Raw genomic sequence first — 144,179 nt, forward strand, 5'->3', positions numbered from 1 at the left:
TTTCATGTTAGTCATTGACTGTGGTTCTTCCCTGGGAAGGAGGCTTGTCTTAAGTGAGGCAGTTCCCTGTGGCCAAGAGAATTTCTCTGTGAGGAACAGTACTATGAATTGTGAACAAATTCCCCAAATTGTATGACTTTGAAGAGGGAATCTGAGTGTCATCATAGGGGAGGGCATTATTGAGATGTGACAGGTTTATTTTTTGTAATGGTCCACTGGTCTTTGAATGTAACATGAAGTGGCCATTAGGATAGCAATGGCTATTCTAATCTGTGGGCACCCATATTCAACAAGTAGACAAAGACAAAATAAGGTGAAGGAATGGAAAATAGGAGAGAGACAGAGGAGAAAGAGGAAACAGAACATGATTAAAATTAACAAGAAAAATGGCCATGTATTATTAGACATAAATGATTAAAATTATCAAGAACAAAAGCCCATATATTATTAGACATGAACTCATCAATTGGATGTACCTTTCCATTACTTAGATCCATGAATTATCTCCTTTTTTAAATCTTGGAGAGAAGGACTATTCCTGTAGACCTCATGTTTTAAGAACCTGCAGATGTAGTCCTGACTTTCACTTCTTCTCCTTTTTCTAAGTTTAAAGCTTTTCTTTAGTCAATTGATTGTTTATCTTTTATACTTATTATCATTAAATAGTTGTACAAAAAGGTTTCAGTTTTCTTAATCTTGTCCCTTGTACAAATGTCTTAGTTTGGCGAGAGAATCTTGTACAGAGCAATTCACTCCTAATTCCACTGTTTTAGCGATATTTGAGAGTATTGCCTGCTTCAGGGGATATTCTGTGATAAGGTGAATCTCTGATTTCTTTTTATATGCTTCAGAAAATGTATGGGAGAATTAAAATGCATTTTAAAAAGCAATAGAAATAATGCTGTAGCCGAAATATCATCTGATGGAATTTATCATCAGAAGTGGTTTATTTCCTAGATTAAAGAAAGCACAGTATTTTTGCCTTTGTGACATTTATGGTATCCATTATTTTACCTTCCAATTTATTTTTTGTTGATTTGTATTTTTTCCAAGGTTGAAACTGGTGAGTTTCTTTTTCATTGGCATTATGTATAGACCACATGATAAATTGTTTGCATAGAGGTTTTCAATATATACATTGCTTTTTAAAATATATGACTGCTATAGAATCACTTTTTACTTTCTTCAGTTCTGTTGCCTCAGTTCATCCTGATAACTGCTCCTCATATGAGATACAAGTAGCAGTGCATAGGAATTGTAAATCTTCACACAGTGCTCAAAATGTTTAACATTAGTCCAGTTCCTCAGCTGAAAAATTAGAAATTCTTCTGGAACACTGGGAAAATAACATAAATAAATACATTATGTGGGAAAAGGTAGGATTCACTTTAACTCTTGGCCTACTGATTTTTTTTTTGAGGTGGCTGAAGTTAAAACTCTAGTAGAAAGCTTTATCACTTGAGGCACACTTCTAGCCCACTTATTCTCTGTTCATTTTTGAAAAAAGCTGTTGCTTTTTGCTTAGGCTAGCCTGGATAAGATTCTACATTTTTTTTCTATTGAGTGACTCTCACAATTTTCCTTCTTTCTTCCTCTTCCTTTCTCTCTCTCTCTCTCTCTCTCTCTCTCTCTCTCTCTCTCTCTCTCTCTCTCTCTCTCTGTCTCTGTCTCTGTCTCTCTTTCTTCATTCCTTTCTTCCTTTCTTTCTTCTTCCTTTTGGCCTGGATTGGCCTAGAACTGTAATCTTTTCAACTTGAACATTTTGCATAACAGGCACATGCTACATGCCACCATATTCAGCACAGACCTTGTTTTTTTTTTTTTTTTTCTGGGCTACTATAGTATCACTGATTTTTCCTGATTACCTCATGCATGTTTTTGATTTCAGAACTCCAGTTTATCTAATGGTAGAAGGTGAATGTGTGAAAACTCTGTGATTTTTTTTATGTGAAGTAACTCTGTTATCTTAAATGTTCAGTTGCTATGTGCTCAGAGATCTCAATACTTTGGATGTAGAGATTGGATTGGGTATGGCTATGGATGAGAGGGGTTTTTTGTTGTTTTTCTTTGGTTTCAGCTCTAGATTAAGTCACTATGTAATGAGAACAACATTATTTATTTATTTATTTATTTATTTATTTATTTATTTATTTATTTATTGCCAGTCATGGACTTGAGCTCAGGGCATGAACCCTGTCCTTGGACTTTCTCAAGGCTAGAACTCTACCACTTTGAGCCTCAGCACCACTTCCGGCTTTTTTCTATGTATGTGGTACCGAGGAATTGAACCTGGGTCTTCGTGCAGGCTAGGCAAGCACTCTACCACTAGGACAAACTCCCGGCCCCACAACATAATTTATTTTATAGAGTAAGAAATAAGTTATTTTTATTCACATGCACCCATTTTCTTTTTTTGCTAAAACTATTGTAATCATCCTAAATAGTGCTAATATTTATAATTTTCCCAATTTATTTTCAAGCCATTCTTAATTCAAGTTTCATGAACATAAATGGAGAACTGTCACAATAATTTTTGTACTACCTCACAACTAATAGGCATTTTGTTAAATATTTTAATCATGACATTATTAAACATTTTCACACTAAACTTGTTTACTTTTCTTAAGAAAAATACTTTTAAGGCCTCCAATAAAGAATATTGAGATTGTTTAAAAAAAGAAAAAACAACAAAAGGAGAAGAACTAGCTTTATAGCTTGTTGATGATGGTGTGTGTTTAATGAGCCAACACTCCAGTCAATCTGGACTCAATTTCAGTAACTGATTTTTCCCTGTTTCCTATTTGGTAGAGACAGAAATAGAAATTTGAATTTAGAGGTGGATCGCATTTCTAGGACTACACCTGAAATTTAGAAATTATTTGCCTTCAGTGTGGGTAGTAAACAAGCTAAACAAAGATTTTCCTTTTAAAGTTGAGACTTTATAAATGATATTGTCCTTTTGGCACTGGGCATTGCATTTAGAAAAGCAAAAATATCTACATAAATACATTTATCAGCAAAAAGGCAATTTTGCTCACAAAAATCAATATTTGTGACTGAAGCAGTGAAGCTTCTAAACATAAGTTATTTGAAGTAATTTAAAATCTTTTAGAAAAGCAGTAGGAACTGCCTAATGTACAGACCCCTGGACTGTGAATCTTAGGATAACATCCTACAATTATAAGAAATGTTAGAGTTTAGCATAGAACTAACAAACTTACACACTTTTCCAGGCATAGTGAGTACCAGCTCTGTAGTCCATGGAGGGACTAGATGGATGTGAAAGTGCATCCAAAAAATTGCCATTTGTAGTTTTATTCGATTTCACTGTCTTGGCATCCACCTTCATCTTTCTGTGACCTGAATTTTCCTCTTTTGTCACGTACTTTAATAGAGGAACTACCAGCCAATACAATTTTTGATGCCTTCAGGGTCTTCCCATTTATCCCTTGTACCTCCTTTGCATAACACATCAGAACTATTTATTTTGTCATATTCCTGGAGACATATTCAGACCAAATAATTGAGGATAAATTGGAAAACGCTTGTTTATGTCTTCACATTTAATGTGGACAAACTCCTTCCTAAATTCTCTCATCTTCCTCAGTTAGAGATAAACTGCTGATTTCTTCAGCTCTAGGTGCTTGTGTTCTTATGGCTTTCTGAATCACAAAATGTGTAGTTGCTTTTGCCCTCATTCTCCATCCTCATCCAGATTCTGAATTGTTTCTAGAACAGGAGCTGCTTATTTTTCCTTGTTAATGTGTCTTTCCCTGGCACCATGCCTAGTCATTTCTAAAATGATGAATATATATATATATATATATATATATATATACCTACCTTTTCTTTTTTCTGAACAAATAATTTGAGAAAGGAAGGTCTAATGAAAGAGAGGTAGGCATCTCCAATTTGTCACCAAGATTTGCCTGGTTTTTCATTTTGAGTTTTCATCTAGATATGTCTCATCACTAAATTCTCTATCATATTCTCTTCATGGAGTTTACACCATCCTTCTACTGCATGGTTACAACTGAATAGAGTCCCTGCTCTTAATCTTAACCTTCTCATTCATCTTTCAAATAGGTGGCATAGTTATTAGTCAGTGTGTAAAGCAGAGATGTTCCTCCATAATTTATAACACCAATTTCAAGATTTTAGCAGGGCACAGAATTTGTACAAAAATGGCCAATTTGATCTCTGTATTTCCAGCTCTAGCCATACTAGACATCTCATATAGTCTCATGTAGTACAGTTTTCCATTTGTAGTGGTCTGAATGGTCACATCACAAAATGCTCTTCTTTGAAATCTAATAACAACGTAGGCTGACAGCGATGTAGCCAGGAGGGATTGCTACTACACCATTGGTGGAAATGTAAATTCATTCAATCACTATGGAAAGCAGTTTGGTGGTTCCTCCAAAGACTAAACATAGAGCTCTCCTATGACCCAGAAATTTCACTACGTGGCATTTACCCAAATGTCCAGAAATAAGACCATACTAAAGCCACTAGGACAATAATGTTCATGGCTGCATTATTTACCATAGCAAAGATATGGAACCAACCCAAATGCCCCTCAGTAGATGATTGGATCAAGAAGATGTGTTACTTATTCCCAATGGAATTCTATGCTGCCATCAGAAAGAACGACATCGCACCATTTGTAAAGAAATGGAAAGGCTTGGAAAAAATCATATTAAATGAAGATAGCCAGACCCAAAGGAACACAGGCTCAACAGTTTCCCTCATTTGTAATAATTAGTACTCTGGGACTAGTTAGGACTCTCTTATCAGAGAATTACAATAGCTCAAAAACTGTGCGCATGCGGTCATGTAGAATGAGACTAAATGAAACAAACTCTAGGATTTGGAAACAAGAGCTTTATCTTGTGTGACTGTTGTTCTTAATATACTGTGTTATTTCTCTTGTCTTTTGTTTGCCCTTATGGTTAACCTCTTACTTGGTTATCTAGTATATTGTATATATGTTTATTTGTTTATTTGAGATAGGGAAGGGAAGAGAGGAAAACAAGATGACTGGAATGGGGTGGGGGAGGGAAACTGGCATAGAAACATGAGAAGGGGTAATCAATGTGTGAGAAGTAATGCACCTGTACCTGATGAATGTAACAGTAACCCCTCTAATACATTATCCCGACCAAAAAAAAAAAAAGAATTGAGGGAAAAAAGCTCTTTTTTGATCCCTTCTGTTGTAATAAATTTCTGCTCATATTTAGCATACAGAAGAAATTAGGAAAAAGCATCATCCTATTCTGGCTTAACTACTTACTATTGTTTAAATTTAGACAGAATGCTCACTTCTCTGTAGTTCAGTGGTGATAACCCTACCTGCCTATCAAGTATATACTTGTAAGCTATTATTTTTATTATTTTATTCCTTAAGATTTTTTTTAAAGGAATGTACCTCTCAAATTAACTTTTAGAATTTCTCAGGATTAATTAGGTCTCTTACTTACATATTCCATGATTTTGTTGTAAATTTTGAATCTTACATTCACAAGATTTTGATGGGTTACCTTTTTATGGAACTCCCCTTTACCAGACAATTGAATTTTATTTAGTTTCAAATCTTTAGCACAGTCCTTGCTGGTTGAGCCAGCAATTTGTATGAAAGGAAGACTGAATGATTTAGAATCAGTCAGATGTGTTCAGATTGAATCTTTGTTAGCTCTGTATCAGTAGGTGAACAATTTCTCTGAAACTGTTCTTGTAGTTCCTTAAAATCTATAATGTAGACTCTATTGTGATATCTCAAATATATCTTGAAAATTATAGTAATTATATTATGATGCCTGTCTTCAAACTATATGATAGAGTCCTAGTGACAAAAATAAGATGATGTTCATTAAAAAACCCTCCACAGACCAATGGAATAAAACAGAAGATTCAAAAAGTAACAGAACTAGGTACACCTAGAAAATATTGTAGGTGCTTTAAAAGATGATAATGCAAAAACTGAATATCCACATGAAGACTGGAAGCAGGTCTCTATTTTCCCTCTTGGAAAAATATCAAAATTAAAATCAAATGGATCAACTACTTTAATATAAGAGTTGAGACTTAAAGAATATGAGATGAGACTTCTTGAATAATACTCTTAAAGTTTAGGAAGTAAGAGTTAAAAATTGTGTTATATAAATCACATTTTCTTTGACATGACTCAATGTTTTCTCATAATAAAATTTCTTTCTTTCTTTCTTTTTTTGGCCAGTGCTGGGCTTTCTTTTTTTTTTTTTTTTTTAGCTCAGGGCCTGAGCACTTTCCTTGGGCTTTCTCAACGCTAGTACTCTACCACTTGAGACACAGCACCACTTCCAACTTTTGTATGTATGTGGTATCGAGGAATCAAACTCAGGTCTTCATGCATGCTGGGCAAGCACTCTACCTCTAGGCCAAACTCCCGGCCCCTCATAATATTCTTAAGAAGTTACAAATAGAAGAAATGTACTTTTTTCTGTACTGAGCTTTGAACTCAGGACTCTTTATTTTCCATACTCCAACCCTGGAATGGACCAAAAAATAATGAAAGCTATATACAACAAACTTATTACCAACACTGGACTATATAAGGGAAAAATGAAAGCATTTCTTCCAAAGTCAGAAATGAGACAAAAATATCAATTCTTTCCATTCTTATTCAATATAGTACTTGAATTCCTACCCCAAGAAATAAGGGAAAAGGGGGAAAAAGAATTGAAATCTAATAATCCAAATTTCATAGGAGGTGATCCTGTACTTAAGAAGATTATAAAGACTCCTCCAAAAGTCTCTTAGATGTGATAAACACTTTCAGCAGACTTAGCAGAATATAAAATTACAAAAAAGGAGTGTGACCAAGGAAAGAAAGAAGTTAAGAAATATAATTCCATTTTTGATAGCCTTAAAGAAAATCTCAAACATAAAAGTAAGATTAGCTAAAAAGGTAAAAGACTTCTGAAGCAAAAAACTATTAAACCGTGATAAAAGAGATTGTAGAGGACAGCAGATGAATGATCTTCCATGTTCATAAACTGGCCACATGGTTATATTGCTGAGAACAAGCTACAGATTAATACAACCCCCACTGGAATCCTAATTTGTTCTAGTAGAAACTGAAAAATAATCAATTCATATAGAAAGACAAAAGACCCCAAATAGCCAAACCTGCTTAGGATGCTCCAGGCATTGGGAGTTAATGAACATTTCTCCTGTGTTTTGACATGTGCATATGTGCTGGTAAGTTTGCCTTGTCTGTCTCTCTGTCTGTCTATCTTAAAGTATTACTGAAAACAGAGTACATAAAAATTTCAATCTTAGACATTTTTTAAATGTACAATTCTGTAATGAGGATATTCACATTACTGTGTAACAGAGGCCCACTATTGTTTTGGTGAGAGATCAAGTTTGAAGTTTTGATAAAACCCTTCATGGGGAATAAAAGAAGGATATGGATCCTCTTTCATGGATCAAGAGAACTGGCCTATTGAATTGATAGTCACAGAGGTGAAGAGAACTTTGGGTAAGTTCCCTTTCTGGCTATAATTTCAGGATGACATTGAGGAATGTTGGCAAAAATATAAATTCCAAATATACCCCCCTTAAAAGACTCATTATTGGTGGAGACCTTTTTAAATAATATTATTACTATTTATAGTCTGGGAGATTAAGGCACATATGAAATTCTATCATGTAGAGGTTCAAGGAAGGCATTGGGGATGAAAATGCACCTGAAAAGATAAATCAGGAGACAAAATGATTTATGTTGTGAACAGTGGATTTTATCAAACATATATTTTGTTTAATTCCCCAAATATTTCTTTTAGTAGACATTATGGTGCTTATTTTATAAATAATATCTCTCAGCTTGAACCTAACCTGTATGCAGTTTGGTCTTAGGTACTGAGGCTGGATATTGGTAAACCATGTCCTTGCTTTGTCTCTTGCTTTAAGTTCTTCTAGTTCAAGGCACTTGGGGATTGTGACAGGGTGAAGTAGACGGAACATGACCTTTCTTTTCTTGGCTGATTCTGTTCTTCTTTCTATTTAGTCACTATGGTCTTTCTTTGCCCTTAAGCCTCATCCCAGCCATGTTTCTTTTCCACTTCACAAGCAATGTGTTCCAATAACAGTTATGAAGGGAACACCAGTTATTGGCTTCCATCTTCGAGGTTGGAGCTCCAGCTGCTCAGGCAGTTACCTCCTCTGAATTCAGGGAATTAGTACTATCCGAGTACTGGCTCCTCTTCAGGAGCATTGTGATGTGCGATTCCTGTTTTAGACTTCCAGTTGTTAGCAGGTCCGACCTCTTCTCTTTATTCTTCCAACCCAAGCAATGACTGCTGTGATTTAGGTTTCTATCTCTGTGATACTTCAACATTCTCTATTGGCTTTTTTTGCTACCTAGTTAATAGCTTTTACTGAATTGAAAATTTGTATATTAATTTCTTTCCATATAATCTGTACATTTTTTTCTTTTTGGGTTGCTAGCTGGATTCTGAAGCAATTATGTGCAGCCATAGGGTCTCCATTTAGTATTTAGCAGTTGCCTTCCAACTGATAGAATCACCTTTCCATAGTGGATATGGGTGGCTTCTATGTTCTTTCCTTGTTGTCAATCTGAGTACCTATGGGCTTGCATGGAATTTTAAAAGACTCAGGCAACTCAGTCTTTTTGTACTAATATTGTCTACAAGTTCTGTTATGATGATTTTTTTAACACACACACGCGCACACACACACACACACACACACACACACACACACACACACACACACATATATATATATATATATATATATATATATATATATATATATATATAAATCCCAAAGAAATTTCAACAGGCTCTTCAAAAAAATCAGGGACCATGTTCATTTTTCCACCTTGAATCTACATAGTCAAGGAATTACATCTAACAGTGACAACTAAGTGATTAGCATGCATTTATTGAACAAAGGCTTGGATGAATAAATGGACAGATGAATGGATGGGTGAATACAACTCAAGAATCATTTAGTGAGCAGACTCTGGAAACTAACTTTATGAACTTTAGATTCTGTATTTGTATTTTAATTCCCACCCAAGACAAAAAGCTCTTATCTAAATTCTTCTGTATCTGATTATGGCCCATAGTCATTCAAGACTTTCTCAAAATCACACATTGTGTACTTTTTATTATCTATCTATATTCTTTCAGCTGTTTGCTGGGGATCTACTTACAACTAAGGCACTATTATGGTCTCTACTGGATGTTGAACTCTTTCTTATCTGTCTGTATGGAACCAGTCTTACCCTGAGAAAGAGGACAAGATCCCTTCTCTTTGTAATGGATGACAGCTGACCTGTTACATAATATATATTCAACTAGCCAAAATGTGTTCTGTTGTGCCCTAACCCTAATTTCCTAGATACCATCCTAGATCTTGGCTTATGTCATTAAGGCTGCACAATATGTGTGATATTTATAATCTAGTGATTTTTTTGTATTGCTGCTCATTAAATGAAATACAAGAAAAGCAAATAGACTGTCTCCTTGACCTCACTTCACTATTGTATTTAAACAGAACTTTCCTTAGCTACTTTCATGCATAAGTAAATTTCTCCTGAGCATGACAATTAGAATAATGCATTAATATAAATACCCATATTTGCAATTAAATATGAGCTAATAGTATTGCCCCTGAAATTATAGTCAAACATGGTTTTACACACAGTTTTAATTAATGCTATGTTTGGTTTAAGTTGGATATCTTTGTATTCTTTTCTTTTCTTGTTTCTTGTTCCATGTAGGGATGGATCACTGAATGACAAGACATTCATTCATGGGTCATGTAACCCAGAAAGAGTTAACATCTTTAACTTTTTTTTTGATTTGCTACCTGGAATATCAGAAAACAGAACAATTTTGATATCTCAGAATTCTGGAAAGTCTTACATCATAACAATACCAAATAACTGCATTTCCTGAGATGATACTTTTTCTTTTCATAATCAGAGTTTAGGCTGTCAGGAAGCTTTTCTAGGTAGGATGCTTTGGAAGTAGCTGCACAGTCACACAACACATGTAGCCTCCTGTTTTTGTAATAATGTTTTAGTGAAACACAGAAGTGCCCACTAATTAACACATTACTTATGCTTGCTTTTGCATGATAATGGAAAATGCATGGGATAGAAAGTCTATGTCTCATAAAATTTAAAATCCTTTTATGCTGTTTGGCAGAAACTGATTTCTAGGGAGATTAAGTGATCAGAACAAGTTTATACATACAACAAGCAGAATTGGTGTTAAAGCATCATTGAGGAAGGAGAGGATGACTATCAGACCTTTGGTGGGTGTGTTCTAACAGCCAAATGAAGCCAGAAAACCCGGCTTGAGGATTTACTTCTCCCCTCAATAGATCAGTTATCTGTATCCCATGCTGATTTCAGTCATGGGATATCACAACTTAAAGCAGTTTTGTCCTGTTTTCTAAAAGATAAGACATATATTGACCAGCCTTCTGTGTAACAGAACTACATTCCTCAAAAGTTGAATTATTGATGGTCAGAGAAGACATTTTGTTAATTGATAAAATCCTGACTGTATTAAGACTGACTAACTGTCCCTGTGTTCTATGTGACATCAGCTGACAGTGATGAAATCTATAGAAGTAGGGCACATTTCCATAGCATGAATATTCAGGGATGGTGATGCAAGGATTATTATTAAACCACTGGGAAGGAACACGTTCTCATTATTTGATTGAATACTAAATGCTGCCTTTTAAAAATAATTCAGTATGAATACTTTGATAATGAGATAAAAGAGAAACTCATGCATTTTTCTCTCATATAGAAGGAGGAAATTAAATTAAATTTCACATCTAGTGGAATTATTTTTGAATCATTAGCCATGTTTCATCTAAATCTGCCTTACATATATTGAAGTACAATGTAATAGAAATCCAAACAGAGCTTGATTCATATGAAAATAGGTTATTCGAAGAAGCTATATAAACACAACTACCCCTGAGAATGCATAAAATGCCCATTACAAGTAACAGTATCTGTTAGGTGTTGGGCATATTTGTATATTTCTAAGTAAAGATAATTCCATTTGTATAAATGAAACAGTTTCATTTATAAAGACCTGTGCAGTTCTGAGAACTCTGGTCACACAGCTGAAGGGCCAGCTTGGGCTTGCAGTTCCTCATAGCAGAGGGTTTATGCATTGGAAATAGAAGGGAAGCTGATGTCATCCACACCTGTCAAACTTGAATTGTTTTTGTATATGACATATAATGAATTAAGCCCTAGTTCCACACAAACAAAATAGAGTTTTTGTCTTCTGAAACTCACAATGATGAAAAGAAGGCCACAGACAAGAAATCAGACAATTTCGATAGAGAATGATTCCTATTCTCTATCCAGATAAGCTCAGGATGGTGTTGAGGAGAATTTATCTTCTCCTTTGTCAGTTTTTCTTCGTGTTTTTCTCGGTTTTCCCCACAATTATTTTAGATGATTTCATTGTTTTGACCAGAGTTTAATACCTACCTATTTATTTCTTTTCCTGCCATTTTCTCCTTCTGCTTTGTAGAGGTCAGTTGTCTACCAAAAGTAGTAAGCTTCTCTTTGGTTGCTCTCCATAGGCTGACAAATCCTTGTTGGTGTCTTAGGCTTTGCACCTTTGTCTTCCTCCTTCTGTCTGCCATTAAAATGAAGCTATTCAATGTCCAAACATTGAACTTTACTCTGTCTACCAGAAAACTTAGTAAGTCATCAGTTAGTCCACTTACATGAATTTAATAGAACTACAAGTCCTTCATTCTATAAGGAAAGGAAAAGACTAAAATTCTAGACATTGTCATGGAAAGGTGATAGCGACCCTTTTCATCCTACAGGTATCCTATATCCATAAAAGACCTAATGACTGAAACTCATGGTGGGGCAAGGCCAGTGAAAGCCTGGAGTAGCCACACAACAGTCTTTGAAGCAAAATACCCACTCGACTCATTGCTTTTTTTCTTCCTATTTCTTTGAAGTATATCAGCTACATGTGGTGCATACTATCATATGTATTGGGAAGATCCTTAGTTTTGGGGTCACACAGTACATTTTTCCAAAAAGTAAAACATGCGTGGGCAAACACCTACTATATATGTGCTTAAGATTTGGAGTTAATATGTTTCCCTATCTTCTTTCACTTAGAGTAAAAATACACAGTTGTCATTTACTCATGTTCAGACATGACTAAACATGTTCTGTAGAACTTATGTTTCATGCAGTGAAAATCTAGAATTAGACATACCTACATTATTAATTCAAAAATAGTATGGAGTTGTAATCACACTTTGGGCCAAACGAATGACTCCTAAACAGCTCAGTCACTGTGTGAGACGGTCACCTGATACACCCCCCCAGGGAAGAGCAGAGATCTTCTCCAAGGTTGTGCCGAGCCTGGCAGCAGGAAGCATGGCAGGGCAGGTGCCTGTTGGGAGAGGCAGCAACACAGGAAGAAGTGCCTCTCAGAGGTGGGCCGACAGGATATTCATACTTGGAAATGTCAGATTCTCTCTAAAGAGCTACTCTCAAAACTGGTTTTGCCTTTCTCCTTTAGGATTTTAAAAAAGCAATACCCTAAAGCCATTAAGTTTGTTTGTTTTTGCTTTACTTTAATGACTTTCAATATTGCAACATGAGTTTAAGCACAAGGGTTTAAAGAACCTTTAAAGAAATGCAAAGTCACCGCTGTCAAGTAAAGCTCAAGAAGAAACTCTGACAAGACTCAGAGAAGTGGCAGGAAGGCATTTTGGCAGGAAGGGTAAAGAACCTCTCGAAGCAATGTGTGATCTTGTCTGAGAGTGTGGGGTTAGGAATGAAACAGAAATGTGCTGGTTGGGAAGTGGGAAAGATGGTCAGGAACCAGTCTCATTGATCCCACAATAAGGGATGAAAACTAAAAGAGGCAAATTCTGGTAGTCAACTTTCAGGTGCTGTGAGAATGCCTGAGAAAAATCAAGTTAAATGGGTTAAGGATTTATTTTGGTCCATAGTCAGAGGGTTTTGTCTATAGCCACTTGGCCTGGTTGTTTTTGTGCCCTGTGGCGAAGGAAAACACAATGGTGAAAACTCACAGCGAAGTTGCTCATCTGGCAGTGAGCAGGAAGCAAAAGCAAGGAGGAAGAGGCAAGAATTACAATGAACCCTTCAAGGACACATCCTCAGTGACCTCTTTCTTGCAGTGACCTATTTCCTATTTCTTCCTAAAGTCTCCATACCCTCCAGTAGTGCCATGCACTAGAGACCAAGATTTCAGCACAGGAGATTTTGTAGGACATTTGAGTTAAGAATCATAATACAGCCGAAACCATAACACATCATCTTTCTCTTTCTGTCACCCAGAATGGTGACAAAAAGTGAACTGGGGTAGGTATAGGTCATGAGCATCCACAGGAGCTGACCAAGACCCTATGAGTTAGGGTCTTTGTTAAGATGGTACTGGCAGTGCCTTTGAGGCCAACATGATTCCTTGTAAGTGGATGGGTGCTATAGGAGCCACATATACAGACCATGGGAAGAACTGCACACAACCTTGGGTACTGAGACACCATTAAAAAGTTGAAGAAATGAGGTAGGGAATGAGACACTCCAGTGATGTAGTCATGTGACTCAAATGGAAAGAGAAATGGGAAGCATTTGCATTTTATTAGGGTAGCTTGGTGCTGTCACTTGTCCCGCACCTCCAGACCTCTTGTTCTATCAGAAATTAACTTCCTTACATCAGGAGTTTTCCGAGTTTGTCTCAGAAGACAATGCTATATTCTGGTTTAACTGGAGATGTCATCAATACCAGATGGGAAAGTGGATTTTATGTTTGCAAAATTAAAACTGGAAAGTTTCCCTTATTATCGACAAATGGAAATGATAATTATAGATTTCATTGTTTTGTTATTACAAATGACAGTATAATGTACCACAGGATTAAAAAAAATAATCTGTCAGAGAATATTGTTAATGTGGTTTCATGTAGGCAACTTGAGTAAAGATAGTGTATCAGTAGTGTTTTTTTCTGTTTTACAGTACAATTCAAGTCAAGTCTTTTATAAAAACATGCAAGATACAGAATTGTCATATTTTTTTGGTACAAATGCAATAACAAAATACATAGGATCTTGTGTTAACTTACTGTTTTTTTAAATTATAGAATTAAAAAAATCTTGCTTCTAAATTGGAGTTGTAATTTTCTATGTCTAGTATAGAAAAAAAAACTTAAGTCATAGTGAGAATGGGAAAAGATCAGTGAAACATGTAAAGATGCTTCCCTAGATTATGCTTCTACAGTGTGTCTAAGGGAAAAGCTTGATCAGTTAGGGAATACATGAAGATAAAAATAGACAGAAGAGGTAAGGAAGGGGCTGACATCGAAGATCAAACACTTTCTGTTTCTATTAGTGAGGCAATGCAATATTTCAAGTTCTTCTTAAGGAGTTGAATTCTGGTGTCTCTGTTAATATTTCCATTAACCTTTGCTTATGTTTTACTATAAGGTCCCTGTCCTCTGTTGTCTTGGTCAAGCAGTCATACTCAACTCTCTACCCAGGGTAAAAGTCTTCTTACTCAGAGTTATTTGGAAGGACTTGAGTCCCTTCTGGAGACAGGGGTTAACTATCATGCACTTGAACAACTTTTTACCAGTTGAAAATGAAGGTAATGTGTCGCTGATTGATTCTTGGAATGTCAGAGGAGAGTGGTGTTATCCAGATGAAGAAGATTATCAGAACCACTGACTCTTAAGTTTTTACTTCTTACATTAGTTTTCTAGGGCTGCCATAACAAAATACTATACCTCAGGATAGGCATTCATTTTCTCATATTCTAGAGACTAGAAGTCCAAAATCAAAGTGTCTGGAGGTTTAATTTTTCCTGATGCCTTTCTCCTTGTTTTGCAGGTGGCTTATATTTCCTTGAGTCAAGCAGTGTTGCTTACAGAGACAAGATACTTTTACTAGATCCTGAACATCTGTGCCCCTGCATATTTTTCCAGAAAGAATGGCGGGAGCACTTAGGTAAAAGTTATCAAATAGAATCCTAATAACTCGTAATAGTTTATTGAAACCATGATGCCAAATTCTAGAGATACTATGGTAAATGAGACACAAAGCCCAGGGAAAAGAGATATTCAGTCAATAAACATATAAATTGATCTTTATTTAATTATAATTTGAGTAAATGTTAGTAATTTTTTAAAACTTTGACCTAAAAGTTTTCTTCCACTTTGAGTCTAGAAATTAGATGTTAGTTACCACATGGACACAGTTAAGGCCTGAAAAGTGTCTTAAGTAGAATATATGAAATTATCTGATCTCTTTGTATGAAGAATTGGGAGTCATTGAGGTGACCACTGAAATTAGAGAAATAAAGTCATCATTGTTGAGTTAAGACAATTATATTGGTGGACAAGAGGAGAAAATAAAATAGACCTTAAACACCAACATTGAAAGAAAATGAAGTCTATTCAGAATGATGGAGTCATAACCTCTTGGAGATACAGTAAGAAAGTCAAGAAAATATTAGTTTAGAAGCCAAGTGAAACCAGCATTTCATAATGTTCGAAAAGAAATGTACTCACTACCTTTTGTAACTAACCCTTCTGTATAGCACCTTGACAATAAAATTAAATTAAAAAAGTAGAAAGCAGTTGAACTTGCTCTTATAGTAAAAGACTTGTGAATGGAGTTGTGTACATGGGCTTAATAACAAATAGGTCATTTATGACTTTAATGAAAGTGGAAATCTGGAAGATAGAATCAGATCAATGGGTTGAGGCATGGGTAGGAGTTGGGGAGATGGATAAGGGGAGGTTCCTGTCTCTTCTCAAAGGTCTGGCTATGAAGGACAACAGTAAGTAAAAGATATATGTAGTTGGAAATGGAAATGAGAAAGCTGAGGGTGAGTTTTTATGTTTTAAGATGCAAGAAACAAATAAATGTGGTTCTGATGAGAATGGCAGAACAGTACTAGCAGTAGAAGGTTAGAAAGAGAAGGAATAATTCACAGAGCTTTGTCCTTAGATGATAGGAACAGAGAAGTGAGGTTTAGTTCTAGTCAATTGAAAGGACATCTGTTGTCTGTTGTTGTAGAGAAGTATCACGAGATGCCTAGAAGGAAAATACAGATTTGTTGTTAGGACAGTGTTAAAAATTATATCTGATTGTAAGGTAGCCATTAGTGCTATTTACCAGTCCTTTCTGGTTTTCTTTCAGGGAATTTTGTGATTCCACATTCCTTACCCTCATGAAATTGTCATTAGATTTACTTTAGTCATTAAAGGGTGAGCAAAATCCTTTACGTTGCAACTTCAAGAGCCAATGGACCATATATATGTCCTATTCCCTCCTTTTATAAAGTCCAAAGAGTGTCTGCTTGAGTTGCGAGGATATTCAGTGAATATAATACAAAGTAGATCTCTGTGAGCCCCAATGCCAACACAGTATAAGGAAACAATAAACTTGCTTTCTTTTTCTGAGCCACTTAGATTTTTTCTAACACTGCTTGTTACTGCAGTGTAATCTAGTCTATCCTAACTACATCTGTGGCTTGCATTTTCTTTGTAAAGTCAATAGGGAAATCATTCTCATCTAAAATATAAAATGAAATTATTATTTATTTTACATCAGTCTAGCTTATCAATCACATCCAGCAATTTTACACAATGGATGAAAACAGAAAAAATGACTGACACATTCATTTAAATTTTCCTTCTCACAGGAGCAGTCATTGCTCACAATTATAAAAGTACAAAATAGCTTTCTTGAAATATGCAGAACAGATATATTTTATTATTTTTAAAAATAAAGGTTAAGTGGACCATTGACAAAGGGAGTCTTCATTGTTAAAGTTTTTTACTTCCTAAATCTCTTTCTAAATTACTACAGAATGAAAAGATAAAACTCATAATTTGGAGAGGTATGTAAGATGATGGAAGAACTTTTAGGCTCCTGAAGATATAAAGAAAATTGTTTTTCTTCCAAAACATGAAGGTAATATTAGGGAGTTAAGGGTACAGTAGAAGAAGGCATTAGGGTAGACTTTAGTTGGTAAAAATATATGAAGATAAAGTTTTGTTAAGATTTTTAAAATAAATAACTCGTGTCTACTTGAAGACAATTTCAGTATATAGTGACTCCAGCAGATTGTGTGTGTGTGTATGTGTGTGTGTGTGTGTGTGTGTGTGTGTGTGTGTGTGTGCTTATCTGTGTTTCAAATACAAGGTATTTCTGAATGGGTTCTATGAAGAAGTCTTGGTATCTGTTCAACATTATTTTCATGATATTGTGTTCGAAACACGCAATTCTTTGTTGAAGATTTTAGTACTCCGTCCCTCCCGACCTGCAAGAAGGATAGAGAGAACACGCGCCGACCAGGATGAGAAAGGAAAGGACAGACTGATGGCCCCCAGCCCTCCCTCACCAGACGACAATCAGACGTGTCAGGGAGACCTGTCAAGGCAGGAACTCGTTTATTGAGGAAGTACATTCAGCTAATATAGGATATAGGAGCCTATCAGCACAAAGGTGGGCAGGGCGAGGGAGGTAGATAAAAAAGGGGAATCAGGTGCTGTCTGAGAAGGCTGAAGTGTTTGGGGCCAATCCCAGAGGTAGCCATTACTTTACATCACAAACCACCAGCCACGCCTTCCAACGAGGTGACAGGCAGACTGGGTCCCAAAACCAGGAATTGACACGGGGCCACTAGTTAGGCCTCCTTTTCTTCAGCATAGTTTTCCATTTCCCTGATGTGATGTGTCCCACAATTCTTGAGTGAAAGAATATGTTCAATTGCTGCAATTAATTTGGACATACTTTACATAGCTACAATGACTATGTAAAGGTACAGTTTATTCAGTAGAGAATCAAGATTCCATTTACCCTGCTTGGTTTCAGGAAGACGGTTGTTATTTGGCTCATCTCGCCTGAAGGTCATGGAAAAAGAATGTAAGACATTCTCATATATGAAATGAGAAAGAGACAGAAAACCTAGTTCAAACTGTCTTAAATCATTCTGAAACTTGTTGCCCTCTCCATTTTTTATATGAAGAGGTGTTATGGGTTTCGGAGTTGCTTTCACCCCCCTGTTCCTTTCACTTCATTGACTCTCATGACTTCAGCTGAGCTCCAGGCTGCACTGAAAGGGTAGCCACAATACCATGGTTTTATAATTACCCAGGAAAACATCCAGAAGGAAGAAGAGGGAGTGCTTGAGCACTTTGATCATCACACACTTTGAGCTAAGAATAGCAGCTAGCAAAATGGAATTTTCTGTTTGGCGTTAGCCTGTAGATTGTCACCTGGGGACTTGAATGATAACATGATGTGTGCAGAAGGGTTCCCTGATGTCAAGGAAGGAATGAGGAAAGTGTTGTCATACTCAGAAAGCAGTAATGCCTGTGACATTGGATTGTATGATTAACAGCCATTCTTTGTGGTGTTCTAGCAGCTAACTCCTGGTAGAACCAAGTCAATGATATAATTGAGGTCTTTTAGAGGCATGTATATAAATGTACTTAATTTCATTTCTAAGAAACACGTTTCTCAGTTTTCCCTCCTTCATTAAAAATGGTCACGAAGTTCTCAAAGTTATTTGCAGCATAGGGAGCTTTCATAAGTAGTTAATGAAGCTTCCAATCCTACATTTTAGGGTATTTAACTTCACACGAACCCCGATCTCACTGTCAGTAACCCAATGCTATTCTTCATGCCATCTCCTCATTGGTCAATTTATCTCTGCTGATAATTATCTTGCATCATTTATGTATAGGCCCACTAGTATCTCACTGTGAACACAAAATTCAGTGTAACACCTGCCAGCCTGCCACTATGCTTCTTTATTCAATACTTTTTGTACCATAAGACATATTTTAAGACATAATTTTGCTGTCATTACCTTTTTCCATGTTTTTCAATAAAGTTACCCTTTTCCCATTTGCCAGCACTGGAGGTGCATATCTCTTGTTGAATAATGTTCTTGGAAGCCCATGTGGACCAGGCACATTGTGATCATTGCTTCACATCTTCCATCCTGCCTCTGATTCCAACCATTGTCACGGAAAACAACTCTGAGCAAATGTCCATCTTCATGCTGCCAGAGCTTCTCTTTAGCTGGAGCTGCACATCTTTTGCTCTTGCTTTCTGCCCCAGCACTTTTCTGAATCACAGTGTGAAGACTCCCACATCAAAAGAAATTGCTGACCTCAACAAAACACTCTTTTTTTCTTCTAATTTTTATTTATTTTTGTATTGTTATTATATAGTTAAATAAGTCAGGGAATGTGTACATTTCTCTTTGGACAATATCACCCCTTCTTTTGTTCTCTCCCAGATTTCCTCTTCTGTCCCCATCTACAAGTTGTCAAGTTCATTTCCCATATAGGATTCAGTGAGTTCACTGCTATGTTTATTCATCCTGTGTCCTTCCATTTCTGTGCCTCCTTTACCCTCCCAAAGACAGACAAATGAATACACCAGACAGAAAGCAAAGAAAACAATGATGACAGCAAAGGAAAAACAAACCAAAACAAACCTTGTTTCCATTTCCTGGAGTTCATTTTGATAACACAAGTTCTTTGTAGAATTGAATTTTGAGCATTTGTAACCATCATAGAAAGATGCAGGACAAAAACATGAGAAGAGGTGGCAATGATTGTTAAGTTATGTACCTTCTATCTGGCGAATATAATATAACCCTTCTATTAATTACAATAAAATATGTTTAAAAAAGAAAGATTCAGGATGTCAATGCTGGAATGGCTATTACTTTCTCAAGAGTTGCTGCAGGAGAAGCAGGCAAAGACAATGAGTGGCTATAGAGATTTCCCACACCACCCAGAAAGTAGTGTGATAAAACCTAGATTCTACAGAATTCATTCCTTGATAACAATTGTGTTTGGTACCACATAGCTTGAAGCAAAAATAGCAGATGTAATAGCTTCAAAAAATACTCTTTAAGGAAAACAAAATTGAAGCATAACTTAAAGAATATTCTTCCAATCTTAAATGTACATCTTTACTAAAGTTTTCATTTTGTGTACCTCACATGACTGCATGGTACCCCTTCTGTTTTTCTTAGTTTCATATAAATAAATTCATTGTATATATCATGACTTGAGCCTGATTTCATACATTCAATATTATGTTCAGGGATTTACCTTTGTTATAGGTACTAGTGGTGTGTTCTTTCTTACTGTTATGTATATTTCTCAGGGAACAATTTGTGAAACATTCTTTTGTGGCTTTCCCTGATTCCCTTTCTAATTCTTCATGAAATTACATCACAAATAAATTGCCTATACCTGTTTCTCCTCCTCGCTTCATATGCCTCTAACAGAATACCAGAACCCTAGGGTTATTATTTTGAGTTAGGAGATAGAAATTCTTTCATTTAGCTGTGTGCTTTACTTGATAGATGACTCTACAAATCCTCTTCACTGAAGAGTTCTTAATTATCTTTAAAATAGGAAGATTCAGAGAAGTGTTCTGGTCTTAGTCTACTCTTCAGGGCTAGAACATCAAAGGGGTCTTCTAGGAAAAGGAGAAGTACAAAGAGAAGTAAATGGTAAGACTTCTTACAGAACAGATGATAGATGAGAGGAAGTAAATTTTTTATATCATTTCTTGGTGTCCTAAAATCTTACTTCCTGAGTGGCTGTCTGCCTGATGGTGACTACTCTTGAGCCGAGATAGACTTATCAGGTACAAATGATTCACTGAATGGATAAGGAAGCAAGCAATAAGGATTGTGGAGTGGGGCAGCAGTACATAACAAAATCACTGTAACTCATTTTCTCTTTCATCAAGATAATTAAAAGTGTGGATAAATTTTAAGATGATCATTGTAGAAAGTGTATCCAACATAAGACAGAAAAGTTTATGGGGGTGACTAATGAAAGAGCTCACTAAGATTATGGAAGAAATCAGTCTTGACCACACCTTCCCACTTGTTCTATGATATTTATTTCACATTAGATCAGTGAGACCCTTTGGAAGTAACTACTATAAATTGCACAGCCATTATCGTAATTGATTTTGTATTTCACTTTTGGATGTCACCAAGATTTAACCCTCACCCAGTGACATGTTTCCATGGTAGCTAATGCATTCTAAATGTTAGAAACATGAAGAGTAGAAAAGATCAATTAGTAATATATAACTCCAATTAATATATAAATGTTCAAGGTTATACATGTGGAACAGAAGTTTTCAAAAGCGAATTTAACAGTCTAGTGATTATGTTCAGGTATTAGCAACTGGCACATGCATATACTGGTTTTCAATAGATATGCACTCTGTTGCAGATATATCTTTCAGGGTTTCATGCAAATACGTCATGTGTTCAGTGTTCCTTTCCTTTGTAAAGCCATTCTTTGGCTTTGACTATGAATTGCTGAGTGCATTGGTTTCAAAGTCTGCACTCTGTTGCAGATGAAACTTTTAGGCTTTCATGCAAATGAGGGAACATGAAAAAGCTAATCATGCAGCCAGGTCTTACCTAATCATGTGTTGTCTACATGCCTCTTGTCTCCTCTTATTTTCTGTGATTTTATTCTCTAATGGTATTTCTGTCATAAAGAAGAGAGAGTAAAATTAAAATGATTAATAAAATCATTGCTTCTTAGGAGCTCTGTATATGACTACATATTAATCACTGTATTTATCAATGGTTCATGGGAACACATTCCAAACTGAATGTTCTTTTGCCTTTCCTCAAGTAGGCAAAGCACTCTTTGGCTAAGATGCCATGTGTTCAATGTGCCTTTCCTCAATAAAGCCCTTTTTATGGACTTACCTCTGAGTTTCTCACTATTTATATCTTTCCTCACTTTCTATCTTTACTTGAATGTCATCTTCATAGAGCTCCACACACATCCTCTCTTCTTCTCTCTCTCTTTTCTGCCTTGATTAGACCTGGAGAGGCACAGTGACAAATATTCCTGTTCTCCCCTGATCTTTTCTGTCTCTATCTAGTGTTCAGTGTTGTAGAATGTATTTCTTTTAAGGGATACATGGCTCAGCAGTGGTGAGGAAGAATTTTTCCATGCTTGGCTGAGAAAAGGTGTGTGTATGATGGGGCTCACTGACTGTTGTCTCAATCACTGTGTTCTTTATTGAGGTCTGAGATCAAAGCTTCATTCCACAGAATACTTGGTTTTCTCTTCCTTAGGGAGCTTGGTAGCAGGAAACTCTGGCCTGTGACAGCATTCAATTATTTCTGTGTCCTCAGTCCTATGTAATTATAATTATACCTTTCCTCCTTGAAAACATGCTTACTATGCTCCAACAGAACCCAAGATGAGAAACTAAGCCTTGGAAATCAGCATAAATGTTATGAAGTGGATGAAAAAGGCTACAGCCAGGACATAGCTTTACAATTAATTATTATCATGAATCACCACAATCCTTGAAAGGCACGCTTTCATCCCCATTTTACAGATGACAAACATATTCCCAACCTAGGGAACCTACAACAAGTCTGTAGGTTTACTTTTACTGAGTCACCAAAACCCAAAACCCATACTGCTACTCCACTGGAACCACTCATTTGGACATCAATAATCACGTTGATAAATCCTACCTGAAGTGGTTTTTTACTTTTTTTTCCCCCATGGTGGGGCTTGAACACTGAGGCCTAGGCACTGTCCCTGAGCTCTTCAGCTCAAGGTTAGTGCTTTACCATTTTGAGCCACAGAACCACTTTCAGTTTTCTGGTGGTTAATTGAAGATAGAAGTCTCATGGACTTTCATGCCCTGGCTGCCGTTGAACCGAGATCCTCAGATCTCAGCCTCCTGAGTAGTTATTATTACAATTGTGAGCCTCTGGCACCTGGCATTGTGTTTTACTTTTCAGAAGCATTGGACAGTTTACCACATCCATAAAATATTCTGTGATAATTTTATTTCTTTGATATTATGCTCTTCATGTTCTCTGGTTTGCTAACAATTTCTTCCAAGTTTAGTTTGAAACTTTCTCTTCCTTTATCTCAATCATAAACACTTCAGGTCTTGAGCTTCTTTTTCAAAGCTTTAACCATATGTGATCTCCTCTAGTCAGGTAGCTTTAAATAGTATCAATACTTCTGTGATGACTCACTGTCTTTTTGGATTTTCTCTAATATTTCCCTAGCTTATTTGATTCCAGCCAACCTGACTTTCTTGCTGATATTTAAATATGCTAAGCATACTTATGCTCTAGGGCCTTTGAACTCACTGATCTCTCTGTCTGTGACACTTGTATCTCTGAGGTATATGCACAGATAGCACTTACATTTTCTTTATCTCTCAGTTCCAATGTCACCTTCTCAGAGACCAACTCTGGCTATTTTATATCTAAAAGAATACCTCATGACAACTTCAGCTCTCCTACTGTCCTTGTCTCTTTATGTTTGTTGTTGACAGAATTTATTATCATCTAGGACATTGTCAGCTTGGTGCATGGAAATTATTCAATCAATGTATATTGCACCAAAAGTTTATGAATAAACTTATGAAACATTTATGAATAAAAGTAATGAATATCTCATACATGAGTATTTATTATTGAGACTATTTTTCTGGGTTCTAGTATCCTGGTAAGTATGGCATGTACAGTATTTACGACTCTGGGGTCTGAGTATATGGCTTCATTAGTTCTCAGCTCCACTGTTGATCAGCTATCACAAACCCAAACATTTATTCTTTCTATGCCTGTTTCCTATTTGATAAGAAAAATACTGATATTATTTTATGTGTTGTTTTGAGTTGTTCCACAAGTGTAGATGACATAATACATACAAATCACTTATTATAGTACCCCCTATGTAGCACTGGTGTGGAATAATTCCTTGTTTTTTTATTATTGTTGTTGTCATTATTATTGTTATATTTTGCTACCTGCTTGATATACTTAGTTGTCATATAGGTACCTCAAGTTTATTGTATTCAGAAAAAAATCCTTGACTTGTTTTGTCCTCAGACTTAGACTTTCCTCCCTTTCAGTATCTATTATCTCAGTAATATGAGTTGCTCACAGTATTAGAGGAATCATTATCATCATTTTCATCTTTCCCTTACATACCATATTCAGCTCACCATCAAGTTTGTGAAAATTCTACCTTTAAAATATATCCATATCCCTACACCTCGTCTTTCTTCACTTTGAGCCACTATACCATGATATATCTTTTTTTATTCTACTACATACCTAACATTAAATTTGCTTCATCTTCTCCTCTTGTTCTCTTCCACTCAATTATCTCACAGATACTATCATCATCTTTCAAGACGAAATCTCTGGTTACATCCTTCAGAAACTTTCCATGAGATGAAGAACAAAATCAAAACTCTGTAATGTGTCCCACAGTACCGGACATGGTCTCAGAATTGACTGGAGATCTAGCTCTTTCTCCTGAATCACCTTGTCACATTCCTTTTCCTCTCCACTACTTCAGCCATGCTTACTTCCTGTTTTTTTTCTATGCTTTACAGACTTAGAGCCTCTGCTTGGCATGCTGTTTCCTTAGGTCTTTGAATAGTTGGTTTCTTGTCATCCTCCAGATCTTAGCTCAGATGCTATCAGAGGGACCTTCCCTCAAAATCCTTGTTGAAATTTGAAAATTATGTGCACATAATTATATGCTTCGATAGTTTTAAGAATTTAGTGAAATTTCTTAGTGGAACAATCATTTTCACTAGTGACTTTCAGATTACTTTTCCCCCTGAACTTTTTTTGTTTGCATCAATATATTATTAAGTTGAATTTCACTGTATAAATGTGTTTATGAATACAGGACACTAAATTTGCCTTTGCATTAGCATGGGGTGAGGAATGAGACTATAGATTCCCATCTGCTTGTCGTTCTACCATTCCCTGGAGTAAAATTAACTTTTAGAAGCCTAATTGGAAAGCCAACAGTCTACATAACCTACAAATAAATTCAGTAATTTTCAAGGTAGAAAGGTGACATTGGCTAAAAGGAAGGAACTATCTAGGAAGTCTGATGAAATCTCTGAGATGAGTTTTTAATTGTATTTTCTTACCATTTTGTCTTTTCACAGTTCTTCCTAAAACCATGTTTTCCCTTTCTGAAGTCAGTAAACAGGTATCTTTGTACCCCTATTTCTAGATCTTGCATACATAAAGGACTTGATCCTCCTCCTCCTCCTCCTCCTCCTCCTCCTCCTCCTCCTCCTCCTCCTCCTTCTTCTTCTTTTTCTTCTTCTTCTTCTTCTTCTTCTTCTTCTTCTTCTTCTTCTTCTTCTTCTTCTTCTTCTTCTTCTTCTTCTTCTTCTTCTTCTTCTTCTTCTTCTTCTTCATTTGTCTGTCGTTGGACTTGAACTCTGGGCCTGGGCCTTGGCCCTAATCTTTTTAGCTCAATGCTATAGCTTGAGCTCAAAGCTATAGCTTGAGCCAAAGTGCCCCTTCCAGTTTTCTGGAGGTTAATTGGAGATAAGAGTCTCATACACTTTTGTGCCTAGGCTGGCTCTGAACCATGATCCTCAGATCTCAGCCTCCTGAGTAGCTAGAATTACCAGCATGAGTAATTGGCACCTGTTAGTAATTGGATTTTGACTAATTAAATTATCATAAAGATAGAATAAGCTTTAGTCTCATTGTTTGGTCATTGTGGTTTTTACAGAATTGCAATATTGTGAGCACATTTTACATTTGGGACCAGTTGTTCATTCATTCAAGCATGACATCCTTGGGCTGTGTCTACTGAGTTGCAGGAAGTGCTAGGTCCTGTCCTTTCATGAAGACTTTAGCTGTATTAAAAACATTATCTTCCTCATTTCAAAGTCCCATTTTCATTCTTTTACATTATATAAAACCCAAAACATAGTTCCCAAACGACTCACAAAATAATCATGTTAATTTTGGAGGCCAATATTTTAAATACATAATTCATTAAAAATGACTCAGTTAACGTACAAATCTGATGACATTTGAGTTCTTCAGAAGATTGTCTGTGTATTACATTTTTAAATGCAGTTTAAGTATAACTAATAAAGAAACTTTTTATTTCATTTATTGTCATTTCATTTTATTTTTGCAATTAAAGCACATTTGAATTTTAGGCTATGACAGAGTTTGAAGGAAGTCATCCTTTATCACCCTCTTGTATAAATGCAGCTAAGTACTATGAAGAAGCCCTCATTCATGGACACTGAGGTTAGGTGTTCCGACTTTTGTACCATTGGTTAGTGATGTGTAGAGGGAGAACTCTAGTAAGCCATAACCAGAATAAAGTATACTGTGATAGACTGGTAAAAAACCAAATGATCCACTCCATCTCCTAGTTTTACCCATCTTATAAGGGTGAAATATGTAAGGAAAATTTATATTTCTGTTAGTAATTTAATAGATATTTAATCACTAGGAGTTTTGTTAGAATGCTGATAGTTCAGAAAGAGGAGTACAATACAGAGAATTATTCTGATAAAAGACAATACTAGCAATTTAGCCAGAGGTAGACTACCAATAAACTTTTTGTATATAAAGTTGAAAATAATATTTGGAATACTGCATAAATATTTATTAAGGTGATATTGGAAAGGGCCACAGAAAATAAAACAGAGGGAAGTAATTCAAAGAGCTGAAAAAGCTGTAAAGAAAAAAGTATTATTTTTGTAATTAATATTTTGGAGTTGTGTACTGTGTAGATCCTGTATCCATTTATAACTATCTATCAAGATATTAGCTTTTTAAGGAAATCACAATATGCTTCATATGGTCTTTGACCAAAACCAATGTAGGTTAATTACTTATTTTTGGAGTTAATTTTTAGGATAATTCTATCTGATTGTCAAAATCTTAGAAGTAGGGGCTATGTTGACTTTATGTCTTTTAAAAAGCAAAAGTGAAGGTAAATTAAAGCTATATGGAAGAAACATAAATGAAAAAATATTGATTTGAATGGGAGACCTGAGGTCTCATAGCAAAAATTATCTGACAGGGAAGGGAGAAGAGTACATGGCATGCAGTTTTGAGACTTCAGGTCTAGACCAATAGGCGCTAGATGAACAAATCTCCTAAAGGGATTTTGGAGGCTAGTACTGATTTGAGGAGGAGAGTAAAGTTAAATCAGCATAGACACTATGATTTTGATGTTATATAGAAACATCTAGGCCAGGTATGATGTCTCACTCTAAGTCTTTTCATTTCCTAAGAAATGGGGCAAAGTTGTTCTTTCTGATGGCAGCATAGAATTCCATTGTGTATAAATACCACATCTTGTTGATCCAGTCATCAACTGAGGGGCATCTGGGTTGGTTTCATGTCTTCGCTATGGTAAATAGTGCTGCAATAAATATTGTTGTGTGTCCTTGTTTCTGGACGAGTGGGTAAATGCCAAGTTCCATTCACTATTTCTAATAACAACAGATACTGGCGGGGTTGTGGCCAGGAGGGATCACTACTACACTGTTGGTGGGAGTATAAACTTATTCAACCACTATGGAAAGCAGTATGGAAGTTCCTCTAATGACTAAACATAGAGCATATGACCCAGCAATTCCACTACTTGGCAACTAACCAGTCTGAAGAGAGTTCATGAAACTCTTCAGAACCTATAGTTGAATGAATGTCCTTTCCCTAACAATCCAGTCTATATGGAAGGCTCACAGTGCCATATCAGAAGAGAAGCATAGTCCAGAGACTTTGTCTACCCTACAATGTCAGCAAAACATGTTTATTACCTTGACTTGGTTCTGAAAGACTTTTCTTGGATTGTCTAAGATTCCTGTGGGGAAGGATTCTTCTGCTACTTTCCTTGGATTTGATTTGGGGGACACCTTGCCACTACCTTAAAGATGAACCTGAGCTAGAAAGTGAGTAGATATAAAAGAATTATAAAACCACACATCAGAGTCGTTAAATGTATCTTAAATCTTGATCATCAATGAGCTTTAAGTTACATTAGCCACGTATTTTTCTTATTGTGGGTCAGTTTCTTGTTTGCTATTGCTGTTTTCAGATTTGACATTGTTTTCAGGTGCACTATTTTAATATCTATAAAACTATAGTGTGATCTATTTGGCATGGATAATTTCCTGTAGAAATGGGGAAATTTTCCAAGTTTGCACTTGGGCATGCTTAAAAGCTTGCTAAATGTTTTCCTTCATATAATACTTGGAGAGTAAGACACTTTTAGTGTATTTGCATTTAATTGATGACTCAATTTGCTGACCTAAATATGATATTTTTCCCAAAATCATTCTGAAATATCTGATCACTGCTAGATGAGAAAAAGTCATTCCCAAAATAAGCTCCTATTTTTAATATTTCATACTAGAGAAATGGAAATTCATATGGAGATTTGAAAAATAGCTTGCAGCTTTTTAGTATAGGAAAACACTAATTTTCTGGTGAAGAAGTAGTTATCAAGGAAAATATCTGAATCAAATATATCTGTTCAGTTGATATCATTGAAATAGGGAATATAATTGTGGTACTTCAGTTAGATGTTTCAGTTACACTAATAGTTTTATCAAAATAGAGATGTAGGCACCTATTTTTAGCTTTTTGATGAACTTTCATACTTATTTCCATAGTAATTATACAAGTTTACATTTCCACTGTATTGTATGAGGGTTTCTTTTCTGCTCATTCTCACCATTTGTTGTTGTTTATGGCCTATTTATTTATTTTGCAGGTTCTGGGGCTTGAACCCAGAACTCCCAGCTTTTTGGTTGTTAGCTGGAGATAGAATCTCAAGCTGGCTTTGAACTGTGATTCTCAGACTCCTGAGAAGCTAAGATTATTAGAATGAGCCTCCTGTGCCCAGCTGTTCTTTGTGATTTGATGATAATCATCTGATGGGGATAAGATCGAATCTTGTATAGTTTTGGTTTTTGTTTCCTTATGGCTAAGGATATTGAACGTTTCGATTCTTTTGAGTTGTCTGATTTTTTAAAGGACTACCTATAAATCATCATGTTAAATGCCTACTTTTTATTCTCAATGTTTTATAACTTGAATGTCTTTCTATTATATTTTTGGTGAAATATTTGAAGCTTTCCCTGTACGTTATAGCTCTGAGTTTTTATCCTGCTTATCCTCTCATTTGTATTTCCAATGCAAGTCTTGAGCCTATGTTGTATTTTTAGTTTATTTTTAATTCTCATCTCACTTAGCTGTTTTTTCAGTTCCATCTGCATTAGTGCTCTCTTAAGGCTTTCTATTCCCATATTATAATGTTCCTTCTTGTTTTATAGACATTTAAAATAGTTTTCAAACATTAACTTCTGTTTCTGTTGTATGATCTATTCATTAAACATTGTAAATTCTTGACTATGCTCTCTCTTGACTCTCTTTGCACATTGTTGATGAGTTTGTTACTTTTCTTGGTTATTCATTCAGTCTTGAGATCCTACCATATGTCAACATCATAGTAGATACTGGAGATGTTAGGAAAAGTTCTGCTTCATTAGTATTTTCAGACAAGGTTTAAAGATATCAGCCATTGCAAAGTTGCCTTAATAGTAATATTTCAAAGAAATGTTACTTTGTTTTTCTTGTCCAATCCTGGGGCTTGAACTCAGGGCCTGGGCATTATTCTTGAGCTTTTTTGCTCAAGGCTAATGGCCTAATCTCCTGAGCCACAGGTCTACTTCTGGTTTTTTGCTCTTTAATTGTAGATAATAGTCTCATGGACTTTCCTTCCTGGCTTCAAATGGTGATCCTCAGATTTCAACCATTTAGGTTATTAGGATTATATGCATGAGCTACTGGTGCCCAGTGAGGCTTTAAGAACAGATATTTCAATAAATTTTCTGGCATCTTGTCTTTGCTAAGAGGACTTGTGGGAACTTGTGTTAGAAAAGGGTGGGCAAAAAAGAGATTGATACATTCATTCTCTAGTGATCTAAGCTGTGCTTCATGATTTAGTCATGTAGGACAAAAGAACAAGGAAGAGCATGTGCTACTACATTACATCAGATAAAAATGTGAAAGGGGCTATTAGATCATAAATTTCATACACAAAAATAATCATACTATTAGAGCACAAATATAACTATCAACTTGGTATTCATAGAGACAAAAATCTGCATTAAGGCACAAGCTAAGTGTCATAAGCCTTGGAATCTAACTTTGCTAATTGTTGATATGACTTGGTGTTTCTGGGTCTCTTGGATGAATGTTAATTTTTCAGGTCTTTTATTTCTAGAACATGCACTTACTCTATTAAAATTTTAAGCCTGTCAAGCAGTTGATTGTTAAGCATTTTTTTCCCTCAAATAGCTGATCTAATTTGGAACTGACCACCAAAATAACTCCAAGGATTGATTTTTCTGTGTTATTAAGCCTGGCTCTGTTAGGCAATTTTAGGCATGAACAATAGCATTCACAATCAAGATGACTCTGTCCACTCAAAAATCATCAAGTTATTGACTATCATAATTTTACCTGGTCTTCTATTCAGTGCCAAGACTTTAAAAAGGACAGGATGTTTGAATAGAATATAATGAAAAATCCCAACAGAACACAATAAGCAAGAGATCAGATAATCTAGCTATGCAATTGAGTAAAGAAGAATACTTGTGAATGAAGTATGTGGTTAGGAAATCTATACTGCAAGGGATTTAGAGATACTCTAAAATATGAAATAGTATTGTTGTTCATTCATTCAATAAATCTTTATGTGCCTGATTATGATGAACCAAGTCCAGAGTTTACAATTCTGTGGAGACATGTAATTGGTTGATAAATTGGATTAAATGCACCAGCTAATAGAAAGGTGATATATTTCAGGCATTGGAATAAAAAAAGATGTGGTGGAGGACATACATATAAAATGAAAAGGCAATAACCATGAGAGTAGTGGGAAAGGTTGAAAAAAATAATGTTATTAAAGAGGTTGTAGTTTGTGCAAAGGCTTAGAAAAAAAGGGAGTATAGAGTTTGTTCACAATACTCCATGTTTAGAATGTAAATACTTATAACGACTACTGTTGTATATACATTATAACATTACTTGGAACCCATTATCTCAGGTCAATTGAATATAATACTTCCACAGGTCACAGTCAAACCTATCTGGGCTGTTTTGTTTTCTGTTACAACTTGAGGTGGACTGGACTATATCCTTTGCACCAGTGTGGTGCAAGGGATAACTCAGAAGACAATGTAGGTACCTTAATTTAAACAAATAGTAAAATGAACTATTTATTGAATCATCTTAAGAGCCAAATCTGATATTATACTAAGTCATTTATGTGGATTATCTCATGCAATTATAACATCACTATTACCAGTACCTGGTACTGTCTTCTTATTGCAGTTGAAGAGAATAAAACTCATTTTAACCACTGATTTAGCCAGTAATTCTGCCCACTGCCAATGTATTTTGGTCTCAGCTTGTGTTCTGGTTTTGGCTGGACTTCTTATGCATCCACGACCAGCTGAAAGTTGGTTAGTGTCTCCGTTTACTTAGTTTTTTTTTCTGTATTACATAGCTTTCATCTTTCATTCTTCATCAGGCTGGTCTTACACTGTACTTACAAGGAGAAGAGTGGGGCAGGGAGAGGAGAGGGAGGACAGTAATGCAGTTACTTCTACCTTATTCTACCAGCAAAGGTAATTAATTCCTTAGGATAGTGAGTGGGAGGGACAGTCCACCTGTCATGTGGAAGAACTGATAAGTCATGTTTGAGAAGATATGGATGCAGGAAAGGGAGGTTATTCATGAGAATAGAGTGTTCTTAAAAAACTTAATTGAAGACCAAATAGAATGAGGTAATGATCCATGCGATTGTAAAGGAAGAAGTGATTACAAGCTTTCCCTAAGTCCCTACTATAGTTAGTGTGGAGGTAGAATTTTAATTTCAATGCCTGCTCTTCCATTTGATTCACTGCCTCTTCCACTGGTTTATGACCAAGTTCATCAAAGTTTACTTTGATGAGGAAGCACATCCTGTTTAGATATGAAGTGATTTAGAAATGGAAACCTACTGGGTGTGAGCAAGTAAGTGGTAATGTGGCTTCTATTCATTTTTGTAACCAGGAATATTTTGTTAAAGGGAAAGATGAATAAGTTTTTGATGAGTAGGTTGATGACTTAAACTCACCAAATTATTATATAAGAACTCCTACTTTTAATTTTTTTGCCTTTATATATTTTTCTTAATCTAATTTGTAACAACCTGGATCTGACTGACATACAAGCAAACCCTGTTTGCTGAGATATAGAACAGAGATTCAAACCTGGGTAATTTGGTATGATAGAGTTTCTCTAGTGTGGCTATACTTTTTACCTAGAACTGATAATATCACTATGTTTTATTTGTACTTATTAAATTACTTCCCTCTTCATATATCATTATTTTTATATTATGCTAATGTAGGTGTGTTCAAATTAAATCTTAAAAAACCTGTTTTTGGTAGTATTATGACTTGACTCAGGTATTTGCTTGAATCCAATCTCTTGAGCCATGCCTCTAGCCCTTATTAAACTGTTTGGGTTCTTGACTATGTAAGTATAGGTTTTGTTTAATAGTTATTATGTATCTCTTAAATTCTGTGCCTTGTGTAAGCTAATGAAAAGATGCATGAGATTTTGCATTTCTTTCATATATTTTTATTATAATTAATAGAAGGGTTACATTATATTCACCAGATAGAAGGTGCATTACTTCGCATACATTGATACCCTTTCTCATGTCTTGGTCCCCATTTCCCTTCCCCTTACCCCCACCCCTCATTTTATTTTCCCTCTTCCCTATCCAATTTCAAATAACCAAATACGCATTTATCCAATATATCAGATAACAAAGTGAACTACTGTAACAATATGAGATAACCAAGAGACATCAAAAGAGATGAGAGATAACATAGTACATTAAGGACAACAATCACTCATTATATGGCATTTGTTTTTATTTCCTCGAGGTCCTTTCATTTAGCGTCACACTGTATGGCCTTATGTATCTAGGTTTTGCTCTATTGCAAATCTCTGCTAGGAGAGCCCAAGGTTTCTACTGATTATGACAAAGGGGGAAACCATTGAACCTATGTTCCTTTGAGTCTGACTTACTTCACTTAATATGATTTTTTTTCTAAGTCTTTCCATTTCCTAACACATGGGGCGATGTCGTTCTTTCTGACAGCAGCATAGAATTCCATTGTGTATAAATACCACATCTTGTTGATCCGTTCATCAACTGAGGGACATCTGGGTTGGTTCCATATCTTTGCTATAGTAAATAGTGCTGCAATGAACATCATTGTGCTAGTGGATTTAGTATGCCCTTGTTTCTGGACAGTTGGGTAAATGCCAAGTAGTGGAATTGCTGGGTCATAGGGGAGCTCTATGTTTAGTCTTTTGAGGCACTGCCATACTGCTTTCCATAGTGGTTGAACGAGTTTGCACTCCCACCAACAGTGTAGTAGTGATCCCTCCTGGCCACATCCCCTCCAGCCTCTGTTGTTATTCATTTTCCTGATCCTGGCCATTCTAACTGGAGTGAGGTGGAATCTTAGAGTTGTTTTCATTTGCATTTCTTTTATGACCAGAGATGTTGAGCATTTCTTCATGTGTCTATAGGCCATTTTTGTTTCTTCTTCAGAGAAGACTCTCTTTAAGTCTTTGGCCCACCTTTTAATGGGATGGTTGTTTCTTTGGAGATTAGTTTTGGAGTGATTCAATTTTTTGAGCTGTTGATATATTTTAGATATATGGTTAGTGAAGATCTTCTCCCATTCTGGAGGCTTCCTATTTAATTTACTAGCTATGTCCTTTGCCCTACAGAAGCTCTGCAGTTTAATGCAGTCCCACTTATCCAGCCTTTTTCTGATTTGTTATGTTTCTTGGTTCTTATTGAGAAGGTTTCAACCTGTGCCAAGGAGGCCTAGTGTGTCTCCTATTCCTTCTTGTAAAGTTTTCAGTGTGTCAGATTTTACCTCCAGGTCTTTGATCCATTTATAGTTAATTCTAGTGCAGGGTGACAGAGAAGGATCCAACCGGGAACAACCACAGTGCCAGAGGAATACGGGAAAAAAAAGAGAAAAAAAAGAAAAAAAAGAATCATAACATTAAAAAAAAGGTGTAAGTAAAATGGTAAAGAGAAAATAAGAACACCTAAAAATGCAAATGAAAAGGGGTAGAAAAAAAATACAAAGAACAACAACAACAACTACAAAAAACAGAACAAAAAAAAGGTTATTCTTCAGGTTTTTTTTGGGGGGGGGCAGGATAGGAAACTTGTGTGTCCACTAAATTCGGGATCCAAACACTTCACAAAGTCTTTTTCTCTTTTGATTTGGCTTTGCGGTTTTTCGGATCTGATTGCTTGATTGGGAAAACGAAGCTGAAAGAGTCACGGGAGGGTCAATTACTTGCAATTATTTTTGTTTTTTTGTTTTTTGATGGGTCATGGGGATTGAACTCAGCCTGGGCTCTATCCCTGAGCTCTTCAGCTCAAGGCTACCACCCTAACCTTGAGCCAACCCCCACTTCCCATTTTCTAAAGGTTAATTGGTGATGAGTCTCAGGTACTTTTGCGTCCTTTTGGGCTAGCTTTTGAACCATGATCCTCAGATCTCAGCCTCTTGAGTAGCTAGGATTACAGGTGTGCCTGGCTTCTTTGCAATACTTTCTGCATTAAAGAAAAATCTTCCTGTCTATTCTTTGATTGAGCCCTAAGTGATGTAGCATAATGGTCGAATTCTACCTCCAACTTCCCTTTTTACAACCATTTGTCTGGTAATGTCTTTCAGACATCACTATGAAAAACTAATGAGTTGTTTATTCATTAGGGAATTGCTAAGTCATTACATCACTTTAATGCAGAGAACTCTAAACTGTTCTTGCCTTTTACACAAATATGTGTAATCACAATTTCCAGATTGTTATGCTGCTTTTTTCTATTGAAGGCCATTGTGTAGCCTTTAATATTCCTCTCATTCAGTTCAGCTTGGCAAAACTTTAGGCAGTTTTTTTCCTAACCATAAATTACATTAGAAAACTTACAATTGTAAATTCTCCTGTTCTCTGAAATTTGACTATCCTCATCCTTTTGCCAACTTTAGGACCCAAGAAGTCATCCATTTAAATGTAATCATTCAGCAAGACAAAGATCCTATCTCCAAATCTTTGAAAGAAAGAGTCTAACTTAAGTAATCAGCAATTAGTAAACATTGGTGTCCCAGTTTCTTACCTTTGTACCTTATATTCTCCACTACTTTTCTACTAGTTCATCTCACTGCTTGAGAACTCTCCAGTGTTTTGTTTTAGAGTAAAATTTAACCTCTACCTCATGGCAACAGTCTTGACCTGGTCTTGAGAATAGTTTTCTTGCTTAACTCTCTCTAGAACAAGTTTTATTTGACACTGTAATGTATGATAAAATACTAATGTGTATTTTAAAATCATGTTCTAATTTGAGAAATATGAATATTTAAACAATATTTTGCATTATGTTCAAGTTGCATTTGGCATCGTTTGATATTTTGATGGTATGTTCTATTTATGAAAATGTATTTTAGCAGTATTTCTGCATACTTATGACTACAAATTATAAGGCACATATTAATTAATGAGGACAACAAGTAGTTTATATGGGTCAGTCACTACCATGACAATATAGGTAATTTTTGGCTTGATAAATGTCACCATTACACAGGAGGTGGCTTTTGTTTGTTATTTTATCATTTTATTTTATTGGATTTTACTTTATTTCTCACTTGTTTCTCACATTCTACCCTATGACACAAGGAAATATTTGTTACTAGCATTTTTGTGCCTTCACACATATCAGAGATCATTTGTTTGCCAGGGTCCAAAGCTTTAGCTATTACAAAAAAAGAATTTAAGCTGGAAGTTGTGATAAACCATACAGCAAGGTTCAGTTTGGATTTCTTGTGTTTGCAAAGTCCCATGTAACCCTTTATCCTTCTCCAACCTCTGCAAGATGTAATTTCCCTGAAACACAAAGGCTTTCTAGTTTGTGGTCATTATGGATTATTGAGCTAAGCAAACCTGGCTGACTGCTAGTCAATATAAGTCCATTCCAGGGCACAATGTGACAAAGCGAAGGGTGTGTTACTGAAGAAGCTTGACTCCTCTGACTAGGCATGCAACTGGAAAACATACAAAACCCATGAAAATAAAATAAAAATAGCTTCTTTTTTTCCCTCTCTCTGATGTGAAGAATGTTATAGACATTACTTGTGTTGGATCTTAACAATGCATTTATGTTGAGAATAATCTGCAGTTAATATTCATTACACACGGGATACTATTTGCAGTACCTAGTGAAAATATGGGGCCACTGAATAGTAGGGAACTGAAAAATCTCTATAAAGGTAACCTGGCTGGATTTACTCATCTCAGTTGTTATGGAAGATGCTCCCAACTTCTGATCAGCTCTCCAAGGTAGGAGCTCCTGCATCCTGGATCACTGTGATATTCTCCAAGGTTAGAGTTCCTGCAGCCTGGAACATTGTGATGCTATAAAGACAAGATCAAGTAAAGATTGATAAACGTGGCCAAGCACTGGTCACTTACGCCTGTAATCCTAATTAGGAGGTAGAGATGAGATCTGAGGATTACCATTTGAAGCCAGAGCAGGCAAGAAAGTTTATTAGACTCTTATCTCTAATTAATTGCCTGGAAGTTAATCTGGAAGTGAAGCTGTGGCTAAAGTGGTAAAGTGTTAGCCATGAGCAAAAAAGCTCAGGGACAGCTGGAGGCCCTGAGTTTAAGCCTCAGAACGAGCACAGGTGCGTACGCTTGCACACACACACACACACACACACACACACACACACACACACACACACACACACACAAAGATTGGTAAGCTTATATCAGTATTAAAGTTTACGATGAATATAAACTCATATTAAAATGAAAGAAAATTAGGAGCTACATAGAATCCTAAAAAAAGTAAGCTGAAGACCTGCTATGAAGGCAAAGGAGTAAACAAAGCAAAATAAAAGAGGATGAGAATGAGAAATCTAAGTGCTAAGTTAGCAGAGAACTGCATAACAATTAAAAAATGGAAGAAATTTGCCTTTTAGAGTATTTTAATGCCACAAGACAATAACAGCATAAACAATTACATTTTTTGATTTAGAGAATACTTTTTTAGTTTCTGTAATCACACCCACATAGATAAGACTTTATATATTTAATACAATGTGTTTACCCTTGCACACATAAAAATTAAGTTTAAAAAGTAAGTTAATTTAAATGATTATATTTTTATGTTGAAAAAACCCTCAGATAATATGAATGTTTGAAGTACTAAACTACCAACTAAAATACTAAACTGCCAACTTAAAGTTAAGAGTAAAGAGAAGAGTGGAAAAAAATAAGTTAGCTATGTAGACATACAAATAAGGATAAAAATATGTTTTTGTTTGAGAGAGAATATTGCCAAATGGAGGCCAAGACAGGAGTGGGGCATCTGAGGAGGCTGTGGTTAGTGGCTGGGCCCCAGAGCATTTGTTTGTTGTTTCTCTTGACAAAGGAGCAAGGTCCACAAACTGCCTTTATTCTCTGCCTTTCACTGCACTCCCAGAGGATGCTGCCTATGGAGGTCTGTCTGGGGAAAGGGCTGATACACTGCGATCAATTTATGCTGAGCTGCTAGGGTCCTGCAATAGCTGGGAGACATAGCCAAATTATTTCCATCTGTATGTAAATGTAACGCATCCATAATGGGAGCTAAATCCCAAATGTCTAGCATTTTACCTAATATTATAGAATGTATGCCATATAATAAATGGAGATTTATAAACAGCCAAGAAAACAAAATAGCCAATTTGTGCTATAGGAAGAATCTGTCAATTATTTAGGCAGTTATCTTCCAGTAATTCCTAAGTTGGACGAATACTAACATCAGCAAGTTTACATACAACCTCCTGAATATGCTCTTGCTTTGCATTTAGTAGTTGTTTCAAAGACAGTCTAGTCTTTAAGGTCTTCCCAAAGTTGTTTAATTTCAAAATGTGAAAAAGCAAACCCCTGACATGCCAACCCCAGTTAATAATAGTGAAATGCTTTGGTTCATTTTTGCCAGAAAACTTAGGTAAAACTCAACGTTCACTTTAAGAGTTGCCAAATTTTCAGGGATGTCGGGGTCTTACAAAGTAATCCTGCTCTTTGGTAAGGTGATGAAGAGAACTCAGCAGTTCGATGTCCTAGACTAGATTCCCAAGAGTAGACTGAGGTAGATAACTGTGTGCAAATTTACTTGGAAGGGCCCTAAGAAACATGGCTGGCATGAAGGGAGGAAGCCTAGCACTAAGAGAGGATGGCTATGTGGATTCAGTGGTCCCAGCTCTGACCTGCAGAAGCTCTGACCTGGAGGCCCTTTCAAGCTACCCGCAGAGAAAGTTTCCATCTATCTGCAATAGGTACCCCTGCTCTGCTTAGAGATAATATCCAGAGGACAGGTTTCTCAATAGCTGTTTACTTTTACAAAGCCTATTTTTTTTTCCTCCTTGAAATGGGCAATATATAAGTGCTAGAAAGCTACGTGATGGCATTCTGATCGAATTTAGATCTAGTGAAGCACATTTTCACTTGAAGGCATTGATTTCTCTGTTTTGTGATGAGTTTTGAAACCAAGTTGATGTATCAATGGGAAAATTCTATTTCTTCTGTCTTCCTTGGCATCACTGCCTGTGCCCACAGAGAGAATAACAAGGCTATCTTTAGATTCTCTGTGCTTCTCTAATGAATCTTGTTTGGGATGTTTATCTTGTGAAAAATAATGAGAGCAAATGTGTGAAAAGAGGGAAATTTCTCTAAGTACTTCAAATATGTCTCTTCTCTTTTAGTATATTCTCTAGTAAATGTGTTTTTCTGTCTTTATGTTTAAGTGGTTTTAATTTAACCATAGGATAATTTAAACATAAGATAATTTTCTCTCATGTCAGTTCAAATTCCAATTATGAATTAGTCTCCAATTTCACATAATTTAATGAACTTTGCATTTTAGAATTTTCTTTTAACCTTACTGCATTTTGAATGTATTAGTTAATTCAGTTAAATATTACTAAGTTATATTACAAGTGCAATGCCAGACCTGGATTTTTTGTTAAAGATTTCAGATAGTGATGGGGACAATAGATAAGAGAGAAACATTCATAATATTTTATGATAAGTATGTGAGTACTTATTGTGAGTACTATTGGCAATACAAAACCATGAAAAGGAAAGAAATATGGCACTAGGTTTATCTGGTTTAGATTTTGATCTTGATTCCCCTGTCAATTATCAAAATAACCTTGATGCATTTCTGTTTAGGCACAGTAATAAGAATCAGATTAGAAGATACGTATGCAACTTTTTAAGCTATAAATTTTGATATGGGCAAATTGATATTCATGCCAAGAACATGACATCTTTGCAAAATATGAGTCAATGAAACTATTTACAAACATAATACACATTGAATATATGTTTACATAAATCAATTACAAATACAGTGTGATATAACAAGTTATGAGCAGTAACTTATAATTAATTGCAATTGAAAACACTCAACAAAATCTTGAAATCCATCAAGAACCCTCTGGCCTGCTGAGTGCTCCTCCTGCAGTTTTATGTAAATGAGATAGATTAAAGGTGAGTGACTGTCTATCTGCAAGTTTGGATTTTCTTTCTTTTTCTTTTTAAAATTTTTTCCATATGTTTTTTATTGTAATTAATAGAAGGGTTACATTATATTCACCAGATAGAAGGTGCATTACTTCACAAACATTGACACCGTTTCTCACGTGTTGGTCCCCATTTCCCTCCCTTCACCCCCGCCCCTCATCTCGCTTTCACCTCTTCTCTATCCAATTTCAAATAACCAAATATGCATATATCCAGTATATCAGATAACAAGATGAAATACTGTAACAATATGAGATAACCAAGAGACAGCAGCTCAGGGCCTGAGCACTGTCCTTGGAATTTCTCAAGGCTTGAGCTCTACCACTTGAGCCTCAGCATCACTTTTGGCTTTTTTCTATGCATGTGGTACTGAGGAATTGAACCCAGGTCTTTGTGCATGCTAGGCAAGCACTCTACCACTAAGCCAAACTCCTGGCCCATCTTTCTTTTTATTTTAATTGTATTTTTTAGTGTCAGGGTAATGCATTATTTCCCACACATATTGATATCCCTTCTCATGTTTTTGTCCCCGTTTCCCTCCCCTCTCCAAGTTTGGATTGTCTCAGAATGCAACCTTGGCTCAATCCATGGTAGGTCACACAAATCTTCACAACTATCTTCCGTGTGATAAAGACCACTAAGGGATTCTCTAATCTTTCAGCATTGGCAGAAGGCATGACATTTCTAGTTGGGCAGTATTTATGTCTATCCAATTGTTTTCTGGCTTAGTGTAGAACTCTTAGGTATAGGAGCAACTCATTAGCATCTTGTGATTCTATCCCCACCCCTTTTTTTGACTTCTCATTGTAGCCTGCACTTTTGAGTTTAGTTTATATGAGACTGAGCTTACAACCCTGTAAATGATGCCATGGATTTTTGACCTCATAGGAGGGGTTCTCAAACTTTATTCACTTATTAACATTTTAAATTGTGTTGATAAATCCATTCTCATGCTTCGCTGGTAAAGAGCCCAGGACTAGTGGGCCATTTATTAGAAACAAACTAATCAGGACTAATAGCATAAAATACAGACACAGCTTTAACCTATTCAACATTCACGACATCTCTTTGAGATAGGTACTATTATAAATGCTATTTAACCATAAATTCCAGTTTTACAGATACTAAAATTAACATGGATGCAGGTGAAAAAAACATCACTAATAAAATCAACTAGTGGTTCAAATTGTACCTGGAATTGTTTTCCATTTGTATTTAAAGAATTTAATAAACAGTGTGCAATTAAAAATTTCATTGGTGTGTACAAATGGAAGATTTACTGAAATACTTGTTTTAGGAAAAGAACTAAAGCCTTTACTAGTAAGAATGTAAAAAGTAGCCTGGGGAGCCTTATTATAATAAGCCATGGAAGAGAAAAAAGGCAAATTTGTTGACAGAGTTTGTAAACTTTGTTGATCGAGTTTGTAAAGGAGATAGGGATAGGATAGAGAAGAAGCCAGGCTATTTTCAGAGCAGCATGTTGCAACTTCTCAGCCATGGGACTTGGTGCTGATGAGAGATTTTTTTTCCATGTGAACATTTATGGGAAAACAGGTCAAACACTCTGTCAGTAAATCCCTGCCTTGCGGCAAAGACCATGTAAAAATGCCAACCAGAACAGATGTCATCCCATATTTCATTTTTTCAAGTGCTTCAGGACTTAGACCTGGACTATCATTTTCCCATATGTAATCATAAGTTGCCAGAACTCAGGACTCTGAGAAGACACCTACAAAAATTTTGAAAAATGAAAAAAATGATTACTTGAAATGCTGATTTTGGTAAATTCATTGCATTAAGAGAGATTTTTAAATCCATCTTCCAGGCAAAATTATGGTCAGAAGGTTTTTTTTCTTCTCAGAACCCTACATGAACCACTGGATGAACCATATCCATGGAATACGGAGTAATATAACTATGTACCTAACACTTCATTGTCTACATTTGTTATCACCTCCTTCACTGGCATGTTTGCCTCATTTCCAGCTAGGAGTTCCTTTGTTTCTAGTTATGGTCATAATATACTGTTTTGAGTTTGTCATTGAAATGAACGCCAGTCTTTGTACTTTCTGTAATGGGCTTAGGTATTGTTCAGAAGAAAATTACTTTTTATAACTGGGATGATTCTCACTCAAAATTGCATATTCATTAGTTTTTACCTCTAGTTTCACATCCAGATAATATCGAGTCTTAGAAGAAGCTAGATTTTGTTGTAGTAGTTTGCATGCTGGACAGGGGCCCAGACTATGCTAGTTATTCTCAGAACCACTTAGTTTCTTCAACCTGCTTGACTGAGTTTCCAATGTATCTTATCAGTATGCCCGTATTATTATGTGCTTCTCATGAGATGGAATTATACTAGAGTCAGAAAAACCTAAGAATACAATGAACAATGATATATTACAAAACTAACATTCTCATGTTGTTAGAAAGGCTAGTTTAGGGGCTGGGAGTTTGGCCTAGTGGTAGAGTACTTGCCTACATGCATGAAGACCCAGGTTCAATTCCTTGGTACCACATACATAGAAAAAAAAGCCAGAAGTGGTGCTGAGGCCAAGTGGTAGAGCTCTGGCCTTGAGAAAGTCCAAGGACAGTGCTGAGGCCCTGAGCTCAAGTCCAGGACTTGCAAAAAAAAAAAAAAAAAGGAAAGGCTAGTTTAAGTAATGTGATAGAAATCAAAGTATACTCAAAGAAAGTATGTGTAATAAGATCCAGATTGTGTGTTCAGTGAAGAGTACAAGATTAAAGGTAATGAATCTCCACATCTGAGAAAGGCATTGCAGCCCATATTGAGGAAAGTTTTAATTCTCTGGAATAAAAGAGAAATAATAGAACCACACAACAAATGGAATCTTAGTGGTCACTAGATAAAATTAACTGTATAATGCAAGAATTCTCTCTGTAACAACCATCACACTGACCATTTGCTTGGGCCTTCAACTTTTACAACTGTAGGGGATGCTTCATGAAAGTAGGTAGTCCATAAAAGAAAATATGAAAGGAATATATTTTAATTTTATTAAGTAGAAAAGGGCTAATAATATGGTACAGAATATGTTTTCAATTGCATCATCTTTCATAAGTGTATCTTCAATGTACAAGAAGTTTCACTGGGATATTTCTATGTTTGCCTTCATTCTCCCCACTCCTGTAACTAAAATTTTTTGAATTCAGTATTAGGGTTTGAACTCAAAGTTTTTCAGCTTGCTGAAGTTGCACTCTTCCTTTGAGATCATGCCTCTGGCCTTGATTTCACTGTTTATTTTTGAAGTAGTGTCTTGCCTCCTGTCTGTGCCGGAGCCTGAGTCACAATGCATGTATTTTATGTTTCCTGTTATTGTGGGGATTGCAGGTGAGTGCCATTCTGTCCAAATTCCTTCCTTGGAGATGGAGTCGCATAGGCATTTCTTTCTTGACTGGTTTTTGAATCATGCTCTTAATCTCCTTCACAGTTTGAGATGATAGGATTGCACCACTGTGCCTAGCAATGCGTTGAGAAGGGGGGTTCCCATAAACTTTTTTCCCCCAGATTGGCCTCAAACCAGAAAACTTGTGATCTGAGCCTCCCCAGTAAATAGGATTACAAGCACAGATCACTGGTATACAGATTCTAATACTAAAGAGGGCTTTTTAAAAAAAAATAAATTGTGTCTTATTGTTAAGGTGGTATACAGCAGGGTTACACTTATATTCATCAGGTAGTGGGTACATTTCTTCCTGAACATTGATACCCCTTCTATGTTTCTCTCCCACTAAAGAGTTTTGATACTAAAAAGACTTTGATATTTTCAGCAGGAAGGGCTGAATCTGCAAACTGAACTACACAGAATATGACCATTCATTTCATAGAAAGTGTGTGATGACAAGGAAGAACTGCTCACTGTCTCCTAATTACGCTAGCTCCATCAGATGGGCAGATGTGCATCCTTGCTTTGTGCCAGCAATGATATAATGTCACTTTTGAATCAGAGTAAAGGGAAGAGTAAAATGGAGCCCATTTTTCTTTGGCCACACATGAGTATTTTTGTATTGTTAGCAATAGTTACAATTAGTCTGCTTTCATTTGGATATTTGTCAGCAGGTCTCTTCAGTTGGATTTCTCCTGGATATTTAGGAGTACATAGAAACACTAACTTTGGAAGAGAACTGACAGTAATGCTTAGTTGTTTAAAATTGTCTTAGTAATACTTAGTGGCTAATATGTAAAGAATTTTTTTTTGCTAGAGATTGTGGCTTACAAGCATTGACTACATAATTACTGGTTTGCCAGGTTTCTGATCCTTGGAGTCCTAAAAAATAATTCATGCATGACTAAGCAAAATGAAGTAAGTCTGTTTCCAACAGAAACTTACAAAGTAAGAGTGTATCTCCAGTGAATTATAATAACACTCATTGAATGAATTAATGTTCTTGACTAATAGAGTAGAATGAAGAGATGACATACATAGAAGGGATTATAGGAGTCTAAATTTGTCAGTCTTTAACACAAGAAACGTGATGAAGAAAGAATGAAAAGGAAATCATTGCAAAGTATTCTACAAAGCTTAGACATTTATTTCAAAATCAAATGTATCAAGCAATGTCTGGAATAGTGATCGAATAGGTGTTTTCCAGAAGACTCTAGTTATGAAGGTTTCAGTTTCAAGAAGACATGATAGGAAATGTCAAAAACAGTGACACTTCCCAGAAATTTCACTGAGACCACTAGTGTAGTATTATCTGCTTCAACATGGTCAAACTCCTGACTTGACTATCTGTTTACTAGAAGTGCAAGGCAGAAGGGAGGAAGAGAAAGAGGAAAAGAGGAAGAGAAAAAAAGGGAGAGAGAGATCCAAAGAAAGAGAGAAAAACAAGAATACATGACTTCTTTTTCATTCCAAAGAAATAAATTTAACTATTTAATTGATTATATCCTAATGAGAAATTAGAATATCTCCTTTCTTTCTTTCCTTCCTTCCTTCCTTCCTTCCTTCCTTCCTTCCTTCCTTCCTTCCTTCTTTCCTTCCTTCCTTCCTTCCTTCCTTCCTTCCTTCCTTCCTTCCTTCCTTCCTTCTTTCCTTTTATAGATTTCTGCATATAATAGGACATTAGAAAAAATTAAGTTTCTTAAGTTTGGTGCTTAAAATCTTTGCTCCGATATATAATAACTTGCTCTAAATTGTTGTCATGCCTCCTGCCTGTTCTTCTTTTAGGACACATTTCACATTACCTTCTTGTTTTCTTTGGAAATAGGGTTCTAATTCTATCATATCACATTAAAAAAAACCCAACAATTTAGCTGTATGGCTAACAATAGATTCCAACATCTTATTTAATGTCTTCTGTATTCCTCCAGACTAAATTCCTTAACGTTATTACTGACGTTCTTTGCTATTGAAATTTTGTCTTCTCCCTGCAATAAAGTATTAACAAAATATTTTAAAAAATCCTTCCTTTAGCAGTTTTGTTTTCAGTTGTATTCTGTTCTCAAATCACTACTGTAGTAGATGATGGCCATTAATATGAATGGTAAGGGCCAGATTTTTTTTTTACTGTATTTCAGTCTAGTTTTCTACTATCTTTCTATGCAAAAGACAGAATATATGTACCTCAGTACCCACCAACACCTTTGAATTTTGCTCCTGTCATACAACAGTAATCTTCCCTTTTCCTAGATCGAATACCTGCCCTTGAAGTTACTTGTCTAGTTCCATGTGTCCTTTGAAATGTTCTCCAATCTCATGGAATTGATTTCTTTCCTTCATGGGAATCTAATTGCATGTAGTCTGGATTTTTATAGTAGCACAGAGCTGTAATTATCCTTGAATCTCTCATTTCCTGAATTTCTTTGAAAGTTTCTTGAGCAAATAGGTGATGCTTAACTTACTTTCATTCCATTATGGATTAGATAAAAGCACAAACTTCATGAGTCAGATACTTTCTAAGTACTTATTAAGTGGTTGTTGGGTGGATTGATATTTCCCTATGTGTACTCTGCAGAACATTATTTTGTAGGATGCCACCAGAATTTATAATAAATGAAGAGTGTTGGTCAAAATGCTTTGAGAGTTCTAGGTTAAACAGCTCTTCCTTTTCTTTTCTTTCTCTCTTTTTTTAATCTAAGATATGTTAGAGCATCTAAGATGCTAAAACTCATTGTTTTGCTATGATTAAATGTTGTCCTTAACATTTCTAATCTTTTGTGACTACAGAACCATTCATTCAAAGATTATCATGCTACATCCAATACAGTAGTATAAAGATCTGGCTGGTTCCTGTTGCAGTGGTAGGGAACAATTCCAGACAATAAATTCTCAAGAGAATCAGGTTAAGGACTACCTCTGTGTCTGAATTTAGTGTCTTAAGATGCTCTGATCTGGTAAAGCTATTCAGTTTGAGCAATATGAGGCATCCAAGGAAGTCTTAGTAAATCAAATATTGCTAGAAGACTCTTTTAAACATTTTCAGTGTCTAAGCTGTAGTGAAGTATTTCAGAACGTCTTAATATTATGTAGATTATCCTAATATAAGGCTATTATAAAGACCTTTTTATAATTTTGTTACTTGAGTCATCTTAATTTATTCATTTGCTAACATATTTTCCATAGCTCCCATAGCACATGAGAATCCTGAAGAACACTTGAATAGATGCACAATTGTATGAGCCACCTAAGAAGAGCCCTCATTGTTCAGAGTCACAGTGAGATGTGACTTGGTAAGTAGTTTTTCCAGGAGGTGTTAATCCTGCTCTAAGTTCATCCCTAACACCACCAATGAACTTTATGACCTTCTCTCACAGGTCACATATGATATTGCCGTCTTTGCATTCAAACTGCAATAGCACTTGGAAATGGTGGAAGAAGTTGTCTTGGGAAAACATGTTTCAGTTCCTGTCTATCATTCTTTTCATCGCCAACACAAGCTTTTAGAGAGCAGAGCCCTATCCTTTGTTCCTTTGTAGTCTCCTTTTACTTGAGTGCTGCACTGTGAACACAGCAGGGGTACTCTGAAGACATTATTAGGCTGACTCCCAACCAAGTAAGCACCTTCATTAAGTTTAACAGGAAAGCACATCTTGATGATAAGGTAGGCTAGCGTGTAGGGGTGGTGGTGGGAAGAAGCACCAGCCCCCTGGAGATTGGCAACCGAATTCAAAGGAACTTGATGTGCAAGAAACAAATATAAGGACATTCACTGGTATAATCAAAGAACAAAAGTCACATTGTACCGATGTGAAATGAGTAATGGGAAGCTCGACCCAAGTACTTCTGAAAAAAGTCATAACGGACTACAAAAGCTCCCATGAGTCAGTAATGTGGCGCTGTTGAAAAAACTTGGCTTCCCCCCGCAGGGTTATATTAAAAAAAAGTATAGTAGGAAACATTTGTGCTTGGAGTCCCTATCAAATCACACACACACACACACACACACACACACACACACACACACACCCCTATATATATGTCAGTTATATATATATGTCATATATATGTGTGTGTGTTTATGTGTTTTATGTATGTGTTTATATATGTGTGTGTACTTATATATGTCATACATATGACACACATATGAGGGATAACTTAAATAATTCAATTAAAAATGAGCAAAGGAAATGGATACATTATAAATGGGAAATACAAATGACTCACAAGTGAATAAAAATATCTTCAGTATCATCAACTATGAGGGAAATGCGAGTATATTCATCCGTTTATGGTTACTATGCTTAAATACAGGAGGCAGGGTAATTTTATAAAGGAAAAACAGACATTTAAGATCTCAATTATATAGTCTCAACATGGTGCTGTCACTAGGCTTAGCTCTAGTGAGAACTCTCAGAGCAACTCCTGGAAGTTTGCATTACAATGATGTCAGTGTATATATGAGAAGGAGAGATCAAATTACTCAGCAGGAATCCAGGGCAAGAGAAGAAGACAGATTTACTCTAGGCCTGGGCGTTGTCCCCCAGCTCTTCAGCTCAAGGCTACTACCCTACCACTTGAGCCACAGCACTGCTTCTGGTTTTCTAGTTGTTAATGGAATTTCCAATTAACGTGGGCTGGCTTTGAACCGCGATCCTCAGATCTCAGCCTCCTGAGTAGGATTACAGCCATGAACCACTGTGCCCAGCTCAGATTTTTTTTTTAAACAACGCTTTTGGTTTTCTTGTTGTTGTTATTGTTGCTTTGTTTTTTTTTTTTTTCCAAAAACTAAGCAACTATGGATTCCCCGAGAATTATTTTTCATCTCTGCCAAGGACAGTCAACCCAATGACCGGCTAGTACAAATTACCTCTTAAATACCCCATGATACAAACACCATTACTTTGGGGACACAGTTTCAAATACATGGACACTTTGGAGAAACAAAACACATTCAAACCATAACAACAGGTGAAATCTACAATGAGATATTACCTCTGAGTTGTTACAATGGTTATTTTAAAAAAGAAAAAAGAAGCTGGGTGCGATGGCTCACACCTATAATCCAAGCTACTCAGGAGGCTGAGATCTGAGGATTGAGGTGCAAAGCCAGCCCAGACACTAAAATGAAAGTCCGTGAGACTCTTACCTACAATTACAAGAAAACCAGAATAGGCTGTGGCTCAAGGTGTAGGGTGGTAGTCTTGAGCTGAAGAGCTCAGGGACAATGCCTAAGCCCAGTGTTCAAGTCCTACAACCAAAAAAGAAGAAGGAGAAAAAGAAGAAAAGAAGAAGGAGGAGGAGGAGGAGAAGGAAAAAGATTTTAAAATGTTTGAATATATCTCAATTAGTTTTATTTAATCATTCATAATGCAAATATATGTATATTCACATCATGTCATACATGGCCCAGGACAGAGAACATAAAAGAGAACATAAAGGTATATCATGCTGCCTTCCAAAATATACTCCATGAACACTGCCCAGGCTCATTAATTTCAACAAAGAAATTAAAAGCTCTTATATTCCCTTTAAAAATAGAACACAGTTTTCACATTACAAAGAAATATCTTCAATAATTAATAAATATTGTAAATGACACAATTAGGTTTTGATGCATAAGCAAATTAAAGAATAAAACCAGGTCACTTATTAAATTTAAAATAAAATCTAGGTTAATTGTAAAAATAGAAGTCAAATAAATTATTTCTAAAATCATTCTATAAAAAGGGCCAGTGTGGTTATGAGGAATGAAGCCCTTGGGAGAATATTATGGCAGGCTGAGGAATGGTTTCCCAACAGATTCCATACCCTAATCTACAGAATCTGGGAATTGTACCCTATATAGTGAAGGAAACTTTGCAAAGGTTTCTAATTGGAATGTATAAAAGACTCCTACAACACAAAAAGCATAAAAATAAAAAATCCAATTAAAATTGGGCAAAATATTGACCAAAAATTCCTCAAAGATGATATACAAAGATTATGCAATCTTATGAAAGGTTCTATAACACTAATAATCAGTGACTGCAAATCAAAATCATAATGAGATATTATGTTACCTCCTATCAATTAGGGAACTACCATCAGAAATGAAAATTCACTGCTGGTGTGGATGTGGAGAAATTCAAACCTTTGTACAATGTCAGTGGGATCTGAAAAGTCACACTATAGAGAGAAGTGAAATTTTCTTTGGAGTATGTTAGGATCTTCTGCAAATATATCCAGAAAAACAGAATGCAGATACTGCCATGGTGTGGACCTGAACATCCTAAGGCTGGGTAGGAAATAAATTGCTTCTTTCTAGAGAGCACTGATTCCAGAAGAAAGTAGCCCTGTGGCTACTTTAAATCACCTGTTTATTTTGTCTCATTTTGAGCGTCTCTCTTCCAAAAGTCAGACTTTTGGAATAAAGTGATAACTTTGTCTAGTCATAATTTGTAAGCAAAGGAAATGAATGCTGTTGGAGTCCTGTGAAAAGATCATTGTCATGAGTCCTTGGTGGCTCTAGTTTATACACAGGGCTGTGATGTCCTTTGATGAACCATGAACAAGGGCCAATTTCAATTAAGTTTTAAATGGCTTACTTTTTTTTTTTTTTGCCAGTCCTGGGCTTGAGCTCAGGGCCTGAGCCCTGGACTTTCTCAAGGCTAGAGCTCTACCACTTGAGCCTCAGCACCACTTCTGCCTTTTTTCTATGTATGTGGTACCGAGGAATCAAACCCAGGTCTTCATGCATGCTAGGCAAGCACCTTAACCACTAGGCCAAACTCCTGGCCCATGGCTTACTTATGGAAGAATAAAAAGTTGAGTAAGAAAATGGCAGATTCTTTCCCTACTCTCCTTAAGACTGTCCTATAAACCTCTGCAACATCTGCCAGCTACCATCAAAAGCAAGCACTATTATTGATAGGAATAAACATTTCTCCCTTTTGGAGCCAGGAGTATGGCCCAGTGGTAGAGTGCTTGCCTACCATGCATGAAGACTGGGATTCAATTCCTCAGTACCACATGCATAGAGGAAGCCAAAAGTGGTGCTGTGGCTCAAGTGATAAAACGTTAGTTAGCCTTGAGAAAGCCCCAAAACAATGCTCAGGCCCTGAGTTCAAGCCCCAGGACTGTCAAAACATTTTTTCTCCCTTTCCATAAATGTAATTATCTAGACTATTAGAAATATGATTTAATAATACTGTCAGATGCAGAATCATTTTGTATCACTACATTTACATTATGCTGTCTGAAAGTTATGACAATTGGATAATTCTTTCCTTTAACTGATAATTATGCCTAGAGAAGAGAAATATGAAAACTTCATAGTTTCTTACTAGCCTAATCACTTTTACTTTCAGTTGGAACATCTGATCTTTCTTTTACATGAAATTCTTTCTCAATCTAAGTAATATTACATGAAGCTGGATCTAGATTTCTATTGCCCCCACCAGTTTATTTTCTTATAGTACCAAATACATGTGCACATATATAAATATATTGTATATATAGTATACATGTATACATATTGTATATGCATAGGAGAGAGTCCAACAGACAGGCAGCTGTTAATGTCTTATCAACCATTGTGTTGAAATTCTTTTTATTTCTGAAACTATGCATATTTTATTTGATGATATGAATTATTATTTTTTCTTTTTTTATTGTGATTAATAGAAGAGTTACATTATATTCACCAGATAGAAGGTGCATAACTTCACAAACATTGATACCCTTTCTCATGACATGGTCCCCATTTCCCTCCCATCCTCCCCCCACTTATCTTGACTTCCCCCTTCCCTATTCAATTTCTAATAACCAATTAAGCACATATAAAATATATCAGATAACAAGGTGAAATATTGTAACAATATGAGATAATCAGGGGATGGCAAAAGAGATGAGAGATAACATAGTACATTAAGAACAACAGTCATTCATTATATGGCTTTTGTTTCCTTATCCTGTAGGTCCTTACATTTAGTGTCATACTATTTGGCCTAATGTCTCTAGATTTTGTTAAATTAATTTTTATAGTCTAAGTAACATATATAGTAGTTAGACACATGTATTGCACAGACTCTTGATGGCCGATTTGCAATGATTAATGACTAATGATATATGACCGAAGAAATTTGCTTTATTCTAACTTATTTTCATATTATAAAGTAACAATTATGTTTGCTTTTGTTGTTGTGTAAAGAAGCATAAACCCAAAACATAGAAATGCAGTACTGAATAGATGATGAAAAACATTTGCTGAGATCTTTTTTGAGGAAAAGATGAAATATACTATTTCATAAAATAGTATAGAAGAATGAAGAAATGCCATTTTAATTTTTTGTTACTCTAAGTAAAGGTGATGTACAGAGGTGTTACAAGTAAGGTAAGACAAGAAATGTATTCATTATCAGAAATTCTATTTTTAATCTTGCGGACAATTTATTTTCTTGAAGATGTTATTCAGGGTTTTTCCTTTTGTTCTTTTTTTGTTATTTCACAACTATCTTACTATCTAGAATTGTACATTGATCACTAACCTTCTCCTTTTACTATATTTAGCTTCATGAGAGGCCCTTTGAATAATATGCAGTATAAAATTCATATACTGCCTATTAAGATGTAAACGGAAAATGTCTTTCATACACACACATATATATAGTCCTTTAAAATACAAAATTCATGAAAACACATTTTTATTTGTTACACCTATTAAAGCTCTTGCATAAATTTCCCCAGTTTAAGTTCCTCTAATAATTGCTCTTTCTACTATATTACTAGGCTAAACATAGCTAGCACTCTCACTAGAAAAAGTAACATTACTTTTATAATAGAACAGCCTGTTATAGGGGCTTAGAGGGACAATATGAGCATAGCTTCCCTCTTCTTTAGATAACATGACTCCTATATGATTGTTCATCTACACATCTCTGGGATAAAATTTATATGAGATTAGTTTCTTCCTAGGTGTTGAAGATTAGAAACTATTTTTTAAGTATTTATTTCAATCAAATTCTCTACTTAACCAAGGTATTTATAGATCATGTAAAGTTAAATTTGTAGGAATGTGTTATTAGAATTTGAAAAGAATACTTTCACCTGAGCATAGAAATTACATTTCATGTTTTAATCTTGACTATCAACTTGATTAGATTGAGAAGTACCAAGTCTAGTGAAGCATGCTTCTGTGTTTGACAATTAACTAAACTTGAATGTTTTTGCATCATTTCCTTGGGTGGAATGATTGGAGGAAAAAGGAAAGAAGTGGTTAGTGCTGGCATTCTCTTTCTGTTTTTTACCTGTAATCAGACGAGGTAGCTCTGCTGCCTGTTCTCACCACAGTCATGTTCTATTCCAACATAGGCCTAGAAGCAATGGAGCCAATTGAACCTCTAGGTGACAATAAATAACTTTTTATTTTGAGTTGTTTAGGGTAGACATAAACAACATTCTAACAACTGAAAAGCTTTCTAACGGAAAACTGATACTGAGAAGTCAGATCTTTGTCATGACTTATGAATGCATGTGGTTTGAAAGACTTTATTAGACAGGAAAGGATTTGAAAACATTTGGCATTGTGGTCTAGAGAAGCCCTAGAAATTAAAAAAAAATATTTTAAGTTGTTATACAAGGGAGTTGCCATTTCACTAAGTGGTTTATGGGTGTAATGCATCTTGATCAATGTCACCTATTGCACTTGTCATCCAACCCTTCCTTCTTCCCTCCCTCACTCCTTCTTGCATTCTTCTTATTTTTGCAGGATTCTTTGTAGGAACTGGTTATTCTTGTATGTACATAGATTAGAATGTTGATAGGAATAAAGACAGAAAAGATGATACAAATGAGATTTGGGGTTGGAAGGTAAATACTATTGGGAATTGGACCAGAAACTATTCATGATATATTGTGGCTGAATTCTTGCCTACATATTGTCTTTGCCTGAGGCTTTGAGGGAAACCAAATTTATAGGCGATAGACTAATTTCTTTGCTAGAGGAAATTTCAAAGCAATCTACTACTGAAGCAGTGACAGTCATTTCTGGCTGCTTTTTATCCAACTTCACAGTGAGAGCTGGAACAAGAAAAGCAGAGCAGAAAGCTTTCAAATACTTGTAGTTATCCCGGAAGGAATTCATGTTGGGGTCCAAACAAAATGTGGCTTCTGAAGAAATGAGGTCCATTCAAAAGAAAATGGAAAAAAGTTGGCTTGAGGACATCTTCAAAAATTGGCTGGACCTCACCCAATTGGTGGTCCACTGTGGAAAGGTTGAGACTCGTTTGAAAGATGACTTTTGAGAAAAGAACTCTAGTATGCCTTGTTCACAAAGATCTGCCTAGGGAATGTGTCCTTATGTTAAGTGTTCAGGTACTAGGAGGTCACTGCAGCTGCAGTCCAGTAGGACCTCGCTCCTGACCAAGCTGTCACCAGACTTGCACATCGTCCACAGGATACTGGTTTTGCAGACGTGCCAAATGCTGCTATCACAGAATGGTGAAAGCCTTCATCAAGATTTCAAAGGAAGGCCAGACGATGCATGACTGGGTCAAGATCATCCTTTCAGGGGGTGATACACGAAACGCAAGATGGACTGGAGACCTGGGAATGTTGGAGATGTCAGAAAGGTGGAACGTCTACTGTGAAGAGCTACAGCCAGCTCAGGATAGAAGCCATTTGGATTATCCAGCAAAGCCACGTGGGATTATGAATGTGGAACCACAGGATTTAATGTTTGTCCTGTTTGTTTGGTCTTGTTTTGGTTCCATTTTTACTTTCATTCACCTACTCCTCCATTTTGGAATAGGAACGTTTGCTGTGTGCCATTTTATTTGGAGAGTGCCATACTGTTAATATTTGATTTTACAGGATCTCACACTTGAGACTTGAGTTTCATAAAATAAGTTCGGCTTCAACTTTTGAACAGTGTTGGAATTATTAAGAGTATGGGAACCCCTAGAGATGAACTGAATGCCTTTTGCTTGTAAAAGAGTGATGCACACTTTGGAAGGCCAAGAATGGAATGTTATTGTTTTAGGAATCCTGCTTAGGTGTTGGTAATTCGTATACTTGTGATGTCCAATTTTGACTATCAACTTGATTGGATTAAGAAACCCTTAGAAATTAGTAGTAGGATCTCTCTGTACATCTGAGTCCATTTTCAGAGAGGATTAACTTAGTGGGAAAGGCCTACCTGAATCTGATGGCACCACCCAGTAGATTGGGCCTCTACACAATGAAAGAATAAAGGAGAAGGCCTGCTTAGCACAGGCATTCATCCCCTGTTACCTGGCTGTAAAGATGTGAGTTGCTCTGTTTTATTACACCTTCTGCCATTATGTACTGAAATCTCTCAGAACATGAGCAAATTTTTTTCTTGCCTTTAAGTTATACTTCTTTTTCCATTGTCATACACTTCTCTTAAGTTGTTTCCTCACAGTTACACAAAAAGGCTCAATAGCACACTTTTGGATGTAGTAAGGTGAGAGTCTGATAGTCTTCATTGTGAACTCATTTGCAATTAAAGTTTATTTTCTTTGTAATAATCAGAAAATATCTCTGAATTGCATCAGACATACACACACCCACACAGTATTCTTTGAGATTCTGCTACATAGCAGGTGCTATTAATAGAAGGCCTGAGGGAGCTGTCAGTCCAGTAGAGAGGAACAGACAACAATCATGTAAGAAACAAATGACACCAAGTATTCAGAAGTGCTCTATGGAGTGCAAATATGAAATAAAGAGTTACTGTTGGAAAGGGAGAGTGTTACAGAGAGGGGGCTTGCTCTCCAGATTTCCTTTTAGGAAATGGGGTGAGAACCTGCTGGCATCTTAAAAAAACACACACGAATGTTACATAAAAGGAATTCCAAGCAAGGCATAGTGGAGCACATAGCACCAAAATCTGAAATGATAAAGAAAATTTAGGAACGCTGGGGTTATATATTTGCCCACCTCTTCCCACTTTTCCTCCAAAAAGGAAAAAAAAAGGGAAAGCAGAAAAGGAGAGCAATACAGCTGAAGAAGTAGAGTGGAATGAGATCACACAGAATCTTTTAAGTCACTACAAATAATTACAGAGCATTGGGAAGCTGTGGAGAATTTTAAGCAGATGATTAATATACTTCCACTTAGGGAAGATGTGAGGCTGATGAAATATCTTCTACTTGCTGCCTCTGTTTTATACCAATTCCTAAGGAATTTATCTCTATCACTGCCCTATCTGTGTTTTTTCACTTCCCACAATCATTATTTCACTTCCTTTTGATTTTTTTATAAATAAATGAGAAAAGCTTTTTTAAAATATTATTTTATTGTCAGGGTGTGAGGGTTACAGTTACATTCACATTCTTGGGCTTTCTTAAGGCTAGAGCTCTACCACAGCACCACTTTCAGCTTTTTCTACATGTGGTACCAAGGAATTGAACCCAGGTCTTGGTGCATGACAGACAAGCACTCTACCACTAGGCCAAACTCCCAGCCCTACATTACTTTTTGAACATTGTCACCTCTTTCCATGTTTTACTTCCACTTTCCTTCCCCCCACCCCCCCCATGTAATCGCTGTTACACTGGATCCCTCTTTGTCATCTTGTTTTCCCTTTCCTTTCCCTGATTCAAACAAACAAATAAATGTATGCACAGAACACTGGGTGCCAAAGTCAGATACGGCGTGTTTTTGTTTGTTTGTTTGTTTACTATAAATGACTGATTTTCCTGCAACTTTGTCTCTTTCCTCTCTAATTTCTCCTCTAATTTCTCCACCTAGGTGTGTGTGTGTGTGTGTGTGTGTGTGTGTGTGTGTGTGTGTGTGTGTGTGTTGGTATGGGAGTTGAACTCAGGATCTTTTTTGTTCAAGACTAGTGCTCTGCCACTTGAACCACAGGTCCATTTCCAGCTTTATGGTGGTAATTGGAGATAAGATTCTCAAGGACTTTCCTCAGATTGACTTCTAACTGGGATTCTCAGATCTCAGGTTCTTAAATAACTAGGGCTATAAGTATGAGCCAGTGGAGCCAGGGTATAGTATGATTTAAATTGTCTTCTATGCCAAGCATAAGCATTTCAGCTTAATGTATCAATTTATGTCTACAAATGATCAGATTTACCCCATCCATCATCCCGCCTCCCTGTATTTATCCAACCTTTCCAAGTTTTCTGGTTTCCACATAAGTACATTGCTGTAGTTGAGTACCATTTTTTTTTTTGTTGTTGTTGCATTTGTCTGTCTTCATCCTTTTCTCAGCTTCTTCATCCAGGATATATTTCAGCTTTCTGAAATATGTTCCAACTGCCTATTAATTGGAATCTCACCCCTACATATATCATGCTTTAGTTGGTATTTGATAGCATGCATATATATACATATGTGTGTGTGTTTATGTGTGAGTATTTTAGGTGCAGCTTCTATATCTGAGGGGAAGTGTGTGTTGTTTGTCTCTATGTGCATTGCTTACTGTGTTTAATGTGAGTTTTTCCCCAAAGATATTCACTTTTCCTGCAAATAATGTCATTTTATTTTTCCTTATAGACAAATTATATATTTTTTGTATGTATGTATGTATGCATGTATGTATGTATGTATGTATGTATGTATATATGTATATATGTATATATATGTGTCACATTTAGAAACTCAGTAGCCTCCTATCTCCTAATGCTCTCAAGAGTTAGATATAGCATCCTTTTGTAGAGGTGTCCCAGAAGAAGTCCTGTGTTTGTAGATCAGAGGAAGTACTTCATTTGGAGATCTGCCGTAGTTAGCACTGTTATATTTACATGAGTAACTGAGTTTTTCAAAGGAATAGCTTCACATGAAATTGACTTATGCTCAGTCTCTAAAGAAGGGACCTGAAGTCTATTTACATGGAGTACACACAGCATTCAAGTTTGTCTCTGGCCTAGTCTGGGGAGTTGGATTTTAAGCACATACTTAACAAAAGAAGAAAACAAGATGAGGGGCGGGGGTGGGGGGAGGGAAATGGGGACCAAGACGTGTGAAAAGGTACCAATGTATGGGAATTAATGCACCATCTATTTGGCAAATATCATGTAACCCTTTTATTAATTACAATAAAAATATATGAAAGAAAAAGAAAGAGCAGTGCATTGTGGCTTCATAAAAGATACACCATCCATGAACTACTGGTTTGTTTACAAACATCTTTATCCCAAAGAAAAATCCTAGTTACAAAAGTGAAGTTACTCTGCACTCTAGAAATATTAAACAATTGAGACCTACTGCTAATAGATCAAAACAACAGCATCTATTGGAATGATCCCCAAAATTTAGGCTTTAACTCATATTATTCAATATTTATTAAAATTTAGATCAATGTTGTATAAATTGCATGTTATTTAGGGCATTGTTTGACTATTAGTGGAAATTATTATAGATAAACCTGCAGACAAGTGAGTAATATTATTGCATAACAAATTATGCTGTAGGTTTTTAGTATGTCATTTAATGCAGCATTTGGGAGGAGAATAAACATAGGCTTTAACTCCATCCCTAACTCAAAATCATTACTCATGTCAGCTCATTTGGAAAGCCTTCTTACTGCGTGACAACAAAGGATCACAGACTGGACTTGCTGTATCCTGTTCTTTTCCAGCTTTCTTTGTTAATATGCCAGAAAATAAAGTGTTGATATGAGTATATGATGTATGGTTGCTAGAATTAATGTTTCCTCAGCATAGGAGCCCAGTTATCCTGAAGTTTCATTTCCCAGGATGGCTGTGTACCTACCAAGTGTTACCTTTTGATGGATTTGTCTCCATGGCAACAAGTAAGCATTTGAAAAGGGAATGAAGTCTTAGTCACTGGCTCAATGACCTATCTTTGTGATCATAACAGAGGGATCACTCTTTTTATTCTTAAAGACTGACTGCCTTTAAGAAACACAATGCACTTGGCATAGCATTTCAATCATGCATTTCTGGAATGTTAAGACAGGAATTCTACTTTTTGGAGTTTTGTCCTAGAATGAATCTATACTTCTTTCTACATGTCCACACAGGAATCTGGAGGTATGACTGAAGTGGGCTTGCAATTGTGTCAACAAAATAGTCAGGCACTAGATCACTTTGCTTTTTATTTCATGTTATTCTTGAGACAGCATATAGCTATGTAGCCCAAGATGGCCTTGAATTGTTATCATATTTATCATAGTTACCTGGAAAAAATACATGTATGTATAATTTGACTTTATTTTGTATATGTTTATTATATGCACATATGTATGATTGCCTCCTCAGGTAAGAAAATTGAGTATACATTTATTGAATGAATGATGATGACTTTTTGTGTGTGTGTGCCAGTCCTGAGGTTAAGTTCAGGGTCTGAGTACTATCCTTGGGCTTTTCTCAAGGCTAGAGCTCTACCACTTGAGCCACAGCACTACTTCTGGCTTTTTTTTCTTTCTACATATGTGGTACCAAGGAATCAAATTGGGTCTTTGTGCATGCTAGGCAAGCACTCTACCACTAGACCAAACTCCCCGCCCTGATGAAATCATTTTAGTAATCCAAACCAAACCTGCATAATATGCAATGCCTTTCTATCCATTGAGTGACTAGCTGACTGGTATCAATATTAAGAATGTATATGAAGCTTGCTTAGGAATTACGGACAGTAAAGACTCAAATTCTTCGTGTCTCAGTTGTGGTTCCACTTTTGAATGATTTGGGGGTACATTTTAAGAATGTTTTGTACTATGGCCCCCACTCTAGCGATTTTGATTTAAATGGTGTGGAGTCTGACCTGAGATATGAGATTTTTTTTAGAACGCTTCTCAAGTAATTCTAATTTTCATCTCAGGTTAATAACTACTGCTCCAATGCACTTATTTTCCCTCAAATGGGACAATTATTAAAAAATATGATGGCCGGGAGTTTGGCCTAGTGGTAGAGTGCTTGCCTAGCATGCACGACGACCCAGGTTCAATACCTCGGTACCACATACATAGAAAAAAGCCAGAAGTGGTGCTGAGGCTCAAGCGGTAGAGCTCTCGCCTTGAGAAAGTCCAACGACAGTGCTCAGGCTCTGAGCTCAAGCCCAGGACTGGCAAAAAAAGAAGTATGAGATAGCACCACTTCTGGCTTTTTCTATATATGTGGTACCAAGGAATCGAACCTGGGTCTTTGTGCATGCCAGGCAAGCACTTTAACCACTAGGCCAAACTCCCAGCCCCACTGTTTCTCTTTTTATAAATCAATTAAAGTATAATACAAATGCTGAGAAATTGTATTTGGTAAAAGAAATAAAAATAAATAATTAGCACAAAATGAAAATTCCCATGAGACTGCCACATGGGTTAAGAAATAAACATTAAGAGAAATTCAAATGTGATGCCTTGATTCCCTTTTGAATTTTTATACCATGTATTAATATTGTGTGATTTTGAATTAAATATGAATAGAACAAGAAGTTCTTCATTGTTTTGTGATCTGCGTATATCATTCAACATTGTGAGGTTCATCTTGCTATTATATGTAGCAGTCATTTATGGTAATTTTTGTATATTGGCTATAATTAGGCCTCCCAATAAATCATACCTTTTTATTTACACTCTCTTTTGAAAATAATAACTGCTTTTTCTGAGATAGCATCTATCTCTTCACCATCTTGAGTTATGCCTGGCCTTATGATTGCTTTGACAAAGATTTTGATTGTAATAATGTTATACAACGTCTAGGGATTATTGTTAAATTCCTTTGTAATTTCTTCTTTTTTTCATTCTGATATATTGACCAACATGATATGAAAGAGGCCAATTTAAAATACTAAAATATAAATGAACAATGGAAGTAACCTAGTAACAGCCAGCTTTTTCTTCTATGGCTCTCTTTCACCTGCAGACCTAGGTGGGCCATGGCGATAGCTACATGAATTGAGACATGAATAATTAAAGAAATGCTTTAAATAAGAAACAGAATTTAAGAAAATAGTAAGTCATAGTTTTAAACCAGCAAGTTTTAGAATAATATATTATGTAACATGATGGGTATGATATCTTACACTTGTGATATCATGTTGGTGCTCAAAAACTTACACGATGGAACATTTTTGAATTTTGATTTCACATCATCTGTAACTAGAAGTAGAATCATGAAATCAGTATTAGTCTTAAATGTCTCTCAAATGTCTATGTATTGGAGACTTGGCTCCAAGCCCATAGCTCTAGGGGGAGCTGATAACTTTAGGAGATGGGACCTCTCGTAGGTTTTCAAAAGTCATTGGGCATGCCTCTATTTTTTTCCTGCTTCCTTACACATAGTATGTAAAACCAACAGCTCTCTAAAATATAAATTCCTTCTCAAACCATTTGATTTGATCTCAAACTTAAGGTTCTAGTTGGAAAAAGTTGATCTACTATTTTAAAAAAAGATGTTATGAATATGGCTGAAATGAATTTTTTACATTTATTAATGTTGAAATTGCATGTACTAAAAAAGACAGCATGCTATCTTGTTTCTTGGATGTTGGATAATTGCATGTCTTGATTTAAAATCACAATCCATCATAGCAACATCTTGTAGGAAGCTTACCTTCCAAATCCTCCACCTTTTTAGACATTCTTAAGGCCATATACATATCTTTACATGTTTTTATTGTAAAGAAAAGTAAGGATTTTTACTTAATTTAGGACCTCCATATCTGCTTTATTTGTATTACTTGGGTGATAGCATGTAAAGCTAGAAACTTCAGCCAGGACCTTCGCACATGCTACCTACACTTGAGCCATGCCCCTGGCTCTTCTGTTTGATATTTCAAACAGTAAAAACCAATGTTGTCTGGGGTGGCCTAGAATTTACAATTCTGCTGTGAATTTATAACGGGTGTGAACTGCCTGTGCCACCCTGTCTCTGTCCTGTCCTTTAAATCCTGTTAGTTATTTACTGATTTGATTTGTCTGAGAACTTGTAGCTCTCTCCATTCGGCTAGGTGGCTATGTATTTTACAACTCTTAGCTATCAAAGTCATTTTAAAAACAAAAGTGTGTCTGAGAAACTATTCCTGCTGAAAATCTAAGGAAAGCTGTTAAATAGAGTGAGATGTCTTGGAAACATGTCTTGGAGGTTGGAAAGAGCCAAATATTCTAAGTCAATTGCTCAGACTTAGATTTAGACAAATTATTTCAACTAAGTAATCTAATTCAAATGAATATAAATAGATGATCTCACTCTTCAGGATCAGAAAATTAACACTTTTTTCCATTGGAAAATGATTTTAGATAAAAACTAAGAAATTTAAATAAGTCATAGCATAGTCTTTTGTCAACTGGAAAGATGTCTTTGCTAAGCAGTGTCTCTCACTGACAAATCAAAATATCTTCTTAGACTATTAATAGTGCTTTTTCAGATATTTGATTTCATTTAACTTGGTACTAGAACAAAGAAATTAACCCTAATTTCAGACCAACAAATATAGGTAACAAATACAATTATATCATATTATTTTCTAATTATATAGGTCAAACAAAATTAATCAAAATGCTATTTAGGATATTGGAATAAGAAAAATCCCAACTATCTCAGGAATTTCTGAATATATTTTCATTCCAAATAAAAAAACAGAGCTACATTCACAACAATATTCAACACAACTATCTGCAATATGTTACTGGGGATTCTGACATGTCATATTCCTTAGAAACAATTCTGTATTTGAAGCTATGTCAAGAATTATATCATTATGGAAGCAAACATAGGCTTACTAGGTTACATATGCCATGATTAAATACGGATTAGATGATACCACTCCACAAGAGAAAATATGAAAGTTATACATCTAATTTTGCTGTTACTTTCATGGTCTATAATAAATTTGATTAAATTTATTTTGGATCATGAGAGAAATACACACAGTTTCTATCTTGTATCACTGTTACTAAAGTTCTTATGTAGACTATCTCCTTGGGAGGTGGAGGGAGGGAAATGGGTACAAAACATGAGAAGGGGTGCAACTGATTGTCAAGTAATCCACCTTCTATCTGGTGAATATAATGTAACCCTTCTATTAATTATAATAAAAATATATTAAAAAAGAATATCTCCTTTCAGAAGGAATCTTAGGGCTGAAACAAACTATTCTTTTTTTTTTTTCTGTAGACTGTGTGAATATATTACGAGGCATGTTCCCTGGTGAATGACAACATAATGCAGAGGGAAAGGACTCTGGAGAAACACATGGAACATGGTGTTCCCATAGCAACATTAGCATAACATATACAGAGAATATGTTTCCATGGCTATTTTCATCTGTAGTATAATGGACCTAGTAAAGGAACTGTATCTTTTTATTTTTCTTAAATTCTCATCTTCCTATTGGTTAAACTGAAGTAGTCTCATTTTAAGAAATTTTAGAGTCATGTGACTGGCCCCAAATCTAGTGTACAAATATTACCCAAATTATATATGTATATATTTAATTAAATAATTTATTAACATCGATTTTTACATCATATTTCAAATGATGTGTTTAACAAACAGGTATTCAAGAAAGGAATCGCTATATACAATCACTGGCACTTAGGTTTTAGAACATAATCAAAATTAGGATGAGGGTTTGTACATCATAGATACATAATAATCTATGTAATAAAACATTGTGTCTATGTTTTAATTTTTATAAATAAGAAAACTAGCCAGGCTCTGGTGGTTCATGCCTGTAATCCTAGCTACTTGAGAAACTGAGATCTGAGGATCATTGTTCAAAGCCAGACCAGGCACAACTGTCTGTGAGACTCTTATGTTCAATTATCCACCAGAAAACTTCAAGTGGCACTGTGGCTCAAGTGGTAGAGTTCTACCCTTGAGATGAAAAACTTAGGAACAGCACCCAGGCCCAGCATTCAAGCCCCACTACCCACTCAAAAAAAGAAGAGAAAATTATGTTTGCAATAGTTTAAACTGTGTATGATACATAAATATCCCCTTCAGCCTAGTTGAGGTTGTACTTACTTTTCAATTCGATCTGAAGCATCATTTAAATTTATTTTCAAATTAATTATTTGCTTTTATCACCCTCGTTAGACTCAAATCTCAATTTAAAAGAAATGCCTGTTTTCAGGACAACTGAAAGCTGAAAAATATTTTAATTGATCAACAACACAGATTTGGGCACAGTAGCAATGCAGGTTTTAATTCTACAGAAAATGTAACTGAGGAGAGTCCATGTTTTTATTTCCAAATTTGTAGAAGTTTTAGTGTCTAGAAGCTGTCTTTTGTTCTTGATTTTCCCATTTATTAGCATACATAATAAGCACAACTGATAAAGTACAGTGTAAATAATAAACCTAAGGTATAGAAGTTTCATATTTATGTATTTTTAAGAATAAGAAAACTTTCATATTAAGGCTCAGGAAAGTTACCATAGTGAGAAAAAATAAGCATCAATATACTATCCTTGTCTAATATGTCATTCTTATTCTAGTTAGTAATTATCTCAGCAATGTCCTCAGTGGTAAGCTAAAAATCTATTAAAGAATCACTCAATATTAAAATTGCAATAATGAATAAGAATAAGAAAATGACAGTATATTATTTTGAAATTAATAAGTGAACCCTGGAAGATATCAATAAGGAGATAAATATCTAAGAAAAAATAGATTACACAAACAAAATAAAGTGACAATTGTATTGAATTTTATTAATAACACTAAGTGAAAATAATTTAAACTAATTCAATTATTGAAACTAATTTAAAATGTAGTGATGAAGTAATGAAATAGAATTACCTTGCTTTTTTATTATCTATAATGTATAGAAGGGTTACAGTTACGTTTACATTGATATCCCTTCTTATGTTTTGGTGCCCATTTTCCTCCCTCCATCCCCTCCTAATCATCTTGTTTCCTCTCTTCCCTTTCCTATTTCAAATAAGCAAAGAAAATATATACAATATACTAGAAAATTACCTTACTTTTAAAAGACATATACTTTCATGCACAATTGACCATAGAATGGGAAAGGAAATCATAATCAAATACTGACAAAAGAAAATGAGTATAATTTTTTTCAGCAAATTTCAGAACCAAAACCGTGAAGCTATAGGGACTATTGAATAGGTAAAACATTCCATGTTTTATTTTACAATATGCTTGGAAATAGCAAAACCAAAGATACTGATACATTTTTGAGCCTTAAATCTACCAAATGCACATGTATATAAATTTATATAAAGTTAATGTGTCTATTTTTTCCCTCTCACCATTCCTAATAAACACTGAAGAAAAAATTGGCATGCACTGTGTAAAAAGAAAATGTCAAAAGGTTATAAAATACTGCATAGAGAATGTTTCTAATGAGTCTTCCAGAGTCCTTAAATAAGAAACTCCAAAACTAATGTGTAATGAAACCAGCTAATGAAATCATGTTTTCTACTATTATTATTGTTTTTTCTATCTGCACTAGGTAATTAGTGGTAGGCAAGTTTTGTTTTAAACTATGAGAAAAACAACATATTTTCCAGCTCTGGCTTCTTAGCTCTGCTGCAGGCAGCTGGGAATAGTTTCCAGAAATAGATGATGGCTGCAACAAACAATAAAACATAGGCAATGAGAGTCTCGATAATCTTTTTTATCACATCTGTCATCACTGTACATCCCTTGGAGTTATCTCAAAGCCAGAGAGTCAGAGGTGATGTCTTTGTGAATCCTAAAGGATTTATGATATAATGAGAAAATAACAGAAGAGTTCAAATTAAACAAATTAAAGTATGAATTTCCAGTCTTTATTAACTTCCAATGAGATTTTAATGTTTTATGAGCTGTAGCTACACAAGTGTATTTCTATCTTTACCTACCTATCGCTTTTAAGCATATTAAAAGCATGATTTTTCTTCTTAGATCCTTAGAAACCAGGACCACTGAGGCTTGCCTTTGTATTTAATTGTTGAATGATGTTGAAGTCCTTAAAACCCAGTGACAAAACTTGCTGTAGATTTCATTTTTTCAATCTGACTCTTCTTATCAAATCAATCAGAAGACATACCACCCATCCACGTTGCTCAGGCCAGTAGATTTTTCTCTGTCATACAGAATAATGTGACTTTGAATCTAAACAGGAATGTTTTAAGAAGGTACTGTTTCTAAGGGAATGCTCTTTTTTTTTTTTTTTGCCAGTCCTGGGCTTCAGCTCAGGACCTGAGCACTGTCCTTGGACTTTCTCAAGGCTAGAACTCTACCACTTGAGCCTCAGCACCACTTCTGGCTTTTTTTTTCTATATATGTGGTACCGAGGAATCGAACCCGGGTCTCCATGCATGCTAGGCAAGCACTTTAACCACTAGGCCAAACTCTCGGCCCCGGGAATGCTTTTTTTCTTTGTGGGGCTTGAACTCTGGGCCTGGGTGCTGTCAGCTCTTTAGCTCAAGGCTAGGGCTCTACCACTTGAGCCACAGCACCACTTCAGGTTTTCTGGTGGTTAGCTGGAGATAAGACTGTCAAGGACGTTCATGCTTGGACTGGCTTTGAACAATGATCCTCAGATCTCAGCTTCCTGAGTAGCTAGGATTACAGATGTGAGCTACTGGCACCAGCTGTAAGAGAATATTTTAGTCCTGGGTTTTGAGTCAGGGGTTTAAGCACTGAGTGTAAGGAAACATTTGAGTACCAGGAGTATGAATAAAGAGAAGCACAGAAAGGCTATCTTGACAGGCCAACAGGTATATTGGACTCAAAATCTGAGAAGGGCATCCAGGTTTGTTTCAGCCTGGCTGAAGAAGAGATATAACTAAGTTCTCTTTTATTAGGTAAAAAAGTGAAAGGTGGGGCAGGGCATATTTTTAGTCTGAGTTATTTCCCATGACTGGCAAAGTTCAGAAAACCTGAGTTCCACTTCAGCTCTTAGCAACTATGTGATTTTAGAGAGAGAATCATTGTATTTCATCTCAAGATCCGAAATCCAGAAATTGTTCATTGGCTTATTCAAGGGTATAGATGTATATGTACACAACTATGGTTGGGATATATACTAGGGTTGTATATTATATATAGTCATATAACATGATGTATTATATGTAATATGTTATAACATTTAATTATATTATCTAAATTATATCATCTCTGTAGTATATGTTATCTTTAGGTGCACAGAGGGGTTTCCATTTAACAAATCAGATTATAAGTATATTATATCTTAATCAATGTCATCCCTTTCATCCTTCTTCCAATGTACATTTTTAAGGTAACAAAATATTCCCATTGACAATTATGACTGCAATTCCATTCTTTTGGGCTCTGAGCCCAATTATTTATTCTCAGCAAATTCTCTTAGTTGTATGATATGTTAATGACTATGATAGTATTTACTTGAATTTGTATTTGGTAATTTTAAGAATGACTTTTTTGAAGATTTGCTGGTATCTTATTATTTTTATTTCTAGAGCTTTTACCTGTGGACCTTGGGTTAATTACTTAACCTCTCTGGGACTTGACTGTTCTTATAAAAGCATTAACAAATTGGAGTTGATCATTACAAACTCATTTAGTTTCACACTGATCCACCATTTCCACCTTGCTCATTCTCTGTTTTGAAATCTGGTAAAGCAGGCTCAGAAAAGAACTTCAAACTCTGAATATGGCTGAGTAGAGCTGAGGTGCTTCCTTTACTGTTTTCTCTGCCCTGTTTAACTTCACATTACAGATTCTGTTATGAAGGACTCTCAAAAGGCAATCAGGACTCTGGCTTGTTTTTGCCAGAGGCTTGCAGAGATGTGAATAAATATTTTATCATTTGGACTAACAAGTATACACCCTTCTTTTTCTAGTTTTTCTTGTTTTCATGGAAGGCTTGTCATAAAAGCCTCTACATACCAATGTTGTCATAAATCTAATAGGCAATTCCTAATTCCAAAGCATGGAAGTCTTTCTAAAGGTAAAAATTACAGTGCTTCCAAGCAATAGCTCTTCTATATCTGAGATGACCACACTTTCTGAACTCTTACAGTCACATGTCTTCTTTACATGATGATTCATGCTTGTCTTTTAGACATTGGCAGTAAATCCATGTTAAATGACATAAGTAAGTAAACGTGGAAGCACTTAAGAAATTGCAGTTTAATTCCATAGAACTGAATCTTATTTTCTCTTTTATGTTTTAGGCCACCTTAAATCATTTGTTTTCCAAGTAATTTTACATTTAATATTTTATGTATATGAATGAGTCAGATGATTTTATTTTCAGCATGGCCTCTTGAAAAGAGAATATGATGTAGAAATCATGATAAATTGTAGGGGTTCAACAAGTGCCTGCTGCAAACACAAATGAATGCTTATTTTTTGTTGGTGAACATGAGGCTCAGGAAAAGTGCCTCTGGGGCTTAGATTTATCCAGGACCAAGGTCCTCTGCAAAAGACTAAGAGAAGATGGACACTTCTTTACTTGGCCCACCAGAAATACAGAGAAATAACAGTAAGTTTTCACATCATTGATAAATTCTGGTAAAGAAGAATAGAATATTTTCTAGTCCAGAGTGGAAGCTGTATTCAAAGGCATAATCTTTTTTCCTTTTTCCTTTTGTTTCCTTTTTTTCTTTTCTTTTATTGTAAAGCTGATGTACAGGGGTATTATTTAGGTAAGTACGGTAATGAATACATTTCTTGTTGAACAGTGTTAACCCTCCCTGCTTTACTCCCACTGTTTATCTCCCATCATTTACTCCAATTTGAAATTCTGTAAATATTCCAGATTTATACAACTTTATAAAAATCTTTTCAAAGCAACCCTGGGCATATTATCAGTGCTTATTCCAATAGTAGATTATTTCCTAAACAGAGCTGTTATAGCACCCCAACAACTTCTTGTATATTTTCTTATTCACTATCTCTCCCCAAGGTAGTCACTGTTTTGGTCACTGATTAATTTCAGTAAGTATTTTATTTTGAATTTCACATGAATAGAACAAATTAAGCAGTCAGATTTCTTTGTGTTTGCCCCCTTTCACTCAGGATTTGTGAAGTATGTTTGCATTTTTTATTTTAGAGGTATAATATTCATTTCCATTTACTGTCAAAATTCCAATATTTAGATACACACATTAATGTATTTATTTTAATAGTTAAAGGCTATGTGGATTGTTTCTAGTTGTTAGCAGGTGCTAATAATGTTTACTATAAAATTTTTGTTTGGTTATGTATTTGTGTGCATATCTGTTTGGGAATTGCTAGAACCTAGCCAAACATATGCTTAAGTTAGGAAACACTTCCAAAAAACGATTATTCCAATTTACACTTTTACATAATGTGTTTGTGAATATCAGTTGCTCCATATCTCAACCAATCTTTTTTTTTTAAATTTACTTTTGCATTTTTATTATGCTGGGGACTGAGTCTAGAGCTTGCCCATGCTAGGAGACAATCTCAGCCAATCTTTTGATATTGTCAGGGTTTCTGATTTTATCCTTTATAGGGGGTATGTATTTATATTTTAATGGGTATAATTCATGTGTTTCTAATGAATAATAATATTGATCGCTTTTCCAATTCTTATTGGTCATTTCTTCACTATTTATGAGGTCACTGTTCAAATGTTTTGTCTTTTTTAAATAATGCTTGTTACTTTTAAATTATTGATTATTATTGTACTGATTTAATTATATTATCTATTGTACTATGCATAAGTTCTTTTAAATATATGTTTATAAATAGGGTCTCTCAGTGACTACCTTTTCCATTTCTTATTGGTATCTGTTATGAATAACAGAAATTAGTCATGTACTGTGATTTAATTTATATTTTTTTCCAGTTTAGGAAATACTTTTTTTGTTGTTTAGAGATTGGGACTATATATAGGTACCTGGTGCTTTTGCTCATTGGTTGATGCTCTCCAATCTGAGCCACGCCTCCAACCCCAGGAAATAGACAATCCACCTGGATCTTCCTTTTATTCCCCTGAAAATTGTGTATCCTGGGTGACTTTATGTTTTAAAATCTAGGCATCCAATTCATCTGAAATCATATAGAAGCCATCAAATACTTAGTACCTCTAAAATTATAGGAAAATGAAAATTATAGGAAAATGTTTGGAAATATAGTAAATTGAAATACTATTAAACAATACAAAGTTGTATTTGATTATTTGAAATTGGATAGGGAACAGGGAAAAACAAGATGAGGGGTGGGGTGGGGGGAGGGAAATGGGGACCAAGACATGTGAAAGGGTATCAATGTATGGGAATTAATGCACCATCTATCTGGCAAATATCATGTAACCCTTTTATTAATTACAATAAAATATATGAAAAAAACACAAAGAAATTCAAAGTAGATGTACAGTTATTCAAACTTATGAAAGTTAAATTTAAGTCAAACCATCTCTATTTAATTTTTTCACATATTATAAAGGTGATATAGAGAAGGGTTATTGTTCCATCAGTCGGTTAATGAGTATATTTCTTTTTGGACAATGTGACTCCTTCCCTTACTCTCTCTAAGTTTTGCCTTGCATCCCCAGCCACAAGCTGTACATTTAACATAGTATGTAGTGAGTCTCACAACTGCCTTTATTCACCCTTTGTCCATTCACCTCTGTGACTCCCCCTTACTCTCGTGAAGACAGATAAATGAAGAAATACAACAACCAAAAAACCCCAAAAAACAAAAAACCCACGCTGGGCCCAGTGGCGTGCGCCTTTAATCCTAGCTAGTCAGGAGGCTGAGATCTGAGAATCTCGGTTCAAAGCCAGTCCAGGTACGCCATGAGACTCTTACCTCAAATTAACATCTAGAAAAGGGGAAGTAGGGCTGTGGCTCAAGGGTAGGGTGGTAGTCTTGAACTGCAGAGCTCAGGGCAGCACCCAGGCCCAGAGTTCATGCCCCATACCACACACACAGACACAGACACAGACACAGACACAGACACACACACACACGCACACACACACACACAAAGTCAAAAAGAAAACAAAGACTGCATCAAAGGAAAAAACCTTTTGTTTCCATTTCCTAAAGTTAATTTTTGATAAATATTATTTTATGTAAGCAGATAAACGAACGATTGTGTCTTTCTACTCCTCTCCTAAGACTACTATATCTTTGATCTCAGTGACTGTCACTGCTTTATAAATATAAGGAAAATATCTTAGAATTCTGGTCTTTGAGAAAAAAGCTATTATTACCAGGACATTGTTGGCTCAGCAATAATGCAAGCTACTCAGGAGGCAGATATATAAGGACAGGTATTTGAAGACAGCCTGAGGCTGCAAGTCCCTGAGATTCTTATATACAGTTAACCATCAGAAAACCTAAAGTGTAGCTGCACTTGAGAGACAAAGGGGACAGTGCTCAGGCCCCGAGTTCATGGCCATGATCAGAAAAAAAGTTAATAAGAACATTTACTGTATTTTTTCAATCATACATCTTCAAATGTTTTTGCTTGGGAATAATTTCTATTTGTAAATAGTCATTAGTTATAGCAATAGTTGATTTATCAAGAAATTTTCTAAAATATTAAAAACAAAGCAGGTATCAGAACTACTGAATTTTAGTTTTCCTTGGTTTTATTACATATGACTTATACAGAATTTAGAGAATTATAATAGATCTAAATATCTAGGCATTCTTCTATGTAATCTCCTTTTTAAATTTTTTATAATAATATTTTATGATTTAAAGGCCAGGAGGAAGTAAGTTTCAGAACTGTTAAAGAAATATGCTTGAACATTGAGAAAGTAAATAGAAAGAAATGTATAAATCAAGGAAAAAGTGATAACCAAAAGATGGATAAACTCAAATTACACTTCACATGATGATTTTAGGAAAAGTGAAAAGACGTTGATGAAATGCATTCTTTTCTTTTTTTTTTTTTTTTTGCCAGTCCTGGGCTTGAGCTCAGGGCCTGAGCACTGTCCTTGGACTTTCTCAAGGCTAGAGCTCTACCACTTGAGCCTCAGCACCACTTCCGGCTTTTTTCTATGTATGTGGTACCAAGGAATCGAACCCGGGTCTTCGTGCATGCTAGGCAAGCACTTTAACCACTAGGCCAAACTCCCGGCCCCGAAATGTATTATTTTCATATGCCTTTTTTCCTTTAAAATATTTTAAAGGACATCAATAAACAATGCTACATATTAGTTAGATATATGTTCTGCCACACATGAAAAATACATAATTTTATCCTTTTGCTTCTGATAGTAAATCATGCACTGATTAAAGTTCAATGACATTTTAAACAAGTTATAAAATAAGAAAATTGTATGTACTTTGTACATGAACTTTTCTAATAGTTTTCACTTTTATTTGAGTTTTGCTTTTGTTACTTGTTTTCTCAAATTTGCTTTTGCCTGGTTTTGATCTTTCCTCTCAGATGAAATATCTATACTGCTTGAACTACATCCTTTTATTATAGAAGCCACTAATATTTTAAATTTAGAGCTCACAATAGACATATATAGTTTTTATTTTTAATTATATTTAAAATATTTGCTATTTTATGGATTATTTGGCACAGGTTTTATTTAAAGTAAATACTGGGGTCATTTATACTTAAATAAATACATAAATAACTACTTATTTGTAGCTTCTGCTCTTCATTCCATTGTGGGACTGAAGATATATTTGGTATGATGTAAATGTTTTTCAGTTTGCTAAGGGTTGTGTGAGTATAGAATATGATCTGCTTTGTAAGCATTCAATTGAATTTGAAAATAAAATGCATATGGCTTTCATTAGAAAAGAGTTAGATAAATATTAAATAGCTTAAATTTGCAATAATGTTATTTAATCTCTGATACTTGTATGAATTTCTATTTATTTTTTGTCATTTATTGAGAGAGGAACATTGAAGCCTTCCATTATAACTTTAGATTTGTCTTTCTTTACCTTCAGTCTGATTAGTTCTCTATGTGTTCTGAAGTTGTTTTTATGTGCATAAACATTGAGAATGGTTAAATCTTCTTCATGAACTGATTTTCTGAACGTTATGTAACTCCTAGTAATCTTCTTAGTTCTGAAGTCTATTTTTATCTTGTATAAACATAGCCACTAAGCTTTATTTTGCATATTGCTTGCTAGATATATCTTTCCTATCTTTTGCTTTGAACCTAACTGTGCCTCCATAATCAAAGTGTTTCATAACATTTTGCAATTTCTCTTTAAAAAGTATCTGTAAGTAGTTGTACAAAGGAGTTGCCACTTAACAATGAAGCTTATGAATATAAAACATCTTGATTAATGTCATTGTTCTCAAAATTCTGTTTTGACAGATACATATTGTATTATTGTCAGCATCATCCCCCTTTTTTTGTCAGGAAATAATTTTTTTTGTTGGTCTTGGGACTTGAACTCTGTGCCTGGGTGTTGTCCTTGAGCTCTTACAGCTCAAGGCTACCTCTGTACCACTTGACCCACTTCTGGTTTTCTGATGGTTGATTGGAGATAAGAGATTCACGGGCTTGGGTGCCCAGGCTGGTTTGAGTTGAGATCCTCCGATCAATCTCAGCCTGTTGAGTAGCTAGGATTACAAGTGGCTCATGCCACCAACACTGTGCCTGGTATTTTCCCTCTTTTATCTTCATTTGTCTACCCTATCCTTTAGAAACTTATTTTATAACTTTGATAATAGATTCTTAACTTGTCTGATAGGTTCTACCTTTTGATTGCTGTTTTTCAGATAATTACATTTAATGATTATTGTTATTCTTGACATTAAAAATAATCTTCCATGTTGGTTGTGACTGTCTGTCTCAACTTTTATCTTTACCTTCATTTTTAAGACATTTTATATGATTATTTTTATACCCCCTATTGGAACATTAGAAATAAATTTGAAACTATTTTTAGTAACTACTCTAGGATTTGCAATGTACATCTGCAACATCACTGTCAGCCGTCACATTTTATATATTATTCTGTGTATAATTTGAACAACTTTCCACACTCTACATTGTTTTAATTTTTAATCTAGAGTCATATTACTTCTGCCTGTTTTACAAATACACAAGTATGTTGTTGTTTTTCTTTTAGACAGTCAAGTATCTCCAAAATGACTGAAAATTTTAAAAAGGAATCATGCTTGCATTCAAGATGACATTTCTGATGCTCTTTTTGAAAGTCAGAATCAGTAGATTTTTCTCTTCCAGTATTTAGGGACATCTTATCAACACATTCTGGTTTGCTTAGCCATTAATAGAGAAGTCTGCAGTAAATTTAGTTTGCTTTTAAATTTGGGTTATGAAATGCTTCATTTTTCTTTTTATGTTTCACTTTCAGCAGTTTATGCTATGTCCAGTTTTTTGTTTTCTGTTTTGATTTGTTTTTGGTTTTGAAATTTATGCTAGACTAATATTTTATTAAACCATATTCTAGGAATCACAGTTCTTTTCTTATTTTATTTCATTTGGGAATGGTATATTTTGCTCTTTCTTAAAACTTAGTGATTCCTTCCATACCTGTTTCTACTGGTAATTGTTAGGAAAATAGAGTAGAAAGAAGAGGCAGGACTCAGTCTTCAAGGAACAGGACTGTTTATTGAGATATAGCAGAAAGGGGCAAACAAATTTCCTGCAGAAAAGGAGATTGTGTGAGGAGGTGGAGTTGGGGTCAGGTTTATATTGATCATATCAAGGAAACAGGTAATGGAAAACAAGCTAAGGTCTCTTGGGGATCAAGGGCAGTCATGCTTGGCTAGGATCAGAATGGAATGCTCCACCAGGGGTGAGGAAACATTCAGCCAGGCCTATGTTGGAACTACCCCTGTCTGTTCCCACGCACGTGAGCATGAACTTGGTGTTTTTCTTGACCTGGAGAAATAAGGCCAGGGTTAATCTTTAGACTTTTATTAACATTAAAAAAGTAACCTTTAGCATTTTATTAGACTACTTCAGCACTTTACTAGAGATAATCTTTGACATTTAACCCGCGTCCAATGAAATACTCTTATATTCATGCTATACTTAATTAAATCCTGATTACCTGAGCCAAGCAGTGAGAACTCCTCTGAGCACTTTATCTAAACCAGTCCTCCTTCCCATGAACATTTAGGAGCACTGGAAAGCTTTAGCTTGAGTGCAAATTCCCCTGGTTGCAGACCCAAGTATCATAACTGACATTCTCCTCATACTTGTCCTTTGAAAATTTACACAAATACTAGCTCTTTTATTTTTATCCTCTTGTTTGAAAGTTTCTCCTTCTCCTGTGCTTTTTTTTTAAAAAATATAATCTGTATCACATCTCTCTGTTCTTAAGAATTTGTCAGATAATGAATTTCAGGCTTTTTTTTTTTGGTTGCTTGAAGAACTTGCTTTACTGATGGATTCTGGAAAAATTATCATTTGGTAGAATGCCTGTCTTCCCTCATCATTAATGTAAAAGAAGTATTATTTTTCTGCAGTTCTCTATATCCTTATTCTACATTGAACTAAATCAGTTTTGATAGATTCTTGTTTTAATGCAATATTGAAGCGTTAATTTTATTTTCTGGTAATCCCATCTCTTCAAGAGGCAGAGATTGGGAGAACATTATTTCCAGATAACCTAGTGCCAAAAGCAAGTGAGATTCCATCTCCATCTGAGTCGGATAGTGAGCACCTGTCATTTCAGGCATTGAGGAAGTTGTTCATAATGGTATCATTGCCTAAGGGTGGCACAGGCAAAAAAGAGACAAGCTTTTTGAAAAATAACCAAAAAAGCAGAAAGATGTAGAAGTGTGTGACTCAAGTGGTAGAAAGATTGCCTAGCAACTAAATGACCCTGAGTTCAAACCCCAGTACTGCCAAAATAATAACAAATAATGAAAAAATATATCTATGTTTTAACTTTTGAATCTTGAATTTAATTTGCTTTTCAGTGTCTTTTAAAATAAGCATTTTATATTTATATTTAAGGGAAAATCACCAGGACATTACGACAAACATGAAGTCTCAATACATTCAAAGAACATACAGTATTTGACTAATTTAACCAAGAGCTAGACATACAAAGGAGCAAAGGAAAAACTTGGATTATTTCAGATAACATTCCTTTTTTATTTTATGTCGGGTAATGTATAGAGGGATTACAGTTACATTCGTCAGATAGCGGGTGCATTACTTCTAGCACATTGATACCCTTTCTCATGTTTTTGTACTTGTTTTCCATCCCAGTCATCTTACTTTCCTCTTCCCTTTCTTATTTCAAATAAACAAATAAATGTACCAGGTAACAAAATCAGATACAGTAACCACATGAAATTTACCATAAGGGAGCAAAAGATAAAAGAAATAACATAGTACATTAAGAACAACAACTACAAAGATAAACCTCTTGTTTCCATATCCTAGAGTTTATTTTGTTTAGTCTCCTCCTATATGACCATATGTATATAGCTTTTGAGCTATTGTGATTCTCTGCCAGCGGAGTCCTAGATGTGTGCTAATTATTACAAATGAAGGAAACCAAGGAGCCCACATTTTTTTGAGTCTGGCTTACTTCTCTTAATATGATTTTTTCAAGTCTTTCCATTTCCTTATGAATGGGGAGATGTAGCATTTTTGAATAGAAAATATTTTCATACATTGTTTGTTCTCTGAAGAAATATATGGGAGATTTTCATTTGCCTAATGACCCCACTTTTTAACTGAGCTTGCATTTATATTATCTTATTCATTATTGGCATTTCCATGCATAACTAGCCTCTATGCCATTTAACATTTTACAAATCTAATAATTAGAGTCTATTTTATTGGATTGTAGGGTTTCAGTGCTTATGTCATTAATAAATATTCTTTATGATTTCTGCATGAAGTTCTGTTAAAATCTATTATTTTCATGCTGTGCTACACAAAAAAATGAGATAAGTTTGTTATGGGAACAAGAAAAAATATTCAGCTGCAGTAGTATAAAGTGATATTTATATAAGTAATTATGATAAAGACCAGGAAATATTTTGTTCTCAAAGCTTTCACATTTTGTCTTAAGAAAATAAATTATATAATAGTCAACTCAAAATCTCTCAAGGAGCCCATCCCTGTGGAAAACTGAATAAATCCCAAATATTAGCTCCTAAAGGTGTTAGTATATGTTAAATCTCTCTTAGGTCTCATCTGAGATTTTCTAAAAATTAGTGAAGTGTCAAAATAGTGAGATATGTTTAATCTTTACCAGTTTTAATACAAAGCTTCCAGAATTGTATAGTGTGATAAATAGTATAAGATCATGTTGTTTGGAAGCCCTCTGATTTGAAATTCTAAGCTGAAGTAATGTCTATAAATTTTCTTTAATATGTAAATGTCTTGAGGAAGTGTTTGTAGAATATTTATTTAGAGTATTTTACATAAATCCATTTCTAAGAATATTACTCTGAGTTACATTATTTGTTCTCATCCTATAGAGAAAAACCAACATTCAAAGGTCTTATTGTTTATCTTTATATGGATATTAGGCAAAATGGGGCATTCATTCATTTATTCACTCTTCCATTCATTTCACATAGGCCCTTTATGATATAGGTGGTCTATTCAATACTATTAATTTATATAAGAAGACTGCTTTTGACCATACAGAAACTATATACTTGTAGGGAAACAGAAGCTAAAAAATGAATATAACATCATTTGCTATGATGAGAATATAAATAAATGAAATGAGAATGAAAAAGGAATTTATTGAAAGAATTAAGAAATACATTGCTAAAATATCTTCACAGATTCCCTGAATAGCTTAACAAAGTACTATTTGCAGTTCAAATCAGCAGCTAAGTGCTGCAAATGGATAACAGAGCTTTCAGGACATATGGTACAGAATATTTAAAGTCTGGGAAATATAAATGTTTTAAACACTTGGGTGAGTTTTTTTTTCTGGTACTATGAAAGAAAAGTTGAATAGATATTATACATGGGGGTCTGGAGATAGGGATTGACTAAGTAATGAAAGATTTTGTATACTTCATTTCTGAGTTTCAATTTATAACTTTAAGAAATAGAAGCCATTGGAAAGTTAATGCACTGAAGTTAGATTATTAGGGTTTTTTGTGTGTAATGGAATAACCAGATCTGTGAATGTGACCTGAGTACTATGAGCCCTATAGTCATGATCTTCTGAAGTGGGTCAGGACACTACAGAAATGACTATCTCAAAAAGGTGGTCATTAGAAGACAGGAAGCAATTTTGTGAGCTGTTTGAGCCAGCGATAGGAAATTGGTCATTCAGGACAGAACCATAGCATGTTTTCAAAGTTTGTTTGGGGCAGGGAATGTGGCTTAGTGGCTCTTAGTGGTAGAGTGCTTCCCCAGCATACATTGAAGCCCTATTTTTGATTCCTCAGTACTACATAAACAGAAAAAGCCAGAAGTGGTATTGTGGCTTCAGTAGTACAGTGCTATCCTAGAGCAAAAAGAAGCTCCAGAACAGTGACCAGGCCTAAGTCCAAGCTCCAGTGCTTGTAAATAATAGTAATATATATATATATATATATATATTATTTGTTCATGTATGTTTATTTGAATAGCATATTGTGAAACTGTAGTTTTATAATGAGAATCTTGTTCTCTTGAACTGTTATTTTTGAAATAATTCCAAGAGATAATCTATCCATTTATTTGGGTTAGATTTTGTAGCAACTGAACAAACAAATTGTGATTTTGGTCCGGGGTTTTGGTCTAGTGGTAGAGTGCTTGCCTAGCATGCACCGAGACCTGGGTTCGATTCATTGGTCCCACATACATAGAAAAAAAAGCCGGACGTGTTGCTGTGGTTCTAGTGGTAGAGCTTTAGCTTTGAGAAAGTTCAAGGACAGTGCTCAGGCCCTGAGTTCAAGCCCCAGAAATGGTAAGAAAAAAGTGTGGCTTTGTATTTATAAGGTAGAGGTTGTTGTGAGTATTTCTAGCTTCCTAGTTGCCCTTTAACTACTTTAAAAGTAACTTTTAAAGTAGTTTTGGGTCACATGCTGAATTTAGATAAATAGTGCTTATATTTAATTAAATATTTCAGCGCTGTCTTCAAAATTTGAAAAACTCTAGTAATATGTAAAAAGACAATAACGACTTTCTCACTAGACTCAGTATAGAATCATTGATGTTACTCAACTTGCTTTGGGAAGTGTATACAACTATTAAGACCACAATATATTTGTATTTCTTGCTGCTGTAGAAAGCTTTTATTACTTCCCATTCTGGATAGAAGTAGGTATTCTTATTGGCACATTTGTCCTACAGCTCTGCTACTTGGGTATCTAGTTATCATTCCTTTTGTTTGAGGATAGAACTATTCTAAACAGAAAGAAGGACATGTGCTTGTATGGTGCTGATATTCTAACTCCATACTTAATATTTATCTCTCAGCTATCAAATGTCAAGCCACATATGCAGAAGAGCCCTTACAGTATATATACAAAAAGATACCATTCCAAATTATTTTAAGCAAAACCACTAGAATTTTAATTTTCAAATGTGTCTGTTTTCCTCCAAAGAAACTTCTGGGAACATTGCCAAGTCAGACTTTATCTCCTGAAACAAAAACTTGAAATTTAGCAAAGATGAATTTCTGGTCATACACATATTATATAAAAATTAAGTATATCACAACATCCCAATAAATGTGTGGCCACGCTTATTGACTTATTGTGAAATTTTAAATGAAGCAGGAAATTCCCTGCAATTTGGAGCAGCCCTCCTTATATCATCCAAAGATGATGGAAAGATACCATATCTCTCTGTCTGTCCATCTGTCTCTGTCTGTCTGTCTGTCTGTCTGTCTGTCTGTCTGTCTGTCTCTCTCTCTCTCTCTCTATATATATATACATATATATTATAAAAGTTACTGATATCAGTAACAACCAAAATTCTGTTGATTTTTACCTTCATTTAGATAACTAGTTTAGGATTTTCATCTAACAGGAACCTTCTTTGTACAAGCACATTGTTAGTTATATTTATTTGTCTTTATCTTCATTAATTTTTGTGCCAGGAAATATACCCTCAAATACTATTCAATAATTTGGTGGATAGTTTCAAAACTTTTATGTTTTTTGTTGATATATATTATGAGATCCCCTAGGTGAAAGTAATATCAGATTGAATCTTTTGAAAATGAATCCTTTGAAAATTTAACATTTGTGAGTGAATTCAGGAAAAGATTAACTTCCACTAATTTTTTTCATGAAAATTATTGAAAAGTATTTCATGTAAGTGCCTGCCTATTTCGTGCTTATTTTAGATTACTACTAATTCATTAAAGATAAAAGCTAACATGTATAAGGTGTTTACTGTAAATAGGTTATATTCGCATGAATTTTTATTATTTTATATTATTATTATGTTCTCATGAATCTGTATTACAGAATAACAATAAATTAAAATTCTTAAAGTACTAATTCTGTCATTATCATCTTTCTGCTCAGAAAAATTGCATGCACCTGTGTCTACAGATAAAATAACTCTTGATATTGAAGGTATTTATTATATGCTTTCTTCTGTCTTTACTGTTTTATCTTTTTTAACATGTCTCTATATAAATTGTTAAATCTGTCATATTTCTTAACTTTTGAATATCATTTTATTCTTATTTTATCAATCAACCCTAGTGCCACAAGTATACAGACTTTGTAGAAATGAGGGGCCATGCATAGTTCTTGTTGGTGAACTCATTGGTCTCCTTTACTGTGACTATAGACTTTGTAAGTTTACCTTTGAAGTCATGTAAAAGACTGAAATGAGTGACTCCAGTAAAGCTAAGTTATTGCCACTGGATACAGGTAATGGTAGCATTCTTGAAATGTGATGTAGATGTAGTCTGTGAAGTCCTTGAGTTTTCAGTCATTGAAATTTGTCTTCTCTGACAGCTTGAGTCCCCTGGACCCAGGAAGTATGTGTGTGCTTGTACTTGGAGTCTTCATTGATAAATTTCCTTTTTAAAAAAAATTTTTATTAGATATGGAACCAACCTTGATGTCCCTCAGTTGATGAGTGGATCAACAAAATGTGGTATTTATACACAATGGAATTCTATGCTGCTGTCAGAAAGAACGACATTGCCCCAATTGTAAGGAAATGGAAATACTTTGAAAAAATCATATTCAGTGAAGTAAGCCAGACGCCCTCATTTGTCATAATCAGTAGAAACCTTGGGCTTTCCTAGCAGAGATTTACAATAGAACAAAATCTAGAGACATTAGGCCAAATAGTATGACACTAAATGTGAGGACCTCCAGGATAAGGAAACAAAAGCCATATAATGAGTAACTGTTATTCTTAATGTACTATGTTTTCGCTCATCTCTTTTGCCATCCCTTGGTTATCTCATATTGTTACAATTTTTCACCTTGTTATCTGATATATTTTATATGTGTTTAATTGGTTATTTGAAATTGGATAGGGAAGGGGGGAAATCAAGATAAGCAGGAGGAGGGTGGGAGGGAAATGGGAACCATGTTACTAGAAAGGGAATCAATGTTGGTGAAGTTATGCATCTTCTATCTGGTTAATATAATCTAACCCTTCTATTAATCACAATAAAATTATTTAATAAATATAAAAGTAAATAAAATTATTAATCTATTAACTGATTTTTACATCATATTTCAAAAGACATGTTTAACAAACAAATATTCAAGGAGGGAATCTCTCTATATAATCACTGGCACTTAGTATTTAGAACATAATCAAAATTAGGCTAAGGGTTTGTATATCATAGATACATATTAATTTATGAAATAAAACATTATGTCTATAGAGTCAGAGGTTTTTATGTCTATGTAGTTATGTTTATATTTCCAATACTATATCCATAGCATCGGGTATGCAAATATCGAGTCCTCTCTCTTGTACTGTTTGGATCTAATAGCCACATATTAGGGATACCATGCGCCTTTTGTTCCTTTGGTCTTGACTTGTCTCACTCAACCTGATTCGCTCTAGATTCATCCACTTCCCTGCCAGTGCCATTATTTTATCTTGTCTGTTGGCTATGTAGAATTCCACTGTAAATATGTATATATATATATATATATATATATCTCACATTTTCTGTATCCATTCATCTGCAGCAGGGCATCTGGGTTGTTTCCATCGCCTGGCTATTGTGAATAGTGCAGAGATGAACATAGCTGAGAAGGTGTCCTTATCATATCTTGGGTTATGATGTTCAGGGTAGATGCCCAGAAGTGGTATGGCTGGATCGTAAGGAAGGTCAATTTTTCAGGTCTTTAAGAAACCTCCACACTGCTTTCCAGAGAGGCTGAACTAGTTTACAAACCCAGTAGGGTTCCTTTTTCTCCACAACCCCGCCAACAACTGTCATTGAGTTCAAAATCTTGGCCATTCTTGTTGGGGTAAGGTGATATCTTAGGGTTGTTTTTATTTGCATTTCCCTGATGACCATGGATGATGAACATTTTCTCATATGCTTTTCTGCCATTTCAATCTCTTCTGATAAGTCTCTCTTTAGTTCCCTTGCCCATTTAGTGAATGGTTTGTTGGATTTGTGGGGCATTATTTTCTTCAGTTCACTGTAGATACTGGATATTAAGCATTTGTCATATGTATTACTGGTAAGTATCTTTTCCCAGTTTGTTGGCTGTCTTTCTACTTTAGTAGCTATGCTTTTATCTGTGCAGAAACTTTTTTATTTTTAGGTAGTCCCATTTATCGAGTCTCTCTCCAATCTGTTGTGACCCTGGGATTCTGTTCAGAAATCTTTTGCCTGTGCCTGTAAGTTCCAGTGTCTCTCCTACTCTATCATGTAGCAGTTTTACGGTTTCCAGTCTGACATTGAGTTCTTTGATCCACTTTAAGTTAATGCTTGTTCATGGCGAAAGGCTAGGGTCATTTTTTAGCTTTCTGCATGTGGCTGCCCAGTTTTGCCAGCACCAATAATTGAATAGACTGTGTTTGTTCCACTGTATATCTTTGGCTCCTTTGTCAAATACAAGTTGACTATAGGTATGTGGTTCTATTTCTGGGTCTTCTATTCTGCTCTACTGATCTTCTGGTCTGTTTTTGTGCCAGTACCATGCTTTTATTATTATTATTATTATTATTATTATTATTATTATTATTATTATTATGGCTCTATAGTAGAGCTTGATGTCTGGTATTGTAATACCACCTACATTGTTCTTTTTGCCTAGAATTATTTTGGCTGTTCTAGGTCTTTCCTTGTTCCATATGAACCTTTGGATTATATCTTCTATTTCAGTGAATAAAGTCTTTGGGATTTTGATGGGGATTGCATTGAATTTGTATATCAATTTTGGCAGTATAGCTATTTTCCCTATGTTGATTCTCCCTAGCCATGAGCATGGGATGTCTTTCCATTTCCTAGTGTCTTCTTTAATTTCTTTCGATAGGATTTTATAGTTTTCATTGAATTATTCCTTTACATCTTTGGTTAAGTTAATTCCTAAGTATTTTATTTTTGGGGGGGCTATTGTGAATGGGATCATTTTCTTGATCCCATTTGATTTGGCCTTCTGTTTGTGTATTGTTGATGTACAAGACTACTGACTTCTGAAGGTTAATTTTGTATCCTGCCACTTTGCTAAAGTGGTTTATTAATTCTAGTAGTTTGGGAGTGGAGTTTGTTGGGTCACTCAAGCAGAGGATCATGTCGTCTGCGAATAGGGATAATTTAATTTCTTCTTTCCCTATGTGGATCCCTTTGATGTCCTTTTCTTGCCTTATTGCTCTGGCTAAGGGTTCCAGCACTACATTGAAGAGAAGCGGAGAGAGTGGGCATCCCTGTCTAGTTCCTGATTTTAAGGTAAATGGTACCAGTCTTTCACCATTTAGTATAATACTGGCTGTAGGTTTTTCATATGTGGCTTTAATTATTTTAAGGAATGTACCTCTTATTCCTATTTTTTCTAGTGTTTTCAACATGAATGGGTGTTTTATTTTGTCAAATGTCTTCTCCACGTCCAGAGAAATTATTATATGATTCTTATCCTTAGCTCTATTGATGTGATGTATTACATTGATTGATTTGCGAATGTTAAACCAAAACTTGCATCTGTGGGATGAAGCCTACTTGATTGTAGTGTATAATTTTTTAATTTGTTTCTGGATTCTGTAGGTTTATATTTTATTGAGAAGTTTTGTGTCTGTGTTCATTAGAGAAATAGGTCTATAGTTTTCTTTTTTTTGTTGGGTTTGGGGATGAGAGTAATATTGGCTTCACAACTTTCCCTATTGCTTAAAAATGGATTCTTTAAAAAAAACTCTGCACTATTCCAATGGGATTCCATTATTCTTCTACCCAAACCAGATGCTCCAGGTGAAGAAGGAATAGAGATAAGCAATGGTATTTAAAATCTCATTAGTATAAGCATTTGATAATTCCTTTTGCTATTTTTGTAACTCCTATCGTACTCCAAGTTACTGAGAAAAAGTCATATGTTATAAAAGAAAATTCAGAACAAGGAAAGGGAAAAAATGAGTGTTTATATAATTCAACTTTGTATAGCTCCTCAACTGAGTTTTAGATCTTACAGTTCAAGTTAGTTCTGCTCAGTCTTTCATGGCTAAAGAACTTCAGTGAAGAAAAATTAAAAATTTCATTTGTTTCTTTTCTTTTAACTGTGATTCGCATCCAAGACCACCCAAAGAAGAAAAGTTTCTTCATTGATTGCATGCTGAGTTCTGCATCTATCACAATTTTTGCTGTTACTTTTTACAAAAATCCACAGTTAATATTCTTAACTGATATGAAGTGTTTAGACAGATTTGTTAACTATAACTGTCTCTCCGTTTCATGATGAGGAATTTACCTAAATGTTCCCTGCTTTTTTCTGTGTTTGTAATGATTTGGCCACATCAATTTCTGTTGCCAGTTTTGGTTGACTAAACTACTCTTTTATTCTTCTTTTTCCTGATTTATCTGTTTCCATGTTCTTCATTGCTATTTTATCACCTTAATAAATAGGTGTAAGCTAGTATTCTCCCATTCCCTCAGTCATGCTTTTAGTAATCACAAATTATCCATTAAAACCATGTTTGACATTAAATATTACTATGACCTTCTTACTGCCTGAGTTGTATAGATAATTAAAAGAATTCATACATTTTCAAGCTAAGTTATCACTAGTAATACCAAAGAGAAGAAAACATGATTTATCTCTGAATGATTTGTAAATTAAGCAAGATATAACAAAACAAGTACATAGATGAAGCAAACAAACCAACATGAACATGGGATATTTTCTGATATATTGGATATATGCATATTTGGTAATTTGAAATTGGATAGGGAAGAGGGGAAAACAAGATGAGGGATGGGGGTGGAGGGAGGGAATTGGATACCAAGACATGAGAAAGATATCAATGGATGTGAAGTAAGGCACCTTCTATCTGGTGAATATAATGTATCCATTCTATTAATTAAAATAAAAATATATATGGAAAAAAGAAATGCCTCTTGGGCTTGGTGTTTCCTGATAATAGAAAGGTTTTTTTTTTTTTAATTTCAATGTCTGTCCTTACTTACATGGAACTGATTACATTAAGGAAGGCCCAACAGTCTCACCTTAAAAGCAGTTTATATGTAGGGTTTCAGCAGTCCTGGCTCTACTTCCTCATCTTTCTGTCCAAAGTCACCATTTGATTTTACATCTCCAAAGTCAGGGCTTTTGTTCATTGGAGTCTAACAGACAGAAAAACAAGACACAGGGAGAGGTTTAGCTCCCCATAAACTGATACAGCTGCCTTATGAGTTTATGAACTGATGGTTGATCCATTTCCCTTGGAGAATGAGATGCATCCTTATATGAAGAAGCCTGCCATCTACTTGCTTAGTGGTCCTTTCATTTCATGATTTGGGAGACTATTCACAAAAACTTATTTTTGTATTGTTTAGCTTTTTACCTTCTCCCACATTTCCCCCAGAATTCCCCTATTACACATGATTACATCTAAATGGAACAGGACTTCTTTAAACACTGCTGAAACTGATATTACAAGATAGTGTAACTGCCTTCTGTTATCATCAGTTGATGATCTGAGATAAAAAAGATTATAGATTTTTTTTTTTGGCTAGTTCTGGGTCCTGAACTCAAGGCACCATCTTTGGACACTTTTTGCTCAAGGCTAGTGCTCTGCTACTTGAGCCACAGGGCCATTTTTTTTTTGCCAGTCCTGGGCTTGAGCTCAGGGCCTGAGCACTGTCCTTGGACTTTCTCAGGGTTAGAACTCTACCATTTGAGCCTCAGCACCACTTCCAGCTTTTTTTTATCTGTGTATGTGGTACCGAGGAATTGAACCTGTGTCTTCGTGCATGCTAGCAAGCACTCAACCACTAGGTCAAACTCCCGGCCCCATTTCCAGCTTTTTATGTGTGTGTGGTACCAACCCAGGGTTTTGTGCATGGTAGGCAAGCACTGTATCACTAGGCCTCGCTCCCAGCCCAAGGTTACAGATTTTTCTTCTTGAAAAAGATTTAGTAGCACATACTCATCTATAAACACTAGTGACACATACCATTGGAGATAAACTTATGAGAAAAGATCTTTGTATTTCCAGGCAAGTTGATACAATGTATTAGAATGAGAGTCAGCTTATATAATCTTAGTTTTACCAAGTAGCTTATCTTTACTTGAATTCATATGAATGACAATCTGTGTAAGTCATTTAAAATGACAGATTGCCACAAAGTTTAGCACACTGAAATAATTGTTCAAGATGAACATTAATAAGTTTTAATTCGGAAAAAGCTAATTAAAGATTGCTTCAGTGGTAAGATTTAGAATAAATTCATTATGAGAAAATACTCATATGGAAAGATATTAAAAGTCCAGAGTTTGACCTAGTGGTTGATTGCTTGCCTAGCATGTGCGAATACCCAGGTTGGATTCTAGAAAAAACCGGAAGTGGTTACTGTGGGTCAAGTGGTAGAGTTCTAGCCTTGAGAAAGCCCAAGGACAGTGCTCAGGCCTTGAGTTCAAGAACCGGGACTGGCAACAAATTTCAGGAAACATGATAATGTGAAATTTAACTGATTGTCTTGGTGGACAGTGTGATGAGTAGACAGCTGGTATGAAAACTGTATTGAAGAAAGTGAGGTAGTACATACTATATCTCTGATTAAAGAAACCTTGAAAGAGATTGTAAAGATATATTTGATTGCTATATATAAATATATACAAAGGACCTAATGGGATATAAATTAAATTGTTCACTCTCCATGCCAAATATAATTTGAAACTTTTGAAGTACTTTCTATGAGCAATGAAGTTTATATTCAATTATTGCCTCATGTAATATCTTAACAACCCCAGAATAGCAAGTGTGTCATTTTCCCAGTTTTATCTATAGATTAAAGCTTAAAATACTAAATTGCTCTAGGTCACAGAAATTGTTAAGACATAGAACTAGGATTTAAACCCAATCTCTTTTACCCAAGAGTGCAAATATATATATTATATAACTACACTCTGTCTCTCAGCTAAAAGTCTAAATAATAGTATATAGGTGTAAGGAATATTTAGTTCCTTGTTCCTTATAACTAACATTCCATTCCTCGAATACTCTTTTACTTTACTTTTCTTTCTCTCTCCCTTTTTATTTTTTTTGCCAGTCCTGGAAATCAGGGCCTGGCCACTATCCCAGAGCTTATTTTGCTTGAGGCTAGCACTCTACCACTTGAGCCACAATGCCATCTTCAGCTTTTTCTGTGTATGTGGTACTGGGGAATCGAACCCAGGACTTCATGTATGCTAGGCAAGAACTCTACTACTAAGTCATACACTCAGCCCTCCTTGAATACACTTTTGAATACTGAATGGAGAAAAAGAATGTAGAATACTGTAGTAATCACCCTCATATCCAGGCTTGAGAAAATTGGCTATTGAACCACATTGCCATCAGGTCATTAAAACTAAAGAAATTACTACAGTTAAAAGCTTCTGAGAATCCTGTCTTATACTAATTATGCTTATTGGAAGCAGCACTGTGGTTCAAAGTGGTAGAGTGCTAGCCTTGAGCAAAAAGAGCTCATTGACAGTGCCCAGGCCCTGAGGTCAAGTCCTATGACAAAAAGATAGAAAAAAGAAAGAAATTATAATTATCAATCCTGAATAAATTTATTAATTCTTCAGTAATATACATAACTCTTCATTATTTACTTAGCTTCTGTAAAGTTTTCTATTTTATAGGGAGTCCAATACTTTTCTAATACTTCATTCTTATGGATACCTGTTTCTTTTATTGTTTCACCATGTTGTCACCTATATAAGGAACATTGACAATGACACTAATTTACTGTCAATATATGCAGAGTTTCATGGACATACCTTTGAAAAGCTAGATTCTAGAGTATGACTATCTTCAGCTTTATTAGATTATACCAGATCATATTCCATAGTGAATGATCTATTTATATTCTCACCAGAAATATGGGTGTCTCCATTTCTCTACAGATCACAAATGATTGATATGTGACATCACCCAATTTTCATTTTTCCAATGAGTGATGTGATCAAGACTCCCCACTCATATGTATATACTATATTTATATACATAGTATATATCACATATATACCCATATATATAAGGGTGTATGTTGGCAATTCTTGTTTTTCTTTAATATTTTGAAAGTATGACACTGACTATTATTTGTTTGGGACTACTATTTAAAGAACGCTTGTGAAAGTTAGTCTTGGAAGTTAGCAACATCATTTCCCTCTGAAGCAAAGGGCAGGCATGTCTTCTGTTCATTATAAATGTGGGGTTTTTTTGAACCCAGAGTTCCTCTCCTTTAATGCAATCTGTTTTATGTTAAAGTGGCATTACACTTCTTTTTATTGCTCTGTGGAAATTTAAGCTCAGGAGAACAGCACTGACACTGACACATAAATCTTTTTTTCCAGACAGTGTTCCTATTCAGGTAATGAATAGATTCAGAACACTAGGAGGAAACATGGAAGCCTTTATTTCATTAAGCGTTTTGTTAAGTAAGAATGTAAAGGCTCACAAAAAGTAAGAAATGCTGTATCTTTATATACAACTACTTAAAAAGGCTCCCAGAACCTGGAAGCTTTATAGTGGATTATTTAATTGTTGTCCCCGATACCCTAAGTGCCCCAGATTTGATTATAACATGGTAACTGTACATAGAAATTGCATTTGCTAATTTATTCTGGACATTACCAGAGGATATTTTTTGTTTGTTATTCCATTAACAAGATAAACTCATATCTATATGTCAAGACTGTCAAAAATGTATTTCCAGTGCTCTCTTGGGTATATCTAAATTCCACTGTTGATTCCAATTAGTGATGATGAGTTTGTTGTTTGGGACAACTGCTTCAATTTTCTGATTGTCAAAAGCATTCACTAGACACATAACATTGTGTTGGCTGGCAATTGAGAAGCTTCAGCCTCAGTGCCCTGAACTAAAGTATCATCATACCGCTGTCACTGTGGGTGATTGATCAGTCCTGAGGAAATCAGAAGTATTGTTGGCAGGTAGTTTCTGAAAATTGTGTGAGTGGATTCTGACAGGTCAATCCTATAGCAGGTGAGAAATAAATGCTGTATTTTCAGTCGCCAAAAATAGTGTGCTAACCTTATTAGGCTATTTGCATTTTGGAGGCAGCATTGATATCTTTTATATACTACTGGGTACTCTGGATCTGAAAATAAAGCAATCAATATTCTTCAGAAGGAGCCCAAAACCAGAGGGTGCATTGAAAGCTATTCTGTATAATGTACACTATGGATAACTGCAGTGCCACAACTACAACAACTTCCTTTGAACTGCAAGTTTCAGTGATTGATGGGAGTAAAGAGAGCATGACTTTAACCAAAGGTATCTCTTGGGATTTGAAGTATTTGGTCGACCCGACAGAGCCAATAGAGTCACCCTTTTAAAAAATAAACTAATGAGCTGGGAGTTTGGCCTAGTGTTAGAGTGTGTGCCTAGCATTCATGAAGAGCTGGATTTGAATCCTCAGTATCACATACATAGAAAAAAAAAAAGGTGGAAATGGTTCAGTAGCTCAAATGGTAAAGCGCTAGCTTTGGGAAATCCAAGGACAGTGCTAGGCCCTGAGTTCAAGCCCTAGAACTGGAAAAAATAAACAAACGAACAAATATCTTTCTACAGGCTCTTGTTGAAACTGAATGCCTGGCCTGTCATAGCCTTGTAACTCTTGTCTTTTGTTATCATTTTGGAATAGTTCAAAACAAACATATCAACCAGCAATGTATACAGGGTCTCAGAAAATTCACATGACAAAGGGACATGGAATTTAGAAATGTAGCGAAAACCAGACATGTGGAACATGTCTGAAATCACAACACTTGGGAAACAGGCAAGATGATTAGGAGTTTAAGGCCAGCCTGGGATGTACCATAAGATACTCTCAACACCTTCCCCAAACAAAACGAAAACAAAATAAACAAAAGAAAGAGTGAAGCCAGATTAACGGTAGCACCTTCTTGGTTATATAAATATCAGCCCTTTATGGAAAAGATTACTCCTCATTTAGCCACCTGAGACAGATCCAGTGGCTCAGTTGAGTCATTAGAAGTGCCCAAGGTTTTCTAGGCGTTCTTGAGTCTGATTCATCAAGTGTGTAGAACTTACATATACTCTTAAAAAGCCTTGTTGTTTATCTACTTACTGCTCATCTTTCTCCAGTGACTAGCTGTTGAGTTTCTCTCATTTAGGCCATTGTGTTCTTCAAAGAGATATTTAATGTCTTTTTGTTTTAGAACTAGCAGAGCAAACATCCTTGGATTACAGAGATATTATCTTTCTCTGGACCAAAGTTCAAGTTTACTTACTTTCAACAATGGTAAAAATATCATCCTTCTAAACCTTGAGCTGCCATGTTCTGTAACTGGTCTAGAAGATTCTCTTTCCTTAATGCAGATTTTCTTTTTCTTTTTCTTTTTTTTTTGCTAGTCCTGGGCTTGAGCTCAGAGCCTGAGCGCTGTCCTTGGACTTTCTCAAGGCTAGAGCTCTACCACTTGAGCCTCAGCACCACTTCCGGCTTTTTTCTATGTATGTGGTACCGAGGAATCGAACCTGGGTCTTCATGCATGCTAGGCAAGCACTCTACCAGTAGGCCAAAACCCCGGCCCCAGATTTTCTTTATTATAATGTCTGAGTGGAACCAAGTAATACCTGTATATATACACACATATCCATATATATGTATATGTCCATCTATACACAAACATACACACACACACACACACACACACACACACACACACACACACAAACAGATATAACTTGGTTCTAAGAAGCTTTCTGAGAAGAGATCACTGAAGGAAATACTGAAGCTCTGGCTCTGTTTATTGCTGCTACTGCTCTGAGTAACAAGTGGTCCTGTGGCTTTGATTCAGGAGTCTCATATTTGTACATATTTATGGAACTGACAGGAAAGCAAATTAATTGCTGGTAAGGCAGTATCTCAGATCATTGATAGTTCAAAACAGCCAGGTGTTTTTATTCCAAATAATTTATTTTGGTGATTAAAATTTCAGGAAAATAACACAATGTGAATCTTTACATACAGTTGTCAATTGTACAAATCTTATATTATGTTTAATTTCTATTGCATCTGTAATTATCTCTATATCATTAATATCAGTTATCTATTATTTTTCCCTTTTACTGTTGAATCTGGTCTGGGGCAAATGAGTTTGTTTCTTCACAAAGTCCCCTGTGTTCTTGTGGATCCTTTCTATAATTTCTTTCTATTTATGTTCCTTAATGTTCTTTGCATGTATGTGTTCTCGTATTTTGACATTACTTATTTATCTCTCTCTTCAGGTTTCTTATTTTTTAAATTACATTCTAAGGTATAAGTTGTTGTATAGGAACTCTCTTGGATGCATTCTATAATATTTTTTTTGCCAGTCTTGGGCTTGAGCTGAGGGCCTGGGTACTGTCCTTTCTCAAGGCTAGAGCTGTACCTCTTGAGCCTCAGCACCACTTCTGGCTTTTTGCTATGTATGAGGGGTACCTAGGAATTGAACCCAGGTCTTGGAGCATGCTAGACAAGCACTCTACTACTAGGCCAAACTCCCAGCCCACATTCTATACATTTTAATAGAGATTTTGTTGTTCTTCAGTTCTAAATATTTTGTATTTTCTGTGATTTCCTCTTACAATGATGGTTATTTAGGAAATCACTTTAGTTTCCTAACTGATAAAAATTATTCCTTTTATCATAATCAATCTTTTGGGTAATAGGATTATTTCAAAGAAAGCAGTAAATATTACATTTTTAGGGTTCATTAAGATTTTTTTAGAAGTTAATTACAGGTCATTTTTCTGTAAACATTCCAAGTATACTTTGGATGCAAATGTATCATGTGTGTTTATCTACTTGGTCATTAGAGAACAAATATATCATGCAAGTGTGTCTACTTGATTACATACGCTAATTTTATTATAGAAAGTTGCAACTTTACTCACTTAAAGAGCTTGAGTTATCTTCTGAAATAAAATAATGCATTGCCATTGTGAGTTTATAAATCTCATTTAAAAATTCTAAGCATTTCCACCTCCCAGATTTTGTGGATATTGTGATTGATGTGCATAAATTTATTTTGGTCTTGATCGGTTCTTTTTATTCTTCTTATTATATATCATTCTCTTTTATCTGCTTTTATTCTTTTTGCAAGCCTGGGTAGGAAAGTCCTTGAGACTCTTATCTTCAATAATCTACTCAGGAAAAGCTGGGATGGTGCTGGGGCTGAAGTGGTAAAGTGAACAAAAGATAGCTCAGGCACAGAGCCCAGGTCCAGAGTTCAAGCCCAGATACACAGATACTGCTTACTACTATTTTCTGAGATAATGGTATCTAAACTGAACACCTCACAATGTAACATACATTTAGTAATATGGTCTTTTAATAAAAGTTTCCAATTTAATTTAGGAAAGGGATCAATTGAGTCTTACAGTACATTACAAATATGTAAGTCTTTGTTTTCTACAGTCTTCTGTATTTTAAAAATAATAAAATAGGAATTCAGCTTCTCTACAATATTGTATGGTTTAAAAATGTTACCTATGCTAGGTTTATGTGTTCATTTACCAATTTTTTTTGAAGCTATTGTGCAGGGAAATAGAAGTTTAATTTTAGTGGGGAATTCAAATTTAGTAGGCAAATACCACTAAAGTAAAGACTGCACGAATCAATTAATATTAAAGAAGGGTCCTAAAGTATACACAGGTACTTAAAAAAACACAAAACATATTTAACCGCTTCTTAATATCTAACTCAACCAGCATTCTTTTTGTATTATGTACTGTTATTTTTACCAGAAGTGCAATTATGCTTTCTTTTCATCAAAGAAAAGATACACTTGTCCAATTATAGTCTTGATACAAACATACATGCAAATGAAGTGAGAGGCTAAGAACATTTTAATTACAATAGCCTTTAGGCTGAAAATTTAGAATTGGGATCTCCTTGTATATATAAAGATTTTATTTGCCTTGAGCAGGAATATAAAATAGAGAAACTACTTCTATTGATTAGAGCAACCGTAGATTGCACAGAAGGATTTGAATTTAATTTTCAAAAGCACATCATTTTCCATTTCCTTTCCCAAATGTAAATGAAAATAGGCCTATCCAACTGTTTTTTGTATCTGTTTTGTTGCAGAAATGATTCATCCCATTCTTGGAAAGGTGCCCTTAGGTGCCAACTGTAATCCTCCATGTGAGCCTATAGCATATTGTGAGGTACAATAAATGCTGACAAATTGTAGCACTAGGAATCCAAAATCTTTCTTAGAATCAGATTATACTTTATTTGATTCTAATGTGTATTTCTTGCTATTATCTGAAATTTGAAAAAGTACAAGAGCATATGAAAATGGCAAAGAGGGGAGGGGAAGAAGCTATTAGGGTGCTGGTGGATCATGCTTATAACCCTAGCTACTTAGGAGGCTGTGACCCAGAGAATCAAAGTTCCAAGTTTGCTTGAACAAGAAAATTCACAGATCACTTTTAAAAATCAAAAGTAAAAAGAAAAAACTGAAGTTATGGCCCATGTTTCTCATCTCAACTACTTAGGAGGTAGAAATTGGAGAACCTTAGTTTGAAGCCAGCACATACAGAGGAGACCCTATCCCAAAGAAGAAGCCTGATATTATGGTTCACACTTCAATCTGAGCTACCTGGTTGATGAAGGGAAGAGGTATTGTGGCCAAAGACTGGCTGAGAAAAAGTGAAGACCATTTTGATAAAATAAGTAAAGCAAAAAGATCTGGAACCATGGGTCAAGAGATAGAATGCTTCCTCTCAGGGCACAATACCCCAAGTTCAACCTCTAGTTGTGCCAAAAAAGCAAAGTAAAGATTTCTCTTACTCATGTTCATTTGCCTGTTGCCCTTGCCATTCCCTTTTCATAAAGCATTAGCACATTGTCTTAGAGCAATTAACCAGGAAAATTGCATTATCTATAATCATTAGTTTCTCCTTCACTCATTGCTCGTAATTGACATTACTACATTTAGTTAAATTGAATTTTTTTTAAAAAATGTGTTAATTGAAAATAGCCATTTAAGTGAATCAGTCAGAATGAACAATTATTAGTAATGAAAAAAGATAATGATATTCATAGTGATAATTATCACAAGGCTTTATGATCAAATGATGCTTTTGATATTTTTGGTTTTTAAAAATTTGGCAAACTTCTTCCCATACATATTTTTAGAAGTGAGTTTATTTTAAAATTGGTTGAGTCTAACTGGTTGTGATATTTACTTTCTTGATTCTGACAATGAGTGGAGACAAAATGGATCAAGGAAGTGTATTTCTACAAGAAATGGCCTCATGTACCAACCCTGATTGCTATTTCTGTTTCCTCTGGGATATGCCCCTCATCATTATCGAGATGTCACTGGATAGTTGGCATTGCCCACAGTGAGATTTTTTTCTCCATTGGTGTATCTTTCCATCCACTGACATATTAACAGAGAGGAAGCTAACTCAGTATCACATGTCCTTCATAAAATAAACTTTCCATTTTCAATGTTCTTGGAAATGACAAGGAAGAAGTGTATTACTATGCTGAAGACATTATTTGTGATCATAAAATACCATCTTTGTTGGAGACCATTGCTTTCAGCCTCCTGAGGAAGTAAGATTATAAGATGGCACCTGGCAGCTCACTAATGAGTCAGTACTTGCTGACCAGGAAGTTTCTTTCTTTCTTTCTTTCTTTCTTTCTTTCTTTCTTTCTTTCTTTCTTTATTTATTTATTTATTTTTATTGTAATTAATAAAAGGGTTACATGATATTTGCCAGATAGAAGGTGCATTAATTCACATACATTGATACCCTTTCACATGTCTTGGTACTCATCACCCTCCCCCACACCCACAACCCACCCCCTGTCCTGGTTTTTCCCCTTTCCCTATCAAATTTCAAATAACCAAATACAAATAAATTCAATATATCAGATAACAAAGTGAGATACTGTAACAATATGAGATACCCACGAGACAGTAAAGGAGATGAAAGATAACATAGTACATTAAGGACAACAATCATTCATTATATGGCTTTTGTTTCAATATCCTGGAGGTCCTTTCAATTAGCTTCATACTATATGGCCTTATATATCAAGGTGTTGCTCTATTGCAGATCTCTGCTAGTAGAGCCCAAGGTTTCTACTGGTTATGACAAATGAGGGAAACCATTGAGCCTAAGTTCCTTTGAGTCTGGCTTACTTCACTTAATATGATTTTTTCTAAGTCTTTCCATTTCCTAACAAATGGGTCGATGTCATTTTTTCTGATAGCAGCATAGAATTCCATTGTGTACAAATACTACAACTTGTTGATCCACTCATCAACTTAGAGACATCTAGGTTGGTTCCATATCTTTGCTATGGTGAATAATGCTGCAATGAACATTGTTGTGCTGGTGGATTTAGTATGCCCTAGATTTTGGATGGTTGGGTAAATGCCAAGTAGTGGAATTGCTGGGTCATAGGGGAGTTCTATGTTTAGCCTTTTGAGGCACTGCCATACTGCTTTCCATAGTGGTTGAATGAGTTTTCACTCCTACCAACAGTGTAGTAGTGATCCCTCCTGGCCACATCCCATCCAGCATCTGTTGTTATTCGTTTTCCTGATCCTGGCCATTCTAACTGGAGTGAGGTGGAATCTTAGAGTTATTTTGATTTGCATTTGTTTTATGACCAGAGATGTTGAGCATGTCTTCATGTGTCTATAGGCCATTTTTGTTTCTTCTTCACAGAAGACTCTCTTTAAGTCTTGGCCCATTTTTTAATGGAATGGTTGTTACTTTGGTGATTAGTTTTGGAGTGATTCAATTTTTTGAGTTGTTGATATATTTTAGATATGAGGCCTTTGTCTGTTGTTTGGTTGGTGAAGATCTTCTCCCACTCTGTAGGCTTCCTATTTAATTTACTAGCTATGTCCTTTGCCATACAAAAGTTCTGCAGTTTAATGCAGTCCCACTTATCCAGCCTTTCTCTGATTTGTTGTGATTCTTGGTCCTTATTAAGAAAGTTTCGACATGTGCCAAGGAGGCCTAGTGTATCTCCTATTCCTTCTTGTAAAGTTTTCAGTGTGTCAGCTTTTACCTCCAGGTCTTTGTTCCATTTGGAGTTAATTCTAGTGCAGGGTGACAAAGAAGGATCCAACTTTAGTTTTCTGCAGGTGCTTAACCAGTTCTGTCAGCACAACTTGTTGAAGAGGCTGTCTTTCTTCCATTCTATTTTTTTGGCTCCCTTGTCAAAGACTAGGTGGCCATAGGTCTGTGGTTTAATATCTGGGTCCTCAGTTCTATTCCATTGGTCTTCAGGCCTGTTCTTGTGCCTGTACCAAGCTGTTTTGATAATTATAGCCCTGTAATAGAGTCTAAAGTTTGGAATTGAAATTCCTCCAGCGCAGTTCTTTCTGCTAAGAAGTGTTCTTGCTATACGGGGTCTTTTATTATTCCATATAAAATTTTGAATTGCCTCTTCTATTTCTTTAAAGAATGCCATTGGGATATTGATGGGTATTGCGTTGAATGTGTAGATAGCCCTTGGCAAGATTGTCATTTTCACAATGTTGATTCCTCCAATCCAGGAGCATGGGAGGTTTTTCCATTTCCTTAGTTCTGCTTTAATTTCCTTTTTTAGGGTTTTAAAGTTTTCATCAAAAAGGTCCTTTACATTCTTAGTTAAGCTAATTCCTAGGTACTTTATTTTCTTTGAGGCTATTGTGAAAGGAGTTTCTTTCCTGATTATTGCCTCGTTCCTCTCACTGTTGGCGTAAAGGAAGGCAGTTGATTTTTGACGGTTGATTTTATACCCTGCTACTCTTCCAAAGTTTTGAATCAGCTCAAGGAGCTTGGGGGTAGAGTCTATAGGATTCTTTAAATACAGAATCATGTCATCTGCAAAGAGGGATAGTTTTACTTCCTCTTTCCCTACTTGGACCCCCTTTATGCTTGCTTCTTGCCTTATTGCACTGGCTAGGAATTCTAGTACTATGTTAAAGAGTAATGGAGAGAGTGGGCATCCTTGTCTCATTCCTGATTTTAGAGGGAATGGCTTTAGATTTTCACCATTAAGTGTAATACTAGTAGTGGGTTTCTCATACACAGCCTTTATTATATTGAGGAATGTTCCATGGATTCCTAGTTTCTCCAGAGCTTTTAACATAAAGGGGTGTTGGATCTTGTCAAATGCCTTTTCCGCATCTATTGAGACAATCATGTGATTTTTGTCCTTGCTCCTGTTGATGTGTTGAATTATATTAATTGATTTGTGTATGTTGAACCAGCTTTGCCTCCCTGTGATGAATCCAGTTTGATCATAGTGTATAATTTTTTTGATGAGTTGTTGTAGACGGTTGGCCAGTATTTTGTTGAGAAGTTTTGCATTGATGTTCATCAAAGAAATAGGTCTATAGTTCTCTTTCTTTGATAAATCTCTGTCTGGTTTGGGGATGAGGGTTATACTGGCTTCATAGAATGAGTTTGGTAAGGAACCTTCATTTTCAATTTCGTTGAAGAGCTTGAGGAGTATTGGTGTGAGCTCTGCTTTGAAGACCTTATAGAATTCAGCTGTGAATCCATCTGGCCCTGGCCTTTTCTTAGGTGGAAGTTCTCTTATTGCCATTTCTATTTCAGAGCTTGAAATAGGCCTGTTGAGTTGCATTAGTTTTTCTTGGTTCAGTGTGGGTATGTTAATATTGGCTAGGAATTCATCCATTTCTTCTAGATTCTCAAATTTGTTGGCGTAAAGGTTTGAGAAGTATTCCCTCATGATATTCTGGATCTTGGTAATTTCTTTCGTGATATTACCATTTTCATCTGCGATTTCTCTTCTTTTTTTGGTAAGGTTTGCTAAGGGTTTGTCAATTTTGTTAATCCTTTCAAAGAACCAACTCCTTGTTTTGTTGATTCTTTCTATAGTTTTTTTTATTCCAAATCATTTAATTCTGCTTTGATTTTAATAATTTGCTTTCTTCTACTGGCATTAGGGTTGGTTTGTTGCTCTTTTTCCAGGAGCTTAAGGTGAGACATTAACTTGTTGGTTTGCAATTTTTCCAACTTGTTGTTGTAGGCATTCAGCGCTATAAATTTTCCTCTGAGTACTGCCTTTGCTGTGTCCCAAAGGAGTTGGCATTTTGTGTGCTCCTTACTGTTAAATTTCATAAACTGTTGGATTTCTGTTCTGATCTCTTCGATGACCCATTGGTGATTCAACAATGTGTTGTTCAGTCTCCATGAGTTACAGGGTTTTCATTGGTAGAGATGTGTGTTCAGTTCTAATTTGATGCCTTTGTGGTCTGAGAGTGTGCATGGAATAATTTCAGTGTTTCTGAATCTGTCCAGGTTTGTTTTATGGCCTGAGATGAGGTATATTTTGGAAAATGTTCCATGTGCTGCTGAGAAAAACATATATTGTGTTGTTGCTGGGTGGAATATTCTGCAGATGTCTGTTAGATCTAGTTGGTCTATATAGTAGTTCAGTTCTAAGGTTTCTCTGTTGAGTTTTTGCCTTGTTGATCTGTCCATAGGTGAGAGTGGTGTGTTAAAGTCACTGACAATCACTGTATTTCGATCTATGTATGGTTTCAGTGTAAGTAAAGTTTGCTTGATGAAGTTTGGAGCTCCGGGATTGGGTGTGTAAATATTTAGGATCGTTATGTCTTCCTTGACCAGGAAGTTTGTTTGTATTTGTTGATTTGTTTCTTCCATGCTTGTGGATAGAGTGGATCGTTAGATTTTTTTCCAGGTTTGTTTGCTGCTTGTGCAGATGACCTTTATTGTGATTGGCTGCTTAAGGATATAAATAGTGTGGGATTTCCGGGGAAGGAAGGAGAATACATAGAGGAGGAGAAAGGCAGAGAGAGAAGAAAGGAGAGAGAAATAAAAACCTGTGATTGCAGGTATTTGTCTGTGATCATTCCCAGTCTGCCTCTGAAGTGATGCATGGTTGAGGCAGGCAGCGACAAGTGGTGGCCCGTATGGGGAAGTTTTTTCATTTCACTTCGGCTCGGTGGGTAAATACTGAGCAACCTCGTGGGAGTCTCTGGCCAGAGCACTAAGGGCGAGGCAATAATGGTTCAGAAAGAACACGGAATAATGGGTTTAGAAAGAACTGGGAGTAGTGGTTCGAAAGAACTGGGTATAATGGGTTCAGAAAGAACCGGAATTAACGAGTTCAGGAGATTCCAAGAACCGGATGTTGTAGCCAAAGAAAAGGTTTGTGCAGTTGTTAAATGTGAATAATGGGTTCAGAAGAACCAGATGGTTACAGTAAAAGATTTAGTTAAAGCTAATGGTACTGAAGTAAAAGAAGCCTTGGTTAAGGCTTATGTGGAAACAATAGCACAAGTAAGTCCCTGGTTTTTAAATGAAGAAATGTACCTACCACAGCGGAATTTGGAAAAATCGTCAAAACAGGGAGACCTAGGGAGACCTCCTGTGGCAACTTATACGGGAGTGCTTGCTTCCGTCCAAACAAAGAGTTAATCCACAGGTGGAAAGAAGAGTAGAGACTCTTGGTGAGATATATGAGAGAGAATCGAGTAAACAGGAAGAGGAATAATTAAGTGGTAGCGATTTAGAAAGCCTGTCCTTGAGTGCGGAATTGCAAGATAGGGGGCCACCACCCATAGTTCAGCAGTCTGTGCCTCAGTGGGAGGAGCCAACAGCAAGCCTCTCCCGATCTATCCCCAAGTTAGCTAACAGAATAGAAATGTTAGAAATGGGGAATGGGTGGGGTTTTTCCAGTGTTTGAGGATCAAAATCAGGCAAGATTTCATCAACCAATAGATTTTAAAACCGTTAAACAGCTTATTAGCACACCCTAATTTAAATTTACTTTTACAACTTTTTGGCTCAATGTTGGATATGTAAAAGAGTTATGGACTTCATATAGCTGAGGAAATGGTACAATCAGGTTCTCCCATTCTGTATTTCGGATATCAAATTATAGATACATGTATTAACACACAAAAAATTCAAATTGCTAAAGATAAACTAATTACTTTAAATGATTTTTAACATCTCTTAGGAGATATTAATTGGCTACAGCCCCCTTGGGGCTATCTACAGGACAACTTAAACCCTTATTTGAGATATTACGAGGGGATCCTGATCCCTTGTCTCCTAGGGAGCTTACTCTGGAAGAAAGAAAAGCCTTGCTTGTTGTAGAAAAAGCTATAAAAAGAGCTCGTTGTAATCTTATTGATTTTTCTAAAGAGCTCATGTTTATTGTAATTCCTTCTGCTTATACATTTACTGGAGTATTTTGGCAAGAGGAGCCTCTTTTGTGGGTCTATTTTTCAACTTCCTCAAAGAAAGTTATTATGCCTTATCCATCTATGATAGCTGAATTAGTTATGCAAGCCCTTACTACCTCCCTTAAGGTTTTTGGAGTTCATCCTTGTAAAATTATCACCCCTCATAAATTTCAACAATTGGAGTATTTAATCAGAAATATCAATGAGTGGACCATTATATGATGTTCTACTCAAGCCTGCTTTGGTAATCATCCTCCCAAATCTAGTTTATTATCATTCTGTTTAGAACATCCCAATATATTTCCCACTATAGTTAAAAAGAGTCCCATCCCAAAGGCTTTGGCAGTATTTACAGATGGATCTTCTCTCGGCACTGCTGCTGTGGTTACTAAAAATACTGTACTTACACATGTTACCCCTCATAAGTCTGCTCAGTTAGTAGAATTGGAGGCTATCATTGTAGCCTTACAACGTTATCCTTATGCTACTTTAAATATTTTTTCTGATAACTTGTATATTGTTTAACTTTTTCCTCCTTTGGAAACTGCTGGACCTATTTCACCACAAACTCCCGCCTTTTTCTATGTTTTTCCAGATTCAGAAAATTTTGTGGAAACGTAACGATCCTGTTTTTATTGGGCATGTACGAGCTCACAAGGGATTGCCAGGTCCGTTAAGTAAAGGAAATCAATTAGCTGACTTGGCTACAAAAGTTATTTTCATTTTTTTAGTAATGGAACAGGCTTTCATTCTCAGTTCCATATTAGTATTAAGACTCTTAAACAGTGCTTTAATATTACAAAACAGCAAGCCTGAGTGGTTGTTAGACAATGTCAAAAGTGTGCTCCCTCCCTTCAAGTGCCTTATCTGGGTACAAATCCAAGAGGCTTACAACCCAATCCATTTGGCAAATGAATGTTACTCATGTGCCTAGCTTTGGTATTCTGCAGTATGTGCATGTATCTATTGATACCTGTTCTGGATTCATATTTGCTTCCTCTCATGCTGGAGAAAAGGTTAAGGCTGTCTTATCTCATGTGCTGCATGCATATGCAGCTATGGGAATGACTAAAAGTATAAAAACAGACAATTGTCCAGCATATACATCTTCCTTTGCTCAATTTTGTGCAACTTCAAATATTGTTCATAAAACAGGTATTCCTTATAATCCTCAAAGACACGGGATAGTAGAGCATGTAGATCAGACATTAAAATTATTGCTTTTAAAACAAAAGGGGGGGTTGGAAGACTTCCAAGGATAGACTTGCTATAGCTCTTTTTACTTTAAATTTTTTAATTCTTGATGCTGAAGGACATTCTGTAGGAGATGGACATTTTAATCCTTCTAGAAGTCATAAACCTTTAGTATTGTGGAAAGATAGTCTCTCTGGAAACTGGAAAGGACCAGACCCTGTTCTCATGTGGGGGCAAAGAAGTGTTTATGTTTTTCCACAGGATGCTGACAGTCCCGTTTGGGTGCCAGAGAAACTGATACGTCAGACGGTGGAGGCTCTCGGATGCATGTCAGTCAAGATGAAGGCTCTTCTAATTAGCATGAGTACAGTTCCCCGAATGAATCCATGCAACAATGATACACGACCCTATCAAAGTCGCTGAGGACCACTCTGCTGGGAACCTGAACAATCTTGGCCACCCTCCTGGACTGGATGTCAAGGATCCTCAAGAGCTAATTTTGTGGCTCAATCGTCTTTTATCAAAATCCAACTGAGGACTGGAATTGTTATGCTTAATCAATGAGTTGATTTATTGCAAGAACAATTGAATATTGTGGAGCAGGTGATGAACACCTCTTGTGTAGCCGCTTATTCCAGATTTTGCTTGATGGGAGTATCATATCACTATTTCAGTCGAGCGGGTAATCTGTCTAAAGAACTTGGACATAACATGGAATGCTCAGGTTGATAACTTGGCCTCTCTACATGCACAAATAATCAGACACATGTTCCAACCTTGGGTGATTGGTCATCTTTATTTGAGACTGTTTTGGGATTTGGTCAAAGGTGGGCAGAATTGATCGGCTTGGGTTTGTTTTTATGTGTTATAATTGTAATATTTCTATATTGCTTGTGTAAAATAATGCAAAGTCAACATAGACAGCAAATGCTAATACGACAGGCATTTGCTGCCATGGAAACAAGTGCTCCCCTCAGGTCTGGCTTTCTTAAATGGATGGCTGGTAGTCAGAGATGGGTAAGTCCCAGCTGTTAGCCTATCAACCTAAGAAAAGAGTACTTGGTGATCCTATGATGGGTAAGAAGACTAAGGAGCTTGGAGACACCTAAGACAGGCACAATTGGTCTGATTTGATGGTAGCCCCACATATGCTAGGTCTTTTTCTTTTTTCCTTTCTTTCTTTCCTTCTTTCTTTCTTTTCTTTTCTTTTCTAAAATAAAAAAGGGGGAGATGTTGGAGACCATTGCTTTCAGCCTCCTGAGGAAGTAAGATTATAAGATGGCACCTGGCAGCTCGCTAATGAGTCAGTACTTGCTGACCAGGACGTTTCTTTGCATTTGTTGATTTGTTTTCTTCCATGCTTGTGGATAGAGTGGATTGCTAGATTTCTTCCAGGTTTGTTTGCTGCTTGTGCAGATGACCTTTATTGTGATTGGCTGCGTAAGGATATAAATAGTGTAGGATTTCTGGGGAAGGGAGGAGAAAAGAGAGAGGAGGATAAAGGCAGAGAGGAGGAGAAACATAGAGAGAGAAGAAAGGAGAGAGAAATAAAAACCTCTGCCTGCAGCTATTTGAGTCTGTGATCATTCCCAGTCTGCCTCCGAAGTGACACATCATTGCGGCAGGCAGCGACAATCTTCTCAAGTCACCTAGGACAAAGTGACTTGTCTGTGTTATTCAGTCTGGTTCTCTACTTCCAATTTTAAGTTCACCTGATGGTAGTATTTTATTAGGCACCATAATGGTCATTTTTTTCTTTTTTACCTTTTATGTTCAAATTTTTGTACAACATTTCTTTCTTTTAATTTTTAAAATTTAAGTAATTGTTCCAAGTGGCTTCAAGTCAACAACATTTCTTGAAGAGTTAGTAATTGGTGTATTTTATGATTGTTCTTGACTTTGAAATTTAACATTGTGGACAGTATCTCCATGTGTTTCACAGATCAAGGCATTCTACTGTAAAATGACTAAAAGAAAGGGAAATTTGAAAACTGGTCTTGAAGGATTTGGATTTCCCTCAGGATTCTTCTGTTTGCCTGATGAACGAGTGGATTTTGATCTTCAGGCTTCTTTCCCTTTCAGATTAACAAATTGCAAAGCTAAAGGGAGTTTTGAAATAATGTGGGAGAAGGTGCCTCAAGAATATATTTAGCATCTCAGTTGATATTCTATTTTCTTTGCCTGTCCATTTCTGAACTAAATGGATAGGACCCCCAGTAATCTTACTATAGTCCTCTTCAGGATTTTAAACAGTTGATTTAATAACAACGTAGTGACTTGAGACTTTGATTAACTGATTCTAATGTATATTTTAATTGCCTTGGTTATCTCTGAATTTCCTTGTATGAAAATTAAGGACATGCCAGGTGCGGTGGCTCATGCCTGTAATCCTAGCTACTCAGGAGGCTGATATCTGAGGATCAAGATTCAGAATCAGCCTGGGCACAAAAGGACCTGAGACTCTTATCTCCAATTAACCTCTAGAAAATGGGAAGTGTGGCTTGGCTCAAGGGTAGACTTGAGCTGAATTGCTCAGGGACAGTGCCAAGGCCAACTTCAAGCCCTATGACCCACCAAAAAAAAAAAAAAAAGAAAGTAAAAAAAGAAAACTAAGTAGAGAGGGAGGGACCATGCTACCAGGAAATCTGTGCAATGAGAATACCTAGTTGAGTCTGTCCTGAACTTTATACCCTCAATCTGTACTGCTTAATCAGCATCATGGAGATCTGCTGACCTGCTTGGAGCTCACCTGGAATCTTAGACTGATAAAAATCTTAAAATACAAGTCAAGAAGATAACTTTAAAGATCAACTATTTCTTTGGTTAGCAAGTATATAAATTCTGGTTGTGATGACCAGCTTGACTATGCAATTACAGCATTGCTATTTACTTTAGGAAACACATTTTCTTCTTGTCATAGGATCCATTTCATTCCCCTTTACAAGGGCCTTGCATTAGTAATACTCCAGCATTCTTAATGTCACTCTAAAAACACCTCTCATACACTGAAGACTTAAAATCTCCTGTGTTTACTGACTAACTTAAGTACACTTCAGGCTGGATGCTTTCTATTTCTTTTATTCTTCTATACCATTTGTGCCAAAGGACTTGAACAGGCACATCAAAACATGGCATTGCCTTTTGCAGTATTTCAGTGCCATTCCTATGAATGCAGCTTCTTTGGAGATGACTAGTATTAATACCTTAGATGAAAATCTATTTCTGTATTAACTCTGCTTGGGAGAGGCTATGATATTTATTCTGAAAATGTAGCCATGTGCAAATGGTTTCTACACTTCCAGATTATGATTTTTTTCTCATTTTTTAAAGAAAAAGTTTTTTTAACTAATAGAGGTGGAAAATTGCCCAACAGAAATTCTTAGTTTACTATTATTTTGTCTTTAAAGTGCAAAGAAATGATAGAGAATGTATGTGCTTTTTATGACTGAAACAGATGGTCTGGAAATTTATTAAATTAATCAAGGTATAATCAATCTATCTCTAATAGTCATAAATCTGTATATTTGTGGTTCCAAATATTGTATTATTAACTTTAGAATATTTTCCTGGAAATAGTGTGCTTTTAAAATGATGAAAAGGGCTATACTAGGTTCCCTTGGCTACTGTATCGAATTATGTATACTTAGCAATTGAAGTTATGTATACTTAGCAACTGAAGTTGCTTTTCCTTTGTAGTCATTGACATCAGAAACCTACATGGTTCACCGGACTTTGTTCCTTCTGGTTCTGTGAGCAACAATTTGTATATTTGCCTTTTCTGATTGAGAGTTTTGTCCATTTCTTGGGCTATAGACTTTTACAACTCTAACCCCTATTCTATCATCTCAGTCACTACTCTAGTTGATCCTTCAAGCTCCTTTTGTGACTAATTTGGAATAATACAAGTCCCTTCATCTGAAGGTCTTTAGTACATCTTCATTATTTTATGGGTATTCACAAGACAGTTTCTTTGGAATTATATTATGGTCAATTTTTTTTTTTTTGGCAGTCCTGGGCTTAAGCTCAGGGTCTGAACACTATCCTTGGATTTTCTCAGGGCTAGAGCTCTACCACTTGAGCCTCAGCAGTTTTCATCTTTTTTTAATATATATGTGGTACCGTAGAATCAAACCCGGGTCTTCATGCATGCTAGGCAAGCGCTCTACCACTAGGCCAAACTCCCCGCCCCTACTGTGGACAATTTTTGTAGGCATTCTTCTATCTACTCAATGGTGTTAAAAATACATGTTCATAAAAGAAAAAAGGCTGAACCTAGAGAGCTAAGCTATTTTTTAATTATCATCATTGTTACTATGTAACAAAAATATCATATAATGTAAACACAGAATTTTTTTTCTCATTGTAAAGGCACTTTTATGTAAATGCATTTTGATGAATTGGACTACAGAAGCAAAGACCTGATCATGGCTCTTTCAATTTGCCTAACAAGAGAAATCAGTATTTTTTTCTCCTCAAAAATAACTAGAGGCGGGGCCGGGAGTTTGGCCTAGTGGTAGAGTGCTTGCCTAGCATGCACAAAGACCCAGGTTTGATTCCTTGGTACCACATACTTAGAAAAAGCCGGAAGTGATGCTGAGGCTCAAGTGGTAGAGCTCTAGCCTTGAGAAAAATCCAAGGACAGTGCTCAGGCTCTGAGCTTAATCCCAGGAATGGCAAAAAAAAAATAGTAATAATAACTAGAGGAGACAAAAACACAAGACAGGATAGCAATGTTTGTGAAGTAATGCACCTTCTATCTGACGAATATAATGTAACCCTTCTATTATTTGCAATAAAAATATATGAAAAAATATATATTTAAAAGAACAACTAGAAGGCAAGGCTATTCAACTTTTGGAGAGAGAGAACATTTATGTGATTGGGATTTTGAAAAATATAGCATTTTTTGCCCTCCTGAAGGCCTGTGGACAAGAACTATTCTGTGCATGTGAGCAGGACTTTTCACCTCACTGGACAAAAAATAAAAAAGTTCACTTTCTGAAATATCTCACATTTAAAAAAAATGATAACACTGTTATCTCTCTTTTTTTTTTTTTGGCCAATCCTGGGCTTGAGCTCAGGGCCTGAGCACTGTCCTTGGACTTTCTCAAGGCTAGAACTCTACCATTTGAGCCTCAGCACCACTTGCGGCTTTTTTCTATGTATGTGGTACCGAGGAATCGAACCCGGGTCTTCATGCATGCTAGGCAAGCACTTTAACCACTAGGCCAAACTCCTGGCCCCAACACTGTTATCTCTTGCCACTGTGATTTCTCACTGCAGCGTTTGTGGTGACATTGTGAAGAACATGATGGTCCAAAGTTTGAAATGACTCCTATAAACATCTCAACTGATTATTCTATTGTTACTGCTCATTTGTGAAGTGATATCTAAAAGGGATGAACTACTAATTCAACAATCTGAAGAATCATATAAGGGCTTCAATGGTACCTTTATATTGTGAATTCTATAAAAGACACAACTTACACATTCTTTAAGGTTAAACGTAAAAGTATAAAAAAAGAAAAGTATCAAATTTTCATTCATAGTGCTTAAGTAGAGGAGGGAAAATTATTTAAAGAATTTGAATTGCTCTTCTTTTTTCTCTTTTTCTTTTTGATGGCATGCCATTGATGTATGGAAGTTGTGAAGTCCACCCTACTGGAATCAGTTAGGGTTGAGATTGTCAGAAGATGTTAGCTACATATGGCTGTATGAAATGACATTCCATTCTAGATTTCTAAAATGATGAACAACACTTTTGTATGTAAGTTAAAAATCGTTTTTTTTCAGGTTGGAAGTTTAGCCTAGTTGTAAAGTGCTTGCCTATTATGCACAAACAAATTCCTAGGTACCACATAAATGAAAAAAGCCAGAAATGGTGCTGTGGCTCAAGTGGTAGAGCTCTAGCCTTGAGAAAGCCCAAGGACAGTGACCAGGCTTAAGTTCAGGGCCCAGGACTGGCAAAAAAAAATCCTTTTTTTCAGGTGGAATTTGAGTTGAATGCAACAATAATGCTTCAGATACAACTCTGTAGGATTTCCTACATGACTTTCAAAGGTCTCTGTCCTTAAAATCCAAACTCTATGTGCCAAAGTATGAAGAGAAAAAATTACCATTTCCTCTGGCTATAAAACCCTCTCCCTACTAAACTGTGAATTCTCACATACACTCCCCTTTTTCTGTCCCAAGAAATACCCAGAAAAATCTGAAACTCTATCCTTAAAATCCATTCATCCATCCATAAATTGTCATTATATTAAGTTTTTATATAGAAAAACTGGATGTGAATAATTTTGAAGAGGAGGGATAGAGTTTTAAAACAGGGCAGAAACTTGTAATTAACTATTGGCATTTATGCTCTTAAAAATGTAAGGTGTTTCTTTTTTTTTTGCCAGCTTGGTCTTTATCCAATCATTCTTATCAGATCTTTTTAGTCTGTTTTAAAAGTCGGTGGCTCACATATGTAATCCAAACTATTCAGAGGTAAATTCTGAGGATTATAGTTCAAAGCTAGCCTGGGAATCAAAAGTCAGAGAAACTCTCTTCTCTAGTTAATCACAGAAATCTGAAAGTAGAACTCTGGCTCAAGTAGGAGAATGCTAGCCTTAAGCAAAATTGTTCAGGGATAGTGCCCAGGCTACAAGTTCAAGCTTTGTTACCAACAAAAAGGTAAAATAAAGCTTAGCTGGGTGGAATATTTTATTCAGTAGCAGACCAATCTCATCACATTTTTCTCTTTTTCTCACTCCTCTCTAGAATGAGAAGGAGCATGTAGATAATTTCTTACCCACTGATTTGGAAGCATCTATATGTATTTCTTTGGTAACATTTTTTGTTTTATTTTATTTATTTTTTGTTTTGGCCAGTCCTGGACTTGAGCTCAGGTCCTGAGCACTATCCTTGGACTTCTCATGGCTAGAGCTCTACCACTTAAGCCTCAGCACCACTTCCAGCCCTTTCTTATGTATGTGGTACTGAGGAATCGAATCCTGATCTTTGTGCATGCTAGGCAAGCACTCTACCACCAGGCCAAACTCCCATCCCCTGTTTGTTTGTTTTTTTGCCAGTTCTGAACTCAGGGCCTAAGCACTGTCCTTGGGCTTTTCCTTCAAAGCTAGTGCTCTACCACTTGAACCACAGCACCACTTCCAGCTTTTCTATGTATGTGGTACCAGGGAATTGAACCAGGGTCTTTGCGCATGCTAGGCAAGCACTCTATTTGGTAACATTTTTGACTTTATTAAGCAGTACTAGTTGAAGTTATGGTAGTACTTTAGCTATTACATTTTAACCAAGGAATGTATAAATACAAGCCTGTAAAACACACCCAAATTTGAGTGTTTCTCAATTGGAATAAAGATCACATAAAAAGTATCTTGTGCATAATTCTAGGAAAATTAGTAGAATCCATATGCAAGACTAATAAAGAAGATGAAAATTAGAATTGTTTGGGTGCAACACCCCCAAACTGGACTGCTCATATTCTTCAGATGTAGTTTAACATCTCACTCAGCTACATTCTGGCTAGGAAAGGAAATGTCAGAGTATCATCATTATGATCATCAAGATTGTTTTGGGATTCACAATTAACCAGGATGCCAATCAAATGAACTGAGATCTTTGTTTAGGTATCATCAAAATATCTGCCAATGGAAACTTGAGTGACTGACACAAACTTCTTTCTAGAAATGAGTTAAATATAATATGAATGTACAATGAATCAAGAGTCTCTGGTCACATACTCCTGAGGTTGCTAAGGTAAATTACTTCTCTGGTGTGCTCACATATCAAATGACATTCCTTACATCTTGAAGGAGTTAAAGTGACTTTCACATGAGCACAGTTTTTAAATTAAAAGTTACTGAAATGAGAAAATTTCCTTGAATGACTGACGATTTGAAATGTAGAAAATATTTGACATGTTTGTGTTTATGTAGATTTGATTATTTAACTTTTGTTTATTTATTTTTAATGTGCTGTTTTGGCATGGTTTGGGAATAATTCAAGCTACAAGTTTGACATAATCAAACCCAGTGAAAACTGGCTAGCAGTGGTTGTGCTGGTTCAGTACTTGGGCACAATGTATCTTAGCTTCAGATTCTACCTTGGTTAACTACTGTTGCAAGACTTTGGTGAAACTAACCTCTTCTCTTATTTTTTCTTCTGGGAAATGGAGAGAAATCTCTCTGTCTCTAAGATGGCTGTTGTTAGGGAAAAATGAACTAATAGGTAAAATACCTGACAGAAGCTTTAAAAATACATTCCTCAAATGTTTGTGTTGTATTTCATCTGAAAGCTTCTGTATGGATCAAATAAATGGAAGGTATACTAATTTTAGTCACTTTTCAAAATGTTTGCTTTTTTTAAAGTCAGAAAGTGTTATTATGGGATGCTTATTTGCCTATAAATTAAATGAATTTTACATTTGAGCTATATTTCTAATGGAAAATACATATTAAATACATCCTTTCTATCAAGCATAATAGTATCGTAACACTGAATATAGAAAAATCCATGTTTTTAATTAGCCAGGGCTGAGTAAATTTGTGAAAAAGTGATCAGAGTTAAACTTTAGGTTGTTTTCCTGATATGTTATACTATGAAATAAAGTGTTGCTCATCCTATATATTTTTATTGGGAAAATATTAATATAAGAAAATGAACTGAAGCTTTTACTGGCAATAGTAATGAGAAATTGGTTTTTTAATCTTTATAGAAGTGAATTTTTTTTTATTTTTGCCAGTTGTGGGCTTGAGCTCAGGGCCTGAGCACTGTCCTTGGACTTTCTCAAGGCTAGATCTCTACTACTTGAGCCTCAGCACCACTTCTGACTTTTTTCTATGTATGTGTTACCGAGGAATCAAACCCAGGTCTTTGTGCATGCAAGGCAAGCACTCTACCACCTGGCCAAACTCCTGGGCCACCTCTTGTATTTTTGATATCCATATCTGAGACATTACCATCATATTCTTGTACTTAAATTTTGTACATACCCCTTTCCTTTCAAATTTAACAGCTGCTCCTGACTTTTTGGCATCTTCAGAAATATTCACAATTTTGTCAGTGCATCCAGCTACCAGTCGACTCTCCTTCTAGTCATCTTAATGGGCAATTTATACACTTTGTTGCTTCTTTTGAACATTCTCTAATCTACAAGATGACTAACTGTCTTTTCACTGCTTTTACAAGTCACCAGGGAGCAGCCAGTGCCATTTTATAAGGGCTCCTACACCACTCCTCTTTGTCACATTCAACAATCTTTATGATATAGTTTCTTAGATGACACTCCCAATAGTTTTCTGCTGCCTCTAACATCTTATTGTCCATAGGAATTTACCTGGATATCTTAAGGGAGAGTAGATTTTCTTTAAATCATGGTAAATTCACATTTTTCCCTTTTCTCATTTGGATTATTATTTTTTAATATTCCATTATGACTTCATATTAGTTTGCTAGTAAGCATTATTATATCCTTGTGTATAGCTGTTATGATGTTTGCAAAGGACTTCTTTTTACTCTCTATAACCTTAACCTGATAGGAGTCTCAATATTCTATTTTCATGATTAGCAGATACACTTGAAGGTTTTTGTTGTTGTTGGTGGTGGTGGTGGTATTTTGTTTTTATGATTCTTCTAAGGAAGTACACAATTTTATTACTGGCTGTTTGATTCACACATTTTTCCTTAAATGCTTAATCTGCCATCTATACTCAATATTAAAATAATTTTGCATATCTAGGCATAAGCATCTAGAGTTTGTAAGCAACAGCATTTGCTGAGGACTCTGGGTGCTGTTCTTTGTCAAGCTCAGACTGAAATTTTTCATGTGCAGATGAAATGAGAAGGTAATGAGGTAATGACTTAAATCCACATTGAACTTCCTTAAAGGTGCTACCTCTGTGAAGGCAAAATATACTTGTTTACATTGCACAAAAAATTGGAATGAGTAAAAGAATTCTTTTCATGTAAACAACTATATATAATCTATGAAGTTTCTAATCAAGTGTCACTTTTATTCTTTAGCATAAATGGTTTACTTGACAGATACAAGAAGTCTGTGCTGGAATAGAAGTAAGTCAATACATTAATTTCAATGTTAACAATAAGGTAATCTGCCATATTTTATTAAGGATGAAGAGATTTTCCTGCCTAAAATCTTACTTATAGGTCTTTTAAAAAATCTTTTCAAGTTAATTTGTGCTGTTTTCTGATTACATTAACATAAATGAATGATTGCCAAAGTATCATTAAGAGAAAAATATTGCAAAGGCTCTTTTAATTAAAAATACATGCTCCAAATTAGGGTAGATTTTGCTAATCAGTCATATAGCTTCATCTTTTAGGTTACCTGAGAGCATATTAATCTGTTATTTCCATGACAGAATCCTCATTATCTAATTATCTTATTTATGAAAATATCTGAGTTAAAATGATAAATATGTAAATAAATAAATTGATTAACACACAGAACAGAGAGTACTTCAAATTTTAACTCTATGCTTTGCAGAAAAATAAAAGATCTGTTCCGTAAAATCTTAGTGTTCTCACTTCATTTAGGTATAGGTCTCTATGGAAGAGTTTTGAGATTTAGTAGATATATTGTCTACATTTAAGTATCTACACTGCACATTGTATTTTATAACTTCAAAGAATACATTAAAGGTTTTCATTTACTTTATCGAAACCCATAATTAGGTATAGAATTTATAATAGGAAACACATATTAACATTTAAAGTATATGAATTTAAGAATTTAATTATTTAAAACACATAATATAAAATAATTTCTTACTTTATTAAAATTCTGAGTTTATTTCACATGTATTTTGTGTCCCCACCATTTCCATTTCTGATTATCACTTCTGCTACATTTCATTATAATGTTCCTATCAACACATACTTAACTCCAAGCACAGGATAGAGTTCCATCTTTAAAAACTAAATAAGCGGAGCCAGGAACTTGGCCTAGTGGTAAGAGTGCTTGCCTGGCATGCATGAAGATCCGGTTTGGCTCCTTGGTACCACATACATAGAAAAAAGCTGGAAGTGGTGCTGTGGCTCAAGTGGTAGGGCTCTAGCCTTGAGAAAGCCCAAGGACAGTGCTCAGGTCCTGAGATCAGTCTCCAAGACTGGCCAAAAAAAAAAAAAATCCCAAAAGTAAAAAAAAAAAAAACTAGCATTTTGAACAATACTTTCTTGGCAGTGGAGCCTTAACAAAATGTATGAACTTTTCTTTTTTAACTAAGAAAGTTGATTCATAGAATGGAAACCTCTCAGACATAAACAATAGTTACATTATGTAGGGAGAAAGCACGATATTTTCGAATTATTCATTCTCTAATGTACTTATTCAGGACAATTTTCTAAAAAAATTCCCAAGAAGTTCCAGTGAACTTATGTATGTTAGTATTTTTCACAATTGAAATTTACAAGTTTTTAAAATTTTTGCATTCTCATTTATCCATCCACACACCAATATATGTATATACACACATTCTGATAATAAAGGCATGATCCAATTTCAGGCTACATTTTTATGGAAAAAGCTGCCACTAAAGACAAATGTTACCAAGAAGAAGACATAACCACATGTCAGTGGCTCACACCTGTGATTTTACTTACTCAAAAGGCTGAGATTTGGAAGCCAGTCTGGGCAGTAAAATCTATGGAACTTTGTCTACAATATAATCAGCATAAAGCTAGGTTGGAGGTATGGCTGAAAATTTTGAATACCAAAGAAACCAAATGGAATGTGATTACCTTAGTTTAAGTCCTCGCACAACTATATATATAGAGAGTATATGATTGAATTAGCTTTTAGAAAGATAAAATTTAGTTTAGAGGGAGGGAAAAGTAACTGGTTACAAGACAGGAAAAAAGGTACTCATGAGAGTATCATTAGAGAATGCAAATTGTTTCTCACTAGAGAAACAATAGAGGGTTTCAGGGGAAGTTGGGCCTGTTGGTGCATGATCTACTGGATAATGGAAGAAGTTATGGGCAGATGGGAATGGAAGACAGAAATGTGCACAACTGTCCAGCTGGTGCAGACTTGGATGGCCAACAGGTTTCTCATATCTGTAACAGAGTAGATGATTACCCTTTCCTCTGGCTTAGGGAGAGGCATGATGATACTGTCATCAAGTGATATCTGTACAGTCTAATTTTGAAATAGTGGGATAGAAAAATAGACTAGGTCTTGGCTGCTACACTAAGAGGAATGCATGTAGGGCTACATTATAAAGTAAGCAAGAGTAGAGTGGTATTAACATATATATAATAAAAGATATAGTCATTATGTCAACTACTACCAAGGAAAGAATAAAAAAGGTTGAGGTCTCATCATGTTATTAGTCAAAGATAATTATTAATGAGCTTGGTAATGGTTTGGTTTTCTATAGCAAATGTCAAGGTTAGGAGATTAAATGTGACAGATTGGGGGAAGAATGGAAGGTGATTGGAGGGATCAGAGTACAAAGAACATGCTTTGGAATGTTTGGTGTTGAATGTGGAAGGGAGAGAGAAAGGCAATAAATGAGAGTAGCTTGCGCTCAAGAAGTTTGCTTTAAAAGCAGAGGAGGGTGAGCATATTCAGATCTTTATGTGCGTATGTTGATGCCAAAATATCAAAGGTGGCTCAAGTCCTAAAGGACAAAGCATTTCTGAGTGAATTGGTAAAAATGATTAGCTTGCAAGGAGAAGAAAAGGCAACTCTTTCATTGTGGTAGAGGAAAAAGAAGAAAAATAGATATACATACTTTTTCTTTGGGTCCAGGAGCAGAATTTTGTATATCTTTCAAGGTGATACCTAATTTTTCTGTAAAGATGGAGGCAGTGTCAGAAGAGGTGAGGGAGGAGCTCCAGGAGTCAGCAGTTTGCAATGTTAAGAGCAAGCATGTATATAAATGAACGTTTCGGGCAATTTGCTGTGCAATTTTATGTGAAGTGGTTGAGTTAATCCTCAAAGCATTCTTATTTCTTAATTGCCATTAGTGGCCCCATTTTAGAGGTGAGAATGGAGAATAGACTTGAACTAATTTCTGAGAAGAAAGGGAAAACAAGGTGACACTGATATTGTTAAGGTTAAAGACCATGAAATTACTATGGCATCAAGCTAATGAATCTCACCTTTTTACAACAGCATGCAAATAAACCTCTAAAGCAACTAGCATGAACATTATACAAAATGACTAAATATTGTTAGTTTGATATATATTAAACTTACTTGTGTATATGTCAATTCTTTCCCAGAAATGGGAAGGCTTGATTAACATAATGTTCAACACCTAATATGGCATGCTAGGCTCACAGTAAGAACTTACAGAAATTAAGTCAAAGCACTTGAATATAGTTTCCATTCCTTCTTCAGACTTAATAACTACTTCCTTTTCTTGATTAAATATTCTGAATTCCTCCTGCCCACATATGATTTTTCCCTTTATCTTTTCATGTTTCAGCTAAGCTTGATTTATATATATATTTCTGTCTTGCACATGCAATGGAATAAATGGATGTATTCTCTCACTATAACTGAGAAACTGAAAACCATGAAAGTTGCAGATTTGGCCCATTCTCTCTCACTGTTTTTTAAGTAAGAAAAAAACTAGCAACAGCCTTTGGAGATAATGATTGCAGTTAAAATATGTTATTCTTGAACACAGAGGTTTTAAAAATTGATTTATTTTACAAAATGATGTGGATGTGAGCCACATTCACAGAGAGATGTATCCAAGTGCCTCAAAGCAGATATTCAGCAAGAATCCATACTTTTCCATCTTCCATTGTTGATATTTGTAAAAACAAAAACAAAAAGAACCTACCCTACCAACAACCTGATTCCAAAGCTGTGAAATCCAAGATAATGATGTATTGTTTTGTTGACCTGGTTTATAATAATTAACATTAGCCACAGAAAACATGTAAAAGGATATCTAATTTCAAGTTATCAACTGGGACCGCATTATGGATATTGTAATATTTTTTTAGTAAATATACATTAACTATTTATATTATATGTACAAGTACTTCAACTCTAACTTTCACAGATCTATTTTCCACTCACTGGGTGACCATCTTGACATAATTGATCATAGAAGCTTATTAGCACACAAATTACCGGGGGATCTGTGTACTTAGTAGTTAAAATATCTGAGAAAAATGTCAGCCGATGTGTTTGTTAAAACTAAAGTTATGACATAGTAATATACTTTCATTTGGCAGTCCCCTAAAATATTGCAAATCCGGTTTCAACTTATTACTTTTCCAATCAATAGTGACATTTATCGTTTACCTAACACTTTCATTGTGTTATAAGTGAGTCTAAGAACTTTCTGTATTTAACATCATTGTAGAGCATCAGTTTCTAGAAGATATGAGCTCCATTTTACTTATGAACTTCAAGTAGGCTGGTCTCTTTTTGTAATATCTCACCCAGGAATATGGAAAAATATAGAGCAAAAGCACTTTTCCTTCATGAAAGCTCTAGAAGCTAGTTTGGAAGTACCAAGTGTCATCTCTTTACGTTTAAAGTAATTGGGTCAGCTACAATACTGGTTTTGCATATCTTCATTTCTGCATAAAAATCACTCAGATCTGGTTTTTTTTTTACTTGATTGGAGAACATGACCTATTCTAGGAGAAAGTGCCCTTTTTGAAGTTATTGTTTTTAGCCATTGAATTATGGGGATGACATGGAATAAAATGGTACGCTCTGTCCCAAATTCTATCAAAGGAAGACTACCTCCAAGGGTTTAAAATTTGGCAGCAACAAAGCTTTGCTGTAGGCATTATGATGGCATGTGACAATTCAGCTACAGGGCAGATATTTTAAAATGAAATTATGAAATAATTTGTTTGACTTTTCTTGAGCACAAGTCAGAATGCATCAAGATAGGTCATGGTTTCGTAATCTGATATGGTAATATAAACAACTGGCAAACCATGCAAGTTCGTCTTTGGCCAGTTTGAAGTGAGGTAAAGAAACAGACTTTCTGATGTGTCAAGATGTGCTGAAAATTTTTGTTTTCAATTAAATTTAAAGGTGAAGAAATTAGACACTAAACAACTAAATTCCCAAATTGTCCTTGATGTTGCTTTATCAGAAAAGAGGAGGACAGGCCGCAGGTAGAACAGAATTTTATGTCAAGTATTGACTTAATCCACAAAAGAATGAATCAAGATAATTATACTGGAGAAAATCACCAGTTTTCTATCTCCAGAAACTGTTTTACAGTTTCTAGCACAAAATCTAGTACTTAAAACTGTTCTCTAAGGCAACTATACAAAGATTCACTTTAGACATGAGCACAGTATAGTTTTAGAAATGATATAGACTATGGGTAGAAATACAGTAAATAGGGATAGGTTTGTGGGAGAAGATGTACTTTATTTTTATTTCTTTAATAAACTAAACAACTATAGCAAGAAAAAACCTGCTCTCTAAGTAGAGAAATGCATGAGTTAATTACCATCCCCAAGAGTTGTTTCCTTGTCCCTCTCATTCTAGGTACATCTTCTTCACGGATCACCACAGTTCTGGTTCCTTAGGATGCACACTCATTTATTCTTCTCAGATTGGCTTCTTTCTAATATTACCAGTGCCAGAGGGCTAGTCAAACAAACTTGCATCCATTAAATGTGATTATTAATTGAATCTGTAGAGAAATGGAAAGAAAAAAAGAAGGAAAGAATCACTGAACATTGGGATAGCTGATGGAGTAAATGATAAAAATGTGAAGAAGGGAATTTCAGGACATACACAATGATTACTGCTGTGGAACACAATTGTGTTCTGAACAGTGCAGATTCTCATTTTTGTTCCCAGTTTACAGAACTGGGGATTGAGTTTGGTGTTTTGTATTTGCTAGCAAGCCACATGTTTACCAATTTCTTGAGCTTATTTTTTAAGTTTTAAAATTTTATTATCAGTGTGATGTGTAGAGAAGTTACAGTTCCATTCATAAGATAGTGCACACATTACTTCTTGGACATTGTTATGCCTTCCCATGTTTGTTTTCCCACTTCCCTCCCTCTCCCGCCAAAGTTGTAAAGTTCATTTTCAACATATTGTCTTGTGAATATCGCTGTTATACTGGTTCATCCTTTGGGCTTTGTCTCATCATCTTGTTTTCCCCCTTCCCTTCTCTGATTCAAATAAATAAATAAATGTGTGTCTCTGATTTTCCTAGCAGACGAGCACAATAGCTCAAAAGTATGTGCATATCTGTCCACAGAGGATGAGACTAAGCAAAATAAACTCCAGGATATGGAAACAAGAGATATATCCTTGAGGTTGTTGTTTTCAATCTATGATGTGTCGTTATTTCTTTACTCTTTTTTTCCCTTAGAGTTTATCCCCATAGTTACTGTATCTCACCTTAGTATCTGTTGCATTGAGCTTATTATTTTTGAAATGGGGATCTCATTTTCTGGCCTATCAGAGACCAGAAAATTTTAGCATATTCCCATTGTATCCAGAAAGACAGGTATATATCAGTAGGCATAGCTTATACTGTTGATATAGTCTGTGGAATTTTTGTTTGCAAGTTTTCCTTGAACTTGGTCTACTCTGTCTCAACCGCTCATATCAATTGACAGGTGTGCACCACTTCACCCAGATGTTGGTTGAGAAAGGATCTCAAAATCCTTTCTGTCTGGGCTGCCCATGAACTTTGATCCTTCCAATTTCAGCAACCTGTGCAGCTTGGATTACAAATGTGAAGCGTGGGCACTGGGTGATGCTTGCTATTTTTGTCTAAAACTTAGCTCTCATTTTTAATTCATGTGGACACTACTCAGAAATTTGGTAAATGAATTATTCATAGCACTTAACATGTTTGTTAAACCTTTGTATTTCTGGGCCCGAGAATCCTAATCACTTTAGTCTGTTTGCATACAACTATGCATCCATCTCCTTGATTATTTTTGCTGCCCCTTTGAAAATATTTTTCCTGAAGAGGAGTGATTAAATCTAAATAGAAATGAATGCTGTAGACAAATCAGGGTCTTGCAAAAGTAGGGTAGTCTTCTGAGGTAAAGGATGTAGGAGAGGAGGCTTAAAGTGTTATAGCATAAAATGCACACAGTTTGCACTTACTGGTATCTTTCTGCTGAAAGTGGTCAATACTAGTAAGCTTTCTTTTCTAAATCACAGAGTGACTTTTTCAAATGTGAATTCAAGAATTGATGGGCAGATTTGAAAAGATACTTTTTAAGTATGGCTCTGTAGTCCAAATCATGCTGTTTCTTATAGATTTATAGTTTCCTCTCTTGTACAGATTTTTTTTTTTCTCTCACACTTTCATCACATACTCTTCCCAGAGAGGCTTCCTCATAAAGAATGCAGTTGAGAAAAGAAAAGAGTTATGGACCTAATTTAGGCTCTCTCATTTTAGGCACACACACACACACACATACACACACACACACACACACACACACACACACACACACACACACAAGCAAACATCTCATGTGTTGTGGCAGAGGGAAAAAAATTAAGAAAGCAGCCTAGAAAGTTTGAAGCACAATGTTTGGCACATGTTTACTGTATTGAAGGCAAAGGTTTACCAGGACCTCTTGCACCAAATTATCTTACAGCAGGATTCTCAGGGCTAACGATCTGATCAGACACATGGCTGTTATTTATTTCAGAGAAAACATACAATGCAAAAGCTGTGAGGGGAAGAAATACATAGGATGTGATCTTGGGGAACCTAGAACCAATATCAGAGTCCTTTGCAAGTAGGATAGCATAGAATGAATTATTTATGCCTACAGTGAGTCATGGCCACATATGTAAAATGTTGCTCTATCAGGAGACTTATTAGAAACTCAGCTCCAGGGAATTTCATTCATGTAATAGGTCTTTCCCTGGCAGGTGTTTAGGATTATGCTTACAGTCAGGTTATTGCAAGTGAGACAGTCTTATCAGTTAGAGTGGTAAGATCTGGTCCAGAATCCAAGTTTCCAGTGGCAGTTACAAATAACCTTGCAGGCTGACTTCTCTCAGGATTTCTTGGTTAACTCTTCTCTGTACCGTCAAAGTACAAAGTTGAAGTCAAACAGTTATTGAATGCCTGGCAAACGTCTTTAGGAAAGAGAATACCAGTTAGCAGTTAAAAGCATTCAGATGTTTTTGTTGTAGAGACCTGCAGCCAATTCAAGACAATAACTCTGTTTCAAGGAAAAATGTGTTCTAGAACATTAGAATATGATCCCATTTAAAGCTCTAAATATCCATAGGTTTCAACATATATATATATATATACACACAAATATATATACTTACTTTGTGTTAGACATGTTCTAGGATGCAAAGTTATGACTTAAGAGGAAGAAACATATAATACATTATTGTGTTACTATATATTATTATTAATATATAATATACTATATATAGTGAGATGGAACAGATCAATAAAAAGTAATAAGAATAGAAAATGGCACTGAAGCACAGAGCAATGAAAAGCACAGAGAAATGAAAGTTGGGTAACTATAATTCTAAAGAATGTGATTTCAATAAAGTGCCTTTAAGCAAAACCATGTGTATATGAGAGAGCCATAAAGATATGTAGAAAGACACCGAAAAGGTCACAAATGTAAATGCAAAGGTGTGAGGCATGAATATAAATGACATGTTCAAGCAAGACTAGATAGGCAATAGAGCCAGTGTGCGTAGAGTGACTCAGAGAGGGGAAAAGATGCAAATTCCCCAAGGTTTAATTTTGAATAGGATAAGATTTTGTATTACTTATATGTAGGTGAAAGTAACAAGTAGGCATTTGGAAATAAAAGCCAGGGGTTCAGGAGAAATGTCTGTGCAGAGGGTGTAATTTTGGGGTTTGTGAGTCAGTAGATAAGAATTTTAGGGAATATAGAAAAAAAAGAAGGACCAAAGAGCCAACCATACTTAGGCATTTCTATTGAGAGGCCAGACAGACTGATAATGGAGACTGAAAATAAACTGCCTGTGGGAAAGGAGAGAGTATAGTTTTGGAAGACAGTGAAGGAATTATCTTCGGAGGAAGATATTCAAAACTTTCTTAAAGGTTGATAAGCCAAACAAATAAACTTGGATTCTCAGTTTATTATCTTTAAGTAGGTATATAGGAGGTGTCATTTAGCACAACAGTATATGAGTGCAATGCATTCTCCCTCCCTTCTCTTTTACAGTCTACCCCTCACTTCTTGGTTCTCCCTACCTCTTGCAAGTACTCAGTTTTTGGAGCTTATTCTTTTGGGTTTTGGTTCAGTCTTTCTGAAAAATAGTTGTACTATTTGGGCTGCTTTCCATAGTGCCTATTATAATTCATTTAATGTATTTGTAAGTGCTTGCATGCCATTCAGTGTGTTTACTTATAGATTTATAGACACAATTTACTGCGAATGAAAGAAAACATGCAATCTTCATTTTTCTGGATATGGCTTAATATAGTTATTTCCAAATCTTTCCATTTCTTTATGAATGGTACAGTATCTTCTATTCTAATGTGTGAGCAAAATTTCATTGTGTGTGTGTATATATATATATTTTTTTCTTAATGCGTTTGTCCATTGAGGGGTATCTGGACTGATTCAATACTTCAGCTATGTAAATAGTGCTGCAATGAGCATGGTTGTGCTGGTGGTTTCCTATAGCCTCATTTATGTCCTATTGCACATATATGCCCAGGGGTGGAATTGCTGTGTCAGAGGGTTAACTTGGATTTTTTTGAGATGATGGTAATCTTGGCAGGGTTTTTTTTTGGGGGGGGGGGTGTTGGGCTCATGTTAGTTTCCATTAGTTTTTCAAGACAAGACTTACTCTAACTTCATAAGTAAAGCCACGAAGAACAGGAGCAGCTCCAGTAATCAGCAAAAGCCTAAAATACCTCTGTTTCAATACAGCTTTAGATTCCATAGAATATCTGATAGAATATCTGCTCGACACATTCTTTCATCTTATGTGCATGTGCATACTGCCTCAAGCATCAAGACTTCAATTGCACATAGCTCATATGTTAGATGACAGAGACAGGCTTCCGTCCTGATAAATTTCTTGATTCCCTATTTTCTACAGAGGGGCTGTTTCACTGGTTAAAGTAGAGTTTTAGGTTGAATTTGCAAAATTCTACTTTCCACTAAAGTGAGTAGCCATTTGCTTCCCTGTAAATATTCACCTAGGTAGAATAATGAAAAGAGAACTTACATTAAAAATAGAGCGAAAATTTAAAACATATATGAGATCGTGAGAAATGAATACAAGTTTGTTAATATTATGGAATTAATGATAATTTATTTTCAGCATAGTGATGGAATTATAGTGCTATACAAAGTCCTTATGGAGATAGTGAAGTATTTAGAGACAAAATGAAAAAAAATAGTAGATTCACAATGTGTATAAGAGAAAGTTCTGCAGGAAGGAAAGATACTCTGGTCTACTATTGTGCCTGCTGTGAATACCATTTAATAAGAGTAGTTGTTACCTTGGTAGGCTCAGCAAGGGATTCTCTTCCCCAGTTTTCAAATTCAGAAAAGTTATTTTTATACATCAGACTCATGGGGATTGATTGAAATTATCCAGATTCACCAGTTTATGAATTCATAGTGGGAAACTTCACTTACAATGGTAGAAAGAATTATATCTGTCCTCAGGGCTATACCTTTGCAATACCAAGTTACCTGGGAAATTGAAGAGAAATCAGGTTATTTCTTAATGAGAATAGTGCTAGAGCCAAATGAGTTGGATATTGAGATGTTTCATTCATAAGTTGAACTCCCTGGAGACTTGTTTTCACTTCATTCAATAGCATTCTTCCTCTTATTGTTACAGTATTTCACCTTGTTATCTGATATATTGTATATATGCTTATTTGGTTATTTGAAATAGGATAGGGAAGGGGGGAAAAGAAGATGAGGAGCAGGGGTGGGGGGAGGAAAATGGGGACCAAGATATTTCAATGTTTGTGAAGTAATGCACCTTCTATCTGGTGAATATAATGTAACCCTTCTATTAATTACAATAAAAATATATGAAAAAAGTGGTGGGGGAAGGAGGATTTCTTCTGTAAGACAGAAAAAATCATATTAAATGAAGTAAGCCAGACTCAAAGGAACATAGGCCAAATAGTCTCCCTCATTTATCATAATCAGTAGAAACCTTGGGCTCTTGTAGCAGAGATTTACAATAGAACAAAATCTAGAGACAGTAGACCAAATAGTATGACACTAAATGTAAGGACCTCCAGGAGAAGGAAACAAAAGCCATATAATGAGTGATTGTTGTCCTTAATGTACTATGTTATCTCTCATCTCTTTTGCCATCCCTTGGTTATCTCATATTGTGACAATATTTCACCATATTATCTTATATATTTTATATGTGCTTAATTGGTTATTGGAAATTGGATAGGGAAGGAGGGAAATCAAGATGAGCGGGGGGAATGAGGAGGGAAATGGGGGCCATGTCATTAGAAATGGTATCAATGTTTGTGAAGTAATACACCTTCTATCTGGTGAACATAATGTACATTCCTTTTTTAATTTTTATTTATTTATTCATTTATTTATTTTTTTTCCCAGTCCTGGGCTTGAGCTCAGGGCCTGAGCACTTTCCTTGGACTTTCTCAAGGCTAGAGCTCTACCACTTGAGCCTCAGCACCACTTCTGGCTTTTTTTTTTCTATGTATGTATTACCAAGGAATTGAACCTGGGTCTTCGTGCATGCTAGGCAAGCACTCTACCACTAGGCCAAACTCTCAGCCCAGTACATTCCATTTTGAACAGTGTCACACTCTCCCTTTTGTCCCTTCCCCCCCCCTCAACTCCTCTTGACCCCCAAAATTGTGAAGTTCATTTCCAACATAGCATCTAGTGAGTATCATTGTTGCATTGGTTTACGATTTGTTCCACCATTTCTGTGAATACTGAGGCATTTAATAGACACTTGTGTAAATTAATGATTATAGTGAACAAGGTTAATAAAGTTAGAACTAGCTATTTTGAAAGATATATTACTTTTGTTTTGTAATATTATATATATATATATTCTCTTTATTGATGGTATAGTTCATCACTACTAGATGTCTTTCAAAAGGATAGTTCAATATCTGTGGACCTTATTTTACTTTTTCCCTCAGAGTCCAGTTTGAACCCAGTGTCTCATTTGCTAGACAGGAGCTCTGTCACTTTGTAGTGGCTCAAAACATATCACTTTACTTATTTTCAATGTAAAATCATTTTCTGTTTTTGCCAGGGCTATCCTCAGACTATAATTTTACTACATGAGACCCCCCTCCCAAACACAGACACAGACACAGACACACACACACACACACACACACACACACACACACACACACACACACACACACAGCTGGGACTACAGGTGAAAGCTACCATGTTCTACTTATTGATTGAGATGAAGTCTTGCTAAATTTTGACTAAGCTAGCTTAAATCTTGATCTCTTTCTCCTGAGTAGGTGGGATTTCAGGTTTGAGTCAATCTATGCATCACTCTGGCTCCATGTAGTCCTTGGAGATAACTTTTTTTTTCACATTTTAAAATTGAAACTAGGCATTTCTTCTGTTTACTATTTTTTCATGTTTTTTTCCATTACATTTGCAGTAATATCTAAACATCTAATCTTGTCCTAAAAGTAGAACATGATCTATCTGCTCTTCCACTCCTCTCCTCTCTCCTATGTTAGCACCCTTGTTGCCCTTTGAATATTCCTAGCTCTTTACAGCCTTGTGACTTTAGTATTCATTGCTTTTCCTTGTACATGACCCTCATAGCAGTTCTTCCAAGGTGCTATTCCTTCACTCTACCTAATGTTAAGATGACAGGTTTCCCTGCCCCCATTGTCAAAGAAATAATGCTCTGGATAAATTAAACAGGCAAGAAAGAATCATTCAAGGGAACTTCCTTGATAGGATATCAGAGAAGACTCAATTATGTGCTACTGGAAAAAATTGCAGAGTGTATCACTTTTGCAATAAAGGGATAGAAAAGTATAGGAGGTCATTGGAGGAGAGACTGAAAATGTGACTAGGCTTTCTGTGCTTCTAAATTACTAAAATTAGGTTCCTACCTTTCCCTAGAAATTGGGGGAATGTAGTTTCATTATTCCATATGGTTACATTTCAAAGGGACTGTTGTGAAAGGCATTTTGGGTAGAGTAAGATTACCAAGAGGCTCAACTAAAATTTGTATGTCAATGGCACAGAGAGTGTTTATAATGTCAAGTTTTCCAAAGTGAATAAAATAGTAACAGGAAAACAAAAAGGCAAAGAACCCATGGGCAGGAAGAAATCTATTCAGTTTAGTAAACTATGAAAGATGGTCATATTGCTCCTTATTACCCTCTTTTATCACAATCTAATTAATTCATAAGTTGTTTGAAAGACTTATTCATTTATTGCCTTTATCTGCTGTCTGCTGGATAGAAGAGGCATAGAAGCAGTTCGTGCAGTTATATCCTGTGTCTCTAGGAAAGCACGTTGGGTATTGTATATGTCCAAAAATGTTAAATGAAAAGTAAGTGTATATAGAGGAAATTGGCATCATGGGGAGGTATTCCATGCATATGTTTGGGGTTATCAACTGGATTCGTCGTTGGTTTCTTACCCTGTAAGTGCCTGTGAACACACCACATCAAGCACTGTAACTATGAATTGGTGACTTGTAATTGGAAGCTTGCTTAAGTGAAAACAGTGAACTCAAATTAAACCATATTCACTAGGAAGAAAAACACAGCATTAAATTTAATTTGTTCATATTGTTCCTTTGTGTGCGACTCGGTATTCTTCCAAGGAAAATTTGCTGCTGAAGTGAGATCTTGTACTTTTTTTTTGGTATATATTTGTGATAAACATGCACCCATTCCAAGTCTCAGGGAATACTAGCATAATCAAATACAGTGATGAAAATTTCACTCTATAGAGGCATAATGTCAGAAGTAGATTCTTGCAAAACTTGGGCATGCTCCGGATTTATAAAATCACCCGAGCATCAATGTGACTTTCATAATTAAACTAACCAATTTGCAACATCCAACCTGTAATATATTCATTTTATGCAAATGTGTCAGTAAGGAGCAAAATGCTACAGTACTGGAAAATCATGTTTTTCATGAAAAACAAGATGACTCATTAGGCATGCATCCCACGATGTCTGTTTTGTAGCCAGAGAGCCAAGAAAATATAGATCAAATTCCATTTCTGAAAATTTTAATTTGCTAGAAACACTGGTTCTTGAGACTGGCTCCAGAAAGCTGGGATAATCAGTCAAAAATGACACTTTTTGCTTCAAGTTAACTGTACTCTCAGCTGCTTTTCAAAGATCATGATTTGATGTAAATTCAGGAAAGTTAATGTTCAAAACATTCAGGTCACTTACAGCAAAGTTTGTGACCAGAAATACAATGCCAGTAAACAATAAGATAGTCCTCTAAATTAAACATTCACATTCATTTAACTTGAGAAATAGATCACAAATTTAAAATCTTAAAGTCTGTAATCTGAAAATTGGCAGCTTAGAGTTATGGTATGTGCTTCAGTTAAAAATATAACAAGTGATTTACTCAAAATGGATAATGTGCAAAATGATTTGAAATCTATTCAACAATGATTTTTACTTGTAAAAATTATTTTCTTTGACTATATAAACACTCTCCAATTCCTTGGCTGTTTTCAGTACTCATTTGTTTTTCTTTTCTCATACTTGCTAGTGGATTTCTCCATATCTCTTAACTTTTGGAACTATCTGGACATGAACTTTGGAGCTATCTGGATATGAAATCAGGGCCTAGGCAGTGTCCTTGAGCTTTGTTCACTCAAGGCTAGGATTTTATCACTCTGATCCACAGCTTCCCTTCTACTTTTCTGGCAAACAGTTGGAGATAAGAGACTCATGGACTTTCCTGCTGGGCTAGCCTCAAACAGTGATCCTCAGATCTCAGACCTTGAGTAGCTAGGATTATAGGAATGAGCCACTAGCACCCAAGGGGACATATATTTTTAAAATTTTATGTTCTTATTAAAATTAAAAACTCACTTTCAGAAATACAGCCAAATATGAAAGGCATGAATCACAGCTTCCAATATCCTTACAACATGGTGTAAAGGAGATGAGCTGAATAGATAGACTTCTTGGAAGTTGAGAATTAGGCACATTGTAGCAATCAAGGCAGGCAACTAGCTTAACAGGTAAGGGTGGCTGCAGATAGAAAAATGTAAAGACAAAGACCCAGAGATCTACTCATTGCTGCTGAGAATACGTCAAGATTCTTGTCCTCAATATATAGGTACTGAGTTCTTAACCTATGTTTTAACTGTAGATTATTTCTGTAGGATTGTGTAAATCTTAAGCTGCTAACTCCCCTGGTCTTATTCACCACAACTTTCCTTTCCGTTTCAGACTAATGTAGGCAAATGCTTACTTGACTCCTGTGTATCTCATACAGTTGTCCAATCCTATGGAGGAAGTCTAAACTTCCCATTCTACCCTTCTTAAACTGTATCCATCTGTTTTACCTCCACAGCACATCTTCCATGTTGGCATTCTAAACAGTATGTCAAACCAGAGAGTCACCTTGGATTCCTTACTTCCTCTTGTTAATGCTTACAGTTAGATCTTTAGTGCATTGTGTAAAATTAATGGATGAAGGATATTCTGGGTCTTCATTTCTTACAATACTGTAGCCTTCCTCTTGATCACAGGCTTCAGCATCTTGTCTTGGAATTAAACAGCTTCCTAAAATTCACTCTTATTGGAATTCATTCACCACACAAAAGTGTTCTTTCTAAAATCTAAATTGGGCACTGCTACTTTTTCTTTGCTTATGACACTGAAATTCTCTTGGAGTTGGAGAAAATTCTCTTGTACTTAGAGAAAAATCCAAATTTCTTATTGTGGATTTTAAGAGTATCTCCTTCCTTGTCCCATCCCAGTTCTGGCTCACTCATGGCACTGACATTCACTAGACATTGATCATACACATGTACTAAGTTCTAACCTGAATCAGGGTTTTTGCCCCTGCTTCTTCTGCTACTAAGATTTCCATCCCATTCAGTCTCTCTGTCCTGCTTTTCTTTCTCATTCTCTTTTTCTTTGTACACACACACACACACACACACACACACACACACGCATGCATGCACACACACTTTGCATACATGCCTCTTTATTTTCCTTCAAATCTTAACTTAATTGTCTCATCAGAGAGACATGCCTTTGTTACCCAGCCTAAGAAAGATTCTCCTTTATTAGTTTTTTGACTTGTTTCTTCTTTGTTTAAATCATGGAAGGGACTGAAATTTGTAACATTCCCTTTTTTCTTTAAACCATACAATAAAATCTGTATAAGATGAGAGGTTTTTGTTAGTCTTGTTAACTATTCCATCTTAAGAATTTAGCATATGGTCTGGCAATATAAGAGATAATTCATAAAATTTTTCTGAAGGAATGCTTCTTAGGACACAGAGCAGGATAAGTAAGGTGGGCTCCTGTCCTCAAGTTCTCACTGCTAGGCAAGAAGAGACTCCCACAAAAAGGGCTAACCACACTTCATTCTACTGACTAGAGGCCAACACAAAATTCTCAGGATTCCAAAGCAACTCAAGATACAGAGGAAGGAAACAAAGTGTAGAGACCTTATCAATATTTAACTTATGCACTGGTATTTTAACAAAGAATAAAATACTCTAAGATTCAGAGTCTTTAATTGGAATCTGAGTGATTTCCTTCCTGCCCTCTATCTAGCCCTCATTTGGCCCTGGAATTAGTATATTTAAGGAATTAAATCAATAGAATTAATAGCTAGTACTGTAGGTCTGACCTCCCAGCCACATTTCTGTACTAATTCTTGTCCTTATAAAATTTCCTAATGAATGGGCAGAAGTTGTTTCTAATTTAATTAATCTATTTTAACCCCAAACCTCACTTTTGGTTATCCCTCCTGTTTCAGAAAGACCATTATTTCCAATGCCCTTTCAAGTCTAGTAGTTGTGGACTCCCTTTTCCTCTACCTGGGAAATCGAAGCATAAAACTTCATTTTATATCATTTTTTTCTTTCCTTTTTCCTCTGCTAAACTATTTTATAAACACAAGCATTTGGTGTCAAGATTTGTGTGGGATCTTTCTCACCTGTACAATTCCCTCAAATAGTGTGAATATACACTGAAGATCTTCTTCCCACTTAAAATATATTAGCATTCCTATCTTTAAACCTTTATCTTATTCTTTGCATTTTTATTGGAATGCCTGATTTTATTTTTAACAGTTACCCTTAGGACTTGTTCTCCCAGTCTGTTCTTGTTATTGTACTTTTCACTTACTCATTTTTTTGTCAGAACAACTTAGTGAGCCTTATGCACCAGTCTGAGGAAAGAATGTGAAGAGAAGCAGATGGCTTTGTTAATCTTCTTGTTGCCTAAATTAGATATTTTCTGTGAGATCTCTGGAGGGGTGAAATCAGTTCTAAAACTTCCAGGTCAAAGATTGCAGTCAGTGGAAAAACTCAGGGGTCCTTTTCAGACACAGAGATCAGGACATATTTTCATGCCTTTGTAATATGATTTGAAAAACAATTTAATAATTACATTTTTGCATGACAAAGCACATTGCTAGTAAGCTAAAAAGGCAGCTACAGAACTAAACATATGTGTCAGCTATACACCAGAAAAGAACCTAATGTTCATATTATACAGCGAGCTTAAAAATTTAAAACCTCAAAGAACCAACAACTCAAATAATAAATGGGCTAATTAGCTAAAGAAAAAGAAGAAGAAGTAAAAGAAGAAGAAGTAAAAATGGTGAATAGGAGAAATGTTCACTCTGTCTGGGCATAAAGGAAATGCAAATAAAAATGACATTGAGCTTCCACCCTACCTCATTTAGAATGGCCATTATCAAGAAAACAAACTGTTACAGATGCTGGTGAAGATGGGACTAAAAGAAAACCCTACTGCACTGCAAGCAGTAATGTAAACTTGCTCAACTACTCTGGAAAGCTGCATAGAGGTTCCTCAAAAAATGAAACAGAAGCCAGGCATTGGTGGCTCACACTTGTAATCCTAAATGCTCAGGTGGCTGAAGTCTGAGGACTGAGATTCAAATTCAGCCTGGACAGTAAAATCCGTGAGATTCATGTGCAATTGACCACCAGAAAATTGGAAGTGGTGCTGACAGAACACTAGCCCTGAACTGAAGTGCTCAGGGACAGCTCCCAGGCCCAGAGTTCAAGTCCCAAGACTGAAAAAAATCTAAACAGAGCAAGCCTGATTCAGCATTTCTACTTCTGAGCATTTATTCAAAAGACTATAAATTTGATTATAGTAAAACCACCAACACCACCAGAAACACTACCCACCAAAGCCCATATGGACAAATATATTAAGAAAATGTGATATATATACATATAATAGAATTTTACTCATCCACTAAGAAGAATGATAGTCTACCATCTGTGAAGAAATGGAAAGACTTGGAAAAATAATATTCAGTGAAGAGAGAGAATGACTGCAAGTTCCCCTTCACATGTGGAAGCTAGAATTAGTATATAAATTATATAATTATAAATTAATGTAATTAAATTATAAATAAATTCATCAAATGGTATGCAGATCTTTGCACATTTATTAATTGACATTTGGTAGATTCAAAGGAGAACTCAAATAGTGTAATTCTTTAGAAAGGCAAAGACACAACCCATGAAAATAAGCCCCAGGAAATGGAGATTCACAGGAGATGAAGTGGGCATAAAGGGAGAATGTTAAAGTGAAGAGAAATGGATGAAGAATCCAGTCAAGAATTTAAATGTATATTGTGTAAAATTAAGAAAAGGGAAATGGTAGTTTTGGTGGGATGGGTGAGAATGTTGATCAAGATACATTGTATTCATAAACTATTTTGTTAAAAGGAAACTCTGTTGTAAAACTACTTTGAAATAATAAGAAATAAATAAATTGATTCCAAACAGAAAAACCAACCAACAAACAGAAATAGCTAAACCAGTCATGATTTCTTAAGTTTTGGGACCTAAAACAATATAACATTTCTGTAGCAAATGATAGATCTCATATCTCAAGCGTGTAAGAAATTTGAAATTATTATTGAAGCTTGGTTCTCAATTTTTAATTATCTAAATGGAAACATTAATCTTTCCACTTTGATTCCTATGTTATACCACTGGTGCAGCAAACTACTGTTACATTGTAATTGTCTTGGCTGGGACCTGCAGACTTGAATTCAAGTCTTAATCCACTTCTTATCTCTGGCCTTCACCTACATGGCAACTCTCTTGCTCCCTTCAGTCATCTGATGCGCTTTAAAAATGCACAGGCATTTGGCTCCTCTTCTGGAGCCAAATTTCATAAAACAAAACTTACAAAATTTTCTCTTGTGCATGAAATTAGACACGGGAAAATAAAGATAATAAATACCATTCCACTTTAGTTTGGGTAAAACTATAATAGACTTAATTCATGAGACTCCAACTGATCCATTCTTGAAGTGGTGATGATGTGAATGATACTCCTTGCTTTGTTTTTCTTTTTGCATTCATCATTTCATAAGGTATTTGTTGCGTGCCTGTTCTGATCAGATGTTTCCCCTTATAATTTTAACCCTCAGGGGAGTGTGATATGGGATGTTTGGGTATGGTAAGTGGCCTCTCAGGGAAAAAGAAAGGTCAGAGTAAGGAGGATTTAGTGGTGGACATCTTTTTCATTATTAAAGTATTGCATTCAACCTTGCCTCTTGCAACTTCAACAACTTCTGTCTTTCTACCTGACCATACTAACTTCAGGCAGTCTTTCTCATGTTTTGTGCCTTCTGAGCTTATACGGGAAGAAATTAGAGCTTATCTGAAAAGAGGCCCCCTCTCTATTTATAAGTTGATAAACTAAGGAAGACATAAGCAGAACAATTGCTCAGGATATTTACAAGAAAGAAAGTACAACAGAAATTCCAGGGAACAAAGGAAATTCTCTTACAATGACTTGAATTTTTGCATTTGTTTAGTGAGAAGTTTTGTATTTGTGAGTCTTCAGAATTTAAAAGGATGAGCTAGGTTCTTTTAGCTTATGAATTTATACTACTTTTTCTTGCCCAGTTGTTTTTTTATCTTCAAGTGAAGGTTTTGCTCTAGATCCTGAAAGACCCAGGTGACTGGCTACTGCAATGACCTCTGCGGACAAGGTGAGAAAAATGCAAGAGAATGGTACCAGGACCAGTGCTGTCTTCTTCAGTGTACATAAAACAACATCTAGGGGCAGAATACCCTGTTACAATCAAGAGATAAAATCAGAGATACTCTGCTAGAGATGGAAGAGTAAGTGTGCAGGTGACCAGAGTAGAGCAATAAACAGAACTGTTGGAAAGGCTGATACATAGAGAAAGAGGCCAGCTTGAGGCCAAGTCTTTCTGACCTTGACTCTAAAGAGAGCCTGGTACTTGGTCATAGGAGACAAGTGGGCATCAGGTCCAAGATACAGCTCTTCTTACCATGAATCATGACTTGAGTGTCTATTTTCAATGAAAGACAGGCTTATATGAACTTATTTTGTCCTAGTGTTACATTGATTCCTTCAATATTTAATTATTGCATTTTTAAAACTATCTAAGTTTATATATAAACTTCATAAAGTATGATTATTTATGGTGTTGATGTCTGTCTACCTATTTGTCTTTAAGGTTTTTTATTTAAAGTTTTAGTGCTTCATTTAGCCTCATCCTAATGAAAGGAAACAAGAGCTTTATTGTGTGATTGTTGTTCTTAATGTACTGTTATTTCTCTTCTCTTTGGTTACCCTTTGGTTAATCTCATATTGTTACTGTATCTCACTTTGTTACATATAATGTATATATGTTTATTTGAAATAGGAAAGGGAAGAGGGGAAAACAAGATGATTGGGAGGGGTGGGGAAAGGGAAATGGGGACAAAAACATGAGAAGGGGTATCAATATGTGAGAAATAATTCACGTACTATCTGGTGAATATAACTGTAACCCCTCTATACATTGCAATAAAAAAGAAAAATGGTTTAATGTTAATAGAAGTTTATTTCCCATAGACTCAAGTAGTTTCATTTGAGTGATTCTAGAAGGCACGAGTTTCCTGTTGTGAAAATTTAGTGACCCAGGCTCCTTCCAGCCTGTATTCTTAAGTCAGTGGAGAAATAGGATAGAGAATTAACCTTTGTTCTTTAGAAATCTCTACATAGAAATGATCATCACTATATCTGCTTACACTGAGTTGTAAGAATCAATCACATAGGTCTTACTGCAAAGGGTAGTTGGAAATGGAGTTCCTGAGTGATGCCTTAGCTCACAGTACTGAAATGTTCTCTGAGAAAGGGAATTTCACTTGAAATGAATAGTGTGCAACACAAGTAGTGTAAAATAAACAATTCTCTTCCTTACTTTAATGCAATTTCTTCATAATACACTACTTACTATACTTAAAAAACTAATACCAACAACTCATTTAATCACTAGTCCAATGGTAACCTTAAGGTATGTCTTATTATCTGTCATATAATTTATTTTTAGAATAGTTGAGTGCTTTGCTTTTATTCCTTTAGGAAGGCATGGCAAAGAATGATAGACACACTGATTAGTACTGCTTTAGTGGTGATAGAGATGAAGTTGTTTTGCTTAATAAATAATAGCTTGTGCATATCAGGCCCATTGTTATTTTATTTATTTATTTTTTATTGTCAGGGTAGTGTATAGAGGGGTTGCAGTTTCATTCGCCAAGTAGTAGGTGCACATTGATACCCCTTCTCATGTTTTTGTCCTCATTTTCCTTCCCCCCACCCTCTCCCAATCATCTTGTTTTCCCCCCTTCCCTTTCTTATTTCAAATAAACAAATAAATATACAATATACCAGGTGACAAAGTCAGATACAATAACAATATGAGATTAACCAAGGGAAAAAAAGAAAAGAGAAAAAAAAACATAGTACATTTAGAACAAAAATCACACACGATAAAGCTCTTGTTTTCATATCCTAGAGTTCATTTCAATTAGTCTTATCCTATATGACCTTATGTACATAGGTTTTGAGCTATTGTAATCCTCTGCTAGCAGAATCCTAGTTGTGTACTAATTATTACAAATGGGGGAGACCATTGAGCCTATGTTCCGTTGGGTCTGGCTTACTTCACTTAATATGACTTTTTCCAAGTCTTTCCATGACATTGCCCATTCTATGGCTTTTAAAGTTTAACTCATTTCAGGCCCATTTTAGCTTATGGTAGGTTAATACACTGCAAGTGAGTAAGATTGCACACTACCGGAGATTATCTTTCAAGTGACAGTCTTGTGATGATTCTTATTTTACCTGTCAGTTACATAGGCAATTACCATAACAATATTTATCTGATCTCATGGAAAAGGGCTTAACTCTTCCTTTGACCAACCAGTATGTTATTGAACTTTACAGAATACCACATATTCATTGTGATGAAATATATTATCATTGATTTATTTTTCTGAGTTGCATTTCATTAGATCAAAATCATGCAAAAATTTAAGCATAACATGAAAGATAAAATATGAAACCAATTGTGTTTACAGTATCATTATCTTCAAGTGAAATGCAAGAGCAAAGTGGATTTTTGCAGATGAGAGCATTATTTTAAAAAATGTTTTCACACTTTGTATCTTATCTTGTTAAGAGAAAAAAAGGAGTAATGCACACTCCTTTCCAGTCTTAGAGAACAAGATCTCCTCATATTTTTTTTCTTGAAATATCATCAGTAGAAGCAGACATCCATATATCAATGTGTTTTTTCAAAGTTGGTATTCACTTGCTAAATTCCAAAAATATTTTATTCCCAAACTCTTTGGATGCAAATCATTTTGAAAGCTGAAAGCATAATGCAAATACTGAACAGTCACTTGCATTCTGTGTCAGAAGAAAAATAAGTTAAGGACACCAAGCTGAATCTTGAGTTGATAAATTCTTCAGAAAAGCATTATAACTTCATGATCCCCAAGCTTGGCTAGATACCTAACACTTGTGATTAAGATCACCTGCAGAATATCATAGATGATCTTCTTTTTCCTTATTGTTGATCTATCCCTGGATGGTAGAGACACATGTGCTTGGAGGATTGTTTCTGTCTTCTTATGTCAACATTTACAGTCTTGGCTACATCTCTTCTATTGCTATTACAATGAGTTTGATGAACTTGGGTCTAGCAGAATGGCTACTCTCAGGGGAACAGTTCGGCTGCTCAAAATTACATAAAATAAAACATGTTTGGCAATAGCAAGCAATGCAATTGCTCAACAGTGAGTTTGCCTGAGCCTGAACAGACGGAAGGAAAGCAAAGCAGACTGCTTCACAGATGATGGTGAGCAACAGTTAGACCCAAAGATGGGTGGTTTGATCAGGGAGAATCAAAGAAGCTGTTTGCATCAGATGCTACCACTGGGAAGCCACACTTGCACTCAGTGAATGTCATTGAAAATCACTTTAAATAATGTGATGCAACACATATATTTTATGTACTTGCATAGGCAGATGGGAGAATCTCAGGGAGAACAAACAGGCAAGAAACACTTTTATGGCTGTCACTCTAAACTGATGCATTATTGAGAAGGAGTAGACAGGCTTAGGAGAGAGAATGTTGTGAATATTAAACAAAAAGCTCAGATTTGACTAGATTTTTTTTACTTCTTTTTTAATTGTAATGTGTAGTGGGGTTACAGTTATATTCGACAGATAGTAGGTGCATTGATTCTCATGCATTGATACCCTTTCTCATGTTTTTGTTCCTATTTTCCTCTCTTACTCCCTCCCAATCACTACATTTTATAGTCTGTATTCTATTGTCTATACTTAAATGGAACACACTTGTGCTTCACTGCCATCTGCTGCCTATTGAAGAATTGAAGTGTGTGTGTGTGTGTGTGTGTGTGTGTGACTTTTTGTATGTCCACTTCTACCTCCATACAGATAGTTGTGCTGATAATATTTCAGAAATGAACTTTTTTGTTCAGGTAGGGGGGTCATGGGGCTTGAACTCTGGTCTGGGCGCTGTCCCTGAGCTCTTCAGCTCAAGGCTACCACCCTAGCATTGAGCCAAATTCCACTTCCCGTTTTCTAGAGATAAATTGGAGATAAGAGTCTCTTGGCTTTGTATTGCCTGGGCTGGCTTTGAACCTTGATCCTCAGATCTCAGCCTCCTGCATCACTAGGATTACAGGCATAAGCCACTGCATCCGGTTAGCAATGAACTTCTTCAATTACACTTGATAGTTCATTTAAATATGAATTTATGTTGAACCAGCAAACTTACAAAGAATCTTTCAGAGGTCCAAGTTCATTTTAAATATTCTGTTTTGAAATAATTATAGCTTTCTAAAAGAATTACAAAGGTGAACCAGTATTTTCCTGTGTCATTCACTCATTTTCCTTTAATATTAGTTTCTCACATGTTTATCAAACCTAAGTAGGTTTTTCTGGCACTAGGCTATTGGCTGGTAGACTAATGGGAGTAAAATTCCATCTTGCAAGAATAATTTCAAGGCAAAAAATATTTTATGGGATCTGGGCGCTGGTGGCTTACTCCTGTAATCCTAATTACTCAGTAGGCTGAGATCTGATGAAAACGGTTCAAAGCCAGTCCGGGCAGGGAAATCCCTGACTCTTATCTCCAATTAACCACCAAAAAACTCAAAGTGGCACTGTGGCTCAAAGTGGTAGAGCGTTTTAGTCTTGCACTAAAGAGCTCAGGAACAACATTCAGGCCCAGAGTTCAAGGAGAGAGAAAGAGAGAGAGGGAGAGAGAGAGAGAGAGAGAGAGAGAGAGAGAGAGAGAGAGAGAGAGAGAGAGAGAGAGAGAGAGAGAGAGAGAGAGAGAAATGGGGATGATATTTTATTTTCTCTCCTTTCTGTCTCCTTTACATGACATATGGAACTTTAATGAGGTAGTTAGAAAAGCAATAATTAGCTATATATCACTAACATGATTTTAAACAAAAAGATCTCACCTTAGGTAGCTCACTTTAAAGTATGGAGCTATTAATTATGAACTGAAGTTGAAGGCAACTTGTTTTAGAAAATTTGCAATTTCCAGGACTTAAATTTGAACCTTCATTTTGTATCTTTTTCTTTTTATCTGGCTTGTTTTTGGACCTTTCTCCATTTCTTTTGGCCATGAATAAAAGCCAATACTGTGGTACATAGGCAAAGTAAAGAGAAAAGGGAAAAAAAGAGAAGGAAAGAAAAAAGGAAAGAGAGAAGAAAGAAAAATGAGAAGGAGGTGAAGGGAGGAAGGAAGTAAAGAGGAAGGGGCAATCAAGGATACCCCCATTTCACAAACAAGTTATTTGAAGTCTCAGAAATACATGAGAGAGTCATTTCCAATTTCTTTTTTCTTTTTTTAATATTTTTTATTGTAATTAATAAAAGGGTTACATGATATTTGCCAGATAGAAGGTGCATTAATTCACATACATTGATTCCCTTTCACATGTCTTGGTCCCCATTACCCTCCCCCCCACCCTCCCATCTTGGTTTTCCCCCCTTCCCTATCCAAATACAAATACAAATATATCCAGTATATCAAATAACAAAGTGAGATACTGTAACAATATGAGATAACCAAGGGACAGCGAAAGAGATGAGAGATAACATAGTACTTTAAGGACAACAATCATTCATTATATGGCTTTTGTTTCAATATCCTGGAGGTCCTTTCAATTAGCTTCATACTATATGGCCTTATGTATCAAGGTTTTGCTCTATTGCAAATCTCTGCTAGTAGAGCCCAAGGTTTCTACTGATTATGACAAATGAGGGAAACCATTGAGCCTAAGTTCCTTTGAGTCTGGCTTATGTTAGCCTTTTCTGTGCCCAACTGTGGAATGTGTTGAAACTGGGATCAAAACTGGAGACCTCACTTTACTGATACAAAGTCTGACATCTTGAAAGTCCCATAAGGAAGTTCTCTGGGGAACTCTGAATTGATGGATACTGTGAGAGCGGTATCTGTCTCTAGTTTCTAGTCAACCTAGTGAGCATTTTAATGAGAAGAGATTATATTTGAAAATAATTTTTTACAAAACTGTTCTACCCAAAACCACAGCAAAACAGAGAAAGCATTGGCAATAAAGCCGCCTTTTGATTATGTTGCAAAGGTTTACTGAAGGTAGGAGAGGGAGTACTATTTAAGGATTGATGACAGATGTCTGAACAGGAAGCTTCACATATTTGCATTTGGAATTGAAAGATGATGGAGCAGAGCAATTAGCCCATACACAAACGTGGTACTTTTGGTTCTGGCATCAGAATTCTAAGCAGTAGCTATTGCTCCAGGGAGGGAGGCAAGCAGGAGAGGGTGAAAATGGCCTTTGTCTGGTAGATACTGAGAGCAAAGGAGAGATACGACTTCCAGAATTTTAGGAGGGCTTTTGTGACCTGGAGATTTAAATCAAGCAAATAAAAGCAGAGATAACAAAATAATATTTCTTTCTTTTTTAATTTTTTTGGCCAGTCTTGGGGCTTGAATTCAGGGCCTGAGCCCTGTACTTGGGCTTTCTCAAGGCTGGTACTCTACCACTAGAGACATAGCACCATTTCCAGCTTTTTTCTATGTATGTGGTACTAAGGAATCAAACCTAGGTCTTCGTGCATGCTAGGCAAACATTCCACCATTAGGCCAAACTCCTAGCTCCCAAAATAATATTCCTTTCAATGCTTCTGTGACCCCATTTTATTGGGTACAGAACAAACAAACATAAGGTATATGATAATCAGTTAATGGTCAGTCCTGATTACAGTATTATATTTGCAAACAGTGCTGATTCTATTTTATCTGTTTAGTATCAAAGACTAGAATTCAATTCACAATGATGTATCAAACCAAAACTAAACATGGAACTTATATACTTATAGAAAAGTAATAACAGCAATAATTTTGAGGGTACCTCTGAATTTTAAAATTATAAACATAAATTAATATGACCCAGATTTTCTCCTTGCCTTCAAGGTGGGATGATTCTTTTGTAAACTGATTGTATTGACTATGGTGAAAGGGCCAGAAGGAGGGAGGGAAAGAGAGAGAAATGTTCAGTAGGGAAGGCAGAAGAAATTAAGGTAGGCCGGCCAAGTCCACAGTAGGACTCCATTATTTTTGGAATATCTCAAATATTTTAAAACAGGTTTGACAGTTAATTCAAGGCAGAACACATTTTAATATAAAGGTCCAGAAGGTATCACAAGGTATAATAGCAGAAAATGGATCAATGTGAAGATATGATGGTGAATGTATTCAGGAATCACACAGATAGATTGGTATAGAGAAAAGGAAAATTTAAAACTCTAAAACTTTGTTTCTTCATGGTGCTAGAGCCATGAGCTCTGTTGCATAGGTCTCTGATCTTACCAGGATCTGTAGACATCCAGCATCAGATTTCTGCACAGAGAATGGGGGCTACACACTCTGTAAAGTAAGTGGAGTTGAAAGTTAAGAGAGCCTTTTATGACAGGAAGCAGGGCAATGTCTAGTTGTATCTGTTATATGTAACAAGTGCTTGATTCAATTTTACAAAATGTCTTAGTGACCTAAGCTTCAGTCCTGGAAGTGGTTTCCATGAGTGAATGGACTGGTATAAATGAAGGAAAGGGCTGAAATTCCTTCTTTCAGTCTTCAGGTAGCAGAAGAGAAAAAGGCTTCTAGGTTGAAGACTTACCCTCCACAGATGATTGAAGAACTTCGAACCAGAAGTGGCCTTAATTACAATAAAAATATATGGAAAAAAATTTGGGCCCCACCATCACCAAGAATAGAAACAATAATAAATGCAAATTCTAGTGGGGATGTGGAGAACAAGGAACCAAATTGCAGTGTTGGCATGAATGTGAATTAGTGCAACTCCTATGGAAGGTAGTCTAAACATTCCTTTAAAAAGCAAACAAAAAGTTACCCTATGGTCTAGTGGTACCATTTATGGGCATTTCTCCTAAAGATAACAGTCTTGATACTGGAAAGACACTTGTATACACATGATCACTGCTACACCATTTACCATAGGCTAATTATGGAAGCAGTCCAGATGTCCTACAATGGATGAATAGATCAATGAGTAGATGGGTGAATTTTACGAATCAACTATCAGGAAGAATAATATACCATTTGCAAGAAAATGAATGGACCTGGGAAAGTTATGGTACGTGAGCTCTGTCAAGCTCAGAGAAACATAGCATATATTTTCTCTTGAATATGGAAGTTAGACCTGAAACATATGCAAGGTCATATGTGTACATACACAAAATATGCCGGAAATATGTAGAGGAGAATTGTAATCGTGTTAACTCATTTAAGCAACTAACATATAGTTTACTATACTGAATGAATACTAGGAAGCTAAAATTTGTTTTGTCAAAGGTAGAGATGTGGAGAGGCAGATGATTGAAGAGAAGTGTGGGCAAATATAGTCATATGTACATATTCAATGTACATATGTGAAAACTGACCTGGGTAACTTGAAGGCATGAGTGTGGTTGGGATGGATGCACAGAGAATGATGTTAGGCTGACATTGATTAAAATGTGTTGTACTCATGAACTGATGTATTAAGCTGAAACACCTCAGTTCACATACTTCACAATAATAAAAATAAACAAATGAGTGAATTAGTGGACAAGTAAACAAATAACAGACTTAGGCCCTAACATTTTCAGAGACATAGGGAGAATTTTAAAGTTCATGTTGAGTTTTATGTACGCCTTGAAGGACAGAACAGACATTGCTGCCATTTTGGTCTTTCAAGCATCACATGATTGATAGTCACGGAACCAGGCAGGCAGTCAGGCAGGCCGGCACACAGCAGGAAGGCCACCAATAACTATGTGAAGGGTAGTTATTCAGCCCTGCTGCTAATCATGTAACTGCATACAGATGATAACAAGAATTTAGCCAGGGATCACAGCTTGAATCATTTCCTGATTGTATGTCACTCAGAATAATCTTCTAAAAATATTTCAGTTCCAGATAAGTGAAGGAGCAATAACAGCAGGCACTAGTTCCTATGACTACTGAAGGAAATCTAGGGTGATTGGACTCACATGACATTTAATTTTCTTGTAAAGTGCAATGAGATACCTTGATTATGAAGACAAATGAGACCAGCCACCATCTATCATTTGTATCATTTGTATCTCAAGTTGCTTTCTTTCTTTTTTTTTTAAGCGAGCCACATGGGGATGTTAAAACTGGGATTTAAACACAGCTGCAGAGAAATAATTATCTTAAGGTGAATTGCTTGAGAGGAAAATTGCACTTGGACATGGGTATGGGGTAGTTTATGAATGTAGTGCCATAGAAAGATTCTGTCCTGAATAAATAAATCATTCTGTTGCCACCTCTATTATGTATTGATATTAAAAATCCTAGCAAAGTTAAGAATAAAAATTGAGCATTTATACACACCAGTCTGAAGAAAGAGGCCTTTAAATTACCTTTCAAACTGTGAGATTAATTTAACTGCTTCCATTTATTTCAGTCTAATGATAGCAGCTCTGCGTGGTGATATCACTATTCTTTGAAATTCGCTTTATTCTTCTTAATAGTAGAAGGTCTGCCCTCGTCATCTTTAGAAAACATTTCCAATCATAAAGTTATGTTTACTTGTAAACTGGAATGTATCAGAGTCTACTTGTAGGCTTATTAATAGGCTGATCTCATCAAGATCCTGGCAGGATGGGGGAGGAAGGAGGAGAATGTATGTTTCCTGCTCATGCATTTTCTTGAACATATGTATGCAGTTACGGTTACATGTTTGCTCATCTATTTGTCAAATGCCAAAAACCTGCTTGACCAAAAGAAAGGAAGATTAAGACAATCTATCTCATAAATGGTGTTTCTCTAAGAAAATAAGGGCCCTATGCATCCTCAACACAAATAACATGAATTTTTCTTTATCAGTTGCGTATTGCATAAAATTCTTTTCATATTACTTGGCACATAAAGCTTTGTCCCATTGAAGTCATTGGTTGCTTTTATCAGTTCAATATAAAATAGTGTGGATGATAGCCCTTCAGTGAGGAACATTTTGTAATAGCTCCCAGAATCACTAAAGTATCTATTCACTACTGGCTTGTTTGAAAGTCATCAAGGCACATACAATCTCCTGTGTAAACTGCTGATTTGAATGGTGCTGACTGTCTTTCTTACTTGATGAATGCACTGGTTAGAATATGACCTGAAAGGAACACACCAATCTTATCAGAATTCATTTAAGGAAACCATGATATAGTACTATGTACACAGACTATTGTAAATAGCTTACAAATCTCATTTAAGTCATGTAAGACTTTTTGAGATCTTCTAGCCAATATTCTGATTTATAAATGAGAGGAACAAGGTTAACAAAAACTGTTGGAAATTACAGTATTCAACTGGAGTAAAACTAAGGAGTACAGCCACAAAATGTACATGTTCTACTACTAAACAATATTTTGTATGGGACTTCAACTTTCTTATAAAATATATATCATTTGTAATTGCAAAATTCTCATAAACAGACATATTTTTGATTTCATGACCCCTCCTCTATTTATACAACACTCATTTTTGGATGCTAGGGAGATAGTAGTTTATATTACTGTGTGCATGTACACATAAATACATATACATATTGTTTTTTTTACCACCCAGTTGCTGCTTAGATGTGTAGGACTGATTGATATTCCAGCCTTTCACCATATGAAATTGATAGTATCCCTCATCAAATGATAGGATATACTTTTTTTAATATCCTGTTCTTCCTGGGCCGGAAGTTTTGCCTAGTCGAAGAGTGCTTGCCTAGCATGCACTAAGACCCGGGTTTGATTCATAGGTCCCACATACACAGGAAAAAGCTGGAAGTGGTGCTGAGGCTCAAGAGGTAGAGCTCTAGCCTTAAGAAAGTTCAAGGACAGTGCTCAGGTTCTGAGCTCAAGCCCAGAACTGGCAAAAAAATAAAAATAAAAATGTGCTATGTTATCTCTCATCTCCTTTGCTGTCCCTTGGGTATCTCATATTGTTACAGTATCTCACTTTGTTATCTGATATATTGAATTTATTTGTATTTGGTTATTTGAAATTTGATAGGGAAGGGGGGGGAACCAAGATGGGGGGGATGGGTGGTAGGTGGGGGGGAGGGTAATGGGTACCAAGACATGTGAAAGGGTATCAATGTATGTGAATTAATGCACCTTCTATCTGGCAAATATCATGTAACCCTTTTATTAATTACAATAAGAAATATAAAAAAATAATATCCTTTTCTTCCTCTTGAAACTTCTACCATGTTGCTTGTTTGTATGTACAGTATTTATTATGCCTAACTTAATTCAGGCCAAGAGTTCATGTTACTTTTAACTTAAGAATGATATTCTCAGAGCAATATTATTTTAATAACTGAAGTCTCTACTAAAATCAGGAAGCCAACCAAAATGCAAAGTAACTAGAAGCTATCTATGAGAAATTGTGATTTGCATAAAGCCAGACTTAGCAAACCTTTGTGGGGGAAATATTCACGGAGTGTACTATCAATGATCCATTGCTTTTGTATTTCTTCACTGTTTTCTGTTTCCATTGCTTTTCAGCCCTGTCCTTTCTAACCAAGATACTTCATATCAGAAAGCATGTATTTTCAACAATTATTTTCTTCAGACTATCTCCTTCCTTATATATTGACTATGATAACAACATTCTGGTTCTCACTACATTGGCCATTGATCCTCTCATGTTTGGGCAATAACTTGAGAGGTTTCTTGTACACTAATTTATTTCCCAATTTTCCTAAGGTAGTAGGCTAATGGAATATTATAAATTAGCCTCCAACAAGGTGTTAGTAGTATGTTAAGGAGCATATGAATCACTTGCGATCCTATTAACAATGTGGGTTTCTGGAACTGACTTGAGGCTTGGGTCGATCCCCAGGTCTCTGGACCGTAACACTCATGAAAGATGACTCATTCCTTACTTATTTGTAACCACTAAGTACATCACTCTTACGATAAATTAAATCAATATTTTTAAGGAAAAGATGACTCTACGGTCACTGTTCCTTAGAACAGACTACAAGACAACCTTTGACAGCATTTCAGTGGTACTACTTCTTCAGCAGCATCTTCTAAGGAGGCTCTGATGTGTGATACATGAGTTGTCCTGTAAATGAAGCACTATGGGGCAGACTTGCTTTCTTTGCATTGATCTTTTTTTCTAATGATCAACCAGTGATTGCCTCCATTGACTGTTTACTCTCTCTGGGATTTATTTATTTATTTATTCCTTTAAGTATTGATATTAACATAACTCCTTCCCAATGTTTTATGTTATTTTTTATTGTATTTCATTATTTGGATAATGTATAGAGGGGTTACAGTAACATTCGTCAGGTAGTGGGGTACATTATTTCTTGAAAATTGATAACCCTTCTCATGTTTTTGTCCCCCTTTCCCTCCATTCTCCTCCTCCCAGTCATCTTGTTTCCCCCTTCCCTTTCCTATTTCAAATAAATCAATATGTGTGTATACAGCATACCAGTATATAAATTCAGATACAGTAACCTCATGAGATTAATCATAAGTGGAATAAAGAAAAAGAAGAGAAAGAGAAAGGTATGTGATTTATATGGGAATTTGGGAATTCACTAATAGAATTTGTTGAAATGCAAAATTATATTTTTATTATATTTTTCAAGAATAGAAAATATTTCCTGCAGATTCACTGCCTTAATTGAAACATGTTTGGCTTGCTCATATTACACAAGAATGCATCCAACTGCAGAAAAACCCAGGGACAAACACAGGAGTTTTGAATTAAATTAGATTATCTGTGGGTAGCCCTTATAATTGATGGTGTGATGGCAATGACCCATGTTAACAAAGGACGGGTGGTAAAAGAAGGATCACAAAGAGAAAATTTATGTCTTGCCTTTGCTTTCTTCAATAACTTCTTGAGGTATCTCAAACATTGGTTAAAATTTTCTGCCTTTTTTATTCTATTTTCTATAGCACTTAACGATTTTTTAAATCTTTCCTGAGGTAAAGGTAGAAAATAAAGCAGTGCAATGCTCATTTTAATGATGTTCAATGCAATTTTTATTTTATCAGTCATAAAATATTTACTAAAATTACAATAGTTATTAAATTCTTTATAAGAAAATTCTTGCCTTTAATCTAGAATTTTTTGTGTCCTAAAATTAAATCATTTAAAAATTCAGTGTCAACAAAAAATGATCAAAGCTAAGAAAAAACATAGTACCTGTTACAATTTTAAATACAGATCTTTCTAACTCCTGGGGTGAATTACCTGGTATTTTGCTGATTGTTGTCT

The sequence above is a fragment of the Megascapheus bottae genome, chromosome 5 (genome assembly GCF_031878675.1).
Source record: "Megascapheus bottae isolate mThoBot1 chromosome 5, mThoBot2.hap1, whole genome shotgun sequence".
Classification (NCBI taxonomy): Eukaryota; Metazoa; Chordata; class Mammalia; order Rodentia; family Geomyidae; genus Megascapheus; species Megascapheus bottae.